This window comes from Ranitomeya variabilis, chromosome 1 (assembly GCF_051348905.1).
Source record: "Ranitomeya variabilis isolate aRanVar5 chromosome 1, aRanVar5.hap1, whole genome shotgun sequence".
Lineage (NCBI taxonomy): Eukaryota > Metazoa > Chordata > Amphibia > Anura > Dendrobatidae > Ranitomeya > Ranitomeya variabilis.
In genome coordinates, this window is record NC_135232.1 from 1,022,626,336 (window position 1) to 1,022,757,036 (window position 130,701).

At 46.3% G+C, this 130,701-nt stretch overlaps 1 protein-coding gene and 1 long non-coding RNA gene across 2 annotated transcripts; one reads left to right on the plus strand and one right to left on the minus strand.

Moving 5' to 3' along the window:
- Positions 1-2,555: 2,555 nt before the first annotated feature.
- Positions 2,556-107,494, minus strand: LOC143793010 (cytochrome P450 3A29-like). The gene is made up of 13 exons (XM_077279563.1): positions 107,308-107,494; positions 102,638-102,731; positions 100,454-100,506; positions 84,535-84,634; positions 84,338-84,451; positions 81,578-81,666; positions 51,631-51,776; positions 50,849-50,976; positions 50,463-50,544; positions 49,850-50,010; positions 9,684-9,910; positions 8,305-8,467; positions 2,556-3,688 (listed from the first exon to the last, which is right to left on the minus strand). Exons 1-13 carry the CDS (start codon positions 107,376-107,378, stop codon positions 3,593-3,595), a joined length of 1,524 nt encoding a protein of 507 aa, XP_077135678.1. The 5' UTR covers positions 107,379-107,494; the 3' UTR covers positions 2,556-3,592.
- On the plus strand, positions 21,749-25,170 carry LOC143793011 (uncharacterized). Its single transcript, XR_013220028.1, has 2 exons — positions 21,749-21,821; positions 25,092-25,170. It is a non-coding gene; the product is annotated as an uncharacterized LOC143793011 (long non-coding RNA).
- Positions 107,495-130,701: the final 23,207 nt, after the last annotated feature.

Genomic DNA, 130,701 nt, shown 5'->3' on the forward strand with positions numbered 1-130,701 from the left:
TGCAATTCCCTTGTCACTAGGTGAACAAGTGCTAAAGTGTAAAAGGAGAATGCACAAAATCGATGACCAGTGAGAAGCAGAACCATATACCATCTTACCATCAAACTTTTACAATGCTAAAGTGTGTCTTATAAGCAAAGATGGAGGAGAAACTTTGACTGCGGCATTAAGGGATCATCTTAAAGTATGCCCTGATAAACTGAGAGACAAGGAAAAAGACCCAGGTACTTCTCAACCTACAGAAGAAGAAGAAGAAAAGAAAATCCATACTGTTCTTGGAGATTTTCCCCAGTCTTGGACTCAAGTATGTCAAGCCATAGTGGTGCCTGTTTTGACTTTTCCCCAGTTGGAAATACCAATACAAAATGAGACTCTAGACCAGCAGGCTCAAGCAACAGGTGTCACACCAGCAGTGGAACCAGAGAATCCACCCTCTGCTATCGGTGAATCTGTCAGACCCATAGTAAATCTAAGAAGTCGCAGACGCTTGCCCAATTTGCCAATACAACGTAGGCCTACAAGTAACACAGACACTAGTGGGTACACAACAGCAACAGCAGACATGTTAGACAAGGGACTGCGTAGCTCTACTCGTAGCACCATAGGTCAAAACCCAGCCCGTTATAGGGACTAGTAAAAATGTCAATAATTGCTGTTACCTGTGTAAAAATGTTTGACTATGTTTATTGCAGGTTTAAAAATGGACAATAGGTTAATGGACAGTGAATTGCCCAAAAACTGTCATTGTACATATAGAACAAACCAAAATGGAGTACATGTCCATAAATAAATACTTTAATATTTTATTAAATCACAAAATAACAACAATTGGTATATGCAGATTAATTCATAAAAAGTACAAACAGTTTCAGACAAAGATAGGTAGCACAGACCAGAAGACGGCGCGGATCACAACTAATGCCATATACAAAAAATCAAATGCATAGTGCAGTGGGTAATACAGGCATTGAACCGGGGATCAAATGGGACCGTATAGGAAAATGCATTAGCCCTGTACACAGGCTCATAAGCTCACTAATCAAACAATCAATCCCATCCCTAGATTCTTACCCATATGTTGGCATCATGAAGGAACCACACCGTTGCCCCAACGCGTGTTTCGCGTCGGCTTCGTCCAACTGACGAAGCCGACGCGAAACGCGCGTTGGGGCAACGGTGTGGGAACAACTCAAGCTGCCTGCCGCGCAGGTACTGTCCCAGGACAGGAGAAAGAAAGGGGTACCTTGCCAGCGAACTACAGGTAGCAAGGGACCAGAAAACCAGCGCATAGAGGAAGGCTCCCAACCTGACCTGCCAAGGGAGATTACTACTTGTTTTCAGGCTGCCTAGGCTCTTCTGCACCTGTTGCCGGTACCCTGGACTGAGGTCTGTTACCATCAGTGTTGTGAACTGTGTTTCTGGGCTCCCTCTGGTGGTCACTAACGGTATTGTGTTAGGTATGTCTTGTTGCAGGCCTGAGCTCCAGCTGTGTCATTAAGCAGCGGGTGTTTCCTATTTGAGTCTCCTCTGGACTCAGTCTCTTGCCTGGCATCATTGTATCCAGACCTATTTGGTCTCCTCCGGATTCCTTTCAGTCTGCCTCATGCAAGAAAAGCTAAGTCTGCTTTGTACAATTTGGATCGTTTGCATTATTCAGTGTTTTTGTCCAGCTTACTTTAAATTTGATTTTTGACTCGCTGGAAGCTCTAGGGGGCTGATATTCTCCCTCCACACCGTCAGTCGGTGTGGGGGTTCTTGAATGTTCAGCGTGGATGTTTTGTAGGGTTTTCTGCTAACCGCATAGTCCACTATCTATTTTCTGCTATCTAGACTATTGGGCCTCACTTTGCTGAATCTAGTTCATCTCTACGTTTGTGTTTTCCTCATTTGTTGGGGGCTTTCTATATCTTTGGGGTTCAATTTCTCTGGAGGCAAGCGAGGTCTTATTTTTTCCCTTTAGGGGTGGTCCGTTCTCCGGCTGGCTCGAGACGTCTAGAACCAACGTAGGCACGTTCACCGGCTACTTTTAGTTGTTTGTGTCAGGATCAGGTATGCGGTTAGCCCAGTTTTCCACCTCCCTAGAGCAGTATTTATATGTTTTCTATCTTGCCGGAATATCAGAGATCCTCTGCCATTGGGATCATAACACATCAGTAAACCAGGTAAGGACTGCAACTCTGTGTCATCCATTATTTATTGGCAACCCACCATCCTTGCCATACATCCTGGGAGCCCTGGGGACCCCACTTCACCTGTGGGAAACATCACCATCTTGCTGCAACAGCATCACCCCAGAGGACCCCTTTAGTGTTGGTCCCTCTGACCGAGAGCCACAGGTGGTGTCACAAATAGACTTTATTACCAACTTCCCTTTTAAAGACCTTTCCCCCTTTTATGTGAGGGCCCAGGGCCACGGACCGGGTCGCAGCCACTGTGACATGCCCCTTTAAGTGCGACCGGACCCGGTACCGACTATCCCCATTGCCCTGGCGGGCAACTCAGAAGCATTTTATTATTAGCAGAAGGAGAGACATGGAGAGGGGACTTCAGTGTCTACTTCCAGTTCTCATCTTTAATGGAAGGAATCAGAATTTAACATCAGTCCCTTACCGCTAAAGGATTAGATTCAATACTTGTTGAAAGCATATATAAGGTGGAAATGAACCCTTGTGGTTTAAGGATTCCTACCCAAAGGAATGCCGACATTGATATTTCTGTCCCGTTGTTTAATGGGACCACTTTAGCATTTAAGAAGGAGTTATCCAGTAGTGTTCAACCCCTTAACATCTCCATTTAGTCATGTAAGCGCAATCCATCACTTTCAGCCATGTGTCAAAAAGAAGCAAATGTTTGACACATACCCTAAATTATTTTGGCTTTATTAGTCTTTATATTGCATTACATGGCAGAAGAGAATGTGTTTTCTGTCCCTGCGACTTACATGAAGTATATTGAACGTATACAGCACAGATTCGCATTCTCAAAATGTTGGTAAAATTGAATGTACAGTACATGACGTTTGCATCAGTTATTATTTTACATTGCCCTACATTATGTTCTAGTTTCTCTTGATGTGGGAGCATTGCTGTCGGGCATTTTTTTTCTCCTATAACAATATTACCTTTCATAAGATATGACTGTATTTAAATAATTTTACAAAAGATCAATAATATTTATTTTCCTTATAGTAATCAGTGCGGTTAGTGATGTGTAGCTGGTAATAACAACCCATCCTACAATTTCATATAGACCAATAAGTGGCTGTAAGAAGCTTTATACATGAAAACATTATCTGCTGGACAGTGGTAATGAAACACATTCTCTTCAGTGCCATACATACAGAGTCACGGGACGGCCCAGACGCTGAAGACTGGGTTTGATATCTGTCCGCAAAAAAGACAAGGATGTACAAGAAAGATTTGATACTGAACGTTACATGCATCTATTCATCATTTTTCTTAGGTATTTGCAAGATTTACATGCACGCTCCTCGCCTTTCTGCACATTCTCTGATTATAGAGTATTCCAGACAACTCATTTGTACTCTGTTTAGTACCGATATCGGTGCCCCACACATAGCGGTCTTTGGCATCTAACTTTCAGTCTTCGGGGCTTCTCTGGACACGAGGTTGAGTATAATAGGTTTTGTTGTCTTTAGGAATCCTCGGGTGTCAATTTCCAGAGGGATCTGTAAAATTAGATTTATCAGGTTAAGGGTACATTCACATGAGAGTAGAAAAGATTATTTATATTTTCATCCACAAAGATGTGAACGAGTCCTAAGACTTGTATTACCATTATATAGAAGCTAGTTTTACATGTTAATGATGTTTTAAAGGGAATCTGTCAGTAAAATTTGCCCAGAGGTACTGCAGGATAGGGATGTGTTAAAGCTTTCCAGGGATACCTTTTTGCCTATATCAAATGCTGCCTTGCTGTGAAATTCATATGCAAATTAACTTTGCAAGTGCACTGGTGGGCATATAAGTGCTGTCGCAGTCTTCACTTCACCCTCCGGCACTGACCCCCAGGCATATATGCATCCTACAGTACCTATGCTTGCCTAGGTCAAATCCTACTGACATATTCCCATTATTTTCAAACTGTTTCTCACGAGGGCACTGCTCCCTTGCCTCCTGCTTGCCATGGGGAGGTGTGCTTCTGAAGATTAAAAGGAATCTGTCAGCAAGTTTTTGCCTCCTCATCTGGGAGAAGCCTTATGTAAGCAAAAAGATGCTGAATCCAACAATGTATCACTTCGTTTTCTGACTGCAGCCATTCTGGCAAAGAGTTTTTAGATTTAGCAATACAGCAGAGCTGGGGAAGCTGCTCCCGCCCACCCCAGGCTCTGTGTGTACAATGTCCATAGTCAGTGAAGTGCCAATCACAGCAGGGGTTTTTGCCAGACCAGGAGGCATGCCCTGCTGTGTCCCAGCAGTGATAAGCTCCTGGTACTAAAACAATAATTGCGAGCAAACAAAAATATGGAGCTTGATAAGAGAAGCATCGCTGAAATCTGTGTTTTTAGATTACATAGCAAAATCCCGATGACAGATTCCCTTTAACCGTACAGGCTGGCAGCATGAATGTGCCACTGGCCCAAACTGCACACTCTCATATTTTCCAAACAGAGGCAGATTTACTGGTATACCGTCGGGGTAAGGCAGGGACACCAGATCCAGCGGTCCGACTAGCTTTATAGCAGTGCTTGCAAGCTTAAAAAACAGGTGCAGATGGACGTAGATTATCTCATCTGAGAGAATGGGGTTGATTGATCAAAGTTTGATCATAGTGTCATTTGCATAGAGTCTGATCAGAGTGTCAGCATTGTGTAATCCAATTCTTTCAGAACAGAGTATCGGAGCTTACTGTGAGGAGAGGATGAAGATCCAAATTTCTCCATCTTCTTGATTTTGTCAATGTGCGGAAATTGGACTGCACTCAGATGTCAAAACCAGACATGCTGTTATTTTTTTCCGCAGACCGATTCTTTCAAGGAAAAAATCAGACATCTGTACGGCCCCAGAGAATAACATTGATCTGAGTGCAATACAATTGCCGGGCTTACCAAGGAGGGGTGTGGCTAAGCGGCTACCTTGTCTTTGGTGGAGTTAGACTTAAGCTGCAGATAGCCACCTGGTACCACTCCTAGGCAGTCCCCTGTACAGCAGCTGCTGACCCCAGGATCAGGTCTGGGCTTAGAGTAACTGGCAGTACAGGATACAGACGCTGTCCAGACTCCTCGGGCAAAACGGATACAAACATGGAATCACAGACAGGGCTGGATTTGAATACTGGAACAAGTACAGACTCTGAAACACTAAAAAGGACAGACACTGGTACACGTTCAAGTAACACCAGAACGGTTTCAGGTTCAGGTTCAGCCGGTGCGACTTCAGGGTACAGGTACGGCTGGCGTAGGTCCAGGGTTCATGTACTGCTGGTGCATCTTCAGGGTTCATGTACTGCCGGTGCAGCTTCAGGGTTCATGTACTGCCAGTGCGGCTTCAGTATTCAGGTACTGCCAGAGTGGTGTCAAGGTTGACATACTGCAGATGCAACTTCAGGCACAGGAACCTCCGGGAGCGGTGTCAGGCTACAGGGACCACCAGTTGCAGTTTTGGGCTCAGGGACTGCCAAGTGCAGTTTCAAGTTCAGGCCCTAGCTGCACAAGGACCAGGGGCTTAGGTTCAGGCCCTGACCACACAAGGACCAGGGGTTCAGCTTTATGTACCAACTAAACAGGACACTAGGACGGGGGACCTAGCAACATACAATTGCACACACAATGTAGTGAACTACAGGGTGTTGCTCAGACACCTCCCTACTGGTGAGGGTGCCATGTTTACAAGATGCCTCCCAGATATTGGCTGGGGGTATTTCCAAAGTACACATTCTGCCCCTTTAGGAACAAGGGAATGCGAGTGCACTAGATGTGCCACAGGGAAGCCTGTGCAGCATGCATAGGAACAGAACAGGAAGTCGGACATGGTGGAGTTCCCCGCTTGGCCGAGGCGTTGAGTATGTCGGTGTCCCTGCATGGAATGGAAAGAGGGATTGTGCAAGGCTGCCGCCATTAGTGCCTCCTCTCTTTCAAGCCCGCGAGGACTCTCTGCAGAAAAAGTAGAGTCAGACCCTTCTTCATGCTCTGCCACGGCTTTTCTACAGAACCATGTTCTCTCCAGTCCACTAGAAGAAAGGTTACAAACTTCATCTTCTTTATGATTAGAATGCCTCTATCCACCAAAACATCCTCAGAGCAGGACAAAGTGGGTGTTGTACCAAGAATCAAGAGTTGCAAAGTCTCTCTCTGACCCGGCGAGACCAGCTACCACCTTGGAAGATTCAAAGACAAATTGGAGTTCTTCCTTCTGGTCGGTGGAAAGTAGAGACTTGGAAGATGCCTCCGCCTTGACGTTCTCTTCATCCGATCACTTGAGAACTAAAGATAACCTCTCTGGGTCCATCTTCAAATTTGTGTACAAGAAGAAACTTCCTCAAGGTGGGGAGGGTCCTGGGAACATGTCATTGGAATAATGGTCTGGACTATGTGGAGATATCATCTCCGTTTGTCTTCTTTCGGAGATGTTAGCACCCAACAAGTCAGCAACTACGAGACCTGGTAAAGAAGATAGTGACACTGGCAGCCAAACTGGACGTACATGAACCAGACGCTTCTCATGGCACGACTGCCCCCAAAAGAAGCTCTTCACCGGATCTCCATTCAAGAATGGGCTCATGATTCTTAGCAATGGAAGACCGAAGAGAGGTGGACAAAATATACCATACAGCGCATAGAAGGAGATCTTCACCATATGCAATGCTCCTATCTGGATCTACTTGCTCAGTAATGATCTCACTGTTTTCGGTTAAGGCTTTTTCTAATAGATGTGCCATTTCTGGGCAGCTGCGGGTTGCTATTTTTAGGTTGGGGGCCAATATCCATGGCCTCTTACCAGCCTGAGAGTACCACCCACCAGCTGTCAGTTTTAGCTTAGCTGGTTGTCAAAAATGGGGGGGACTCCACGCTGTTTGTTTTAATTATTTATTTAAATAATTAAAAGAACAGCGTGGGCACCCATCTATTCTTGATAACAGGCCTTGCTAACACTGACAGCTGAGCATTGCAGCCTGTAGCAGTCAGTTTTGCCTGGCTGGTAATCAAAAATACCGGGGAACCCACATTAATTTTTTTGTATTATTTATTTATAGTGCAATTGATGGGTCAATTGATGCCACTTTTCCTGATGTCTGCCCCTAATTTGAGCTGTTTTGGCAGCTTTTGGGCCACCCTGAATGTGTTGTCTGTACATTTGGTTTTGCCTTCTATTGAATTCAATGGTGTTCGTATATGTTCGGCGAACATCGAGAAGATAGGCAAGCATAACCGAACCTTAAAGGGTTCGCTCGTCTCTAGTACTGTGTTCTTTTCTTTTGTAGGCCTCATTCCATTTTCGGTAAACCGTAGACCGATGTGCTTTGCCATAAAGCTCTACCATGGTTTCATCTGTCCACAAGACGCTTTCACAGAAAGATTTTGGTTACTCACGTACATTTTGGCAAATATAAGTCTAGCTTTTTTATATCTCTGTGTCAGCAGTAGGGTTCTCCTGGTCTCCTGCCGTAGCGTTTCATTTCATTCAAATGTCGATGGATATTTTGCTCTGACATTGATGCACGCTGATCCTGCCTGACACCTTTAATTTCTTTGGAACTTGATAGGGGCTTCTTATAGACCATCTGACTATCCTGCGCTGCAACCTTTCATCAATTTTTCTCTGCTGTCCACATCCAGGTATACTAGCTACTGTGCCATGTGTTGTAAACTTCTAGGTTATGTTGTGCACCGTGAACAAAGGAACATCAAGATCTCTGGAGATGAACTTGTAACCTTAAGATTTCTGATATTTTTCAACAATTTTGGCTCTGAAGTCCTCAGACAGTTCTCTTCTTCTTTTTCTGTTCCCCATACTTAGTGTGGCACACACAGACACACAATGCAAAGATTGAGTCAACTGATCCCCTTTTTTATCTGGTTTCATAAGACACCTGTTGCTGGCCACAGATAAGTTTGAACGAGCATCACATGCTTGAAACAAAGTTGCTTACCCACAATTTTGGAAAGGTGAAAACAATTTTGTCTGGCCCATATTTGGGTTTTTGGTGTTGTTCCAATACATTCAAAGGAAATAAACTTGTGTATAACAAAACATGTGTAATTGCAATAATTTTCTTGGAGAAATACTTAATTTTCTGGAACAATTTCAAGTGTACCAACATTTTTGCCCATGACTGTATACTTACTGGAGTGTCTTTGCAAGTTCTGAAAGAGAAATTCTGCAGTAGCAGGGAGATGACTGATTTCATATTGATCATGGCAAATCTCATCCCTATGCAGTTCCGTGGTCCAGCTCCAAAGGGTAGGAAGATGTAGGGGTCTCGTGTCTCTCTGTTCTCTTTACTAAATCTGTGCATGAAAAAGATATAACACAAAACGTAATAAAATGAATACTGCATGACCAGCTTAACATTTCAACTATAATGTAATAACCTCGAAACATGTTAGAATAAAGCTATCATAACCCATCGATTGCAGTAGAATTGGGAGGCTATTTAATATGATCTTTTCTCTTTATATTCATTGGCCCCAATTCATCAATGCTCTTGTTTTTTGTCTAATTTTGTGTAATTTGCACCTTTTTTTGTTTGCACTCAATTTTTTATTCTATTTCTGCCATTTTTAAAGTATTGTGACAGAGTCACTGGCAGGTTGGTAGAGGGGAGATATGTGTCAGTGCGCTTAACTGAGTCAGTGATATGAATTCAGAGCATTTTTCTCCAGCACACTTAGTGTTGTGAGGGTTAAGTTGCATAAAAGGGCTGGTTTTATGTGGACCTTCATAGAGTGGGTGGGAGAAGGTCCACTTTATCTTCCCTGGCAGACCTGCCAGGACCTGCGTAAGGTCATGAACATGTGATCAATGACATGATGGGAAAATCACAGACTTTTTGGTTTAAATAACCAAGCTCTACAGGCAATCTGGGTTCAGCTACCCTGGAGAGAGGAGTCTCCAGAGGCTTTGTGGCTCATTGACCACAGACTGAACCTGTGCTGCTCCAAAGCGGGGTGCCGCCCACAACATACGGACTGTGTTGCAGAATTTTTGTTTTCCTTTTGTTGTTTTGTTCCTGTTTTAGTAAAAAAGGCTGAGTTTTGTTCCCATGGGTTGGTTTATGCCAACAATAAACCAACAAGGATTTAAAGAGATGGTGTTCTCTGTGCTGCCACATGATGAACTACCGCAGTATATTTTATATGTGCTCGCTTGTTTTTTTTCCCACTTTATGGGCAGAGTTTAGAAGTTCCAGATGCTTTCTTCCGGTTTTTAAAAAGTCACAAAATTTGACACAGCTTCACTTTAGTCCTCCTGGTATATTCTTGTTTACGCCCAAAATTTGGCACAATTTTTCCCCCGAAAGTCACAAAAACAGTTCAGGACAGGAAAAAAAGGCCATTTTCGACAATATGCCAAATTCATGAATTGCTTGCGTCATTTTGATGAATTTGACTCTTTGACTCAAAAGTGGCAACTCATACCACAGGGAAAGGGACTTAAAAAAAACACAAATTATCCATCAGGGCAATTATGTTTTCCCAATAAATGCCCCCACTTATATGATACCTTTCAGGTCGGAATTCCTCTGGATCAGACCAAAGCTCAGGGTCACGGTGCAGCACAAAGACCGGGATAACAGTTACGACATCCTTTGGGATAGTCACTCCATTGATCTCAGTTGTGGTCTTGCAAACACGTTCAATTCTCCCAGCTGCGGGGTACAGTCGTAAGGTTTCAAAAATCACCATATCAAGGTACTCCATCTGATTCAGAGCTTCATATGTCGGAGGAGCCTGAAGACAATGAATACATTGAATAATGTTCTTCTTTATATTTGGTGTACCAGAGATCATCTTCTAATTTAATCAGACGTTCATACATTTCCACCACATTCACCACATGTTATTAGTACTGTATTTTCCAGATAATAAGACACTTTTTTTTTTCAAAAAATTTGGGATGAAAATGGTGGTGTGTATTATAGTCCAAATATAGCTATACCTGGCGGTCTGGAGTGGGGGGTTGAGGGAGTCGGCAGCGGTGGTGCGGGGTCACAGGAGGCAGCAGCAGGGTCGCCGCTGCAAAAGGCCAGTTGGAGGTATGGGACGATGCTGTGGGCCCTGGGATGGGAAGAGGGGTGTCCCATCTGTGCGAAGCAAGGGAGTCTTGAGGGGAGCCCCCGCTGTTCAAATGGAATTCACAGTGGGCTTCAGGAAAATGATGCCAGAGTCAGCAAATTTAGATCTCGGCTTAATGACGAGCCAAGATTTAAATCTGCGCATGCGCTGCCTCCAGCGCCATTTTGCTGAAGACAGCTTGGAGATCAATGTGTACATGCACCGACGCGGCGCCATTTTACTGAAGCCCGCTGCAAAATGAATGTGTGCAAGTGCCGCCTGCCATTAGGACTGTGCCACCGTGAAATTTAAAACAATAACAAGGCACTGACACCAGAGGCAGCTGAGGGGCCAGAGCTGAGCCAAAAACCCTACCCACAGTTCCACCACACAGGCCCAAACAACCAGGCTACGGATTTTTACAGTGATGTTACCTATTAAACCGGTAGAACAAGCGCCTTTATGCCCGTACCTTTAGTTTACAATGCCTGATCTTGAAGACAGGTTCAATGTTTTCCTATTTTCCTCCCCTAAAACCTAGGTGTGTCTTATGGTCCAGGCAGTAGCGTAGCTACTGGGGGGGCAGAGGGGGCCATCGCCCCGGGCCCTGTCACATGAAGGGGCCCCCCGGGAGCCAGGGCCACTTCTGTGAGGAGGCAGAGCACCGCATAGGAGCAGAGCAGTATAATGTCTGCTCCCCTCTGACGGAGACTCTGCACGCTGCTAGCACAGTGGCCGGCTGCAGTCTCCCCCCTGCAGTGAATGGTTTCGCCCGTCTGACCTGATCATGAAGCTTTTCCTGGCTGCAGTTTTCTTCACTCTGTGCACGCTGGGATTGGCTCAGGCAGCTGGGTCCTAGTGCCCACACCCTGCATTTCACTCACACTTCCTGGTCCTGCAGTGCAAACGTTATCAGTAAGTGCTGGGGATGGGACTTATTAGGTTTATTAAATTCAGGTATGTCACTGTGAGACTGTTGGGGTATTGTGGGCGCTGAAAGTGAGTGAGGGGGGACAGGGCACTGGGGGGTGAATGTGAGACCCTGGGGGTGCTGTGAGGGCAGAAGGTGGGTGAAGTGGGACAGGGCACTGAGGGGTGAATGTGAGACCCTGGGGATGCTGTGAGGGCAGAAGGTGGGTGAAGTGGGACAGGGCACTGAGGGGTGAATGTGAGACCCTGGGGATGCTGTGAGGGCAGAAGGTGGGTGAAGTGGGACAGGGCACTGAGGGGTGAATGTGAGACCCTGGGGATGCTGTGAGGGCAGAAGGTGGGTGAAGTGGGACAGGGCACTGAGGGGTGAATGTGAGACCCTGAGGATGCTGTGAGGGCAGAAGGTGGCTGAGGTGGGACAGGGCACTGAGGGGTGGATGTGAGATGATGGGGGTATTAGGGCTGAAGTGGGGGAGGGGGGACAGGGCACTGGGGGCTGAATATTATGATGTTTTGTTCTGATATTATATGTACTCCATCACATGTAATATTTGCTGTCTGGGGAGGCTGGAGATGGGGGGGTCGGGGGCTTTTGATACGTACCACCTGGGCCTTTTATGAGTATTAGTATAAGGAGCCGCATACAGTAACCAAGAGCTGCATCACATTTACAGCACCACTCCAGCATTATTTTTTATTTCACTGCTGGAGCGGTGCTGACAATCCCCGTCCCCTGCCCCCTGTCTGATACTCACCTTCTGGCGCTTTCATCTGTTTTAGTCTCCGCTCGGCTCCGTCTCCTGCAGTTTGTGGCGTGTCCAAGGCTCCAGTGTTTCATGGAGCAGCGCAGAGGTCACTAATCAATGTAAGTCTATGGGAGCCTCGTTCTGGCCTCTCTCTCACTCTCAGGCTATGTGCACACGGTGCGGATTGGCCGCTGCGGATTTGCAGCAGTTTCCCATCTGGTTTACAGTGCCATGTAATCCTATGGAAAACCAAATCCGCAGTGCCCATGGTGCGGAAAATACCGCGCGGAAACACTGCGTTGTATTTTCCGCAGCATGTCAATTCTTTTGCGGATTCCGCAGCATTTTACATCTGCTCCTGTATAGGATTCCGCAGGTGAAATCTGCACCAAAAACACAGGAAATCCGCGGTAAATCCGCACACAAATCCGCAACAAGTGCACATAGCCTCATAGTCTTACATTGAGCGCTTGTGACATAGCTTCTAACTTCTGGCCAGTCAGAAGCTGCGCTCACAAGTTTGAGCAGTGGGACTGCAGCAGTGCCACAAAATAGTGAATACGCCGGAGGATGAGTAAATGACCGGGACATCCAAATCATGACAGGGAGCTGTGAGTCCATCATACTGTGTATAAGGGAGCTGTGAGTCCATCATACTGTGTATAAGGGAGCTGTGGGCCCATCATACTGTGTATAAGGGAGCTGTGAGTCCATCATACTGTGTATAAGGGAGCTGTAGGCCCATCATACTGTGTATAAGGGAGCTGCGGGTCCATCATACTGTGTATACGGGAGCTGCGGGTCCATCATACTGTGTATAAGGGAGCTGCGGGCCCATCATACTGTGTATACGGGAGCTGCGGGTCCATCATACTGTGTATAAGGGAGCTGCGGGTCCATCATACTGTGTATATGGGAGCTGCGGGTCCATCATACTGTGTATACGGGAGCTGTGGGCCCATCATACTGTGTATAAGGGAGCTGCGGGTCCATCATACTGTGTATATGGGAGCTGCGGGTCCATCATACTGTGTATAAGGGAGCTGTGGGCCCATCATACTGTGTATACGGGAGCTGAGGGTCCATCATACTGTGTATAAGGGAGCTGTGAGTCCATCATACTGTGTATAAGGGAGCTGTGGGCCCATCATACTGTGTATAAGGGAGCTGCGGGTCCATCATACTGTGTATACGGGAGCTGAGGGTCCATCATACTGTGTATAAGGGAGCTGTGAGTCCATCATACTGTGTATAAGGGAGCTGTGGGCCCATCATACTGTGTATAAGGGAGCTGCGGGTCCATCATACTGTGTATACGGGAGCTGCGGGTCCATCATACTGTGTATAAGGGAGCTGCGGGCCCATCATACTGTGTATACGGGAGCTGCGGGCTCATCATACTGTGTATAAGGGAGCTGCGGGCCAATCATACTGTGTATAAGGGAGCTGCGGGACCATCATACTGTGTATAAGGAAGCTGCGGGCCCATCATACTGTGTATAAGGGAGCTGTGGGCCCATCATACTGTTTGACGGGAGCTGCGGGCCCATCATACTGTGTATAGGGAACTGTGAAGGCATATTGTGCATATGGGAGCTGTTGGCCCATTACACTGTATATAGGGGAGCTCTGGAGGGCATTATACTTTCTATAGTGGAGTTCTGTCAGCATTATACTGTGTATAGGGGAGCATTGGGCTCATACTATCTATAGGGGAGCAGTGGGATCATACTGTGTAGAGGGGAGCAGTGGGAACATCATACGGTGTACAGGGGAGCAGTGGGAACATCATACAGTGTATCGGGGAGTTATAGAACCATCATACTGTGTATAGGGGAGCTGTGGGGGCCTTAGACTGTGTATAGGGAAGCTTTAAGTTCACGATACTGTGTATAATGGAGCAGTACATGGGGGAACTTAGGGGACATTATTATTGTGCATATGGTCCAATATGGCGGTAAAGTCAATGTTCGTTTTTGTATATAGATTTATTTTCAATAACAGTAGGGTCATATTCTGAGGTTCCCCTATATTCACAATAAGTGCGCAATGGTAGCTGTAATCAGGGTTAGCTGGTTAGGGGCCCACTCAGATGTTTCGCCCCCCCTAAGCTGAAACCCTAGCTACGCCTCTGGGTCCAGGGCATCTTATAGTCTGAAAAACACGATAATTCATTTTCCGTGAAAGGAATGCTTTTTTTTTTTTTTTGGCTATGTCTAGTTTGGCGTTAATGTGGAAGTTTACTTAGAATCTTGGAAAACCTGCTTACTAATGGTTTGTGTATACATTCAGCATTTGCAGCAGATTTTTTTTTTGTGAGTGGACAAAGCATTTCGGTGCTAAATGAGCATCAGGTGTGGTGGGTCCCCGGCTTTTGGTTTCGAGGTAACTATACCTTTGTCTGCCTTTGACTTGTACTCTAGGCTTTTAACTGTGCCACATCTCCCAGCACCCCCTTATATACAGTATACACTACATCTTATTATTGCAACTATGCTGTTAGTTAGAATGTGCTTTGGGGGTGGTTCCTTTCATTTGCCTATGGTTTTCAGACATATCGAGGATTTCCTCTCCTCTTTTAGAGATGGTTATTAGACGAGATGTGAATCATGTAATATATGCATATTAGACAAAGGCTGTACAAACTTAATGTATGCAAACCTTGGCTGTTTATGGTGATTAAGTATACATGATGGTAGACTATACCTACTTTAAAGGGAATCTGTCACCTCATTTTGCCGCTATAAACTGCGGCCACCGCCATTAGGGGCTTATCTATAGCATTCTGTAATGCTAAAGGGTAGTCACAATACCAAGTGGTGTATTTGACTCACGTGTCTGTCTCTGAATGCTGTAGATAAGCTCCTAATGGCGGTGACTACAGTTTATAGTGGCAAAATGAGGTGACAGATTCCCTTTAAAGTAGGTATAGTCTACCATCATGTATACTTACCCTTACCCTTTAGGCTATGTGCACACGTCAGGATTTTCTGCAGAAGTTTCCTGAACAAAACCGGACTTTTTCTGCAGGAAATCCGCATGCGTTTTTTTCACGTTTTTTTGTGCGTTTTTTGTGCGTTTTTTTCCGGAGCTTCCCAATGCATTAAATAGCGGCAAAATGCAAAAAATCTGCAAAATTAATGAACATGCTGCGTTTTTACCGCGATGCGGAAAAAAAAGGCATTATGTGCACAAAACATACAGAATGCAGTAAAAATGATGGGATGCTTATGTATGCGTTTTTTAAGCGTTTTTTCTGCGTAAAACAGCCGAAAAAATGCAAAAAAATCCTGAACGTGTGTGCACATAGCTTACAAGTGTTTAACTTATCCAGGGTGTACCCACCTATTTTTCCTGTACCTGTGGTATATTATATCTACTGTTACCATGTTTTTAGATCATGTTGTTAATAAAAGTGTTTACATTTTAACTGAATTTTCTGACCATATGTATGTAAAGCGTATTTTTTTGAGTCTTATTTCAGTTGTGCTTTATGGCCGTATATACAAAGAGCAGTGGCGTAACTAGAAAGTTATGGGCCCTGATGAGAACTTTCAAATGCCCCCCCCCCCCCCCAACCATGCAAAAATATTTTCCACCCAAATTCAGATTTTCCCTATTAATTTCGCACACTAAAGCTTTATTGCAAAGTTGTATAGTGTGACCTCAGTGGCGTAACTATCCGGTGCCCCATCCTGGTACATATCTGTCCCCCATACTGCCATTGTTATGTAATTTATAAAATAAAATAAACCATTATACTCAACAGGGGCTTACATAGAAGTCATGGGGATCCATATAAGAAGTATAATGCACCCCCATAGTACTCCTTATAATATAATGCACCCCCATAGTCCTTTATGTAATATACTGCACAGTTCATAGTCATCCATATAGTATAATACACTCTCCATAGTCCTCCATAAAGTACAATAGTATAATACACTCCTCATAGTCCTCCATATAGTATAATACACTCCTCATAGTCCTCCATATATTAAAATACACTCCTCATAGTGCTCCATATAGTGTAATACACTGCTGAGTCCTCCATATAGTATAATACACTCCTAAGTCCTCCATATAGTATAATACACTGCTCATAGTGCTCCATATAGTATAATGCACCCCTCATAGTCCTCCATATAGTATAATACACTCCTCGGTCCTCCATATAGTACTATACACTCCTCATAGGCCTCCATATATTAAAATACACTGCTCAGTCCTCTATATAGTATAATACACTCGTCATAGTGCTCCATATAGTATAATGCACCGCCATCGTCATCCATGTCGTACAATTCACTTCTCATAGTATAATGCACCCCATAGTTCTTCATATAGTATAATGTATTCCCCATAGTCCTCGATACAGTATAATGCAGCCCACATATAGAACAATGCAGCCCCCCACAGAGTATAATGCAGCCACCCCACAAAAGTATAATGCAGCTCCACCATACAATATAATGTAACCCCCATAGAATATTACGCAGCCCCACTCATAGTGTAATGCAGCCCCTCCATACAGGAGCAATGAGAAAGACACGGGCAAATGGTGACTATGGGGCAGGGGAGAAGGACACAAGGGGGCTAGGGGAGACAGGCACAATGGTGACACAGGGGGGCTAGGAGGCAGGGGAGAAAGGCACAAGGGGACTAGTGGGCAAGGGAGACTGACACAAGGGGACAAGGGAGACTGACAGAAGAGGACACAGGGGGACCAGTGGGCCAGGGAGACTGACAAGGGAACACACGGGGACTAGTGGGCAAGGGAGATTGACACAAGGGGACACAAGGGGACTAGTGGGCAAGGGAGACTGACACAAGGGGACAAGGGAGACTGTTGTGAACTATACTTCTTGGCTCCCTCTTGTGGTCACTAGTGGTTTGGCACTTGGATTGTCTTTTCCCAGGTTGGGTCTCACCTGGTTCGTTAGGCCTGGGGTGTTGCTATTTAAACTTCCTGGATTCTCAGTCCAGTGCCTGGCATCGTTGTAATCAGTTCATTTCTGTTTGCTCCTGTCTTCAGGTCCTGGTTCTTTGCAAGATAAGCTAAGTCCTGCTTTCTTATTTTTGTTTATTTGCATTGTTCATATTTTTGTCCAGCTTGTACAAAATGTGATTCCTGATATCGCTGGAAGCTCTAGGGGCTGATATTCTCCCCCCTCACCGTTAGTCGGTTCGGGGGTTCTTGGATATTCAGCGTGGATATTTTGCAGGGTTTTTTGCTGACCATATAAGTCATCTTACTATCTTCTGCTATTAGTCAGTGGGCCTCTCTTTGCTAAAATCTAGTTCATTCTTACGTTTGTCTTTTCTTCTTACCTCACCGTTATTATTTGTTGGGGGCTTGTATTATAACTTTGGGGTCTTTTCTCTGGAGGCAAGAGAGGTCTTATTTTCCCTGATAGGGTTAGTTAGTTCTCCGGCTGGCGCGAGACGTCTAGAATCAACGTAGGCACGTTCCCCGGCTACTGTTAGTTGTTTGTGCTAGGATCAGGTATATGGTCAGCCTAGTTACCACTTCCCTATGAGCTGGTATTTATGTTTGCAGACTTTGCTGTAATCTCTGAGATCCTCTGCCATTGGGATCATAACAGTATGCCAGGCCAAGTGAATAGTTAATGCATTGCAGAAGCGGGATTAAAAGAAAAGAAGTTCTGAGTTTTTTTTTGTTTTGTTTTTTCTTCTCTTTCTTCCTTCCCCTTTTTCTCTGAGTGGCATGATCAGCTTGCTGCACGAGTGCAGGGCATTCAGGATTTTGTTGTTAGGGTCCTATGTCAGAGCCTAAGATACCTATTCCTGAGCTGTTCTCTGGAGATCGATTTAAATTTAGGAATTTTAGGAATAATTGTAAATTGTTTCTATCTTTGAAACCTTGTTCGTCTGGAGATTCAGCTCAGCAAGTTAAAATTGTTATCTCCTTCTTGCGTGGCGACCCTCAGGATTGGGCTTTCTCGTTGGCGCCAGGAGATCCGGCATTGGCGGATGTTGATGCGTTTTTTCTGGCGCTCGGATTGCTTTATGAGGAGCCTAATCTTGAAATTCAGGCAGAAAAAGCCCTACTGGCTATCTCTCAGGGCCAGGATGAAGCTGAAGTGTATTGCCAAAAATTTTGGAAATGGTCCGTGCTTACTCAATGGAATGAATGTGCTCTGGCCGCAAATTTCAGAAATGGCCTTTCTGAAGCCATTAAAAATGTGATGGTGGGTTTCACAATTCTTACAAGTCTGAATGATTCTATGGCGCTGGCTATTCAGATTGATCGGCGGTTGCGGGAGCGCAAATCCGCTAATCCTCTGGCGGTGTTGTCTGAACGGACACCTGTCTCAATGCAATGTGATAGAATCCTGACTAGAACCGAACGACAAAATCATAGACATCAGAATGGGCTGTGTTTTTACTGTGGTGATTCTACACATGTTATATCAGCATGCTCTAAACGCCTAACCAAGGTTGTCAGTCCTGTCACCATTGGTAATTTGCAGCCTAAATTTATTTTGTCTGTGACTTTAATTTGCTCATTGTCTTCCTACCCTGTTATGGCGTTTGTGGATTCAGGTGCTGCCCTGAGTCTTATGGACTTGTCATTTGCCAAGCGCTGTGGTTTTGTCCTGGAGCCTTTAAAAGTTCCTATTCCTCTCAGAGGAATTGATGCTACGCCACTGGCGGAAAATAAACCGCAGTATTGGACACAAGTGACCATGTGCATGACTCCTGAGCATCGGGAGGTGATTCGTTTTCTTGTTCTGCATAAAATGAATGATTTGGTCGTTTTGGGTCTGCCATGGTTACAGACCCATAATCCAGTTTTGGATTGGAAGGCTATGTCTGTGTCGAGTTGGGGTTGTCAGGGAATTCATTGCGATTCTCCGCCGGTGTCTATTGCTTCTTCTACTCCTTCAGAAGTTCCTGAGTATTTGTGTGACTATCAGGATGTATTCAGTGAGTCCAGGTCCAGTGCTCTTCCTCCTCATAGGGACTGTGACTGCGCTATAGATTTGATTCCTGGCAGTAAATTTCCTAAGGGACGATTATTTAATTTGTCTGTACCCGAGCATGCCGCGATGCGTTCTTATGTCAAGGAGTCTTTGGAGAAGGGGCATATTCGTCCATCCTTTTCCCCTCTTGGTGCGGGATTCTTTTTTGTGGCCAAGAAAGACGGGTCTTTGAGACCTTGTATAGACTATCGGCTTCTGAACAAAATCACGGTTAAGTTTCAGTATCCTTTGCCACTATTGTCAGACTTGTTTGCTCGGATTAAGGGTGCCAAGTGGTTCACCAAGATAGATCTTCGTGGTGCGTACAACCTTGTGCGCATTAGGCAGGGAGATGAATGGAAAACTGCATTTAATACGCCCGAAGGTCATTTTGAGTACTTGGTGATGCCCTTTGGGCTCTCTAATGCTCCTTCAGTGTTTCAGTCCTTTATGCATGATATCTTCCGGAAGTATCTAGATAAATTTATGATTGTTTATCTGGATGATATTCTGTTTTTTTCTGATGATTGGGATTCTCATGTAAAGCAGGTCAGGAGGGTGTTTCAGGTTTTGCGTGATAATGCTTTGTTTGTGAAGGGCTCAAAGTGTCTCTTTGGAGTGCAGAAGGTTTCCTTTTTGGGTTTTATTTTCTCCCCTTCTGCTGTGGAGATGGACCCAGTCAAGGTCCGAGCTATTCATGATTGGACTCAACCTACGTCTGTTAAGAGTCTTCAGAAGTTCTTGGGGTTTGCTAATTTCTACCGTCGTTTTATCGCTAACTTTTCTAGCGTTGTTAAACCTTTGACGGATATGACCAAGAAAGGTTCTGATGTGGCTAATTGGGCTCCTGCAGCCATGGAGGCCTTCCAGGAGCTGAAGCGCCGGTTTACTTCGGCGCCTGTTTTGTGCCAGCCTGATGTCGCACTTCCCTTTCAGGTTGAAGTGGATGCTTCTGAGATCGGTGCTGGGTAGTGTTGAGCGATACCGTCCGATACTTGAAAGTATCGGTATCGGAAAGTATCGGCCGATACCGGCAAAGTATTGGATCTAATCCGATACCGATACCCGATACCAATACAAGTCAATGGGACTCAAGTATCGGACGGTATCCCTGATGGTTCCCAGGGTCTGAAGGAGAGGAAACTCTCCTTCAGGCCCTGGGAACCATATTAATGTGTAAAATAAAGAATTAAAATAGAAAATATTGCTATACTCACCTCTCCGACGCAGCCTGGACCTCACCGAGGGAACCGGCAGCGTTCTTTGCTTAAAATGCGCGCTTTTCCTTCCTTCCGTGATGTCACGGCTTCTGATTGGTCGCGTGCCGCACATGTGGCCGCGACGCGACCAATCACAGCAAGCCGTGACGTAATTTTCAGGTCCTTCTAGGCATTCAGTATTTTAAAATTACGTTCCGGCTTTGTGATTGGTCGCGTCGCGGTCACATGGGCGACGCGACCAATCACAAGCCGTGATGTCACGGGAGGCAGGAAACGCGCGCATTTTTAAAATTACGTCACGGCTTGTGATTGGTTGCGTGCCGCCCATGTGACCGCGACGCGACCAATCACAGCAAGCCGTGACGTAATTTCAGGTCCTGAATGCCTATTTCTGCATTCAGGACCTGAAATTACGTCACGGCTTGCTGTGATTGGTCGCGTCGCGGTCACATGGGCGGCACGCAACCAATCACAAGCCGTGACGTAATTTTAAAAATGCGCGCGTTTCCTGCCTCCCGTGACGTCACGGCTTGTGATTGGTCGCGTCGCCCATGTGACCGCGACGCGACCAATCACAAAGCCGGAACGTAATTTTAAAATACTGAATGCCTAGAAGGACCTGAAAATTACGTCACGGCTTGCTGTGATTGGTCGCGTCGCGGCCACATGGGCGGCACGCAACCAATCAGAAGCCGTGACATCACGGAAGGAAGGAAAAGCGCGCATTTTAAGCAAAGAACGCTGCCGGTTCCCTCGGTGAGGTCCAGGCTGCGTCGGAGAGGTGAGTATAGCAATATTTTTTATTTTAATTCTTTATTTTACACATTAATGTTGTTTCGATACCGATACCCGATACCACAAAAGTATCGGATCTCGGTATCGGAATTCCGATACCCGCAAGTATCGGCCGATACCCGATACTTGCGGTATCGAAATGCTCAACACTAGTGCTGGGGCTGTTTTGTCGCAGAGAGGCTCTGGTTGCTCTGTGATGAGACCATGTGCCTTTTTCTCTAGGAAGTTTTCGCCTGCTGAGCGGAACTATGATGTTGGTAATCGGGAGTTGTTGGCCATGAAGTGGGCATTTGAGGAGTGGCGTCATTGGCTCGAGGGTGCTAAGCATCGTGTGGTGGTCTTGACTGATCACAAAAATCTGATGTATCTCGAGTCTGCTAAGCGCCTGAATCCTAGACAGGCTCGTTGGTCATTGTTTTTCTCTCGTTTTGACTTTGTGGTCTCGTACCTGCCTGGTTCGAAGAATGTTAAGGCTGATGCTCTTTCTAGGAGCTTTGTGCCTGACTCTCCTGGAGTCTCGGAGCCAGCTGGCAGGGCCGCCATCAGGGCATGACAGCCATGACTGGCGTATGGGGCCCGGTGAGCAGAGGGGGCCCGCATCGGGCCCCGTCTAATCTGCTCACCGGGCCCCCCCCTGCCGGCGCTGCGGGCCCCCCACCTGCCGGCGCTGCGGGCCCCCCCCTGCCGGCGCTGCGGGACACTATTGACGTGCGGGCCCGTGCCCGCACGTCAATAGTTAACAGCCGCCGGCCGCCGCCAGCCAGTCGGAGGCTGGCAGCTGACTTCAGCGGCCGCAGTGCGCAGTCGCACTTCGCCGGCGTCTGACGTCATTGTCAGCCGCCGGCGAGTGCGTCCTTCACCTGCGGCTGCGTGGAGGAAGTGAGGTTCCCCGCCGCAGGAGCATGGCAAGGTAAGAACTCGGCTTTTTTTTTTTTCAGAGCGGCGATCCCAGGGGGGTGGGGCCCGGGGCAGAACGCTGGACATGCTGGGGCAGAAAGCTGGACACGGGCAGTATGCTGGACACAGGGGCAGAGATGCTGGACACAGGGGGCAGAGATGCTGGACACAGGGGCAGAGATGCTGGACACAGGGGGCAGAGATGCTGGACACAGGGGGCAGAGATGCTGGACACAGGGGGCAGAGATGCTGGACACAGTGGCAGAGATGCTGGACACAGGGGGCAGAGATGCTGGACACAGGGGGCAGAGATGCTGGACACAGGGGGCAGAGATGCTGGACACGGGGCAGAGATGCTGGACACAGTGGCAGAGATGCTGGACACGGGGCAGAGATGCTGGACACAGGGGGCAGAGATGCTGGACACAGGGGGCAGAGATGCTGGACACAGGGGGCAGAATGCTGGACAAAGGGGCAGTATGCTGGACAAAGGGGCAGAGATGCTGGACACGGGGCAGAATGCTGGACACGGGCAGTATGCTGGACGAAGGGGCAGAGATGCTGGACACGGGGCAGAATGCTGGACAAAGGGGCAGAATGCTGGACAAAGGGGCAGAGATGCTGGACACGGGGCAGAGATGCTGGACAAAGGGGCAGTATGCTGGACAAAGGGGCAGAGATGCTGGACACGGGGCAGTATGCTGGACAAAGGGGCAGTATGCTGGACAAAGGGGCAGAGATGCTGGACAAAGGGGCAGAGATGCTGGACACAGGGGGCAGTATGCTGGACACGGGGCAGAATGCTGGACACAGGGGGCAGAATGCTGGACACAGGGGGCAGAGATGCTGGACACAGGGGCAGAATGCTGGACACAGGGGGCAGAGATGCTGGACACAGGGGCAGAATGCTGGACACGGGGCAGAGATGCTGGACACAGGGGCAGAGATGCTGGACAAAGGGGTAGAATGCTGGACAAAGGGGCAGTATGCTGGACAAAGGGGGAAGAGATGCTGTACACGGGGCAGAGATGCTGGACACAGGGGCAGAGATGCTGGACACAGGGGCAGAGATGCTGGACACAGGCAGTATGCTGGATAAAGGGGCAGTATGCTGGACACAGGGGCAGAGATGCTGGAAACAGGGGCAGTATGCTGGACAAAGGGGCAGAGATGCTGGACACGGGGCAGAATGCTGGACAAAGGGGCAGAGATGCTGGAAACAGGGGCAGTATGCTGGACACAGGGGGCAGAGATGCTGGACACAGGGGCAGTATGCTGGACACGGGCAGTATGCTGGACACAGGGGCAGAGATGCTGGACAAAGGGGCAGAGATGCTGGACACAGGGGTAGTATGCTGGACACAGGGGCAGAGATGCTGGACACGGGCAGTATGCTGGACACGGGGGCAGAGATGCTGGACACGGGCAGTATGCTGGACAAAGGGGCAGTATGCTGGACAAAGGGGCAGTATGCTGGACAAAGGGGCAGTATGCTGGACAAAGGGGCAGTATTCTGGACAAAGGGGCAGAGATGCTGGACACGGGGCAGAGATGCTGGACAAAGGGGCAGTATGCTGGACAAAGGGGCAGAGATGCTGGACACGGGGCAGTATGCTGGACAAAGGGGCAGTATGCTGGACAAAGGGGCAGAGATGCTGGACAAAGGGGCAGAGATGCTGGACACAGGGGGCAGTATGCTGGACACGGGGCAGAATGCTGGACACAGGGGGCAGAATGCTGGACACAGGGGGCAGAGATGCTGGACACAGGGGCAGAATGCTGGACACAGGGGGCAGAGATGCTGGACACAGGGGCAGAATGCTGGACACGGGGCAGAGATGCTGGACACAGGGGCAGAGATGCTGGACAAAGGGGCAGAATGCTGGACAAAGGGGCAGTATGCTGGACAAAGGGGGAAGAGATGCTGTACACGGGGCAGAGATGCTGGACACAGGGGCAGAGATGCTGGACACAGGGGCAGAGATGCTGGACACGGGCAGTATGCTGGATAAAGGGGCAGTATGCTGGACACAGGGGCAGAGATGCTGGAAACAGGGGCAGTATGCTGGACAAAGGGACAGAGATGCTGGACACGGGGCAGAATGCTGGACAAAGGGGCAGAGATGCTGGAAACAGGGGCAGTATGCTGGACACAGGGGGCAGAGATGCTGGACACAGGGGCAGTATGCTGGACACGGGCAGTATGCTGGACACAGGGGCAGAGATGCTGGACAAAGGGGCAGAGATGCTGGACACAGGGGTAGTATGCTGGACACAGGGGCAGAGATGCTGGACACGGGCAGTATGCTGGACACGGGGGCAGAGATGCTGGACACGGGCAGTATGCTGGACAAAGGGGCAGTATGCTGGACAAAGGGGCAGTATGCTGGACAAAGGGGCAGTATTCTGGACAAAGGGGCAGAGATGCTGGACATGGGGCAGAATGCTGGACACAGGGGCATTATGCTGGACACAGGGGGCATTATGCTGGACACAGGGGCAGAGATGCTGGACACAGGGGCAGAGATGCTGGACACAGGGGGCAGAGATGCTGGACACAGGGGGCAGAGATGCTGGACACAGGGGGCAGAGATGCTGGACACAGGGGGCAGAGATGCTGGACACAGGGGCAGAGATGCTGGACACAGGGGGCAGAGATCCTGGACACAGGGGGCAGTATGCTGGACACAGGGGGCAGAGATGCTGGACACAGGGGCAGTATGCTGGACACAGGGGCTGAGATGCTGGACACAGGGGCTGAGATGCTGGACACAGGGGCTGAGATGCTGGACACAGGGGCTATGATGCTGGACACAGGGGCTATGATGCTGGACACAGGGGCAGAATGGAGATATGGGGTATGATGAAAGACATGGGGGCATGACTGGAGACACTGGGGGCAGAATTGGAGACAGGTTGTGCAGGATCATGGGGCAGGATGGATACGATGGAGACAGATGGGGCAGGATGGGGAGATCATATGGTGCAGAAAGGATACTCATTAGGGCAGGATGGGAGACCATATGGCTGACGCCAGGAATGAGACACACGGGGGCCAGGATGGGGAATATTATTACCATAGGGACTAATTAAGGGATATTATTACTGCAGTGATGTATTTATTTTTTGAGGACAGTGTTTTAAATGAGGGGGCGGTCCTGTTACTGTGTAGAGTGACACTATGTCGCCTCTTTTTCTTTATGCGGTGTAATGTAGAAGTTGGGAAAAATTAAGTAATGTGTTCTACAAGCGGAGCTCGAGATAACTGTGTTATTTCCTGCAGAAACGAGTCCTGGCTGGAAGACATGATGGCGGTCTGTGCTGGATGAAAGATGAAGGACTTCACATAGAGACGTCACTGGTGAGTCAGTGTTACCTATACACTGACACTATACACTGTATACTATATACAGAGCTCCTGTGTATAATTTCACTAGTGATCACTGTATTATCTGTACACAGACACTGCATACTAAGTAGAGATCTCCTGTGTATAATGGCACTTATGGTGATAGTGTGGTGCTTTTTTTTTATTACTGATCAGAATTGTAGTATTCAGTCACTATGTGGTGGTAATATGTGGTCTGGACATGGTGTTGCGGTATTTGTCCCTTGTATGTGATATTATTCGATCACTGTGGTGGTAATATGCGGTCTGGTCATGGTGTAGCGGTATTTGTTCTATGTATGTGATATTATTCGATCACTGTGGTGGTAATATGTCATCTGGTCATGGTGTAGCGGTATTTGTTCTTTGTATGTGATATTATTCGATCACTGTGGTGGTAATATGTCATCTTGTCATGGTGTAGCGGTATTTGTTCTTTTTATGTGATATTATTGGTCATTTTAAAAATTGAAAAATAAATAAAAATATACCTAAATTGTTTTGCATATTTTAACAAATATTTAATAGGTTACAGCAGAGTAGTGCCCGGCCAAAAGAGTCTACCGTGTTATGGTGGCGGCTTACAAAAGCTGCCGGCTATATGTGTGATCTGGTGATGGGAACTGTTAGGGTATGTGTCCACGTTAAGTAAACGCTGCGTGTTTGACGCTGCGTGGGTGGGGCCACAGCGTCAAACACGCAGCGTCCAGATGTTCCAGCATAGTGAAGGGGATTTTAGGAAATCTCGTCTCCACTATGCGTGGTAACACGCACCCGTCGGCCCTGCGACTCCGGACATGCGGTGCTTCTTTTAAGATCGCAGCATGTCCGTGTTCCTTGCGGCAGCTGCGACGCCGCAAGCTATAACACAGGGCCCTATGTGTGGGGTGCGATGATCCCGGATGTGTGCAATGAACACATCCGGCATCATCGCGTCACAGTAGGGGGCGGGGCTTAGCGCCGAGCGGGTTTGCCGCTCTGACGAAACCGCTGGCCATCCTGAAGGTGGACACGTACCCTCAATGTGTGATTGGTGAGAAGTGGAGTTTTTCCAAGAGAGAGCGGTGGGACCGTGGACAGTTCGAGGGGTGGAGCATGGAGGCGGGGCTGGGGTGGAGCCTGGGCGGAGTCTCAAGGGGGCCCCGAAAATTTTGCCAGTATGGGGCCCCAAAATTTCTAGTGGCAGCCCTGCCAGCTGGTATTCTTAAAGAGGGAGTAATCGTGTCGGCCATATCTCCTGATTTGCGACGTGTGTTGCAGAGATTTCAGGCTGGTATACCTGACTCTTGTCCACCCGACAGACTGTTTGTTCCTGATAAGTGGACCAGCAGAGTTATTTCCGAGGTTCATTCCTCGGTGTTGGCAGGGCATCCGGGAATTTTTGGTACCCGAGATTTGGTGGCTAGGTCCTTTTGGTGGCCTTCCTTGTCACGGGATGTGCGGTCATTTGTGCAGTCCTGTGGGACTTGTGCTCGGGCTAAGCCTTGTTGTTCTCGTGCTAGCGGGTTGCTTTTGCCCTTGCCCGTCCCGAAGAGGCCTTGGACACACATTTCCATGGATTTCATTTCTGATCTTCCGGTGTCTCAAGGAATGTCTGTCATCTGGGTGGTGTGTGATCGTTTTTCCAAGATGGTCCATTTGGTGCCCTTGCCTAAGTTGCCTTCCTCTTCCGATCTGGTTCCTTTGTTTTTTCAGAATGTGGTTCGTTTACACGGCATTCCTGAGAATATCGTGTCCGACAGAGGATCCCAGTTTGTGTCCAGATTCTGGCGATATTTTTGTGCTAAAATGGGCATTGATTTGTCGTTTTCATCTGCCTTTCATCCTCAGACTAATGGCCAAACGGAGTGAACTAATCAGACACTGGAGGCTTATTTGAGATGTTTTGTTTCTGCGGACCAGGATGATTGGGTGACCTTCTTGCCATTGGCTGAGTTTGCCCTTAATAATCGGGCTAGTTCCGCTACTTTGGTTTCGCCATTCTTCTGCAACTCTGGTTTTCATCCTCGTTTCTCCTCGGGTCATGTTGAGTCTTCTGACTGTCCTGGGGTGGATTCCGTGGTGGATAGGTTGCAGCGGATTTGGAATCATGTGGTGGACAACTTGAAGTTGTCACAGGAGAAGGCTCAGCGCTTTGCCAACCGCCGCCGCGGTGTGGGTCCCCGAATTCGTGTTGGGGAATTGGTTTGGTTGTCTTCTCGGTATGTCCCTCTGAAGGTTTCCTCTCCTAAGTTTAAGCCTCGCTTTATTGGTCCTTATAAAATTTTGGAAGTTCTTAACCCGGTTTCTTTTCGTTTGGATCTTCCGGTGTCGTTTGCCATTCACAACGTGTTCCATAGGTCTTTGTTGCGGCGGTACGTTGTGCCTGTGGTTCCTGCTGTTGAGCCTCCTGCTCCGGTGTTGGTTGAGGGCGAGTTGGAGTACGTGGTGGAGAAGATCTTGGATTCTCGTCTCTCTAGACGGAGGCTTCAGTATTTGGTCAAATGGAAGGGCTATGGTCAGGAGGATAATTCCTGGGTGGTCGCCTCTGATGTTCATGCGGCCGATTTGGTTCGTGCCTTCCACGCTGCTCATCCTGATCGACCTGGTGGTCTTGGTGAGGGTTCGGTGACCCCTCCTTAAAGGGGGGGTACTGTTGTGAACTATACTTCTTGGCTCCCTCTTGTGGTCACTAGTGGTTTGGCACTTGGATTGTCTTTTCCCAGGTTGGGTCTCACCTGGTTCGTTAGGCCTGGGGTGTTGCTATTTAAACTTCCTGGATTCTCAGTCCAGTGCCTGGCATCGTTGTAATCAGTTCATTTCTGTTTGCTCCTGTCTTCAGGTCCTGGTTCTTTGCAAGATAAGCTAAGTCCTGCTTTCTTATTTTTGTTTATTTGCATTGTTCATATTTTTGTCCAGCTTGTACAAAATGTGATTCCTGATATCGCTGGAAGCTCTAGGGGCTGATATTCTCCCCCCTCACCGTTAGTCGGTTCGGGGGTTCTTGGATATTCAGCGTGGATATTTTGCAGGGTTTTTTGCTGACCATATAAGTCATCTTACTATCTTCTGCTATTAGTCAGTGGGCCTCTCTTTGCTAAAATCTAGTTCATTCTTACGTTTGTCTTTTCTTCTTACCTCACCGTTATTATTTGTTGGGGGCTTGTATTATAACTTTGGGGTCTTTTCTCTGGAGGCAAGAGAGGTCTTATTTTCCCTGATAGGGTTAGTTAGTTCTCCGGCTGGCGCGAGACGTCTAGAATCAACGTAGGCACGTTCCCCGGCTACTGTTAGTTGTTTGTGCTAGGATCAGGTATATGGTCAGCCTAGTTACCACTTCCCTATGAGCTGGTATTTATGTTTGCAGACTTTGCTGTAATCTCTGAGATCCTCTGCCATTGGGATCATAACAGAGACTGACACAAGGGAACACACAGGGACTAGTGGGCAAAGGAGACTGACACAAGGGGACTAGTGTGCAAGGGAGACTGACACAAGGGGACTAGTGGGCAAGGGAGACTGACACAAAGGAACACACAGGGACTAGTGGGCAAGGGAGACTGACACAAGGTGACTAGTGTGCAAGGGAGACTGACACAAGGGGACTAGTGGGCAAGGGAGACTGACACGAGGGAACACACAGGGACTAGTGGGCAAGGGAGACTGACACAAGGGAACACACAGAGACTAGTGGGCAAGGGAGACTGACACAAGGGGACACATGGGGACAAGGGACGCAAGCACAAGGGGACAAGGGAGACTGACACAACGGGACACACAGGGACAAGGGACACAAGCACAAGGGCGACAGGCACAAGGGGACACATGGGGACTAGGAGGAAGGGGAGAAGGGCACAAGGGGGCAAGGGAGACAGGCACAAGAGGAAATAAGGGGACTCCTAGGGCAGAGTAGATAGGGACACATGGGGAGACGGAGCTGCAAGGGGATGGGAAAAGGGGGAGACTTGGGAGCAAGGAAGAAGGGGGCACATGGATTATGAGGACAGGGTAGATAGGGAACACACGGTGAGAAAGGGGACAGGGGAGACTTGAGAACAGGGCAGACAGGTCACACGAGCATATACTTAAAGAGAGCACCTCATATACTAATTCAAAAAAGAGACAAAAACCACGAGGGGGATAATTCCTTCACATATGCATATGTGCCAATAGAGAGACAACAGAAGGAGCAATTCCCAGTATAGCAAATTTTATTAAATCTAGAATAGCAATCACATAAAGTACATATAATGTAAAAATAGTCACAAGGAGTACAATTTAGATGGTGCAACCATCTGTGAACCAGTTTCGGCAGAAAGAGAAAATAAACGGGACCAGAACACCTCGGCCATGTCATCAAGTCAGGAATTGCACAGGATGCTATACCGAAAAATGGGCCTATTTAAACATGCCATACACAGTACTTCACAGGCAGTGTAGAAAAGTGAACAAATGTGCAGTATGTAAGTCTTAACTGAGTCACCAGAAAAGATTGCTTACTATATTATTGCACTACACCCTATTATTGCACATGACCCAATAGCCTGAAATAGCATAAGTAGCCCATGATAAAGTCCGGCTAGAACGGTAAACGCATAGTAACTGCGGTCATGGTGGCCTTAGTGTGATCCCGTAATGCTGAACACCTCGACGCGCGTTTCACAACAACAGTGGCTTCGTCAGGAGGTGAGTAGGCATCCCAAGATATCCCTTTAAGTACTAAAAGGTAATGATGTAATTACCTGCAGCCGTGTGCGGCGCGCCAAAGCCATGTTGCGACACGCCGAGGAGAGCGGCGCTCAAGGTGCTCGTCACCGTGTCACATGATCCGGTCAGATGACCAGACCCGTGACCATGGTAACGCGTCACCATGATAGAGCGCCACCCACCACCGCGCGAGGCAGCGCATGCGCGGCGCGCTGTTATGATCCGGTGACTTATGAGCCGCATGGGACTTTCTCAGGGGTAGGTGGAACCTGTACTGACCGCAATCCCTAAACTGACACCGCAACTAGAAGTAGCCGTGGGGTGTACCTAACAATCCTAGACACCTCGACACAGCCAGAGGACTAAATACCCCTATAGATGGAAATGGGAATCCTATCTTGCCTCAGAGCAGACCCCCAAAGGATAGGCAGCCCCCCACAAATATTGACTGTGAGTATTAGAGGAAAAACATACGCAGGTAGAAAACAGGATTTAGCAAAAGAGGCCACTCTAGCTAAATAGGAAAGGATAGGACAGAATACTAAGCGGTCAGTAAAAAACCCTAAAAATATCCACAGCAGAGTAATACAAAAATTCCACCATCTAACTAAAGACATGGAGCGTATATCTGCATCTCCTGAGAATCTAACTTGACTGTAAAAATCCTGACACAGTCCAAGCTGAACAAGAAAAGACAAATGAATAGCACAAAATAGTAAACACACCACATGTGTGCTGTAGAAACAAAAACCAGACACTTATCTTTGTAGATTTAGCAGCAGGGCAGGAAGACCAGAAAGAGATCCAAAACCTCCAAGAACAAAGGACAACTGGCACTGACTAATGAATCCTGCAGCCCTAAATACCCCAGTCAGGCCTGCAATCAGCAGGGACACCTGACCAGGATTGCAAGCCAGGGACAACTGCAATACCACCAACAACCACCGGAGGGAACCCAAGAGCAGAATTCACAACAGCGCGCGCTCCGGCCAGGAACATGATGAGAAAAGGTAGGCTTATACATACTGCAAAGAGGAAATCAATAGAATAAATGGTGCAGAAAAAGGAAGATATCTATTATGGACCCTTCACACTTGCTCATAGGACCCACTCAGATCTATATAATAGTAATGTGTAACCTACCGTATGGCATACAACAAATAATTCACCATACGAACAATGACCAATACATAGAGGGTAGAGCTATACCAATAGAGATTCCCTGGCTCCTACACCAGATCCCCAAACAATAATAATTACAGACAGGTTAGTTGCATCAATAATATCAGTACAATATTGGATATATCACATAAAATGGTCTGTCTTTGTAATAAGCTGAAGTGTTCATAATATAATTGGTCCAAAATATCTTCTTGCATGAGATTCCAAGTCAATTCAGTGGTCCCAGACAATAGCCTCCTTTACTCCATGTATGCCGCCACAAGGTCCAGAGCATATGTGAACCACAGTGCACAACCGTACAATATGACTGAAAAATAAAAAGTAGTTAAAATCAAAACCCACAAACAAAAAACATACAAACTAAAATTCGCGCCTACTCCTTAAATAAAGGACTTGAAGCTTAATGCCTCATTCAGGCCTTTAGGGGCCACTGTGTCGAGGCAGACCATCCATTTGGTTTCCCTTTTCAGGAGTTCCTTTTTGTAGTTCCCCCCTCGAATACCAAGTTGCACCCTATCTATGCCCTTCACCTTAAACGCTTTAGGATTGCTGTTGTGGTGGATACGGAAATGTTTTGGTATGGTTTTTAAAATTGACAGGTCATGGGCCATTGCTGCATTCCTTATGTCCCTAACATGTTCCAGGGTCCTGACCCTCAATTGTCGGGTAATCATCCCAACATATATTAATCTACACGGACAATAGGCATAATACACCACCATATCCGTAGTACAGGATATATGGTGTGTAATCCTATAGGTCCTGGTAGCATCACTGTTGTCAAATGTGAAAGACCTTTCAATGTACTGACATGCAGAGCAGTCACCACACCGAAAGGACCCCCAAACTGGGCCTGCACGTGTAGAGAAGTGGGACTTCTGTACTGCCACATAGTGGCTACGTGTCAATAGGTTCCTCAAGTTTTTTGACCGTCTCCACGTCACAGAGGGGTATTCGGGCAGGAACCTACTAAGATCTTCATCTGCTCGCAATATGGACCAATGTTTACGCAAGATGTCCATAACATTGGTCCATCTTGAATTAAATGTAGTGATCAATCTAATTGGTTCATCTTGTTGTTTTAACACCCTCCTTTTAACTAACAATTCACCCCTCTGTGTACCAACGGCTCTCCTATATCCCTTCCGTATATATTTATGATTGTATCCACGTTGTTGTAGGTGCCTAGTAAGGATCCCTGCCTGATTTTGGAACTTACTATCATCAGAGCAAATGCGCCTCATACGGAGGAATTGCCCCACCGGTATCGCCCTAGTCGTCTGGGGATGATGCGCTGAGGAGGCATGAAGGAGGGCATTTACCGCCGTGTTTTTACGGTAGACATCAGTGGTCAAATATCCATTCTCATCTGTCTGTATCAAGACATCAAGAAATTCCACTTCCTTTTTGCTGTATTTATAGGTAAGTTTAATGTTGTACGGGTTGTCATTCAAATTTGTCATAAATGAAATCAATGATGTCTCGGAACCCTGCCATATAAACAATATATCATCGATATATCTGGACCATGAGACCACGGCAGAGAAGTCCCCCATTTCATAGACCAATTCTTTCTCCCACAGCCCCAGGAACAAATTAGCATATGAGGGCGCACAAGTCGCCCCCATCGCTGTTCCCTGGAGCTGTAGGAAAAATCTGTCCTTAAATGTAAAGAAATTATGAGTCAAAATAAATCTCAAAAGGTCCAAAATAAAAATAACCAAATGATCATCCAAATTTGTCATCTCCAGGAAGGACCTCGATGCCGTGATCCCATGGTCGTGAAGTATCGATGTATATAGAGACTCAACGTCACAAACCACTAGGAGCATATCCCGTTCCAATTGTATGTTGTTAAGACGTGTCAAAATATCTGTGGTGTCTTTGATAAATGAAGGCAGGGTTTCTACACAGCGCTGAAGATAGAAATCAACAAAGCGGCAAATGGCCTCATTGATGCCCCCAATCCCCGAGACGATAGGGCGACCCGGTGGGTTATCCTTATCCTTATGAATTTTGGGTAATAGGTAGAATGTTGGAACCGTTGGCATGTCGGTAACCAACCCTTCCAACATTCTACCCGTAATCGTGCCTTCTTGGCAAGCTTGCTGTAACATGTCATCAAGCTCCATCTTAAACGGAGCCAGTGGATTACTATCAAGTCTCCTATAACACTGCTTGTTGTGAAGCTGTCGAAAGGCCTCACGCTCATACATAGTGCAAGGCCAGATCACAACATTTCCCCCTTATCTGCAGGCTTGATAACCACCTGTTTAAGATTAAGTAATTCCCCAATGGCTCTATTCTCCAAAGAGGTCAGATTATAAGAAAGTCTGTCCTCTGGAATTCGCTCCATATCCCTCTTAACCAATTTCAAGAAGATATCCACATTAGAGCAAGTACCTGGAGGGGGGAAATGTTGCGATCGGGGATGCAGATACGTAGGAAAACATGGGTCATCTGATATAGCCTGTTCAGCAAGCAGTGCCTCCAAGTCCGCCAAGGCTTGTTGTTCTGTGTCAATGGGAGAAATATTTTTAGATTGATTAATAAAAAATTTCTTGAAAGATAATTTTCTGGCAAATAGCTCAAGATCCTTCACCATGGTGAAATAATTGAATCTAGCTGATGGTGCAAAGGACAAACCTTTTTCCAACACCCGAGTTGTGCGGGAGATAGTGATATATCAGATAGGTTAATTACCTATATTTACCGCCCTCTCCTGTTCTGCCTTTTGTGGTAGGTGCGTGTACGCATTGGAGGGAGTGGGGTTACGGGTATATGGGAGGTAGTTTCTACCCTGTTTCCCTCTCCAACCCCACTCCTTCTTCCTAAAAAATGTTCTCCACATTGTTCCTCTGATAAAGCATGTTCCAGGGTCCTGATCCTTCAAGCTTCAAGTCCTTTATTTAAGGAGTAGGCGCGAATTTTAGTTTGTATGTTTTTTGTTTGTGGGTTTTGATTTTAACTATTTTTTATTCTGTTTTCAGTCATATTGTACGGTTGTGCACTGTGGTTCACATATGCTCTGGACCTTCTGGTGGCATACATGGAGTAAAGGAGGCTATTGTCTGGGACCACTGTATTGACTTGGAATCCCATGCAAGAAGATATTTTGGACCAATTATATTATGAACACTTCAGCTTATTAAAAGACAGACCGTTTTGTGTGATATATCCAATATTGTACTGATATTATTGATGCAACTAACCTGTCTGTAATTATTATTGTTTGGGGATCTGGTGTAGGAGCCAGGGAATCTCTATTGGTATAGCTCTACCCTCTGTGTATTGGTCATTGTTCGTATGATGAATGATTTGTTGTATGCCATAAGGTAGGTTACACATTACTATTATATAGATCTGAGTGGGTCCTATGAGCAAGTGTGAAGGGTCCATAATAGATATCTTCCTTTTTCTGCACCATTTATTCTATTGATTTCCTCTTTGCAGTATGTATAAGCCTACCTTTTCTCATCATGTTCCTGACCGGAGCGCGCGCCGCGCATACGCTGCCTCGCGCAGTGGTGGATGGCGCTCTATCATGGTGACGCGTTACCATGGTCACGGGTCTGGTCATCTGACCGGATCATGTGACACGGTGAAGCGCACCTTGAGCGCTGCTCTCCTCGGCGTGTCGCAACATGGCGGTGGCGCGCCGCACACGGCTGCAGGTAATTACATCATTACCTTTTAGTACTTAAAGGGATATCTTGGGATGCCTACTCTTCTCCTGACGAAGCCACTGTTGTGGTGAAACGCGCGTCGAGGTGTTCAGCATTACGGGATCACTCTAAGGCCACCATGACCGCAGGTACTATGCGTTTACCGTTCTAGCCGGACTTTATCATGGGCTACTTATGCTATTTCAGGCTATTGGGTCATGTGCAATAATAGGGTGTAGTGCAATAATATAGTAAGCAATCTTTTCTGGTGACTCAGTTAAGACTTACATACTGCACATTTGTTCACTTTTGTACACTGCCTGTGAAGTACTGTGTATGGCATGTTTAAATAGGCCCATTTTTCGGTAAAGCATCCTGTGCAATTCCTGACTTGATGACATGGCCGAGGTGTTCTGGTCCCGTTTATTTTCTCTTTCTGCCGAAACTGGTTCACAGATGGTTGCACCATCTAAATTGTACTCCTTGTGACTATTTTTACATTATATGTACTTTATGTGATTGCTATTCTAGATTTAATAAAATTTGCTATACTGGGAATTGCTCCTTCTGTTGTCTCTCTGTTGGCAAATATGCATATGTGAAGGAATTATCCCCCTCGTGGTTTTTCTCTCTTTTTTGAATTAGTATATGAGGTGCTCTCTTTAAGTATATGCTTATATTTTGTCTGTGTTTCAGATGCCTCTAATACAGAGTACATGGATTTTAGGAAGCGTGACAAAAATTGGATCCCACATTTAGGATCCCTATTTGGTAACAAGGTGGATGCAGAAACTGAAAATTGTGATATTAAGGACTTGAAGCTTAAAATTAAGGATTTGCTTAAAAAGCGTACTAAGTTGTGGTGGAACAAGGTGGCCTTGGAAAACTATCTCCAAAAGGACATTGTCCCGAGGGGATTGAGGATCCAAATCTATCCAACATTGGATGTCAGCGATCCCACTTTCTCTAGTAAATGGGAGGAAACTCTAACCAAGTGCTCACTCACTTTGTTGGAACTACTGATCGGCTTTGACCATAAGACTTTAGAAAGTGTGGAAAGTGAGATAGACATTTTGAAGAATACAATTCAATCTACAATAACAGCTGAGGATTGTGCTAAATTTGATAAAGACTTGGAGGGTGATCTTATTAAATGGGAAAAAGAGATACAAGCTACTAAGGTCTGGAAATGTCAACGGGACCTACAGGATTACTCGTCCAACAGGGTCTATAGGTGGCAATATAAAAAGGTACACTCTAGACCTGCATCACGCTCCTCTTCAATTACATCATCTTTATCAGAGGAACAATGTGAAGAACATTTTTTAGGAAGAAGGAGTGGAGTTGGAGAGGGAAACAGGGTAGAAACTACCTCCCACATACCCGTAACCCCACTACCTCCAATGTGTACACGCACCTACCACAAAAGGCAGAACAGGAGAGGGCGGTAAATATGCAGGTAATTAACCTATCTGATATATCACTATCTCCCGCACAAACTCGGGTGTTGGAAAAAGGTTTGTCCTTTGCACCATCAGCTAGATTCAATTATTTCACCATGGTGAAGGATCTTGAGCTATTTGCCAGAAAATTATCTTTCAAGAAATTTTTTATTAATCAATCTAAAAATATTTCTCCCATTGACACAGAACAACAAGCCTTGGCGGACTTGGAGGTATTGCTTGCTGAACAGGCTATATCAGATGACCCACATTTTCCTACGTATCTGCATCCCCGATCGCAACATTTCCCCCCTCCAGGTACTTGCTCTAATGTGGATATCTTCTTGAAATTGGTTAAGAGGGATATGGAGCGAATTCCAGAGGACAGACTTTCTTATAATCTGACCTCTTTGGAGAATAGAGCCATTGGGGAATTACTTAATCTTAAACAGGTGGTTATCAAGCCTGCAGATAAGGGGGGAAATGTTGTGATCTGGCCTTGCACTATGTATGAGCGTGAGGCCTTTCGACAGCTTCACAACAGGCAGTGTTATAGGAGACTTGATAGTAATCCACTGGCTCCGTTTAAGATGGAGCTTGATGACATGTTACAGCAAGCTTGCCAAGAAGGCACGATTACGGGTAGAATGTTGGAAGGGTGGATTACCGACATGCCAACGGTTCCAACATTCTACCTATTACCCAAAATTCATAAGGATAAGGATAACCCACCGGGTCGCCCTATCGTCTCGGGGATTGGGGGCATCAATGAGGCCATTTGCCGCTTTGTTGATTTCTATCTTCAGTGCTGTGTAGAAACCCTGCCTTCATTTATCAAAGACACCACAGATATTTTGACACGTCTTAACAACATACAATTGGAACGGGATATGCTCCTAGTGGTTTGTGACGTTGAGTCTCTATATACATCGATACTTCACGACCATGGGATCACGGCATCGAGGTCCTTCCTGGAGATGACAAATTTGGATGATCATTTGGTTATTTTTATTTTGGACCTTTTGAGATTTATTTTGGCTCAAAATTTCTTTACATTTAAGGACAGATTTTTCCTACAGCTCCAGGGATCAGCGATGGGGGCGACTTGTGCGCCCTCATACGCTAATTTGTTCCTGGGGCTATGGGAGAAAGAGGTGGTCTATGAAATGGGGGACTTCTCTGCCGTGGTCTCATGGTCCAGATATATCGATGATATATTGTTTATATTGCAGGGTTCCGAGACATCATTGATTTCATTTATGACAAATTTGAATCACAACCCGCACAACATTAAACTTACCTATAAATACAGCAAAAAAGAAGTGGAATTTCTTGATGTCTTGATACAGACAGATGAGAATGGATATTTTACCACTGATGTCTACCGTAAAACACGGCAGTAAATGCCCTCCTTCATGCCTCCTCAGCGCATCATCCCCAGAGGACTAGGGCGATACCGGTGGGGCAATTCCTCCGTATGAGGCGCATTTGCTCTGATGATAGTAAGTTCCAAAATCAGGCAGGGATCCTTACTAGGCACCTACAACAACGTGGATACAATCATAAATATATACGGAAGGGATATAGGAGAGCCGTTGGTACACAGAGGGGTGAATTGTTAGTTAAAAGGAGGGTGTTACAACAACAAGAAGAACCAATTAGATTGATCACTACATTTAATTCAAGATGGACCAATGTTATGGACATCTTGCGTAAACATTGGTCCATATTGCGAGCAGATGAAGATCTTAGTAGGTTCCTGCCCGAAAACCCCTCTGTGACGTGGAGACGGTCAAAAAACTTGAGAGACCTATTGACACGTAGCCACTATGTGGCAGTACAGAAGTCCCACTTCTCTACACGTGCAGGCCCAGTTTGGGGGTCTTTCGGTGTGGTGACCGCTCTGCATGTCAGTACATTGAAAGGTCTTTCACATTTGACAACAGTGATGCTACCAGGACCTATAGGATTACACACCATATATCCTGTACTACGAATATGGTGGTGTATTATGCCTATTGTCCGCGTAGATTAATATATGTCGGGATGACTACCCGACAATTGAGGGTCAGGACTCTGGAACATGCTAGGGACATAAGGAATGCAGCAATGGCCCATGACCTGTCAATTTTAAAAACCATACCAAAACATTTCCGTATCCACCACAACAGCAATCCTAAAGCGTTTAAGGTGAAGGGCATAGATAGGGTGCAACTGGGTATTCGAGGGGGGAACTACAAAAAGGAACTCCTGAAAAGGGAAACCAAATGGATGGTCTGCCTCGACACAGTGGCCCCTAAAGGCCTGAATGAGGCATTAAGCTTCAAGTCCTTTATTTAAGGAGTAGGCGCGAATTTTAGTTTGTATGTTTTTTGTTTGTGGGTTTTGATTTTAACTATTTTTATTCTGTTTTCAGTCATATTGTATGGTTGTGCACTGTGGTTCACATATGCTCTGGACCTTCTGGTGGCATACATGGAGTAAAGGAGGCTATTGTCTGGACCACTGTTTTGACTTGGAATCCTGTTGTGAATTCTGTTCTTGGGTTCCCTCCGGTGGTTGTTGGTGGTAATGCAGTTGTCCCTGGGTTGCAATCCTGGGCAGGTGTCCCTGCTGATTGCAGTGCTGACTGGGGGATTTAAGGTTGCAGGATTCATTACTCCTTGCCAGTTGTCCATTGTTCTTGGAAGCTTTGGATCTCAGTCTGGTTCCTCCTGCCCCGCTGCCAATTCAGCAAAGATAAGTGTCTGGTTTTTGTTTCTGCAGCACACACGCTGTGTGCTTTACAGATCAGTGCTATTCATTGTTTTTTCTTGTCCAGCTTAGACTGTGCCAGGATTTTTCCAGTCAAGTTGGATTCTCAGGAGATGCAGATATACGTTCCATGTCTTTAGTTAGATGTGGAATTTTTGTATTATCTGCTGTGGATATTTTCAGGGTTTTATTACTGACCGCTTAGCATTCTGTCCTATCCTTTCCTATTTAGCTAGAGTGGCCTCTTTTGCTAAACCCTGTTTTCTGCCTGCGTGTGTCTTTCCTCTAATACTCACAGTCAATATTTGTGGGGGGCTGTCTATCCTTTGGGGTTCTGCTCTGAGGCAAGATAGGATTCCCATTTTCCATCTATAGGGGTATTTAGTCCTCCGGCTGTGTCTAGGATTGTTAGGTACATCCCACGGCTACTTCTAGTTGCGGTGTCAGTGTAGGGATTGCGGTCAGTATAGGTTCAACTTACTCCTGAGAAAGTCTCATGCGGCTCCACGGTCACCGGATCATAACAGAATCCCATGCAAGAAGATATTTTGGACCAATTATATTATGAACACATCAGCTTATTACAAAGACAGACCGTTTTATGTGATATATCCAATATTGTACTGATTTTATTGATGCAACTAACCTGTCTGTAATTATTATTGTTTGGGGATCTGGTGTAGGAGCCAGGGAATCTCTATTGGTATAGCTCTACCCTCTGTGTATTGGTCATTGTTCGTATGGTGAATGATTTGTTGTATGCCATAAAGTCTCATGCGGCTCCACGGTCACCGGATCATAACAGCACAACTGGCCAACAATGAGTTAAATGCATCTCAGAAGAAGGGAAGAAAGGTGTTGAGCCATTTTGCTTTGTATTTTCTTCCCTCTTTTTCTCTGGGTGGCTGAGGAGTCTGGTGCTAGCATGGATATTCAGGGATTAGCTTCTCGTGTAGACCAGCTTGCTGCTAGGGTACAGGGTATTTCTGATTATATTGTTCAGACTCTGGTTTTAGAACCTAAGATTCCTATTCCTGATTTGTTTTTTGGTGACAGGTCCAAATTTCTGAGTTTTAAAAATAATTGTAAACTGTTTTTTGCTCTGAGACCTCGATCCTCTGGTGATTCCATTCAGCAGGTTAAAATTGTCATCTCCCTGCTGCGTTGCAATCCTCAGGATTGGGCATTTTCCCTGGAATCTGGGAATCCGGCCTTGCTTAATGTAGACGCCTTCTTTCAGGCTTTAGGATTATTATATGATGAACCAAACTCTGTGGATCAAGCAGAGAAGACCTTGTTGGCCCTGTCTCAGGGTCAAGAAGCGGCAGAATTGTATTGTCAGAAATTTAGAAAATGGTCTGTGTTGATAAAAGAGAATGATGATGCTTTGGCGGCAATTTTCAGAAAGGGTCTTTCTGAATCCGTTAAAGATGTTATGGTGGGGTTTCCCACGCCTTCCGGTCTGAGTGATTCTATGTCTCTGGCCATTCAGATTGATCGGCGTTTGCGAGAGCGCAGAACTGTGCGCGCTGTGGCGTTGTCCTCAGAGCAGATGCCTGAGCCAAGGCAATGTGATAGGATTATGTCTAGAACGGAACAACAAGGATTCAGACGTCAGAATAGGTTGTGTTTTTATTGTGGCGATGCTTCTCATGTCATTTCAGTCTGCCCTAAGCGTACAAAGAGGATCGCTAGTTCATTTACTATCAGTACTGTACAACCTAAATTTCTGTTATCTGTGTCCTTGATCTGCTCATTGTCTTCATTTTCTGTCATGGCGTTTGTGGATTCAGGCGCCGCCTTGAACTTAATGGACCTTGAGTTTGCCAGGCGTTGTGGTTTTCCCTTGCAGCCTTTGCAGAATCCTATTCCTTTAAGGGGGATTGATGCTACACCTTTGGCTAAAAATAAGCCTCAGTTTTGGACACAGGTGACCATGCACATGGCGCCAGCCCATCAGGAAGATTGTCGATTTCTGGTGTTGCATAATTTGCATGATGTTATCGTGCTGGGTTTTCCGTGGTTGCAGGTACATAATCCTGTGCTGGATTGGAAGTCTATGTCTGTGACTAGTTGGGGTTGTCAGGGGGTTCACAATGACGTTCCTTTGATGTCAATCTCCTCTTCTTCCTCTTCTAAAATTCCAGAGTTTTTGTCTGATTTTCAGGATGTATTCGATGAGCCCAAGTCCAGTTCCCTTCCACCGCATAGGGACTGTGATTGTGCTATTGACTTGATTCCAGGCTGTAAGTTTCCTAAGGGCCGACTTTTCAACCTGTCTGAGCCTGAACATACCGCTATGCGGAATTATGCTAAGGAGTCTTTGGAGAAAGGGCATATTCGGCCATCTTCTTCACCGTTGGGAGCGGGATTTTTTTTTGTTGCTAAGAAGGATGGCTCCTTGAGACCCTGTATTGATTATCGCCTCTTGAATAAGATCATGGTCAAGTTTCAATACCCCTTACCTCTGCTTTCCGATTTGTTTGCTAGGATTAAGGGGGCTAGTTGGTTTCCTAAAATTGACCTTCGGAGGGCATATAATCTTGTTCGTATTAAGCAGGGTGATGAATGGAAAACTGCGTTTAATACGCCCGAAGGCCATTTTGAATACCTTGTGATGCCATTCGGGCTCTCTAATGCTCCATCTGTTTTTCAGTCCTTCATGCATGATATCTTCCGGGCTTATCTTGATAAATTCTTGATTATATATTTGGATGACATTTTGATCTTTTCTGATGATTGGGAGTCTCATGTGAAGCAGGTCAGGATGGTATTTCAGATCCTTCGTGATAATGCTTTGTTTGTGAAGGGGTCTAAGTGTCTCTTTGGAGTGCAGAAGGTTTCTTTTTTGGGCTTCATTTTTTCTCCCTCATGTATCGAGATGGATCCGGTTAAGGTTCAGGCCATTCATGATTGGATTCAACCCACATCCGTGAAGAGCCTTCAGAAATTTTTGGGCTTTGCTAATTTTTATCGCCGTTTCATTGCTAACTTCTCCAGCGTAGTTAAACCCTTGACCGATTTGACGAAGAAAGGCGCTGATGTGGCGAATTCGTCCTCTGCAGCTGTCTCTGCCTTTCAGGAGCTTAAACGCCGATTTACTTCTGCCCCGGTGTTGCGTCAACCGGATGTTTCTCTTCCGTTTCAGGTTGAGGTTGACGCTTCTGAGATTGGCGCAGGGGCCGTTTTGTCCCAGAGGGATCCTGTTGGTTCCTTGATGAAACCATGTGCCTTCTTTTCCCGTAAGTTTTCGCCTGCCGAACGCAATTATGATGTCGGCAACTGGGAATTGTTGGCTATGAAGTGGGCATTTGAGGAGTGGCGACATTGGCTTGAGGGAGCTAAGCACCGTATTGTGGTCTTGACCGATCATAAGAATCTGATTTACCTCGAGTCTGCCAGACGGCTGAATCCTAGACAGGCTCGATGGTCCTTGTTTTTTTCCCGTTTTGATTTCTTGGTCTCGTATCTTCCGGGTTCTAAGAATATTAAGGCTGATGCCCTCTGCCGGAGTTTTTTGCCTGATTCTCCTGAGGTCCTTGAACCGGTCGGCATTCTGAAAGAAGGGGTGGTCCTCTCTGCCATTTCCCCTGATTTACGACGGGTTCTTCAGGAATTTCAGGCTGACAAACCTGACCGCTGTCCGGTGGGGAAACTGTTTGTTCCTGACAGATGGACTAGTAGAGTGATTTCTGAGGTTCATTGTTCTGTGTTGGCTGGCCATCCTGGTATTTTTGGTACCAGAGATTTGGTTGGTAGGTCATTTTGGTGGCCTTCTTTGTCAAGTGATGTGCGTTCTTTTGTGCAGTCCTGTGGGACGTGTGCGCAGGCCAAGCCTTGTTGTTCCCGTGCTAGTGGGTTGCTTTTGCCATTGCCGGTCCCTGAGAGGCCCTGGACGCATATTTCTATGGATTTTATTTCTGATCTTCCGGTTTCCCAGAGGATGTCGGTTATCTGGGTGGTTTGTGACCGGTTCTCTAAGATGGTTCATTTGGTGCCTTTGCCTAAATTGCCTTCCTCTTCAGATTTGGTGCTGTTGTTTTTTCAGCATGTAGTTCGTTTGCATGGTATTCCAGAGAATATTGTGTCCGACAGAGGTTCCCAGTTTGTTTCTAGGTTTTGGCGGGCCTTTTGTGCTAGGCTGGGCATTGATTTGTCTTTTTCTTCAGCATTTCATCCTCAGACAAGTGGCCAAACCGAGCGAACTAATCAGACCCTGGAGACTTATTTAAGATGCTTTGTGTCTGCTGATCAGGATGTTTGGGTGGCTTTCTTTCCATTGGCCGAGTTTGCCCTTAATAATCAGGCTAGTTCGGCTACTTTGGTTTCGCCCTTCTTTTGTAATTTTGGTTTTCATCCTCGTTTTTCTTCAGGGCAGGTTGAGCCTTCTGACTGTCCCGGTGTGGATTCTGTGGTTGACAGGTTGCAGCAGATTTGGGCTCATGTGGTGGACAATTTGGTGTTGTCTCAGGAGGAGGCTCAACGTTTTGCTAACCGTCGTCGGTGTGTTGGTTTCCGGCTTTGGGTTGGGGATCTGGTTTGGTTGTCTTCCCGTCATGTTCCTATGAAGGTTTCTTCCCCTAAGTTTAAGCCTCGGTTTATTGGTCCTTATAGGATTTCTGAGATTATTAATCCGGTGTCTTTTCGATTGGCGCTTCCGGCCTCTTTTGCTATCCATAATGTCTTCCATAGATCTTTATTGCGGAAATATGTGGTGCCCGTTGATCCTCCGGCCCCGGAGTTGGTTGATGGGGAGTTGGAGTATGTGGTTGAGAAGATTTTGGATTCTCGCTTTTCGAGGCAGAGGCTTCAGTACCTTGTCAAATGGCAGGGTTATGGCCAGGAGGATAATTCTTGGATTTTTGCCTCTGATGTCCATGCTGCTGATTTGGTTCGTGCCTTTCATCTGGCTCGTCCTGATCGGCCTGGGGGCTCTGGTGAGGGTTCGGTGACCCCTCCTCAAGGGGGGGTACTGTTGTGAATTCTGCTCTTGGGTTCCCTCCGGTGGTTGTTGGTGGTAATGCAGTTGTCCCTGGGTTGCAATCCTGGGCAGGTGTCCCTGCTGATTGCAGTGCTGACTGGGGGATTTAAGGTTGCAGGATTCATTACTCCTTGACAGTTTTCCATTGTTTTTGGAAGGTTTGGATCTCAGTCTGGTTCCTCCTGCCCCGCTGCCAATTCAGCAAAGATAAGTGTCTGGTTTTTGTTTCTGCAGCACACACGCTGTGTGCTTTACAGATCAGTGCTATTCATTGTTTTTTCTTGTCCAGCTTAGACTGTGCCAGGATTTTTCCAGTCAAGTTGGATTCTCAGGAGATGCAGATATACGTTCCATGTCTATAGTTAGATGTGGAATTTTTGTATTATCTGCTGTGGATATTTTCAGGGTTTTATTACTGACCGCTTAGCATTCTGTCCTATCCTTTCCTATTTAGCTAGAGTGGCCTCTTTTGCTAAACCCTGTTTTCTGCCTGCGTGTGTCTTTCCTCTAATACTCACAGTCAATATTTGTGGGGGGCTGTCTATCCTTTGGGGTTCTGCTCTGAGGCAAGATAGGATTCCCATTTCCATCTATAGGGGTATTTAGTCCTCCGGCTGTGTCGAGGTGTCTAGGATTGTTAGGTACATCCCACGGCTACTACTAGTTGCGGTGTCAGTTTAGGGATTGCGGTCAGTATAGGTTCAACTTACTCCTGAGAAAGTCTCATGCGGCTCCACGGTCACCGGATCATAACAGAATCCCATGCAAGAAGATATTTTGGACCAATTATATTATGAACACATCAGCTTATTACAAAGACAGACCGTTTTATGTGATATATCCAATATTGTACTGATTTTATTGATGCAACTAACCTGTCTGTAATTATTATTGTTTGGGGATCTGGTGTAGGAGCCAGGGAATCTCTATTGGTATAGCTCTACCCTCTGTGTATTGGTCATTGTTCGTATGGTGAATGATTTGTTGTATGCCATAAGGTAGGTTACACATTACTATTATATAGATCTGAGTGGGTCCTATGAGCAAGTGTGAAGGGTCCATAATAGATATCTTCCTTTTTCTGCACCATTTATTCTATTGATTTCCTCTTTGCAGTATGTATAAGCCTACCTTTTCTCATCATGTTCCTGGCCGGAGCGCGCGCCGCGCATGCGCAGCTTCGCGCGGGGGGTGGGTGGCGCTCTATCATGGTGACGCGTTACCATGGTCACGGGTCTGGTCATCTGACCGGATCATGTGACGCGGTGACGCGCACCTTGAGCGCCGCTCTCCTCGGCGTGTCGCAACATGGCGGTGGCGCGCCGCACACGGCTGCAGGTAATTACATCATTACCTTTTAGTACTTAAAGGGATATCTTGGGATGCCTACTCACCTCCTGACGAAGCCACTGTTGTGGTGAAACGCGCGTCGAGATGTTCAGCATTACGGGATCACACTAAGGCCACCATGACCGCAGGTACTATGCGTTTACCGTTCTAGCCGGACTTTATCATGGGCTACTTATGCTATTTCAGGCTATTGGGTCATGTGCAATAATAGGGTGTAGTGCAATAATATAGTAAGCAATCTTTTCTGGTGACTCAGTTAAGACTTACATACTGCATATTTGTTCACTTTTCTACACTGCCTGTGAAGTACTGTGTATGGCATGTTTAAATAGGCACATTTTTCGGTATAGCATCCTGTGCAATTCCTGACTTGATGACATGGCCGAGGTTTTCTGGTCCCGTTTATTTTCTCTTTCTGACGAAACTGGTTCACAGATGGTTGCACCATCTAAATTGTACTCCTTGTGACTATTTTTACATTATATGTACTTTATGTGATTGCTATTCTAGATTTAATAAAATTTGCTATACTGGGAATTGCTCCTTCTGTTGTCTCTCTATTGGCACACAGGTCACACGAGCGGCTGCTAATGACAGGAGGAAAATGCAGATCTGAGGCTTAATTGACCCTTCGGCAGCAGGAGGAGGAGGACGCAGGAACAGATTGTAGCCTTTTAGGTTTAGGCACTCAGCCACTCACTCAAGCAGCACCAGCAAAGTTTGTTCAGTCTTTCCCTTTGGTGTGGCTGAAGGACCTGTGGACACGCCTCTCTCCAGTCACAAGGTTGGATCACGTGACCGCATTAAATCCATCTTCCCCCATGTAACTGGAGGACCTGCGGTGACGCCTCCCTGCTGTGGGTCACAATGGTTCGGTCCTTCTCCTTCACTATTGCTTGCTGGACGGACGGGCCCCTAACAGTCCGGGCCCCGTCGCAGCTGCGACCGCTGCGACCACTATAGTTACGCCCCTGACAAAGAGGATAATTTTGGTGTATTTTTTGTGAGTGGAGGAAAAAGCTCTACATAAACGCTGAAAAAATTGATGTGCTGCATACTTTAAAATGCTTCAAATCTGCAAGGAAAAAATAAGGCATGAAATTCCAGGAATCTCATTCACTTTGCTGGGACTTTAGGGCTCGTGCAGACGTCTGTAGATCTCAATTTGATTACGGACCACAATGCACTGACTCACCACTAACCTCATCTCCAGACCCAAACATGACATTATAGAAATATATAAAGTGGTCAAAGTATTTGAGAAATGCTTGTTGTGTGTATGGTGGGTGAGCTCCTTACCATTTTTCTGCTACCATTGTACCTTTTAAACCCTCTTTTCAGGAAATTATTCTTTAGGCACTCCAATTTAAATTAGTCTATATTTTATACTCTTTTGAGCATTTTATACACAGTCTTATTATTGTGACTGGTGCCATGTTACTAATGGTGTTTTCCTGTATGTTCACCTATCAATATGTCTTTGTGCCTGTTGTGTTGGGTATATTTATAGTACTTATTTTCCTGGGTAAATATTTTTGGCACGGTTTGTATCTACGATTTTTGGTTCTGTACATGTACTCCCAATTTATTTATTTATAGTGACGAGCAAAAGGGTAACAAATGTTGTGAGCATTTGACTTCCAATGCAGTGACATGAGAAAAGTCAAATTTATGTATGAGATAGCCAAGATGATTGCCTATAAAATGATGGTAGTTTCATGTTTGAAGCGGTAATGGATGGTTAGATATGGAGCCTGAAAGTCAAAAGTTCAAAACATTGTTACCCTTTTGCTCGTTACTGTGGCTTGTCTATCTCAAACTTTCGGGACCACAGATACCCAAAACATTGTACTGAATATGAGGCACCATATTGATACTGTAAGATGGGTTGGGCTCAAAAATATCTCAACCAGGCGAGAGACCGCAGGCATGCCCCATAACAGTGAACGGGACACAAATGACTGGTCTGTTGGACTCGGGGAGTTTGGTAACCCTAGTGAGAGCCACAATTCCCCATTTGTTGATTCCTGAAAAGAGGATCGGAGTCCGCTGTATCCTCGGCGATGCCAAGAACTACCCTGTAGCCCAAGTGGTCATAAACACAAACTGTGGCACCGAGTCCCATGAGGTGGGGGTTGTCAAGGACCTATTGCACCCTATTATAATAGGGCGGGACTTCGCATTACTTTTGGATTTGGCTGGTAAAGGGAGGACGTCTGGTTGTCCGGACAACAACCAGGTTTCTCTTAAAGAAACCTTGTTGCAGGCCACAACTGACAAATTTCCTTTTTGTGTGCTTGACGCACAAGAGGTGCAGTTGAGGGTGTACAATAGGTCGGCGAGGGTGAGACACTTCGACCCTGGGGATCGAGTTCTGGTGCTCATACTGATGGTGGAGAGCAAATTCCTGGCCAAATGGCAGGGCCCCTACGAAAATGTTGAAAAGGTTGGGGATGATAACAATAAAGTCCACCAACCAGAGAGAAGGTAGCCCTGCCAAGTATACCACGTCAACCTGACTAAGCCATGGTGAGATAGGGAGCCCGTGGAAGCTCCGTGTTTGGTGGTCAAACTGGAAGCTGACATGGAAGAAGTTAAGGTGGCAGAGATGCTGTCACTTGCCTAAAAGCAACATTGCCGAGAGTTGCTACAGCGGAACAGAGACCTGTCTTGGACCTGTCAGGTTGTGCAAAGGTCATAGAGAATGAGGTTCTGATGGAGCCTCATGTCCGGGTCAAGTCATATTGCATTCCTGAAGCCCGTAAAGAGGTGAAGAGAGGTAAAGCGGATGATGAGCCTGGGAGTCATAGAAGAGTCCAAGAGTGGCTCGTCCAGTCCAAGAGTCTTAGTACTGAACCAGATGGAGAATGGCATTTTGTAATGACTATAGGAAACTTAATGAGGTCTCTAAGTTCGATGCATACCAAATGCCCCATGTCGATGAATTAATTGAGAGGCTAAGGCCAGCTTGGTACATTACTACCCTTGACCTCACAATAGGATATTGGCAAATTCCCATGTCCCAAGACACCAAGGAGAAGACTGCCTTTTCAACGCCGGATGGATGCTTCAAGTACACTAGAATGCCGTTTGGGTTAAAAAGCCACTCCAGTCACATTCCAGAGAGCCATGGACCGAATCCTAACTCCCCACAAGAGGTAGGCAGTGGCCTACCTGGATGACATCGTGATCTTCAGCCAAGATTGGGGAAGCCATTTGAGCAAAGTCCAGGCGATACTTGATGCTCGACGCAAGGGAGGGTTTTCCATAAGCTCGAAGAAATGTGCCTTGGGAATGGAGGAAGCAAAATACTTGGGCTATGTTGTAGGCAGGGGTGAAATAAAGCCCCAGATAAATAAAGTTGAGGCGATTCAGGGTTGGCCACAACCTTTCGCAAAGAAGCAGGTCAGAGCGTTCCTAGGCATTGTGGGATATTACCGTCGGTTTATCCCAAACTTCGCTGTGGTAGCTGCCTCTCTGATGGACCTCGTTCAAGGTACAAAGTCGTCAATGGCTAAGTGGTCTCCAGGAGCTGAAATGGCTTTCCAGGAACTGAAGCTAGCCCTGTGTAAACAGATGGTGCTGGTGGCACTTGATTTCTCCAAGGAGTTTGTGGTCCAAATGGACTCTTCAGATATCGGGCTGGGCGCTATCTTATCACAAGAGGTGAACGGGGAAGAGCACCCCATAATGCATTTGAGTTGGAACTTGTCATCCTGCGAGAAGAATTACTCCATAGTGGAGAAGGTATGTTTGGTCATCAAGTGGGGTTGGACACTCTAAGGTAGTACCTCTTAGGCAGGAAATTCAGACTAGTCTCAGACCATGCCCCACTGAAGTGAATGAGAGAGAAGAAGGGGAACAATGCCCGAGTGACCAGGTGGTTCCTAGCACTTCAGGATTTTAACTCCCATGTGGAGCATAGGCCACGGAATCTGCATGGCAATTCTGACACTCTGTTGAGAGTCCGAGAGTCCACTGTTTGATGGCAGAAGGTGCCAAGCCCCCAGCTTTGGTCAGAGGATGGGGGTATTTAAAATGACTGCAGGACGGGTCCTTGAGGGGAGATATGTGTCATCGTGGTTATTAGCTGTGGTGATGTGAGCTCGGAAGCATGCTCCAGCACATATAGTGCTGAGAGAGTTATTAGGTCATTACAGGGCCAGGTTTTACTAGCAGTCATGACGAGGGATGTGTGGGAATGACTGCTGACATATCCCCACCCCAGGGGTGTGGTTTGGCAGATAAAATGGAGACTCATTCAGTGTCTGGAGCTGGAGATGTGTGGATCTCCTGTGTGGCGGTCTGTGCTAAGGCCTATACAACCGGACACTATCCTGAGCAGGCGGACACGCTATATGTTGTATGGACTTTTTACTTTTTGTTTTCACTTTATGCCAGAAAAGGCTGTACTTTTGTTTTGCTCTCCTGAGCAGTTTATGCAGTTTAAATAATCTTGCCTGCCTGGACATTTCAGCCGTACCGCTTCCTGTGCTTACTTCAACCGCAGCTGAGTGAGTACAAACCTCTACAATACATATGGCATATAATTACTGAGCACCATTTAATGCCATTATTCCATATTGGTGTTACCTTATTTGGGAGAAAGGTATCAATTTCCTCCTGAAGTTTGGTTTGGACATCTGGATGAGTTGCCAAATGGTAAGCCACAAACATGAGTGTAGCGCTGGTGGTCTCATAACCGGCCATAATAAAGGTAAGACCCTGAGCCATAATTTCCGTGTCTGTCAATTCTGTAAAGTACACACAACAGAGTTGGTTATCTCACATGGGCGGAAAGCTTTCGGCATGAAAAACCTGAAAATGATATCGGCTAACTTGTGCATTAAATTACAAATATGTCAATAGAGCCCAAAGCAAAAGAGAGAAGGCTATATTCACACTAGTCAATAAAAAGACAAAAACATATGTTTGTTGTTTAAGGGGGCTTATATTATTTTAAAATGCTGGGCTTCTTCTGATCCCACCCCCCATCAGTATGCTTCGACTGTAATGAATCTTAGTGTCAAGTAAATTTTCTTCTACTAATATTTTACTTTCAGTTATGTAATAATACTGTACATTGTATCAATTCACAAGGTTATTGTATGGGTTCTAGCAAAATTCTAATCTGTAAAAGCTCAACAGCATCTGAAGGCCACATGGAACACCATTTAAGAAAGATGTGGAAAGTCAGCCTTCATACCTTTATAGCCATGATCTGAATCTTCTGTAGTGTTGCCTTTAGATTGAGCATCTACCATGAGTTGTAAGAAGTCTACTCGATCCTGAAAGACATAAGAAAAGATCACAACAAGCAAAGATCCAGTATTTCTAATCATTTGCATTCTACTTTTGTACTATGTCTCAGATAATTTAGTGACTACCTTTACTATTTTTTACATTGTGGCAACATATATTATTCCAAGCCTTTTTATTAATGGGGTTCTACAATATTTAAAAATCAGTTTAGGCTCAGAATTACACAACATCAATATTTTGTCTCTTGCATAACATCAAGATGGGTGGCAGAGGACGAAAAGAGAATCCCACCACTACATATTTCCCAGTTGGAGTTACACATTCACTTACTGTATGAATTCCTTTCTGTCTGTTTTTCATAATGCTTTTTATAGCATTTTGAAAAAAGTTGAGGACACTCATTGGAAGGAAGCAGACATTCAGTTTTTCCAAAAGAGGAGTGAGGAACGGAAACATAACTGTAAGAAAAATTATACAACAACAGATGACTTCATGAACATTGTGATTATTATTTTTTAGAAACTAGAGGCCTTTCATGACTTCTGCAGAACCAGAAGTGATGGCTATACGTGGTGTGAAGTCTAAATCATGGTGGTTAAGAAATAGCTGCTCAGACAGTAGAGCATATCAGATGACAAATGTAACTAAATCTGATTTCAAAGTATGACATTGAGATATCAACATAAATTGTTTGCACAATATATTACCAAATCATACATAAGATCTTATAAAGGACCTGTCACTTGCTGTACATATGTGATTTTTTTGTGTAAATTCTGTTTTGATGAATCTGGTGTTAATTTTCTTTTGTTCTTCTGCCCCTGTATTCCTGGGTTCTGGCGTTCTCTTCCCTGTATATTAATCTAGTCATTTTAGTAAAGTGAGCATGGTTCACAACTATGCTCTATGGGAGTCTTTTTAGCCAACCAGCTGTGGTCCTCGAGGCGAGCAATATGTACAGGGATGAGGAGGCCACATCTCAGGGACAGCTAGGCGTGGAAACAAATAATGATCCACTCTGGATTATTGTAGAACGGCAATATTTACACCAGGTAAAAAGTTGTTTATCTATCTTTATTAGATATATACATATAAATAGTGTATGAACTTACATGTTAAGAACAGAGGGTTAAAAAAAGAGAAGTTGAAAAGTTTTCTTCCATTGGTCACAAATGGATCATTGGGATTGTTCAATGAATCCACATTCACACTGAAGAATGTGCTCAGGACTATGTCCATGCTGTAGCTTCCAAATATGCTGAAATGACAAAATGGTGAAATAACAATCTGAGCTTAATAAACCCAAGACCCCAGGGCCGGCTCCAGGTTTTCTTGGACCCCAGACGAAAGAGTGTCACGGGCCCCTTTAACATACACCACAATTCATGATGCACAGATACAGCAGAGAAATATAGGTGTAGTACAATACCAAAGATTTCACTTACTTCTTACATTACATGAGTGATATCTATTGTACATTCCACAATAGTTCAGAAACTGGACAGTATAGTCCTCCATACAGTATTATAGCACCACATAGTGCTCCATACTGAATAATGAACCCCATATATTGCTCTATACAGTATTATGGGCACCACATAGTGCTCCATACAGTATAATGAACCACATATAATGCTCCATACAGAAAAATGGGCTCCATACAGAATAATGAGGTCCATATATTGCTCCATACAGTATATAATAAGCCCCATATATTGTTCCATACAGTATAATGAGCCCCATATATTGCTCCATACTGTATAATGGGCCACATATATTGCTCCATAAAGAATAATGAACCCCATATATTGCTCCATACAGTATAGGATGGACCCCATAGAGTATAATGAGCCCCATATAATGCTCCATGCAGTATAATGCATCCCATATAATGTTCCATACAGTATATGATGGGTCCCATATATTGGTTCATACATAATGAGCCCCATATGATGCTCCATATATAATGGGCCCCTTATATGATGCTTCAGTGTATGAGGGGCCCATATATGATGCTCAAGTGTATAATGGGCCCCATATATGATGCTCCAGTGTATAGTGGGCTCCATATATAATGCTCCATATATGATGGGCCCCATATATGATGCTCCAGTGTATGATGGTCCCCATATATAATGCACCAAACATTAAAAAAAAAAATACTCACCTCTCCTCGCTGGCCGCTGCTCTGCTCCGAAATCCTTAGTGTCATCGTCTTCTGGCTCTCTGCACTGTGACTGTTCAGGCATATGGTGCACAATACTGACGCCATTGCTCCCTTTGACCTGAGCGTCACAGTTGGAAGATGCCGCAGTGGTGACGAGGGGAGAGGTAAGTATCGCCGGTGTACCAGACGGTGAGTGGGCCCCTCCTGCTCAGGACCTTGGCACTTGCCCCTATGCGCCGGGTGCTGACGCCGGCCCTGCAAGACCCTCATGTATCTCCTTCATGCTCTTTATCCACTGTAGTTGCAAACTCTAGAGAATGATCCCAAGGTTTACACTGCAGTCACTTCCTACGTGGTAGATAATTCTTGTCCTGTGCATGCATAATAAATAGATTTCTGCTCTGGACAATTCTTCTGTAGTATCACAAGTTGTACAGAAGTGTGGTCAGCAGTGTAAGAGGGTGGTGCTGTTATGGACAGTAACACGCTGCCACTTTAAGAGACAGCACCCCCTTGTCTGGTGTGATGGAATGTTCTGCTTCCCCCTGCTATAGACTGTGAAGATGAGCTGCTCTAGAATTAGGGGAGGAGTTGAGCCTGAACTGTGTGTGTGAGCTGAAGCTGCTACTGAGAGAACTTTGTGCTGTTTGCTACAAGAAAGGTCCCACAGCCTGGGACGGAGTGTACTTGTGAAATTTGCAAGACTTTTCCGGGTACGGCAAAGGTGGCTGTTTTGTGCTAGTTTGTGAAGCCACGAAGATACTGAGAAAGGGACTTACAGTTTCCAGGAGCATCCCTAGGATCCAGAAGCAAGGAGAAGACCACGCTTCACAGAGCTGACAGAAAGCCGTGCGCACCACCATATTAGACTGCTGGGGCCCCGCTGAGACTGGACCTGAGTCCCCAACATCACCGTGAGTCTGTTCCTGTTTGGTGCACCTGTTAGGGCCTAGTGTAGGCTTCAGTAGTCAGTACACGGGAGCCGTGTGGCCTGCTTAGTAAAGGCCAGGGAGGTTATATGTAGAGTAGCATCGTTATTTGTTTATTGTTTAAATTTGCTTGTGAGACATATTTTGAGTCTGTAATAGTTGGAGCACTGTGCTATTTTACGGACAAGATAAAGTTTATAACTCTTGTAAAGTGTCTCTTGCCATTGCATACCCCTGTTTGCATCTTCCTCACCCACTTCATTCCTTGCCTCCCAATAAATCTACCCTTTGTTGTTTGCACCTCATCTTGTGTACAGTAGTCTTCCTGCACCGTGGTGGTCCCGGCCATCGCTTCAGCAGCATGATACAAAGTACTGCACTTTAATAATGCATTGTGTAACCTGTAAGACACTGCAATTTCTCTATTTTCAGCAGACATTTAATGACCATTACTCATCTGGGTTTATCTGAAGGAGGCAGAATAAAGAGTACCACTATGACAATGAATATAGGTGAATTGTCATGATCTCAATGGCAAGAGAACATAGCATAAGCATATATAGGAACTAGCTCTTGGAAGATGGGAACTGAGCTGACCATGAACTAAACCTAACGCACAACTAGCAGTGGCCGGGTAGCATGCCTACGTTGATTCTAGATGCCCAGCACCAGCCGGAGGACTAAATAAAGCTAGCAGAGGAAAATATTAGTCCTAGCTCACCTCTAGAGAAATACCCCGAAAGGAGACAGAGGCCCCCCACATGTATTGGCGGTGAGTTGAGATGAAATAACAAACGTAGTATGAAAATAGGTTTAGCAAATTTGAGGTCCACTTACTACATAGCAGAAGACAGAAAGGACACTTTCATGGTCAGCTGAAAACCCTATCAAAAACACCATCCAGAAATTACTTTAAAACTCTGGCATTAACTCATAACACCAGAGTGGCAATTCCTGTTCACAAGAGCTTTCCAGACACAGTAACGAAACTACAGATGTGAACTGGAACAAAAATGCAAAAACAAACATGGACAAGAGTCCAACTTATCTAGTAGTTGTCTAGGAGCAGGAACAAGCACAGAGAGGCTTCTGATAACATTGTTGACCGGCAAGCAACTAACAGAGCAGCAAGGTTATATAGCGACTCCCACATCTTGATGGGAACAGGTGAACAGAGAAGATGAAGACACCAGTTCAATTCCACCAGTAGCCACCGGGGGAGCCCAGAATCCAAATTCACAACAGTACCCCCCCCTCAAGGAGGGGGCACCGAACCCTCACCAGAACCACCAGGGCGATCAGGATGGGCCCTATGAAAGGCACGAACCAGATCGGAGGCATGAACATCAGATGCATTCACCCAAGAATTATCCTCCTGGCCGTATCCCTTCCACTTGACCAGATACTGGAGTCTCCGTCTGGAAACACGAGAGTCTAAGATTTTCTCCACAACGTACTCCAACTCACCCTCAACCAACACCGGAGCAGGAGGCTCAACGGAAGGCACAACCGGTACCTCATACCTGCGCAATAATGACCGATGAAAAACGTTATGAATAGAAAAGGATGCAGGGAGGTCCAAACGGAAGGAAACAGGGTTAAGAATCTCCAATATCTTATACGGGCCGATAAACCGAGGCTTAAACTTAGGAGAAGAGACCCTCATAGGGACAAAACGAGAAGACAACCACACCAAATCCCCAACAGAAAGCCGAGGACCAACACGACGGTGGCGGTTGGCAAAAAGCTGAGTCTTCTCCTGGGACAACCTCAAATTGTCCACCACCTGCCCCCAGATCTGATGCAATCTCTCCACCACAGCATCCACTCCAGGACAATCCGAAGATTCCACCTGACCAGAGGAAAATTGAGGATGAAACCCCGAATTACAGAAAAACGGGGACACCAAAGTGGCAGAGCTGGCCCGATTATTGAGAGCGAACTCCGCCAATGGCAAAAAAGCAACCCAATCATCCTGGTCAGCAGACACAAAACACCTCAGATATGTCTCCAGGGTCTGATTAATCCGCTCGGTCTGGCCATTCGTCTGAGGATGGAAAGCGGACGAAAAAGATAAATCTATGCCCATCCTAGCACAGAATGCCCGCCAAAATCTAGACACGAATTGGGTCCCTCTGTCAGAAACGATATTCTCAGGAATACCATGCAAACGAACAACATTTTGAAAAAACAGAGGAACCAACTCGGAAGAAGAAGGTAACTTGGGCAGAGGAACCAAATGGACCATCTTAGAAAAACGGTCACACACCACCCAAATGACAGACATCTTCTGAGAAACAGGCAGATCTGAAATAAAATCCATCGAGATGTGCGTCCAAGGCCTCTTAGGAATAGGCAAGGGCAACAATAATCCACTAGCCCGAGAACAACAAGGCTTGGCCCGAGCACAAACGTCACAAGACTGCACAAAGCCTCGCACATCTCGTGACAGGGAAGGCCACCAGAAGGACCTTGCCACCAAATCCCTGGTACCAAAAATGCCAGGATGACCTGCCAACGCAGAAGAATGAACCTCAGAGATGACTCTACTGGTCCAATCATCAGGAACAAACAGTTTATCAGGTGGGCAACGATCAGGTCTATCCGCCTGAAACTCCTGCAAGGCCCGCCGCAGGTCTGGAGAAACGGCTGACAATACCACTCCATCCTTAAGGATACCTGTGGGCTCAGAGTTACCAGGCGAGTCAGGCTCAAAACTCCTAGAAAGGGCATCCGCCTTAACATTCTTAGAACCCGGTAGGTATGACACCACAAAATTAAACCGAGAGAAAAATAATGACCAGCGCGCCTGTCTAGGATTCAGGCGCCTGGCGGTCTCAAGATAAATCAAATTTTTGTGGTCAGTCAATACCACCACCTGATGTCTGGCCCCCTCAAGCCAATGGCGCCACTCCTCAAAAGCCCACTTCATGGCCAAAAGCTCCCGATTCCCAACATCATAATTCCGCTCAGCGGGCGAAAATTTACGGGAAAAGAAGGCACAAGGCCTCATCACGGAGCAGTCAGAACTTTTCTGCGACAACACTGCCCCAGCTCCGATCTCAGAAGCGTCGACCTCAACCTGAAAAGGTAGAGCAACATCAGGCTGACGCAACACAGGGGCAGAGGAAAAACGGCGCTTAAGCTCCCGAAAGGCCTCCACAGCATCAGGGGACCAATCAGCAACATCAGCACCCTTCTTAGTCAAATCGGTCAATGGCTTAGCAATATCCGAAAAACCAGCAATAAATCGACGATAAAAGTTAGCAAAGCCCAAAAATTTCTGAAGACTCTTAAGAGAAGAGGGCTGCGTCCAATCACAAATAGCTTGAACCTTGACAGGATCCATTTCAATGGAAGAGGGGGAAAAAATATATCCCAAAAAGGAAATCCTCTGTACCCCAAAAACACACTTAGAACCCTTCACACACAAAGAATTAGACTGCAAAACCTGAAAAACCCTCCTGACTTGCTGGACATGAGAGTCCCAGTCATCCGAAAAAATCAGAATATCATCCAGATACACAATCATAAATTTATCCAAATAATCGCGAAAAATATCATGCATAAAGGACTGGAAAACTGACGGAGCATTAGAAAGACCAAAAGGCATCACTAAATACTCAAAGTGGCCCTCGGGCGTATTAAATGCGGTTTTCCACTCATCCCCCTGCCTGATTCGCACCAAATTATACGCCCCACGAAGGTCAATCTTAGAGAACCACTTGGCCCCCTTTATGCGAGCAAACAAATCAGTCAGCAACGGCAATGGGTATTGATATTTAACAGTGATTTTATTCAAAAGCCGATAATCAATACATGGTCTCAAAGAGCCGTCTTTTTTTGACACAAAGAAAAAACCGGCTCCTAAGGGAGATGACGATGGACGAATATGTCCCTTTTCCAAGGACTCCTTTATATATTCTCGCATAGCAGCATGTTCAGGCACAGACAGATTAAATAAACGACCCTTTGGGTATTTACTACCCGGGATTAAATCTATGGCAGTAAATTTCCGCTTCATCTTGCCCCTGAGATAGGGACATCAAAGTTTTTTCTGCCTGAAGCTCCAAATGAGGTTCGTCATAAAGCAACCCCAAGGCCAGAAAAAACGCATCCACATTGAGCAACGCAGGATCCCCTGGTGTCAATGAAAAAGCCCAGTCTTGAGGGTCGCCCCGGAGCAAGGAAATCACAATCCTGACCTGCTGTGCAGGGTCTCCGGCAGAGCGAGATTTCAGGGACAAAAATAATTTGCAATTATTTCGAAAATTCTGAAACCCGGATCTATTCCCCGAGAAAAATTCCGGCAAAGGAATTCTCGGCTCAGATACAGGTGCATGACAAACAAAATCTTGCAAATTTTGTACCTTCGTGGCGAGATTATTCAAACCTGCAGTTACACTCTGAAGATCCATTACAAACAGGTGGACACAGAGCCATTCAAGGGTTAAGAGGAGGTAAGAAGCAGCTAGACAGCAATTAAGGGCTAGGCAGCAAAACTCTGAGGGGAAAAAAAAAAAAATTTCCCTTCAACACTTCTTTTTCTCCTGCTTCAGCCCAAACAATTAACACTTTGAGGGCCGGTCAAACTGTCATGATCTCAATGGCAAGAGAACATAGCATAAGCATATATAGGAACTAGCTCTTGGAAGATGGGAACTGAGCTGACCATGAACTAAACCTAACGCACAACTAGCAGTGGCCGGGTAGCATGCCTACGTTGATTCTAGATGCCCAGCACCAGCCGGAGGACTAAATAAAGCTAGCAGAGGAAAATATTAGTCCTAGCTCACCTCTAGAGAAATACCCCGAAAGGAGACAGAGGCCCCCCACATGTATTGGCGGTGAGTTGAGATGAAATAACAAACGTAGTATGAAAATAGGTTTAGCAAATTTGAGGTCCACTTACTACATAGCAGAAGACAGAAAGGACACTTTCATGGTCAGCTGAAAACCCTATCAAAAACACCATCCAGAAATTACTTTAAAACTCTGGCATTAACTCATAACACCAGAGTGGCAATTCCTGTTCACAAGAGCTTTCCAGACACAGTAACGAAACTACAGATGTGAACTGGAACAAAAATGCAAAAACAAACATGGACAAGAGTCCAACTTATCTAGTAGTTGTCTAGGAGCAGGAACAAGCACAGAGAGGCTTCTGATAACATTGTTGACCGGCAAGCAACTAACAGAGCAGCAAGGTTATATAGCGACTCCCACATCTTGATGGGAACAGGTGAACAGAGAAGATGAAGACACCAGTTCAATTCCACCAGTAGCCACCGGGGGAGCCCAGAATCCAAATTCACAACAGTGAATACAACCACTGGGTAACCGCACTCCAACGAAAAACAAATACTGGTGGTGCAAGATATAGAGATACATAATATTTCTTACATTGTCAGTTGCATCGGTGTATTTTTGAATGAATATATGTGGCAGGTCCCTCTAGTCAGTCAGTGTCCGGCTAGTCTGCCCTTACGTGCAGTAATCTGGTAACAACTGTGCGGTAGATGTTATGACCCCAATGGCAGAGGGTCTCAAAAGTACAAACCAAGTCTGCAAACATAAAAAACCAGCTCATAGGGCAGTGGTAACTGGGCTAACCGTATATCTAATCCTAGCACCACAAATAGCAGCAGCCGGGGAACGTGCCTACGTTGGTTCTAGACGTCTCGCGCCAGCCGGAGAACTAACTAACCCTAGAAGGGAAAAGATAGACCTTTCTTGCCTCCAGAGAAAAGACCCCAAAAGTTGGATACAAGCCCCCCACAAATAATACGGTGAGGTAAGGAGAAAAGACAAACGTAAGAATGAACTAGATATTTAGCAAAGAGAGGCCCACTGACTAATAGCAGAATATAGTAAGATGACTTATACGGTCAGCAAAAACCCTATCAAAATTTTCACGCTGGATATTCAAGAACCCCCGAACCGTCTAACGGCCCGGGGGGAGAATACCAGCCCCCTAGAGCTTCCAGCAAAATCAGGAATCATATTTAGTACAAGCTGGACAGAAAATAAGAGCAAAGCAAATAACCAAAAAACAAGGAAGCAGGACTTAGCTTAATTTTGCAAGATCCAAGACCAGCAGACAGGAGCAAACAGAAAGGAACTGATTACAACGATGCCAGGCACTGGACTGAGGATCCAGGGAGTTTATATAGCAACACCCCTGGACTAACGACCCAGGTGGGTGCCAAACTGAGGAAAGACAATCCCAGAGTCATATCACTAGTGACCACAAGAGGGAGCCAAAAAAGTCTAATTCACAACAGTACCCCCCCTTTAAGGAGGGGTCACCGAACCCTCACCAGGGCGATCAGGATGAGCAGCGTGAAAGGCACAAACTAAATCGGCCGCATGCACATCAGAGGCAACCACCCAGGAATTATCCTCCTGGCCATAGCCCTTCCACTTGACCAGATACTGAAGCCTCCGTCTGGAGAGACGAGAATCCAAGATCTTCTCCACCACGTACTCCAACTCGCCCTCAACCAACACCGGAGCAGAAGGCTCAACAGAAGGAACCACAGGCACAACGTACCGCCGCAACAAAGACCTATGGAACACGTTGTGAATGGCAAATGACACCGGAAGATCCAAGCGAAAGGACACAGGATTAAGGATTTCCAATATCTTGTAAGGACCGATGAAGCGAGGCTTAAATTTAGGAGAGGAGACCTTCATAGGAACAAATCGAGAAGACAGCCATACCAAATCCCCAACACGAAGTCGGGGACCCACACCGCGGCGGCGGTTGGCAAAACGCTGAGCCTTCTCCTGTGACAACTTTAAGTTGTCCACCACATGATTCCAGATCTGCTTCAACCTATCCACCACGGAATCTACCCCAGGACAGTCAGAAGGCTCCACATGTCCCGAGGAAAAACGAGGATGGAAACCAGAGTTGCAGAAAAAAGGCGAAACCAAAGTAGCAGAACTAGCTTGATTATTAAGGGCAAACTCAGCCAACGGCAAGAAGGTCACCCAATCATCCTGATCTGCAGAAACAAAACACCTCAAATAAGCCTCCAGAGTCTGATTAGTTCGCTCCGTTTGTCCATTAGTCTGAGGATGAAAGGCAGACGAAAACGACAAATCAATGCCCATCTTAGCACAAAAGGATCGCCAGAACCTGGAAACAAACTGGGATCCTCTGTCAGACACAATATTCTCAGGAGTGCCGTGTAAACGAACCACATTCTGAAAGAACAAAGGAACCAGATCGGAAGAGGAAGGCAGCTTAGGCAAAGATACCAAATGGACCATCTTGGAAAAGCGATCACATACCACCCAGATGACAGACATGCCCTGAGACACCGGAAGATCTGAAATGAAATCCATGGAAATGTGTGTCCAAGGCCTCTTCGGGACAGGCAAGGGCAAGAGCAACCCGCTGGCACGAGAACAGCAAGGCTTAGCTCGAGCACAAGTCCCACAGGACTGCACAAATGACCGCACATCCCGTGACAAGGAAGGCCACCAAAAGGACCTAGCCACCAGATCTCTGGTGCCAAAAATTCCCGGATGCCCTGCCAACACCGAGGAATGAACCTCGGAAATGACTCTGCTGGTCCACTTATCAGGAACAAACAGTCTGTCAGGTGGACAAGAGTCAGGTCTACCAGCCTGAAATCTCTGCAACACACGTCGCAAATCCGGAGAAATGGCTGACAAGATAACTCCCTCTTTAAGAATACCAACTGGTTCTACGACTCCAGGAGAGTCAGGCACAAAGCTCCTTGAAAGAGCATCAGCCTTCACAGTCTTTGAACCTGGTAAATACGAGACCACAAAGTCAAAACGGGAGAAAAACAATGACCAGCGGGCCTGTCTAGGATTCAGGCGTTTAGCAGACTCGAGATACATCAGATTTTTGTGATCAGTCAAGACCACCACACGATACTTAGCACCCTCGAGCCAATGACGCCACTCCTCAAATGCCCACTTCATGGCCAACAACTCCCGATTGCCAACATCATAATTCCGCTCAGCAGGCGAAAACTTCCTAGAGAAAAAGGCACATGGTCTCATTACAGAGCAACCAAGGCCTCTCTGCGACAAAACGGCCCCTGCCCCAATCTCAGAAGCATCCACTTCAACCTGAAAGGGCATTGAGTAGTGTTGAGCGATACCTTCCGATATCGGAAAGTATCGGTATCGGAAAGTATCAGCCGATACCGTCAAAATATCGGATCTAATCCGATACCGATACCCGATCCCAATGCAAGTCAATGGGACGAAAATATCGGAATTAAAATAAACCCTTTATAAACTTGTAGGTTCATTCTACATGAAGGAAAACAACTAAGAATAATGTAGGATGTATTGGGGGACGTGGCGGAGACATTAAAGGCACAGAGGTTTAGCCCAATCTAATAGAATAGCAGGATTTTTTTTTTTTTTATGACGTTCGGCGTTAGAAAGATTTTGACTATGTTAATTTTTTTTTTATTTTGTCAGATATTGATGTTTCACTACTTCCACACCCTTCACCTTCTTTTTTACTTCTCCCACACTTTCTTCTTCATTATCCTCATCATCAGCTTCTTTGACATCAACTTCTTCACCTTATTCATCTTCTTCTTCATCTTCTACCTATTATTTTTTTTGTTACATTGTTCATATTCTTTTTATTTTACAATTATCTTCTTCATATTCAACTTCTTCATCATATTCTTATTTGTGACAGGCATTCCCGTAGTTGTTATCTATAAAAGTTTGAAGATTACACCTTCCGTTCTGCCTGTCACAAAACAGTTACATTTGTCCGCGTTCAGTTTGGCCTGCAGCATCAGGCTTTATCCAGGGGCACCACGAGGAGGAACGGACTCACCCCCATACACTGCTCAGTCTTCTTCTGCTTATAATTTAGATAATATCTTTTGCTCTGATATTTAGTCTTATGCTTAATGTTCTTCTGCTCTTTGTTCTGCAGCCTCTTGTTCTTCTGCTTCTCGGTCTTCCAGGTCGTCGTCGTCTCCAGGGTCGTCGTCTCCGGGGTCGTCGTCATCGGGGTGGTCTTCAGGGTCATCGTCTCCAGGGTCGTCGTCATCTCAGTGGTTGTCGTCTCTGGTGTCGTCGTCATCTTAGGGGTGGTCTTCCGGGTTGTCGTCTTTAGGGTCTTGAACTTGGAAATGTAGCAGAAGGTACAAGAAGGCTGAGAAAATGCAGAGAAACAGCTGATGGAACTGAAACTCGGATGGCTACCCGAAGGTCCAAGAGCCAATGGAACTACCAAGGACCAGCTGACGTTACTGGAACCCGGTTACTAAGCAGGAGGTACCCGTGCCTGAAAGCACTACCAAGGACCACCTGACGTTGGTGGAACTCGGATACCCAGAGGGAGGCACCTAAGTCAAAGGCTCTGCCCGGAACCAGCTGACGGTACTGGAACCAGGATGGGGAGCAGAAGGTACAAGAGCAAAAGACACTGCCGAGAACCAGCTGACGGTGCTGGAACCCGGATGGGTAGCCGAAGGTCCAAGAGCCAATGGAACTACCGAGGACCAGCTGACGTTACTGGAACCCGGTTACTAAGCAGGAGGTACCCGTGCCTGAAAGCACTACCAAGGACCACCTGACGTTGGTGGAACTCGGATACCCAGAGGGAGGCACCTAAGCCAAAGGCTCTGCCCGGAACCAGCTGACGGTACTGGAACCAGGATGGGGAGCAGAAGGTACAAGAGCAAGTGTCTGCGTGGCTTTTGCAGGACACGATGCCGGCTGCACAGCAGGGGAACAGCTGGCGGTGCTGAACCCCACTGACACATTGGCTGGTGTTTTTCTCTGTGCAGCTAGCAGTACCGGGCCCCAACTGGTGGTGTTAGAGCCCGGGGTCAGCAGGAGGAGGAGATGGAGCAGAGTGTAGGCCGAAGCCTGCACTGGCGGCAGCTTTGGGTCTGTTGTGCCTGCGTGGCAGTTGCAGGACACGTTGCCGGCTGCACAGCAGGGGAACAGCTGGCGGTGCTGAACCCCACTGACACATTGGCTGGTGTTTGGCTCTGTGCAGCTAGCAGTACCGGGCCCCAACTGGCGGTGTTGGAGCCCGGGCTCTGCAGGGGTAGCAGAGTGTAGGCCGAAGCCTAATTGAACCAATTTCAAAGGTAACCTTTAACCCCCCCTCAGGGGTTACAAAGTAGAAGAGCCACAGCTTATGCAGCAGTAGTGCTGCACAAGTCAAAGGTTGCTCTTTTAATTTTGCTCCTTGCACACGCTGAAAGGAACACGTATAACATTTAGGCCCTTACACAGTCAAACTGTGTTGGAGGCGCGAGTTCCCTTTGTAATGAGACGCAGCACAGATGTCAAGAATCCCACCTTGGTGCTGGGTGCAGCCTCCTGAGCATTGTTATTTGCTGTACAGGAGTCTGCGCTGTCGTGTTATCCCCTGGCCTAGCGCTGTTAGCGCTGCCCATCTTCTGACATCATTTAATGTCGGCCGGTGCGGTTCGCGATGACCATGAATCCCAGCCCCGCAGTGTCTTAACATTGTTAAAACACTGCGGGGCTGGGATTCATGGCCTGGCGCAGCACATATGTTCGCCTCTCGCTTGGGTTCTTACACCTGCTTCAGACTATGTGGCGTCAGCTGATCCCTTATCGCATGCCACGGCCATGAAGCCGCACAGTCCGAAGAAGGCGGAAGGAGATGAGGGACAGGCGAAGAAATGCACCGTTCATGCCCGTCAATCACACCCTCGCAGTCAAAATAAATAAGACACCGAGGGGCGTTGTGTGGGGCAAGGCGGCCGCAGAGGCGCACCCAGCCAAACAATGATGCCAGAAGACGGGCAGCGTTACCAAGGAGCTTGTTGCGTGTCAATACAAAGGAAAATCACACCTGAGGGACGTTTTAATGGTCACAGAGGACACATTTTAGACGTGTTCAGTTCCACGAGTGCAAGGAGAATACGTTTCTGAGCCACCTTGCACACATGCAGCATTACTGCTGTACAAGGTGGCTGTAAAACATAGAAACACCTGGGGGAGGGGGGACAGGTTCCCTTCAATTTCAGTTCTTGTGTCTGCGTGGCGGTCGCAGGACACGTTGCCGGCTACACAGCAGGGGAACAGCTGGCGGTGCTGAACCCCACTGACACATTGGCTGGTGTTTTTCTCTGTGCAGCTAGCACATCTGGGCCAAAACTGGCGGTGTTAGAGCCCAGGGTCAGCAGGAGGAGCAGGGGGAGCGGAGTGTAGGCCGAAGCCTGCACTGGAGCAAGTTGAAAGGAAACCTTTAACCCCCCCCCCCCCAGGCGTTTGTAGCTGAAAGAGCCAATGTGTACAGCACTAATGCTGGAAAAGGTAAACTTAGCTCTTTTAATTATGGTCCTTGCACATGCTGAACCTAACACTTATGAAATGTGTCCCCTCACAGCGTTAAACCGTCCGGTAGGTGGAACTTTCCTTTGTCGTGTGACGCAGCACAGCCATCATTTTTACCCCCTTGGCGCCGTGCGCCGCCTCCTCAGCGTTGTTTGAATCTGTCCCGGAGCCTGCGCTGTTAGGTTAGCCCTTGGCCATGCACACATTTTGCGCTGCCCGTCTTCTGACATCATTTGGTGTCAGGCTGGCTGCACCTGTGCGGGTGCGCTGGCCGAGATCCCGCCTCGCAGTGTCGTCTAATGTAATCCCACCGCGGGCCTGGGATCCGTGGCCATGCGCAGTGCATATCCTCGCCTCTCACTCCCCTCCCTACGGCTTCTTAAGACTGTGCGGTGTCACGGCCGTGGCATGCTATTAGGGATCAGCTGACACCGCACAGTCTGAAGAAGCCGTAGGGAGGGGAGTGAGAGGCGAGGATATGCACTGCGCATGGCCACGGATCCCAGGCCCGCGGTGGGATTACATTAGACGACACTGCGAGGTGGGATCTCGGCCAGCGCACCCGCACAGGCGCAGCCAGCCTGACACCAAATGATGTCAGAAGACGGGCAGCGCAAAATGTGTGCATGGCCAAGGGCTAACCTAACAGCGCAGGCTCCGGGACAGATTCAAACAACGCTGAGGAGGCGGCGCACGGCGCCAAGGGGGTAAAAATGATGGCTGTGCTGCGTCACACGACAAAGGAAAGTTCCACCTACCGGACGGTTTAACGCTGTGAGGGGACACATTTCATAAGTGTTAGGTTCAGCATGTGCAAGGAGCACCACGAAAAGAGGCACTTTTTCCCTTTGCATCATTACTGCTGCACAAGGTGGCTCCTTCAGTAACAAACGCCTGGGGGGGGGGGGGACAGGTTCCCTTACATTTAACTTGTTGTGCCTGCGTGGCGGTCGCAGTACACGTTGCCGTATACACAGCAGGGGAACAGCTGGCGGTGCTGAACCCCACTAACACATTGGCGAGGTGTTTGGCTCTGTGCGTACAGCACTTCTGGACGGCAACTAGCGGTGTTGTAGCCCAGGGACAGGAGGGGGAGGTGGTGGAGGAGGTAGGAGGGATTGCCACACACACAGCAGGGGAACAGCTGACGTTACTGAACCCCAATAACAGAGGAGGGACTGTTGGGACTGTGCGGACAGCACTTCTGGACGGCAACTGGCGGTGTTGGAGCCCAGGGACAGGTGGAGGAGGAGGAGGTAGGAGGGATTGCCACACACACAGCAGGGGAACAGCTGACGTTACTGAACCCCAATAACAGAGGAGGGACTGTTGGGACTGTGCGGACAGCACTTCTGGACGGCAACTGGCGGTGTTGGAGCCCAGGGACAGGTGGAGGAGGAGGAGGTAGGAGGGATTGCCACACACACAGCAGGGGAACAGCTGACGTTACTGAACCCCAATAACAGAGGAGGGACTGTTGACTGTGCGTACAGCACTACTGGACGGCAACTAGCGGTGTTGGAGCCCAGGGACAGGAGGAGGAGGAGGTGGAGGAGGAGGTAGGAGGGATTGCCACACACACAGCAGGGGAACAGCTGACGTTACTGAACCCCAATAACAGAGGAGGGACTGTTGACTGTGCGTACAGCACTACTGGACGGCAACTAGCGGTGTTGGAGCCCAGGGACAGGAGGAGGAGGAGGTGGAGGAGGAGGTAGGAGGGATTGCCACACACACAGCAGGGGAACAGCTGACGTTACTGAACCCCAAAAACAGAGGAGGGACTGTTGACTGTGCGTACAGCACTACTGGACGGCAACTAGCGGTGTTGGAGCCCAGGGACAGGAGGAGGAGGAGGTGGAGGAGGAGGTAGGAGGGATTGCCACACACACAGCAGGGGAACAGCTGACGTTACTGAACCCCAATAACAGAGGAGGGACTGTTGACTGTGCGTACAGCACTACTAGACGGCAACTAGCGGTGTTGGAGCCCAGGGACAGGAGGAGGAGGAGGTGGAGGAGGAGGTAGGAGGGATTGCCACACACACAGCAGGGGAACAGCTGACGTTACTGAACCCCAATAACAGAGGAGGGACTGTTGGGACTGTGCGGACAGCACTTCTGGACGGCAACTGGCGGTGTTGGAGCCCAGGGACAGGTGGAGGAGGAGGAGGTAGGAGGAGGTAGGAGGGATTGCCACACACACAGTAGGGGAACAGCTGACGTTACTGAACCCCAATAACAGAGGAGCGACTGTTGACTGTGCGTACAGCACTACTGGACGGCAACTAGCGGTGTTGGAGCCCAGGGACAGGAGGAGGAGGAGGTGGAGGAGGAGGTAGGAGGGATTGCCACACACACAGCAGGGGAACAGCTGACGTTACTGAACCCCAATAACAGAGGAGGGACTGTTGACTGTGCGTACAGCACTACTGGACGGCAACTAGCGGTGTTGGAGCCCAGGGACAGGAGGAGGAGGAGGTGGAGGAGGAGGTAGGAGGGATTGCCACACACACAGCAGGGGAACAGCTGACGTTACTGAACCCCAATAACAGAGGAGGGACTGTTGACTGTGCGTACAGCACTACTGGACGGCAACTAGCGGTGTTGGAGCCCAGGGACAGGAGGAGGAGGAGGTGGAGGAGGAGGTAGGAGGGATTGCCACACACACAGCAGGGGAACAGCTGACGTTACTGAACCCCAATAACAGAGGAGCGACTGTTGACTGTGCGTACAGCACTACTGGACGGCAACTAGCGGTGTTGGAGCCCAGGGACAGGAGGAGGAGGAGGTGGAGGAGGAGGTAGGAGGGATTGCCACACACACAGCAGGGGAACAGCTGACGTTACTGAACCCCAATAACAGAGGAGCGACTGTTGACTGTGCGTACAGCACTACTGGACGGCAACTAGCGGTGTTGGAGCCCAGGGACAGGAGGAGGTGGAGGAGGAGGTAGGAGGGATTGCCACACACACAGCAGGGGAACAGCTGACGTTACTGAACCCCAATAACAGAGGAGGGACTGTTGACTGTGCGTACAGCACTACTGGACTGCAACTAGCGGTGTTGGAGCCCAGGGACAGGAGGAGGAGGAGGTAGGAGGGATTGCCACACACAAAGCAGGGGAACAGCTGACGTTACTGAACCCCAATAACAGAGGAGGGACTGTTGACTGTGCGTACAGCACTACTGGACGGCAACTAGCGGTGTTGGAGCCCAGGGACAGGAGGAGGAGGAGGTGGAGGAGGAGGTAGGAGGGATTGCCACACACACAGCAGGGGAACAGCTGACGTTACTGAACCCAAATAACAGAGGAGCGACTGTTGGGACTGTGCGGACAGCACTTCTGGACGGCAACTGGCGGTGTTGGAGCCCAGGGACAGGTGGAGGAGGAGGAGGTAGGAGGAGGTAGGAGGGATTGCCACACACACAGCAGGGGAACAGCTGACGTTACTGAACCCCAATAACAGAGGAGGGACTGTTGGGACTGTGCGGACAGCACTTCTGGACGGCAACTAGCGGTGTTGGAGCCCAGGGACAGGTGGAAAAGCAGAGGAACACAATGTAGGCCGAAGCCTGAGAAAGTCGAAAGGGAACCTTTAACCCCCCCCCCCCCAAGGCGTTTGTAGCTGAAAGAGCCAGCTTGTGCAGCACAAAAGATGCAAAAGGAAAAGGTGGCTCTTTTCATCATGCTCCTTGCAAACACAGAACTAAACACTTATAAAATGTGTCCCCTGAAACCGTGAAACCGTCCCGGAGGTGGGACTTTCCTTCGTAATATGACGCAGCACAGCCGTCATTCCTACCCCCCCGGCGCCGTGCCCCGGCTCCTCAGCGTTGTTTGATTCCGTCCCGGAGCCTGCGCTGTTATGTTATCCCGTGGCCAGGCACACTTAGCACTGCCCATCTTCTGACATCATTTGGTGTCAGGCTGGCTGCGCCTGTGCGGCCGCGCTGGCCGAGAGCCCGCCTCGCAGTGTCTTCTGATTTAATCCCACTGGGGGCCTGGGATCCATGGCCATGCGCAGTGCATATCCTCGCCTCTCACTCCCCTCCCTACGGCTTCTTAATACTGTGCGGTGTCACGGCCGTGGCATGCTATTAGGGACCAGCTGACACCGAACAGTCTGAAGAAGCCATAGGGAGATGAGTGAGAGGTGGAGGTTCAGATATGCACTGCGCATGTCCATGGATCCCAGGCCCCCAGTGGGATTAAATCAGAAGACACTGCGAGGCGGGCTCTCGGCCAGCGCGGCCGCACAGGCGCAGCCATCCTGACACCAAATGATGCCAGAAGACGGGCAGCGCTAAGTGTGCCTGGCCACGGGATAACATAACAGCGCAGGCTCCCGGACGGAATCAAACAACGCTGAGGAGCCGGGGCACGGCGCCAAGGGGGTAGGAATGACGGCTGTGCTGCGTCATATTACGAAGGAAAGTACCACCTCCGGGACGGTTTTACGGTATCAGTGGACACATTTTGTAAGTGTTAATTTCTGCGTGTGCAAGGAGCTAAACAAAAATAGCTACCTTTTCCTTGTGCAGCATTACTGCTGCACAAGGTGGCTCTTTCAGTAACAAACGCCTTGGGGGGGGGGGACAGATTCCCTTACATTTCAGTTGTTGTGTCAGCGTGGCGGTCGCAGGACACATTGCCGGCTACACAGCAGGGGAACAGCTGGCGGTGCTGAACCCCACTAACACATTGGCGAGGTGTTTGGCTCTGTGCGTACAGCACTTCTGGACGGCAACTAGTGGTGTTGTAGCCCAGGGACAGGAGGGGGAGGTGGTGGAGGAGGTAGGAGGGATTGCCACACACACAGCAGGGGAACAGCTGACGTTACTGAACCCCAATAACAGAGGAGGGACTGTTGGGACTGTGCGGACAGCACTTCTGGACGGCAACTGGCGGTGTTGGAGCCCAGGGACAGGTGGAGGAGGAGGAGGTAGGAGGAGGTAGGAGGGATTGCCACACACACAGCAGGGGAACAGCTGACGTTACTGAACCCCAATAACAGAGGAGGGACTGTTGGGACTGTGCGGACAGCACTTCTGGATGGCAACTGGCGGTGTTGGAGCCCAGGGACAGGTGGAGGAGGAGGAGGTAGGAGGAGGTAGGAGGGATTGCCACACACACAGCAGGGGAACAGCTGACGTTACTGAACCCCAATAACAGAGGAGGGACTGTTGACTGTGCGTACAGCACTACTGGACGGCAACTAGCGGTGTTGGAGCCCAGGGACAGGAGGAGGAGGAGGTGGAGGAGGAGGTAGGAGGGATTGCCACACACACAGCAGGGGAACAGCTGACGTTACTGAACCCCAATAACAGAGGAGGGACTGTTGACTGTGCGTACAGCACTACTGGACGGCAACTAGCGGTGTTGGAGCCCAGGGACAGGAGGAGGAGGAGGTGGAGGAGGAGGTAGGAGGGATTGCCACACACACAGCAGGGGAACAGCTGACGTTACTGAACCCCAATAACAGAGGAGGGACTGTTGACTGTGCGTTCAGCACTACTGGACGGCAACTAGCGGTGTTGGAGCCCAGGGACAGGAGGAGGAGGAGGTGGAGGAGGAGGTAGGAGGGATTGCCACACACACAGCAGGGGAACAGCTGACGTTACTGAACCCCAATAACAGAGGAGGGACTGTTGACTGTGCGTACAGCACTACTGGACGGCAACTAGCGGTGTTGGAGCCCAGGGACAGGAGGAGGAGGAGGTGGAGGAGGAGGTAGGAGGGATTGCCACACACACAGCAGGGGAACAGCTGACGTTACTGAACCCCAATAACAGAGGAGGGACTGTTGGGACTGTGCGGACAGCACTTCTGGACGGCAACTGGCGGTATTGGAGCCCAGGGACAGGTAGAGGAGGAGGAGGTAGGAGGAGGTAGGAGGGATTGACACACACACAGCAGGGGAACAGCTGACGTTACTGAACCCCAATAACAGAGGAGCGACTGTTGACTGTGCGTACAGCACTACTGGACGGCAACTAGCGGTGATGGAGCCCAGGGACAGGAGGAGGAGGAGGTGGAGGAGGAGGTAGGAGGGATTGAAACACACACAGCAGGGGAACAGCTGACGTTACTGAACCCCAATAACAGAGGAGGGACTGTTGACTGTGCGTACAGCACTACTGGACGGCAACTAGCGGTGTTGGAGCCCAGGGACAGGAGGAGGAGGAGGTGGAGGAGGAGGTAGGAGGGATTGCCACACACACAGCAGGGGAACAGCTGACGTTACTGAACCCCAATAACAGAGGAGGGACTGTTGACTGTGCGTACAGCACTACTGGACGGCAACTAGCGGTGTTGGATCCCAGGAACAGGAGGAGGAGGAGGTGGAGGAGGAGGTAGGAGAGATTGCCACACACACAGCAGGGGAACAGCTGACGTTACTGAACCCCAATAACAGAGGAGCGACTGTTGACTGTGCGTACAGCACTACTGGACGGCAACTAGCGGTGTTGGAGCCCAGGGACAGGAGGAGGAGGAGGTGGAGGAGGAGGTAGGAGCGATTGCCACACACACAGCAGGGGAACAGCTGACGTTACTGAACCCCAATAACAGAGGAGGGACTGTTGACTGTGCGTACAGCACTACTGGACGGCAACTAGCGGTGTTGGAGCCCAGGGACAGGAGGAGGAGGAGGTGGAGGAGGAGGTAGGAGGGATTGCCACACACACAGCAGGGGAACAGCTGACGTTACTGAACCCCAATAACAGAGGAGGGACTGTTGACTGTGCGTACAGCACTACTGGACGGCAACTAGCGGTGTTGGAGCCCAGGGACAGGAGGAGGAGGAGGTGGAGGAGGAGGTAGGAGGGATTGCCACACACACAGCAGGGGAACAGCTGACGTTACTGAACCCCAATAACAGAGGAGCGACTGTTGGGACTGTGCGGACAGCACTTCTGGACGGCAACTGGCGGTGTTGGAGCCCAGGGACAGGTGGAGGAGGAGGAGGTAGGAGGAGGTAGGAGGGATTGCCACACACACAGCAGGGGAACAGCTGACGTTACTGAACCCCAATAACAGAGGAGGGACTGTTGGGACTGTGCGGACAGCACTTCTGGACGGCAACTAGCGGTGTTGGAGCCCAGGGACATGTGGAAAAGCAGAGGAACACAATGTAGGCCGAAGCCTGAGAAAGTCGAAAGGGAACCTTTAACCCCCCCCCCAAGGCGTTTGTAGCTGAAAGAGCCAGCTTGTGCAGCACAAAAGATGCAAAAGGAAAAGGTGGCTCTTTTCATCATGCTCTTTGCAAAGACAGAACTAAACACTTATAAAATGTGTCCCCTGAAACCGTGAAACCGTCCCGGAGGTGGGACTTTCCTTCGTAATATGACGCAGCACAGCCGTCATTCCTACCCCCCCGGCGCCGTGCCCCGGCTCCTCAGCGTTGTTTGATTCCGTCCCGGAGCCTGCGCTGTTATGTTATCCCGTGGCCAGGCACACTTAGCGCTGCCCATCTTCTGACATCATTTGGTGTCAGGCTGGCTGCGCCTGTGCGGCCGCGCTGGCCGAGAGCCCGCCTCGCAGTGTCTTCTGATTTAATCCCACTGGGGGCCTGGGATCCATGGCCATGCGCAGTGCATATCCTCGCCTCTCACTCCCCTCCCTACGGCTTCTTAATACTCTGCGGTGTCACGGCCGTGGCATGCTATTAGGGACCAGCTGACACCGAACAGTCTGAAGAAGCCATAGGGAGATGAGTGAGAGGTGGAGGTTCAGATATGCACTGCGCATGTCCATGGATTCCAGGCCCCCAGTGGGATTAAATCAGAAGACACTGCGAGGCGGGCTCTCGGCCAGCGCGGCCGCACAGGTGCAGCCATCCTGACACCAAATGATGTCAGAAGACGGGCAGCGCTAAGTGTGCCTGGCCACGGGATAACATAACAGCGCAGGCTCCGGGACGGAATCAAACAACACTGAGGAGCCGGGGCACGGCGCCAAGGGGGTAGGAATGACGGCTGTGCTGCGTCATATTACGAAGGAAAGTACCACCTCCGGGACGGTTTTACGGTATCAGTGGACACATTTTATAAGTGTTAAGTTCTGCGTGTGCAAGGAGCTAAACAAAAATAGCTACCTTTTCCTTGTGCAGCATTACTGCTGCACAAGGTGGCTCTTTCAGTAACAAACGCCTTGGGGGGGGGGGACAGATTCCCTTACATTTCAGTTGTTGTGTCAGCGTGGCGGTCGCAGGACACATTGCCGGCTACACAGCTGGGGATCAGCTGACGTTACTGAAACCCAATAACACTGGGTTGTATGTTTTGACTGTGCAGACGACACTTCTGAGCCTCAACTGGCGGTGTTGGAGCCCAGGAATTTAAGTTCAGGTGGTAGAAAGATGAACACAACAGGAGACCTGGATACTCTAGACAGTCACCTAAATATTTAATCAGGAAGAGGAGTGGCAAATTCCTGCGAGATCCAGGCCTTGTTCATTTTCAGGAAAGTAAGCCGGTCAACGTTATCGGAGGATAGTCGCATGCGACGGTCAGTTAGTACACCACCTGCAGCACTAAAGACACGTTCCGATAATACACTGGCCGCAGGGCAAGACAGCACCTCCAATGCATACTGGCTTAGCTCTGGCCATGTATCCAGCTTTGAGACCCAAAACTTGAAAGGGGAAGAGCCGTCTGGGAGTACAGCAAGAGGGCAAGACATGTAGTCTGTCACCATCTGACGGAACCGTTGCCTCCTGCTGACTGGAGCCGTCTGTGATGGTGTAGACTTTTGTGGCGGGCACAGAAAACTGTGCCACAGTTGGGCCATACTGGTCTTGCCTTGGGCAGAGGCACTGCTTCTGCTCCCTCTTTGTGCAGAGCCTCCACCACTGCCTGGACGCACTGAGCTGCTTTGGAATGCACTAGCAGCACTTCTCTCAGTTGGAATGGAGAAGATGATGGAATTGACCAGTGTGTCTTGGTACTCCCGCATTTTTTGCTCCCGGTTCAACGGTGTGATGAGGCTTTCTACGTTGTCCCGGTAGCGAGGATCGAGGAGGGTGAACACCCAATAATCAGACATGTTGAGAATGTGGGCGATGCGGCGGTCGTTTCTCAGGCACTGCAGCATGTAATCCACCATGTGCTGCAGACTGCCAACTGCCCAAGAAACGCTGTCCCCTGCTGGAGGCGTGATCTCTGCCCGCTCGTCATCACCCCACCCTCGCTTTACACACTGAGTACTGGACAATTGTGTAACTCCCTCCTCTGGACGGATGTCTTCCTCCTCCATTGACTCCTCCTCATCCTCCTCACAAACTGTCCCCTGCCTACGCGTTTGTGAGGAACCACGTGGCGCTGACTGTCCAGAAGATGATGGAAATGGTGAATCCTCATCCTCCACCTCTTCCACAACATCATCCCTTAGCGCTTGCAGTGATTTTTCAAGCAGGCAGATAAGGGGGACAGTCATGCTGACTAGTGCATCATCTGCACTCGCCATCCGCGTGGAATAATCAAAGGGACGCAAAACCTGGCAGACGTCATTCATAGTGGCCCACTCTGTGGTTGTGAAGTCTGTACGGCGCTGACTGCGACTTCTTTGCGCCTGAAGCAGCTGGTACTCCATTACAGCTTGCTGCTGCTCACACAACCGCTCCAACATATGTAACGTGGAATTCCACCTGGTAGGTAGGTCACATATGATGCGATGTTCCGGCAGGTGGTGTCGGCGCTGCAGAGCCGCAATGCGCGCTTTTGCCGTGCTGGAACGCCGCAAGTGAGCACACTCTAGGCGGACCTTGTGCAGCAGTGCATCAAGATCCGGATAGTCCCTCAAAAAGCTCTGCACGACCAAATTGAGCACATGTGCCAGACATGGGATGTGAGTGAGGTTGCCAAGGCCCAGAGCTGCCACCAGATTTCGGCTATTATCACACACTACCATGCCTGGCTGGAGATTCGCTGGCACAAACCACACATCGCTCTCCTGCTTGATGGCATTCCAGAGCTCCTGCGCTGTGTGGCTACGATTCCCCAAAAAAATTAATTTCAAGACGGCCTGTTGACGTTTGGCCACGGCTGTGCTCATGTCGGTCGTAACAGGTACACGTTCATCACGGGTCCATGTGGAGGTGGACTGTGACGGCTCCTGCAGCGATGATTCTGAGGAACTGGTGTAAGAGGAGGAGTCAATGCGTACAGAATGGATTCCTGCAATCCTTGGAGTGGGCAGGACACGTCCTGCGCCACTCGCACGGTCTGTACCCGGCTCAACGACATTAACCCAATGGGCAGTGAGGGAAAGGTATCGCCCCTGTCCATGTTGACTGGTCCACGCATCGGTGGTGAGGTGGACCTTGCTACTGACGGCGTTCAGTAGCGCGTGTTTTATGTGTCCCTCCACATGCTTGTGCAGGGCAGGGATGGCTTGCCTGCTGAAGTAAAAGCGGCTGGGCACATTGTACTGTGGGACTGCCAATGACATCAAGTCATCACAGTGACAGCATTTCCAGTGACAGAAGTTTGGCAATGCCTGCAGTCAGAGCCTGTGCTCGTGGGTGGTTTGACGAGAAAGGCCGCCTTTTCTCCCATGCCTGTACTACCGATGGCTGTAGACTGGGCTGGGAGTGTGTGGATGACTGGGAAAGTGGTGCTGCGGGTGGAATTACAGCGGGTCTCTGGACAACAGGGCCAGAGGTTCTTCCACGGCGATCCTGGGAGGAAGCCGAACCAGCTGCGTGTGAGCTGGAGGAAGAGGCAACACGAGCTGAAGAGGTGGTAGCTGCCGCTGTTGGTTGGCCTAGCTCTTCAGTGTGTTTTTCTAACTCCGCTGGGTGCCTGGTGCGCACATGTTTCCACATGTTGGAGGTATTGAGGTTGCTGACATTTTTCCCTCTTTTGACTTTTTGATGACACACCTTGCATCTGACATAGCAAATGTCATCTGCAACTGTGTCAAAAAAGGACCAGGCACTGCAAGTCTTGGGAGCGCCCTTTTTGGCTTTTGGAAGAGACATGCTCCTAACGGGTGCCAAAGCGGAGGCTGCAGGATCCGCAGTCTTCCCCCTCCCTCTCCCTCTTTGGGCCGTACGGGGAATCTCTTCCTCAGAGCTGCTCCAACCACCTTCCTGTCCCTCACGCCAAAATGGGTCAAGGACCTCATCATCTACACTACCCTCTGCCCCCAACTGCTCCTCCTGGGTAGTCTCAGCAGCAGAGCACGCACCAGTAAGTGGCACCTGAGTGTCATCATCAGCTGATGCGGCCTGCGATGTGGTGACCGGAGCCACTGGCCCACCCGCCTCTTCAGAGGAAGAGAGAAAAAGCTGTTGGGCATCACTGCACCCTGCCTCTTCTTCCATTTCTCCAATGCTGCTTGGCTGGCCCCCTGTTTCCAAGCCAAGAGATTCAGAGAACAGAAGTAGAGACGGCTCCTGCCCTGGGCTCTCTGTCTGCCTGGGCAATTTGGCAGGTGGTGAAGAGACAGATGGCTGCTCTCCAGTGCTCTGTGTCTGAGAGGATGTGGCACTAATTGAAGTTGATGCATTAGCTGCCATCCATCCGACAACGGCTTCAATTTGTTCTTCACGCAGCAGCGGTGTACGGCGCTCTGACACAAAGCTGCGCATGAATGACTGTTGCCTGGTGAAAGTGGGTGCTGATGAGTCACCGGTGCCCGCAGCAGGCACAGAATCCCCACGTCCCCTCCCTGCTCCGCGCCCACGCCCACGTGCCTTACTCACTGCCTTCTTCATCTTGGTTGACTGATAAAGATAAGCAGAAAAGTACTAACGGCTTTGTGTGCTTATTCCTGAACAACTCCTCCTAACAGGTATAAGAAACACTAATTTTCTAAAGTGTGGACTAGACTTTAATATGAGCTAATGTGGCCTACACAAATGTAAAGTGGTGTAACTGGTGTGTTTGGTGAACTTTATTATTTATTTATTTTTTGGGGGCTGAACTGACAACGGATAGAGCTGCAGTCACACGGAGACCGTGCAGACAGCCGTAAACGGCGCTGCAAGGCCCCAAAACCCTCCTCTACGTTATCCTATGTAGTGTTTTTCCACAAGTTAGCTGGAGACGGGTGGAAAGACACTAATAGGAATTTTTTGAAAAAATGTGCAGCAGCCTGCACTACTTAAAACAAAATGAAAATTGATTTGGCGGTATGACGCAGTGAACAACCCTGAGCTGGAGACAACCAGGCTATGGCTGCTCACAGACTACAGGGCGAGCTGCAGTCACACGGAGACCGTGCAGACAGCCGTAAACGGCGCTGCAAGGCCCAAAAACCCTCCTCTACGTTATCCTATGTAGTGTTTTTCCACAAATTAGCTGGAGACGGGTGGAAAGACACTAATAGGAATTTTTTGAAAAAATGTGCAGCAGCCTGCACTACTTAAAACAAAATGAAAATTGATTTGGCGGTATGACGCAGTGAACAACCCTGAGCTGGAGACAACCAGGCTATGGCTGCTCACAGACTACAGGGCGAGCTGCAGTCACACGGAGACCGTGCAGACAGCCGTAAACGGCGCTGCAAGGCCCAAAAACCCTCCTCTACGTTATCCTATGTAGTGTTTTTCCACAAATTAGCTGGAGACGGGTGGAAAGACACTAATAGGAATTTTTTGAAAAAATGTGCAGCAGCCTGCACTACTTAAAACAAAATGAAAATTGATTTGGCGGTATGACGCAGTGAACAACCCTGAGCTGGAGACAACCAGGCTATGGCTGCTCACAGACTACAGGGCGAGCTGCAGTCACACGGAGACCGTGCAGACAGCCGTAAACGGCGCTGCAAGGCCCAAAAACCCTCCTCTATGTTATCCTATGTAGTGTTTTTCCACAAATTAGCTGTAGACGGGTGGAAAGACACTAATAGGATTTTTTGGAATAAATTAGCAGCAGACTACACTACTTGGAAAAAAAAAAAAAAAAAGAACAGTATGAGGCAATGAACCACCCTCCCTGAACTGAATACAACCAGCTATGGATGGCCTATGTGGCTGCACTCAGACTAGAGAGTGGGCTGCACTCACACACACACACACACAGACCTTGCAGATCGCTGTGAAAACAGCGCTACAAGGCAAAAGCAAGGTGAATAGTAGGTGAACACAGCGGTTGCTAAATTAGCCTTTGGAAAGCACAAAGAAGCAAATCGCTATCTCTAAACTGGTCCTCAGTCAGCAAACAGCGTCCTGTCACTAACTGAATTCACAGCAGAGTGATCGCAAAATGGTGCCAGCGACTTTTAAACTGCATCATGACATCATTTCAGCAGCCAATCACAGCCATGCCAGTAGTTTCATGCCCTCCATGCTGAACAGGATGTGCCCACACTTGAAATCATTCTCATTGGCTGAATTTGTGCATTTTGAATCTGGGAACTTCCGATTCCGGTATCCGATACGCGGCAAGTATCGGAATCCCGGTATCGGAATTCCGATACCCCAAGTATCGGCCGATACCCGATACTTGCGGTATCGGAATGCTCAACACTAGCAGTGAGACATCAGGCTGGCACAAAACAGGCGCCGAAGTAAACCGGCGCTTCAACTCTTGGAAAGCTTCCACGGCTGCAGGAGCCCAGTTAGCAACATCAGAACCTTTCTTGGTCATATCCGTCAAAGGTTTAACAACGCTAGAAAAATTAGCGATAAAACGACGGTAGAAGTTAGCAAAACCCAAGAACTTCTGAAGACTTTTAACTGACGTGGGCTGAGTCCAATCATGAATAGCTCGGACCTTGACTGGGTCCATCTCCACCGCAGAAGGGGAAAAAATAAAACCCAAAAAGGGAACCTTCTGTACTCCAAAGAGACACTTTGAGCCCTTAACAAACAAAGCATGCTCACGCAAAACCTGAAACACCATCCTGACCTGCTCTACATGCGAGTCCCAATCATCAGAAAAAAACAGAATATCATCCAGATAAACAATCATAAATTTATCCAGATACTTCCGGAAAATATCATGCATAAAGGACTGAAACACTGAAGGAGCATTAGAGAGCCTAAAAGGCATCACCAAGTACTCAAAATGACCTTCGGGCGTATTAAATGCAGTTTTCCATTCATCTCCTTGCTTAATGCGCACAAGGTTGTACGCACCACGAAGATCTATCTTGGTGAACCACTTGGCACCTTTAATCCGGGCAAACAAGTCCGACAACAGAGGCAAAGGATACTGAAATTTAACAGTGATTTTATTCAGAAGCCGATAGTCAATACAAGGTCTCAAAGATCCGTCCTTCTTGGCCACAAAAAAGAATCCCGCACCAAGAGGGGAAGAGGATGGACGGATATGCCCCTTCTCCAGAGACTCCTTGATATACGAACGCATTGCGTTATGCTCAGGTACAGACAGATTAAATAGTCTTCCCTTAGGAAATTTACTACCTGGAATCAAATCTATGGCGCAATCACAGTCCCTATGAGGAGGCAGAGCACTGGACCTGGACTCGCTGAATACATCCTGATAATCAGACAAATACTCAGGAACTTCCGAAGGAGTAGAGGAAGCAATAGACACCGGCGGGGAATCACCATGAATTCCCTGACAGCCCCAACTTGACACAGACATTGCCTTCCAATCCAAGACTGGATTATGGGTCTGTAACCATGGCAGACCCAAAACGACCAAATCATGCATTTTATGCAGAACAAGAAAACAAATCACCTCCCGATGTTCAGGAGTCATGCACATGGTTACCTGTGTCCAAAACTGCGGTTTATTTTCCGCCAATGGCATAGCATCAATACCTCTAAGAGGGATAGGATTTACCAAAGGCTCAAGAACAAAACCACAGCGCTTGGCAAATGACAGATCCATAAGACTCAGGGCAGCACCTGAATCCACAAACGCCATAACAGGGTAGGAAGACAATGAGCAAATTAAAGTCACAGACAAAATAAATTTAGGTTGCAAATTACCAATGGCGACAGGGCTAACAACCCTTGTTAGGCGTTTAGAGCATGCTGATATAACATGTGTAGAATCACCACAGTAAAAACACAACCCATTCTGACGTCTATGATTTTTCCGTTCATTTCTAGTCTGAATTCTATCACATTGCATTAAATCAGGTGTTTGTTCAGACAACACCACCAGAGGATTAGCAGTTTTGCGCTCCCGCAAACGCCGGTCAATTTGAATAGCCAGCGCCATGGAATCATTCAGACTTGTAGGAATGGAGAAACCCACCATCACATTCTTAATGGCTTCAGAAAGGCCATTTCTGAAATTTGCGGCCAGAGCACACTCATTCCACTGAGTAAGCACGGACCATTTCCAAAATTTTTGGCAATACACTTCAGCTTCATCCTGGCCCTGAGAAATAGCCAGCAAGGCTTTTTCTGCCTGAATTTCAAGATTGGGTTCCTCATAAAGCAATCCGAGCGCCAGAAAAAACGCATCAATATTTGCCAATGCCGGATCTCCTGGCGCTAGCGAGAAGGCCCAATCCTGAGGGTCGCCCCGTAAGAAAGAGATAACAATTTTAACTTGCTGAGCTGAGTCTCCAGATGAACGGGGTCTCAGAGATAGAAACAATTTACAATTATTCCTGAAATTCCTAAACTTGAATCGGTCTCCAGAGAACAGTTCAGGAATAGGTATTTTAGGTTCAGACATTGGACTACTGGTAACAAAATCTTGTATGCCCTGCACACGAGCAGCAAGCCGATCCACACTTGTAATCAAGGTCTGGACATTCATGTCTGCAGCAAGCACAAGCCACTCAGAGGTAAAGGGGAGGAACAAAGAGAGGGAAAAAAAAAACCTCAGAATTTCCTTTCTTATTATCCCACTTCTGCAATGCATTAAACATTCAACTTTGGCCTGGCATACTGTTATGACCCCAATGGCAGAGGGTCTCAAAAGTACATACCAAGTCTGCAAACATAAAAAACCAGCTCATAGGGCAGTGGTAACTGGGCTAACCGTATATCTAATCCTAGCACCACAAATAGCAGCAGCCGGGGAACGTGCCTACGTTGGTTCTAGACGTCTCGCGCCAGCCGGAGAACTAACTAACCCTAGAAGGGAAAAGATAGACCTTTCTTGCCTCCAGAGAAAAGACCCCAAAAGTTGGATACAAGCCCCCCACAAATAATACGGTGAGGTAAGGAGAAAGGACAAACGTAAGAATGAACTAGATATTTAGCAAAGAGAGGCCCACTGACTAATAGCAGAATATAGTAAGATGACTTATACGGTCAGCAAAAACCCTATCAAAATTTCCACGCTGGATATTCAAGAACCCCCGAACCGTCTAACGGCCCGGGGGGAGAATACCAGCCCCCTAGAGCTTCCAGCAAAATCAGGAATCACATTTAGTACAAGCTGGACAGAAAATAAGAGCAAAGCAAATAACCAAAAAACAAGGAAGCAGGACTTAGCTTAATTTTGCAAGATCCAAGACCAGCAGACAGGAGCAAACAGAAAGGAACTGATTACAATGATGCCAGGCACTGGACTGAGGATCCAGGGAGTTTATATAGCAACACCCCTGGACTAACGACCCAGGTGGGTGCCAAACTGAGGATAGACAATCCCAGAGTCATATCACTAGTGACCACAAGAGGGAGCCAAAAAAGTCTAATTCACAACAGGTAGAGTATGGAAACTAATAAATCTGTGTACTTACTCCTTCATGTCTATACATTCTTTGTGATCAGCTTTCTTCTGAATATTCTTAACTAAAAGGTCTCCATACTGTTTTATTATCGGGAACATCTGTCAGGATGACAACAAAGAGTTTGTTTCATGGTGTATATTTTACCAAAAATCTTTCCAGTAATCTGCAACAGAGACGTCTAATAAAGTCTTCAACACAGATGCGATAATAAAGTGACTTTTTTTTTACACAAAATTTGTCACATGCAGCATGCAATAATTCACGCTCTTATTGGATATATAATAAATACATGTAGAATTTGCATAAATCTACAACACATGAATTTGTTGGAAAGTAAATAGCACAGTTTTATCCTGTCAGACATGGATACAACAACGGATACTGGAAGCCTGTGCTAGCATTTCTTCTGCGGTGTTGCTATCAGTGTGTCAGAAGTGGGAGAAGAGGGTTGCATTGACAATCCAACACAATGAGCAGCACTTTGAACACATTTTATAAGTGGTCATAAACTTGTAAATAACTCATGAAAGAATAAAGTTATGTTAAAACTAAGCACACCATTATTTTTCTTGTGAAATTCTCAATAAGTTTGATGTGTCACATGACCCTCTTCCCTTTGGAAAAAATAAAGTTGGATCCAAAATGGCTGAGTTAAAAATGGCCGCCATGGTCACCACCCATCTTGAACAGTTTTCCCCTCCCATATACTAATGTGCCACAAACAGGAAGTTGATATCACCAACCATTCCCATTTTATTTAGGTGTATCCATATAAATAGCCCACCCTGTATAAAGGTAACATTATCGACGATGTAAGAGACCTGGGATCCACCATCTTCGTTTATCTGCATCTGTAGTCCCCATTCTTTCTGATCTATTGTGATCGTTCTTATATTTATTTTTTAATGTTGTATAATAAAGATGTGTTTATCTCTTTACAAAGAAGCCTCATATCTTGGCTTTTTTCAGCTTTTTTTCTGCAGCAAAACTTGATCTCTTGGCAGAAAAGAAGCTGCAGCTGGTTTTTCTTGGCTTTATTGCGTTTTTTGTGGCATTTTTGCTGAGTTTTTTTGTGTGTTTTTGTCTCTTGTGCATGCTGATAAAGTTTAGTGTTGTATAAAAAGTCCTATTCCATAGAATCAGGATTTTGCTCAATAAAGCTGCGTTTTTGGTGCATTTTTTCAGTGTTTTTTCACTACCCATTCAAGTTAATGGGTGAAAAACGCTTAAAAAACACTGAAAGAGGTGACATGCTCTATGTGGAAAAAACATGTAAAGCACAAAATACTGATGACAAAAAAACAATGTGTGTGCATGAGATTTCTGAAATCGCATAGTCTTTGCAGGTACTGTAAAACACAGCTGAAAATTGGCATAAAAAAGCAGCAAAAAGTCCAGTGTGAACTTAGCTTAGGGGTTTTTAAACACCATTTAAATTATATTCAGCAGTCTAATTGGAAGTGTGTCTGCAGGGAGAAACTTAAATTAAAGGGGTTGTCTTAGTAGTAGACAACCCCTTTAATTTGTTTTCTTGAGCTAAATGTTTTAAAATAATAAAGCATATATTCCCCTCCTGTGCCAGTGCCATTCCTGCGGTGTTGGCGCTCGCTCTCCCCGGGGCTGTGATACGGTGTTGTGACACATGACGCCGGAGCCCAATCAGCTGCAGCTGATCCCGGACTTCCTCTTCAGTTTGTCTGAAGGCGGTGACTCCAGCGCTGATTGGATGCTGGGAGTCGCATGTCATTCTGCTGCATCACAGTGTGGCCATCAGAAGCAATAGTTGCATAGGCAGCATGAATAGTAAAAAGTTGGTCACACAGGGTTAATAGCAGCGGTAACGGAGTGCATTACACCGCGGCATAACGCGGTCCATTACCGCTGCCATTAACCCTGTGTAAGGGCAGACTGGAGGGGAGTACGGAGCGGGCACTGACTGTGGGGAGGAAGGAGCGGCCATTTTTCCGCCGGACTGTGCCCGTCGCTGATTGGTCGTGGCTGTTTTGCCACGACCAATCAGCGACTTGGGTTCCATGACAGACAGAGGCCACGACCAATGAATATCCGTGACAGAAAGAAAGACAGAAGGACAGACAGAAAGACGGAAGTGACCGTTAGACAATTATATAGTAGATTAAGAGTCCTCAGTGGTTGATACCTTTTAATGGCTGACTGAAAAGATCATCTTTTCAGTTAGCCATTAAAATGTATCAACCACTGAGGACTCTCAATTCCAAATATTTTTCTATCTACTGGCTAACACGGTACCAAGATATACTGTATATCCTTCCATTGTTCACCTTAATAATTGTGCTGCAGTTTCACTCCTTACCACTGGAGGCTGCTGTTGTGTTCTGCAATTGCCCTTTACTAAAATGGAAGATTGTGAACTGGGGAATCCATCTTGTTTCCTGTTTGGGCCTACGTAAAGCCACATGGATTTCTCACTCATTCCTTGAGTATTGTGGCTAGTTCCAGTCTTCAGCTCCTGAACTTTCTTATTCAGACTGATCTTATTTATCTCTGAATTGTTTTCTTACAATCCTTTGCTATTCCAAGAACATCTATTACCGCTTGCTGTTCCTGCTCATGCTCCTTCGGCCACTGGATTCCAGCAGTGCTACGCCAGCATCGTAACACACAATCATAAATGAATGGCAGATCATAGTTTCATGCCAAAAGTTATAGTGCCGAGAGAAATCTTTAAATCACCACAGGCAGATCATTTTCTAGCTTATTACTTATTTATATTCTGTCTACATATCTTACCTGCTTAAGTTTACCGATGGTGAAGGTTGGTGACAAAACTGTCCGTATCCTTCTCCATTGATCATCAGCGGCAATTGCCACTCCAGATTCTAGAGGGCCATTAAGGCCAAAGTTCTAAAAAGAAGCAATTTTTTAAATGAATATTGGTAACAAGAATTACTATAAATATACAATATCATACCAGGATTTAAACTCACCCTTCTGTTGGTAAATATAGTATAGCAATCCTTAACTAGGATGGACTTAATGATTGCGGGGTCCATTACTGCCAGCACCGGCTGTCTCCCATCAAAGAACCTGGACCAGAAAACAGATGTGTTCAGATATATTATTATATCTAGCTGCTTTCACACATCAGTTGTTTGCTGTCAGGCACAATCCGGCGAATTTTGAAAAAAACTGATGCGACGGATCCGTTTTTTTAACCCGGGGATAGAGTTTGGATTTCTTGTTCGAGAGATAGAGAGAGACAGAGATGGAAAATGCATGATTTATGTAAAAAAAACGGATTCGGTCGCCGGATTCCATCATTTTACCTCACGTTTCATACCTTTTTCGCCGGATCCATCGCTGGGCCTTTTTTCGCCAGACAAAAAAAAAGTTCCTCTGTAGGTTTTCTCCGGCCACCGGAAAAAGAATTTTCGACGGATACGTCAAAAAACGGATGAAGCGTGAGGCCATCCGGTGCTAATACAAGTCTATGAGAAAAAAACGGATCCGGCGGCAACTTTTGCCCAATCCATTATTTCAAAATTCGCCGAATTGTGCCTGGTGGCAAAAAACTGATGTGTGAAAGTAGCCTAAACCAGCATTATAGGCACAAGATGACTACTTACATTTAACAAGTAAAGGTTCTCAGCCGTGTACATGTTATGAACTGGTGGCCTAGGAGCAGCATGGACGAGCTCTGGAGTAGGTGGCCTCTATACTGACCGCAGACCCTGAACTTAACACATCAACTAGAAGTAGCCGTGGGATGTTCCTGTCACTCCCTAGACACCTCGTCACGGCCGGAGGACTAATTACCCCTAAAGAAAGAAACAGGAATACTATCTTGCCTCAGAGAAAATTCCCAAAGGAAAGGCAGCCCCCAACAAATAATGACTGTGAGAGGAGAGGGAAATTACAAACGCAGACTGAAAACAGAATTTAGCAAAGGAGGCCACGCTACCTAGAAAGGAAAGACAGGACAGAGTACTGTGCGGTCAGTATAAAAAATACTACAAAATCCACCACAGAGAATACAAAAATCTCCACACCTAACTAAAGGCATGGAGGGTAACTCTGTGACTCCAGAGCTTCCAACTTGGCTGAATAAATCTTTACACAGACAAAGCTGGACAAGAAAAAACATAGCAATTCACAGAGCTATTAAGTCCACCGAATGTGGACTGCAAAAACTGAGCCAGGACTTATCCAACCAGAGATGTGGATCCCTAGAAAACAGTGGACAACTGGCACTCACTAAAGGAAGGAGCCAGACTAAATAGCCCCGTCCAAAGTGGAAGCAGCTGATGACTGTTGTGAAGGACAAACAGCAGCACTACCACTTATAACCACCAGAGGGAGCCCAAGAGCAGAACCCACAACAGAATTCACAACAGTACCCCCCCCTTGAGGAGGGGTCACCGAACCCTCACCAGAGCCCCCACGCCGATCCGGACGAGCCAAATGGAAGGCACGAACCAAATCGTCAGCATGAACATCGGAGGCAACAACCCAAGAATTATCCTCCTGGCCATAACCCTTCCACTTGACAAGATACTGAAGCCTCCGTCTAGAAAAACGAGAATCCAAGATCTTCTCCACAACATACTCCAACTCCCCATCAATCAACACCGGGGCAGGAGGATCAACAGAGGGAACCACGGGCACCACATATTTCCGCAACAAAGATCTATGAAAAACATTATGGATGGAAAAAGAGGCTGGAAGGGCCAAACGAAAAGACACTGGATTGATAATCTCAGAAATCCTATAAGGACCAATGAACCGAGGCTTGAACTTCGGGGAAGAAACCTTCATAGGAACATGACAAGAAGACAACCAGACCAAATCCCCAACCAGAAGCCGGGAACCCACACCCCGACGACGGTTGGCAAAACGCTGAGCCTCCTCCTGAGACAACACCAAATTGTCCACAACATGAGCCCAAATCTGCTGCAACCTGTCAACCACAGAGTCCACCCCAGGACAATCAGAAGACTCAACCTGCCCTGAAGAAAAACGAGGATGAAACCCAGAATTACAAAAGAATGGTGACACCAAGGTAGCAGAACTAGCCCAATTATTAAGGGCAAGAAAGCCACCCAATCTGTTGTGATTTTGCTTTTTGCTCCCTCTAGTGGTCATTAGTGATTTGACTCTGGAGCGTCTGTCTTTTCCTATATCCTCACCTGGGCCGTTAGTTCAGGGGCGTTGCTATATAAGCTCCCTGGACCTTCAGTTCAATGCCTGGCATCGTTGAAATCAGAGCTAATCTGCTGTGCTCTTGTCCTCTGATCCTGGTTCCTGTTTTTCAAGCTAAGTCTGCTTCTTTGCTTTTTGCTTTTGTTTTGTTTGGTATTTTTGTCCAGCTTGTTCCTATCTGTATCCTGACCTTTGCTGGAAGCTCTAGGGGGCTGGTGTTCTCCCCCCGGACCGTTAGACGGTTCGGGGGTTCTTGAATCTCCAGCGTGGATTTTTATAGGGTTTTTGTTGACCAGATAAGTTATCTTGCTATATTCTGCTATTAGTAAGCTGGCCTCTCTTTGCTGAACCTGGTTCTTTTCTGTGTTTGTCATTTCCTCTTACCTCACCGTTATTATTTGTGGGGGGCTTGTATCTTGCTTTGGGGTCCCTTTCTCTGGAGGCAAGAGAGGTCTTTGTTTTCTTCTCCTAGGGGTAGTTAGATTCTCCGGCTGGCGCGAGTCATCTAGCGATCACCGTAGGCATGATCCCCGGCTACTTCTAGTGTTGGCGTTAGGAGTAGCTATTTGGTCAACCCAGTTACCACAGCCCTATGAGCTGGATTTTTGTATCTTGCAGACTTACACGTTCCTCTGAGACCCTGTCCACTGGGGTCATAACAGTATGCCAGGCCAGTATTAAATGTTTAATGCATTGCAGAAGTGGGATTATAAGAAAGAAAATTTTGAGGTTTTTTTTTTCCCTCTCTCATTTTTTTTTTTTTTTCTTTTCCCCTTTACCTCAGAGTGGCTTAAGCTTGCTGCAGACATGAATGTCCAGACCTTGATTACAAGTGTGGACCAGCTTGCCGCTCGTGTGCAGGGTATACAAGATTATGTTACCAGAAATCCTATGTCTGAACCCAAGATTCCGATTCCTGAACTGTTTTCAGGAGACCGATTTAAGTTTAGGAATTTCAGGAATAATTGTAAATTATTTTTGTCCCTGAAACCTTGTTCGTCTGGAGACTCTGCTCAACAGGTAAAAATTGTTATTTCACTCTTACGGGGTGACCCTCAGGATTGGGCTTTTTCGTTGGCGCCAGGAGATCCGGCATTGGCTGATATTGATGCGTTTTTTCTGGCGCTCGGTTTACTTTATGAGGAACCCAATCTTGAGATTCAGGCAGAGAAAGCCTTGCTGGCTATGTCTCAGGGCCAGGACGAGGCTGAGGTGTATTGCCAAAAATTTCGGAAATGGTCCGTGCTGACACATTGGAACGAGTGTGCACTGGCCGCTAATTTTAGAAATGGCCTTTCTGAGGCCATTAAGAATGTTATGGTGGGTTTTCCCATTCCCACAGGTCTGAATGATACCATGTCCCTGGCTATTCAAATTGACCGGCGGTTGCGGGAGCGCAAAACCGCAAATTCCCTCATGTTGTTGTCTGAACAGACACCTGATGTGATGCAATGTGATAGAAAAACCGCAAATTCCCTCATGGTGTTGTCTGAACGGACACCTGATTTGATGCAATGTGATAGAATCCTGACTAGAAATGAGAGGAAAATTCATAGACGCCGGAATGGCTTGTGCTACTACTGTGGTGATTCTACACATGTTATCTCAGCATGCTCTAAACGTATATCTAAGGTTGTTAGTCCTGTCACCGTTGGTAATTTGCATCCTAAGTTTATTCTGTCTGTAACTTTGATTTGCTCACTGTCATCTTATCCTGTCATGGCGTTTGTAGATTCAGGTGCTGCCCTGAGTCTTATGGATCTCTCATTTGCTAAGCGCTGTGGTTTTATTCTTGAACCATTAGAAAATCCTATCCCTCTTAGGGGTATTGATGCTACGCCATTGGCAGAAAATAAGCCGCAGTATTGGACACAGGTTACCATGTGCATGACTCCTGAACACCGCGAGGTGATACGTTTTCTCGTTCTACATAAAATGCATGATTTGGTTGTTTTGGGGCTGCCATGGTTGCAGACCCATAATCCAGTCCTTGACTGGAAGGCTATGTCAGTGTCTAGTTGGGGCTGTCGTGGTATTCATGAGGATTCCCTGCCTGTGTCTATTGCTTCTTCTATGCCTTCGGAAGTTCCGGAGTACTTGTCTGATTATCCGTATGTCTTTAGCGAGTCCAGGTCCAGTGCATTGCCTCCTCATAGGGAATGTGACTGTGCAATAGATTTGATTCCAGGCAGTAAATTTCCTAAGGGAAGACTGTTTAATCTGTCGATACCTGAACATACCGCTATGCGTTCATATATCAAGGAGTCTCTGGAGAAAGGACACATCCGTCCGTCTTCTTCCCCTCTTGGTGCGGGATTCTTTTTTGTGGCTAAAAAGGACGGATCTTTGAGGCCTTGTATTGACTATCGGCTTTTAAATAAGATCACTGTCAAATTTCAGTATCCTTTGCCGCTGTTGTCTGACTTGTTTGCCCGGATTAAAGGTGCCAAGTGGTTTACCAAGATAGACCTTCGTGGTGCGTACAACCTTGTGCGCATTAAGCAAGGGGATGAATGGAAAACCGCATTCAATACGCCCGAAGGTCATTTTGAGTACTTGGTGATGCCTTTTGGGCTCTCTAATGCCCCTTCAGTTTTTCAGTCCTTTATGCATGACATTTTCCGGAACTATCTGGATAAATTTCTGATCGTTTATCTGGATGATATTCTGGTTTTTTCTGATAATTGGGACTCGCATGTGGAGCAGGTCAGGATGGTCTTTAAAATATTGCGTGAAAATTCTTTGTTTGTCAAGGGCTCAAAGTGTCTTTTTGGTGTACAGAAGGTTCCCTTTTTGGGGTTCATTTTTTCCCCTTCTGCTGTGGAGATGGACCCAGTCAAGGTCCGAGCTATTCTTGATTGGACTCAGCCCTCGTCAGTTAAGAGTCTTCAGAAGTTCTTGGGTTTCGCTAACTTCTACCGTCGTTTTATCGCTAACTTTTCTAGCATTGTGAAACCTTTGACGGATATGACCAAGAAGGGCTCCGATGTGGTTAATTGGGCTCCTGCTGCCGTGGAGGCTTTCCAGGAGTTGAAACGTCGGTTTACTTCGGCGCCTGTTTTGTGCCAGCCTGATGTATCGCTTCCCTTTCAAGTTGAGGTGGATGCTTCAGAGATTGGAGCAGGGGCCGTTTTGTCGCAGAGAGGCCCTGGTTGCTCTGTTATGAGACCTTGCGCCTTTTTCTCTAGGAAGTTTTCGCCTGCGGAGCGAAATTATGATGTGGGCAATCGGGAGTTGTTGGCCATGAAATGGGCATTTGAGGAGTGGCGTCATTGGCTCGAGGGTGCTAAGCATCGTGTGGTGGTCTTGACTGATCACAAAAATCTGATGTATCTCGAGTCTGCTAAACGCCTGAATCCTAGACAGGCCCGCTGGTCATTGTTTTTCTCCCGTTTTGACTTTGTTGTCTCGTATTTACCAGGTTCAAAGAATGTGAAGGCCGATGCTCTTTCCAGGAGCTTTGTGCCTGATGCTCCTGGAGTCGCTGAACCTGTTGGTATTCTTAAGGATGGTATTATCTTGTCAGCTATTTCTCCTGATCTGCGACGTGTGTTGCAGAGATTTCAGGCTGATAGGCCTGATTCTTGTCCACCTGACAGACTGTTTGTGCCTGATAAGTGGACCAGCAGAGTCATTTCCGAGGTTCATTCCTCGGTGTTGGCAGGTCACCCAGGAATTTTTGGCACCAGAGATCTGGTGGCCAGATCCTTTTGGTGGCCTTCCTTGTCTAGGGATGTGCGGTCATTTGTACAGTCCTGTGGGACTTGTGCTCGAGCTAAGCCTTGCTGTTCTCGTGCCAGCGGGTTGCTCTTGCCCTTGCCTGTCCCTAAGAGACCTTGGACACATATCTCCATGGATTTCATTTCTGATCTTCCGGTGTCTCAGGGCATGTCTGTTATCTGGGTGATATGTGATCGCTTCTCCAAGATGGTCCATTTGGTTCCTTTGCCTAAACTGCCTTCCTCTTCCGATCTGGTTCCTGTGTTTTTCCAGAACGTGGTTCGTTTGCACGGCATCCCTGAGAATATTGTGTCAGACAGAGGATCCCAGTTCGTTTCCAGATTCTGGCGATCCTTTTGTAGTAGGATGGGCATTGACTTGTCGTTTTCGTCTGCTTTCCATCCTCAGACTAATGGACAGACGGAGCGAACTAATCAGACTTTGGAGGCTTATTTGAGGTGTTTTGTCTCTGCTGATCAGGACGATTGGGTGACCTTCTTGCCGTTAGCTGAGTTTGCCCTTAATAATCGGGCTAGTTCCGCCACCTTGGTTTCGCCGTTTTTCTGCAACTCTGGTTTCCACCCTCGTTTTTCTTCGGGTCATGTGGAACCTTCTGACTGCCCTGGGGTGGATTCTGTGGTGGATAGGTTGCAGCGGATCTGGAATCTTGTGGTGGACAACTTGAAGTTGTCACAGGAGAGGGCTCAGCGCTTTGCCAACCGCCGCCGCGGTGTGGGTCCCCGACTACGTGTTGGGGATTTGGTGTGGCTTTCTTCCCGCTTTGTTCCTATGAAGGTTTCCTCTCCCAAATTTAAACCTCGTTTTATTGGTCCTTACAAGATATTGGAAATTCTTAATCCTGTATCCTTTCGCCTGGATCTACCTGTGTCGTTTGCTATCCACAACGTGTTTCATAGGTCCTTGTTGCGGCGGTACGTTGTGCCTGTGGTTCCTTCTGCTGAGCCTCCTGCTCCGGTGTTGGTTGAGGGCGAGTTGGAGTACGTGGTGGAGAAGATCTTGGATTCTCGTCTCTCCAGGCGGAGGCTTCAGTACCTGGTCAAGTGGAAGGGCTATGGTCAGGAAGATAATTCCTGGGTGGTCGCCTCTGATGTTCATGCGGCCGATTTAGTTTGTGCCTTTCATGCCGCTCATCCTGATCGCCCTGGTGGTCGTGGTGAGGGTTCGGTGACCCCTCACTAAGGGGGGGTACTGTTGTGATTTTGCTTTTTGCTCCCTCTAGTGGTCATTAGTGATTTGACTCTGGAGCGTCTGTCTTTTCCTATATCCTCACCTGGGCCGTTAGTTCAGGGGCGTTGCTATATAAGCTCCCTGGACCTTCAGTTCAATGCCTGGCATCGTTGAAATCAGAGCTAATCTGCTGTGCTCTTGTCCTCTGATCCTGGTTCCTGTTTTTCAAGCTAAGTCTGCTTCTTTGCTTTTTGCTTTTGTTTTGTTTGGTATTTTTGTCCAGCTTGTTCCTATCTGTATCCTGACCTTTGCTGGAAGCTCTAGGGGGCTGGTGTTCTCCCCCCGGACCGTTAGACGGTTCGGGGGTTCTTGAATCTCCAGCGTGGATTTTTATAGGGTTTTTGTTGACCAGATAAGTTATCTTGCTATATTCTGCTATTAGTAAGCTGGCCTCTCTTTGCTGAACCTGGTTCATTTCTGTGTTTGTCATTTCCTCTTACCTCACCGTTATTATTTGTGGGGGGCTTGTATCTTGCTTTGGGGTCCCTTTCTCTGGAGGCAAGAGAGGTCTTTGTTTTCTTCTCCTAGGGGTAGTTAGATTCTCCGGCTGGCGCGAGTCATCTAGCGATCACCGTAGGCATGATCCCCGGCTACTTCTAGTGTTGGCGTTAGGAGTAGCTATTTGGTCAACCCAGTTACCACAGCCCTATGAGCTGGATTTTTGTATCTTGCAGACTTACACGTTCCTCTGAGACCCTGTCCACTGGGGTCATAACACCAATCATCCTGATTGGCAGACACAAAGCATCTCAAATAAGTTTCCAAAGTCTGATTAGTTCGCTCGGTTTGGCCATTTGTCTGAGGATGAAACGCGGAAGAAAAGGACAAATCAATGCCCAGCTTAGCACAAAAGGACCGCCAAAACCTAGAAACAAACTGGGAACCTCTATCGGACACAATATTCTCCGGAATGCCATGCAAACGAACCACATGCTGAAAAAACAACGGAACCAACTCAGTAGAGGAAGGCAACTTAGGGAAAGGTACCAAATGAACCATCTTAGAAAACCGGTCACAGACCACCCAGATAACAGACATCCTCTGGGAAACAGGAAGGTCCGAAATAAAATCCATAGAAATATGCGTCCAAAGCCTCTCAGGGACCGGCAAAGGCAAAAGCAACCCACTGGCGCGGGAGCAGCAAGGTTTGGCCCGCGCACAAGTCCCACAGGACTGCACAAAAGAACGAACATCCCATGACAAAGAAGGCCACCAAAAGGACCTACTAACCAAATCTCTGGTACCAAAAATCCCAGGATGGCCAGCCAGCACCGAACAGTGAACCTCAGAAATCACTTTACTAGTCCATCTGTCAGGAACAAACAGTTTCCCCGCTGGACAGCGATCAGGTTTATCAGCCTGAAACTCCTGAAGAGCCCGTCGCAAATCAGGGGAGATGGCAGAAAGAATCACCCCCTCCTTAAGAATACCAACCGGCTCAAGAATCGCAGGGGAATCAGGCAAGAAACTCCTAGAGAGGGCATCAGCCTTAACATTCTTAGAACCTGGAAGATACGAGACAACAAAATCAAAACGGGAGAAAAACAGGGACCATCGGGCCTGTCTAGGATTCAGCCGTTTGGCAGATTCTTATGATCGGTCAAGACCACAATACGGTGCTTGGCCCCCTCAAGCTAATGTCGCCACTCCTCAAATGCCCACTTCATAGCCAACAACTCACGATTGCCGACATCATAATTGCGTTCCGCAGGCGAAAACTTTCGAGAAAAGAAGGCACACGGTTTCATCAAGGAACCATCAGAATTCCTCTGAGACAAAAACGGCCCCTGCCCCAATCTCAGCAGCGTCAACCTCAACCTGAAAAGGAAGAGAAACATCCGGCTGACACAACACAGGGGCAGAAGTAAATCGGCGCTTAAGCTCCTGAAAGGCAGAAACAGCCTCAGAGGACCAATTAGCTACATCAGCGCCCTTCCTCGTCAAATCGGTCAGGGGTTTGACCACACTGGAGAAGTTGGCAATGAAACGGCGATAAAAATTAGCAAAGCCCAAAAATTTCTGAAGGCTCTTCACGGATGTGGGCTGGATCCAATCATGAATGGCCTGAACCTTAGCCGGATCCATTTCTATAGATGATGGAGAAAAAATGAAGCCCAAAAAAGAAACCTTCTGTACTCCAAAGAGGCACTTAGACCCCTTCACAAACAAGGCATTGTCACGAAGGACCTGAAATACCATCCTAACTTGTTTCACATGAGACTCCCAATCATCTGAAAAAATCAAAATATCATCCAAATATACAATCAAGAATTTATCAATATAAGTCCGGAAGATATCATGCATGAAGGATTGAAAAACAGATGGGGCATTAGAGAGTCCGAATGGCATCACAAGATACTCAAAATGGCCCTCGGGCGTATTAAACGCAGTTTTCCATTCGTCACCCTGCTTAATACGAACCAGATTATATGCCCCTCGAAGGTCAATCTTAGTAAACCAACTAGCCCCCTTAATTCTGGCAAACAAATCAGAAAGCAAAGGCAAAGGGTATTGGAATTTGACCGTGATCTTATTCAAGAGGCGATAATCAATACAGGGTCTCAAGGAGCCATCCTTCTTGGCAACAAAAAAGAAACCTGCTCCTAATGGAGAAGAAGATGGCCGAATATGCCCCTTCTCCAAAGACTCCTTTACATAGCTCCACATGGTGGCATGTTCAGGCACAGACAGATTGAAAAGTCGACCCTTAGGAAACTTACAGCCTGGAATCAAATCAATAGCACAATCACAGTCCCTATGCGGTGGAAGGGAACTGGACTTGGGCTCATCGAAAACATCCTGGAAATCTGACAGAAACTCAGGAATTTCAGAAGAGGGGGAGGAGGAAATTGACATCAGAGGAACGTCATCATGAACCCCCTGACAACCCCAACTAGTCACAGACATAGATTTCCAATCCAACACCGGATTATGTACCTGTAACCATGGAAACCCCAGCACAACAACATCATGCAAATTATGTAACACCAGGAAGCGACACTCTTCCTGATGGGCTGGCGCCATGCACATAGTTAACTGTGTCCAAAACTGAGGTTTATTTTTAGCCAATGGTGTAGCATCAATCCCCCTCAAAGGGATAGGACTCCGCAAAGGCTGTAAGGAAAAACCACAACGTCTGGCAAATTCTAAGTCCATTAAATTTAAAGCGGCGCCTGAATCCACAAATGCCATGACAGAGAATGACAATAATGAGCAGATCAGGGTCACAGATAACAGAAATTTAGGTTGTACAGTACTGATAGTAACGGAATTAGCGATTCTCTTGGCACGCTTAGGGCAATCAGAAATAACATGAGCAGAATCGCTGCAGTAAAAGCACAACCCATTCTGACGTCTGAATCCTTGGCGTTCCGCTCTAGACACAATCCTATCACACTGCATAGGCTCAGGACTCTGCTCGGAAGACAACGCCATAGTGTGCACAACTCTGCGCTCACGCAAGCGCCGATCAATTTGAATGGCCAGAGACATAGAATCACTCAGACCTGCAGGCGTGGGGAACCCCACCATAACATCTTTGACAGATTCAGAAACACCCTTTCTGAAAATTGCCGCCAAAGCATCCTCATTCCACTTAGTAAGCACAGACCATTTTCTGAATTTCTGGCAATATGACTCTGCCGCTTCTTGACCCTGACACAAGGCCAAAAGTGTTTTCTCAGCATGCTCTACAGAGTTAGGTTCATCATACAATAACCCAAGCGCCTGAAAGAAGGTGTCTACATTAAGCAAGGCCGGATTCCCAGATTCCAGGGAAAATGCCCAATCCTGCGGGTCACCACGCAACAGAGAAATAACAATCTTTACCTGCTGGATGGGATTACCAGAGGAACGGGGCTTCAGAGCAAAAAACAGTTTACAGTTATTTTTAAAGCTCAAAAATTTGGACCTGTCCCCGAAGAACAGATCGGGGGTAGGAATTCTAGGCTCTAAAACAGGAGTCTGCACGATATAATCAGAAATACCCTGTACTCTAGCAGCAAGTTGATCCACCCGAGAAGCAAGTCCCTGAACATCCATGTCCATGCCTAACTCCTGAGCCACCCAGAAGTGAAGAGGGAAAAAAAACACAACAGAGTACAGAAAAAAAAATGGCTCAGCACTTTCTTTCCCTTCTTTTGAGATGCGGTTAACTCATTGTTGGTCCAGTTGTACTGTTATGAACTGGTGGCCTAGGAGCAGCATGGACGAGCTCTGGAGTAGGTGGCCTCTATACTGACCGCAGACCCTGAACTTAACACATCAACTAGAAGTAGCCGTGGGATGTTCCTGTCACTCCCTAGACACCTCGTCACGGCCGGAGGACTAATTACCCCTAAAGAAAGAAACAGGAATACTATCTTGCCTCAGAGAAAATTCCCAAAGGAAAGGCAGCCCCCAACAAATAATGACTGTGAGAGGAGAGGGAAATTACAAACGCAGACTGAAAACAGAATTTAGCAAAGGAGGCCACGCTACCTAGAAAGGAAAGACAGGACAGAGTACTGTGCGGTCAGTATAAAAAATACTACAAAATCCACCACAGAGAATACAAAAATCTCCACACCTAACTAAAGGCATGGAGGGTAACTCTGTGACTCCAGAGCTTCCAACTTGGCTGAATAAATCTTTACACAGACAAAGCTGGACAAGAAAAAACATAGCAATTCACAGAACTATTAAGTCCACCGCATGTGGACTGCAAAAACTGAGCCAGGACTTATCTTTGATGATTTGGACAATCCAGAGGGAGAAACCAAGCAGAGATGTGGATCCCTAGAAAACAATGGACAACTGGCACTCACTAAAGGAAGGAGCCAGACTAAATAGCCCCGTCCAAAGTGGACGCAGCTGATGACTGTTGTGAAGGACAAACAGCAGCACTACCACTTATAACCACCGGAGGGAGCCCAAGAGCAGAACCCACAACAGAATTCACAACATGTACATACGTGATGATGAGATTACAGTAAATGATCCTTTGTAAAGTCTAATACACACAAACATACCTAACCATTATTTCTGTAGACAAAGGGATTTTACCAGGGTTGAAAGTTAGTGAGTGATAGTTCCGCTGCTCTATAAAATGCAGGGGCGTGCAGAGCTGTCAGTGTTGTGAATGACAGACCAGCCGCCTAATCAGTGATAGGGGCGTGCTGGGCTCTCAGTATTATGAATGACAGCCGATTTAGCTCTGGCCTGCTGGGTTTATTCTAGGTGTCTCCTGTTCTGAATGATTGTCAGCTAAATAAATAGCCAGGCAATGATTAGAACATTGCCAATCATAGCGTTGGCTCGGGGGGGGTTGTGTGACTTGTTCTCTAGTGCTCTGTTATTCTTATCTTTTGCTGCCTGAACTTGGACCTTGCCTTTGAGCATCAATTTACCTAGCCCCTCTGTCTTGATCGGCTACTTTCCAGAAATTCTGACCTCAGACTGTGACCTGTTTATTCCTTTGTGTTGCTGCTCTGTTTAAGACAAATTCCCTTAGTATTCGACTTCAGACCTTTTTGACTCTCCTGCCTCACGACTTGTCTGTGAGAAGTGACATTTACAAGAGTCACATGACGACTGTCTGTATACCTTTTTTTTTCACTAGTATGGATTCCATTCATACACTTTGTGATCAGGTGGTGAATTTGACTGATGTAATTAAAGATCTGGTCAAGCAGCACCAGAACGTAGAATTGATGCAGTTACAGCTGCAGTGTCAGTTGTCTAGCGTGATGAATGCTTCCCATAGCTCTCCATTGCAGGCACTGTCTGTGATGCCTGCAACTTCTGATAAACAGTTGGCCTCTCCTGAACCTGTAGTAACCCTCCCTGATACATTTTCAAGGTAGAAAAATCAGTTTAGGCAGTTTAGGGTGTTCAGGGACAGTTGCAGGCTATTTTTTTACTCTGTGGGGATGAATTCCAGTGGGTGTTGATAATTCATTCCCTACTTCCAAGGGGCCCTCTGACCTGGGCATTTTCTTTGTCTCCACAAGTCCCAGAAGAGTCTTCTGTTGATGCCTCTTTTTACATCTTACGTTTGACGTATGACAAACCCACCAGGATCCAGGTCCCAAAGATCATGAACTTGATACAGGGGGTCCATAACCACCGAGGACTATTGTACTAAGTTCCGGCAATGGTCCACTGAAGTTCTGTGGAATGATGCAGCTCTCAGGTGCAAAGGTGTTTCTGAAAAACTTAATGGAAACCTGTCAGCAGGATTGTGCACAGTAACCTACACAGTGTCAGGTTGGCACAGTAGTAGCTATCGGTGTATAAAGAGGTGAACCGATAGCCGCTGCGCAGGTGCCGGCGGTGCCATCTTGGAGGAGGAATTTTTTTTTTCTAATCTAGCAAGATGCACTGCCGGCGCATGTGCCGTAGCAGGTATCGGATCACCTCTAAATACACTGATAGATGTTACTGCGCAGGCACGGCGGTCGCCATTTTCAAATGGATTTTTTTTTAAACATGAGGATAACCCCAACCATAACAATTATATGCACATTACACATGCAATTATGCTGCAGCGCAGGTGCCACGGCTCGCGCCTACCTGCAGAAGGTTTTTTTTCTAGCATGTATATATAATATTCATTATGTTAGCTAGGGAGCAAATCACTGAGGGATCACTGACCTGTCAGCAGTCTGCATTATGAGTACCTAATTAGAGCACCACATGAAGACCCCCCCCCACAGGCCGCCCCGGAGCATGAACATATCATTAACTGAAAACTGAAAATAAAGATAAAACAGCAACCACAAGAAGGATTTCATCAACCCAGGTATCATTTTAATCAGTATAACGGCACTGACCTGACAGTGTCTGTAGGTTACTGCACAAGATCCTGCTGACAGGTTCCCTTTAATGACGCTCTGGCTTTTCATACTCCACCTTATTCTCTGGGGTAGACCATGAACAAGGCCATACAAATGAATCACAGAATTTGGGAAAGGCGTGGTGTTTGGCATGCTTTGGTCATTCCCCCTGAGCCTGTCCATGTTCCTGAGGTGGACTTTGGAGTTGCCAACTCTCGTGTCATTGAGAGGAAACGTCGGTGCAATCTCAGACCTCTACTGTGTATTATCTTGATCTGTCTTCAAGCAAGCAAGTCGTCAGGAAACGCCTAAGTCAAGGTGACTGTCAAGGAGGTCACCAAGACATCCAAGTAACCTTTTACTCCTCAAAGTTCTGCTTAATGTGGAACTAATTTTTCAAGAACCAGCTGTTATCAGCGTTACATTTCATTGACTGCGCATCTGCAGCCAACTTTATTAATTCGTGACTGGTTCTGAAATTAGGATTAGGAACAGTTAGTTTGGAAAGACCAAATTTGAGAAATTCAGCACATCCAAACGGAAGTAGAAAAAAGTAAAAGGTCTTTATTGAAAATCCATAAAACCATGAACAAATACAGGTAATACATTAAAATCTTCTGACGCGTTTCTGGCAACCTCCCTTAGGTCATAGAATACAGCACAATGAACATGTGATCGTATTTATACATTAATGGACCAATTACTGCAAGTATTGGAAACAACCTACTGTATAACCGAGCCTCCATATAAACACCTAAATGATCTGTACAGCGCTGGTGAGCACCTGCACAGTGCACATATATAGGGTCTGCAGAGCACTGGTGAGAACCCGCACAGTGCACACATATAGGGTCTGCAGAACACTGGTGAGAGCCTGCACAATGCACACATATAGGGTCTGCAGAGCACTGGTGACACACATATAGGGTCTGCAAAACACTGGTGAGAACCTGCCCTGTACACACATATAGGGTCTGCAGAGCACTGGTGAGAACCTGCCCTGTACACACATATAGGGTCTGCAGAGCACTGGTGAGAACCTGCCCTGTACACACATATAAGGTCTGCAGAGCACTGGTGAGAACCTACACAGGATGTGTTGAAATTATGGATACAGCTTTATATGTCAAACAGGTATCTTCCATTCCCAATAATGATATCACATGCAAATATTTAACCAACAACCTCACTTTGATTTTCAAAGAAAATTATTGAGATGTTTGGATGTGGGAATTGCTGTAGGTGTTATTAAAAGCAGGGAGAAAAAATAATATTTTACCTGATCATCGAATTTTTTCCGATTTGCTAAAAACCCATAAAAATGTTTTCCCTCCACCACTCTGTTCTAAGATTTCTACGATAGGATTCCTCAATGAAAACCTTAGTGACTGGGTTGATGAACACCTCCAACCCTTGGTTAGCCGCATGCTATCTCAAAGACAGCTCTACGTTTCTACAAATATTTGATGATTTCCACTGGCAGTCCAATTATTTTTTTTTCTACCTGTGATGTTATTAATCTATATTCAGTGATCCCACATCATATGGCCACTCAGGCAATTCAATTTCATGTCAAACAATATACTGTAGTTCATATACTGTAGGATTGAAACATTTATTTTAATAGCTATACAACATCTGCTAACCCATAATTATTTTTCATTTGATTCAAAATTTTTCTTCCAAATAGAAAGTGCCCTAATGGGATCAAAATTTTTACCTTCGCTTGCTATCCAGTATATGGCGTGGTGGAAGGAGAAATGTATCTTTAATTCTGTTGTTTTATCAGTATAGTTTGGAAAGACACATTCAAATTTTTGCCATTGACAGAACACCATTACTTCAGCTTAATTGTCATAAGAGATGTATAATCTCTGTACAAATTTGCATGAAGTGACACATTCACAGTTATAGTTTTACTTACCCCCATATTTTTCCATATTTTTTGAAACATTCCATGTCAAATTCAAATAGTCCCTAAAAACAAAAAAAATGTATTTGCTTTGTAAGAAGCCCTCACAGAACATAAAATTATTCACTATTTCTGTCTCTGGTGGGTGATGACATTTCTGAATCTGTTATACAATCAACTTCTCTAACATTCAAAATTGCTGCTACTACCTACTCCATTTTACATTCCCTGCTCCGAGCTCTAGACCAGGGGTGCACAACCTTTTATGGACGACATCCACATTGTTATACTGAGCCAATCCAGGGGCTGCACTAAAAATGAAAGTGGTATTGCCTTCTGTGACATTTGTGGCATTTCGAAAGTATATAACATAAATGTCTGATATGGTAAACAATGGGAGATGGGACAGGGAGAGCCAGCCCACCACCTGTTGCAGCAAAGTCCGGCTGTACATGAATGGAAGAGCCCGGAATCCGTCTGGAGGAATGTACAAGACGAAGAAATCCAGAGTGTTTACGGATAAGTAATAAAAGTCCAGTATTTATTGAAAAATCAGTTCTTGAAAAACATGTTGACATGCGGCTTTGGTCATGGTGTGAACAACCGATGCGTTTCAGCTCAACGGAGCCTTAATCAGTTGTTGACCCTAAGGCCTCATTTAAACCTCCGTTTTTACGTACGTGTTCTGTTTATTATGGATAAAACACATACCTATTATATTCTATGGGGCTGTTCACATGTCTATGGGTTTTTTTTGTTGATCGTGTGTCCTAGAGATGTCTCTTTTTGACAAGGATCATAATTACCTATAAAAGTCTTCGGGTTTGTGAGAAAGCATTGACAACGCACAATGCTATTAGCAATGCAATATATAGGAGAAGGTTTGTAATTTATTTATTTTTTGTTACAAGAAAATAATTGATGAAACACTGATGGGAAAAAACGACCAAACACTGATGAAACTTGGATCCAAAGCACAAATGGAACTTGGTCCATATTTTTCATATGTGAAAAATCACTGACATCCGAATGAGGCTTAGCCTACCTGACTACTCTCTTTGTCTAACATTATTGCCTTTTGAAGTTCAATCTGGTTACTTTTCTATACTTTTGGCTCCCATTTGTTCTTTCTACATGTATATACATTACTGATCCAGCATGTTATATGTTTTCCCCTTAACTTGCTCTACCAGCCAGAAGCTACTGCCCAGAGGTCCATCCAGGGAAGGTGAAAGCCTTAATTTGTGGTGAAAGGGTAAATACCATGGTAGTCCCGGAGCTTGCTAAGTGGAGGGGCTAGTGCAAAGTCTGTCAATGGACGAATATTAAAATGTATTGAAGGTGTGTGGATATTTTCTGCATTGCCACAACAATATAATTTAAGACCTGATGAGGTAGTAATGGTGGTTTATTCTCAATGACCCCTTCTTCAGGAAATGCCATACAAGAACTCTTGTGTGGCATTTCCTGAAGAAGGGGTCATTGAGACCCTGAAACGCGTTGAATAAACCACCATTACTACCTCATCAAGTCTTGAAATCATATTGTTGCGGCAGCGCAGAAAATATCCACACACCTCCAATACATTTTAATATATGGCCGGTTACCATCCCATGGATCTGCAGCAGCTGACAATTTGAGCGTGTGTTTCTCATCTACAAGGTGAGCAGTTTTATTGAAATATACTATCCTTAGTCTGTGGGATAAGTCCCTATTGCACTTTTTTCTCCTTCTTGAAACACTAATGGACGAATATTTTGAGTTTAAAAATTTGCTGACTGGTGCAATGTGCTGTCTTAATTCAGGTTAATCTTTTATAACTATCTTACAATCTTTCATATTCGGGATGTTCTGCCTTCACTGATTAATGTGAAAAAATAGCCGGGGTAAAGGTCCCATCATGATTATTTTTATTATGTTGAATCACATACTGTGCCCAGATGGAAAGGTACATTTGAGGGCCACTCTGGCTTCACCACCGAGCTATCACATTTGTGCAGCTCAGTATTTAATAATATATAATGGGACTGTAACAGTAAGAATGGTTTCCCAAAGATTTGCTGCTCACTGAAATAAATTCTAACCGCAAAACTAATGAGAGAATATTTTATTTTATTCGGTTTATTTACTAGATACATTTATATTAGAATACTTTAATATAATGGATGGAATCAGATTATATGTCTTTTAACTCACATCTTTGTTTTGAAGAAAAAGTCCAATAAATGGTAGGGGTCTAGGACCGGGGATTCCATATTTTTTGAATATTCTGTATGGCCAGATCCCATAACTGGAAAGGAAAGGAGATAGGAAATTAAAAAAAATAGTTTTATTTATTTCATATTAAATCCAATGATTGAAAAATACTTATCAACATTTCTAATATTAGAACTTGTTTATATGTGATTATATTTAAAGAGAACCTGACACCTGATATTGTACATACTGCTCTATTTGTGGGCAATGGTGATCACATTATATAAATGCTCTTGTCAGAGACTGTACAAAAATAAAACCTTGCTTATGACCTTAGGAGGCAAAAACTGTATCACTAAAGATGACAATTCCCCCACTAAAACCTATAATTTTGAGCATCCCAGCATGCACGAAGCGTCATCAAAGTGAAAGAAGTTAAAATAAATAAATTAAACAGATATAAAGGGAATGATAGGGACTTTTTAACTAAAGTACAAAAAAAAAGACATAACATTATTACTTTAAATAGACAGACATTTAGGATTAAAATAAATGTTAGTTTCAGACAAACCCTTTAATTTACTGCGAATGGAAGGAACAGGCAATTAAAACCCAACTGCCTAATCCTTATCACCCTTGACGTGACTGACGTCTATTATTGGGAAAGCGCCGGGAAGCCTTCATACACAATATACAGCTCTGGCAAAAATTAAGAAACCCCTCTGCAAAATGTTCAGTTTGTCTGATTTTTCTCTTTATAGGTATACTTTTGAGTAAAATGTAAATTGTTCTTTTATTCTATAAACTTATGACAACATGTCTCCGAATTTCCAAGCAATAAATTTTGTATTTTTTTTCTGACAAAGAAAAATGGGCTAAATAAAAAACCCCCAGTGCTTTCAGACATCAAATAATGCAAATAAAACAAGTTTATAATCATTTAGAAACAACAATACTAATGTTTTAACTCAGGAAGAGTTCAGAAATCAATATTTTGTGGAGTAACCATGATTTTTAATCACAGCTTTCATGCGTCTTGGCATGCTTTCCACCAGTCTTTCACACTGCTTCTGGTGCAAAAATGTAAGCAGTTCTTCTTTGTTTGATGGCTTGTGACTATCCATCATCCTCTTGATTATATTCCAGAGGTTTTCAATGGGGTTCAGGTCTGGAGATTTGGCTGCCCATGACAGGGTATGGATGTGGTGGTCTCTTAATTTTTGCCAGAGCTGTATATTGGCAATAGTGACCAATACTCATCTAACGTGAATGGCCAGCTGTAGAGAGAAACAAGTATTTTAGGAAAAGAAAGTGGTATTCACACAAATAATTAGTAATGTTGATATCAAATATTTGGACTAAGGTCTCATTCAGATGTCTGTGCAAATCAGTCCGAGATCGAACAGCAATGCATAATTTGATCGTGGGTCTCCCTATCAGACCGGGACAGCTTCACAGAAAAATATAACGCTTTCACAGCTGATCCACGGCCAGTACGTGCATTAGCGGTCCAAGCTTAGACGTCTTCATAAGCCCTAACACCGTTTTAAGGACATTTATTCACTGAATTTTATATACGGTATTTATTTATTTATTATATTAATGCTTCAGATGACAAAGTAACAATGAGCTTTTTCCTTCTAAAGGTACCTTCACACGAAACGACTTTGTAACGATATCGCTAGCGATCCGTGACGTTGCAGCGTCCTGGCTAGCGATATCGTTTAGTTTGACACGCAGCAGCGATCAGGATCCTGCTGTGATGTCGCTGGTCGCTGAATAAAGTTCAGAACTTTATTTGGTCGTCCGATCGCCGTGTATCGTTGTGTTTGACAGCAAAAGCAACGATACCAGCGATATTTTACACTGGTAACCAGGGTAAACATCAGATTACTAAGCGCAGGGCCGCGCTTAGTAACCCGATGTTTACCCTGGTTACCAGCGTAAAATGTAAAAAAACCAAACAGTACATACTTACATGCGTCCCCCGCCGTCTGCTTCCCACACTGACTGAGCGCCGCAAAGTGAAAGTGAAAGCACAGCACAGTGGTGACGTCACCGCTGTGCCCTGCTACTGCCGGCGCTCACACAGTGCAGGAAGCGGACGCCGGGGGACGCATGTAAGTATGTACTGTTTTTTTTACATTTTACGCTGGTAACCAGGGTAAACATCGGGTTACTAAGCGCGGCCCTGCGCTTAGCAACCCGATGTTTACCCTGGTTACCCGGGGACCTCGGCATCGTTGGTCGCTGGAGAGCGGTCTGTGTGACAGCTCTCCAGCGATCAAACAGCGACGCTGCAGCGATCAGCATCGTTGTCGCTATCGCTGCAGCGTCGCTTCGTGTGAAGGTACCTTAACACTAAAAATAAAGTTGTGAATTATTGTGCTTTTGCTGTTATATAAAGCAGTTGTATACTGTAACAACTGATCATAAAAAATCTTGCACATGAAAGAGTTAATTAGTTGTATATAAAGGTACCTTCACACGAAGCGACGCTGCAGCGATAGCGACAACGATGCTGATCGCTGCAGCGTCGCTGTTTGATCGCTGGAGAGCTGTCACACAGACCGCTCTCCAGCGACCAACGATGCCGAGGTCCCCGGGTAACCAGGGTAAACATCGGGTTGCTAAGCGCAGGGCCGCGCTTAGTAACCCGATGTTTACCCTGGTTACCAGCGTAAAATGTAAAAAAACCAAACAGTACATACTTACATGCGTCCCCCGGCGTCCGCTTCCTGCACTGTGTGAGCGCCGGCAGTAGCAGGGCACAGCGGTGACGTCACCGCTGTGCTGTGCTTTCACTTTCACTTTGCGGCGCTCAGTCAGTGTGGGAAGCAGACGGCGGGGGACGCATGTAAGTATGTACTGTTTGTTTTTTTTACATTTTACGCTGGTAACCAGGGTAAACATCGGGTTACTAAGCGCGGCCCTGCGCTTAGTAACCCGATGTTTACCCTGGTTACCAGTGTAAAATATCGCTGGTATCGTTGCTTTTGCTGTCAAACACAACGATACACGGCGATCGGACGACCAAATAAAGTTCTGAACTTTATTCAGCGACCAGCGACATCACAGCAGGATCCTGATCGCTGCTGTGTGTCAAACTAAACGATATCGCTAGCCAGGACGCTGCAACGTCACGGATCGCTAGCGATATCGTTACAAAGTCGTTTCGTGTGAAGGTACCTCAAGAGAAGGTTTATAACAGTAATCCTATAAGGAAGCTAGCACAGAAGCTGAAAGAGTTTGATAACAAGATAGTAGATACTGGAGTGCTGCACCTCAGCTGCACAAAGTGTCAATTTCTACTATTCACAAAGAGGAACTGAGGTTAACCATTCCTGGGGGTGGAGGGGAACAGCTCACTCCTTCAGCCGTATTGCTGAAAATTTCACGGTCTGCCGCAATAACGGACTGCAAAAATGTTGCGGATGCCATTTTTCATGTTCCCAATACTATAGTAAAAGTATTGGGAAAAAAACGGCGGTCCCCAAAACTGGAAGTCACGGTGCACCACAAAAACAACCTTTGTTTTTGTGGCCACATTGACTTACAATGGTGGCCGTGACCGTAAGCCGTGAAAAAGATCGAGCAGGCTCAATCTTTTTCACAGCCGTAAATATGGCCCTCACAGCAATACCAGTACTGGCGAGGCCGGAAATCACATTCAGGTGCCTTTTGCCTGCTGTCGCTCCTCTGCTCTGTTCTACCCTTCTATTTTGAAGTTTGATGTGCAGAGGGGCAGGAGACTTAACAAGGCTTAATCCAGGAGGCTTACAGATATGACTAAATTCACCTGTATACAACCTGTATGCCCATATTCATAACTTGACAACTCAAAAAGCTCAAAAGGGTGACAGATTCCCTTAAATTTCATGGCTAATACGCTGTGCTGGTGATAAAACTATGGTCCCGACTCCCGATTCATCATTTGTGATTGATTGATTGAAGTAACTATTTTGTTTTGTATTTGCAGAAGGTTTTTGAACCAAATTTTTAAAAGTGGCGCACAAGGTTTATGAATTAGGTGCAAAATCTTTTTTTTTCTTAAACCAGTTTTTACAATATTCTAGCATCTAAAGTTGCAAATCTATTCTAAAAAAAAAATGAAAAAATGCATTCAATTTAAATCTCCTTCAGAAACTTTGCTCCTAGAGGAAAAAAAAATATAACAAGTCACACATTTCATGAATCTATCTAAAACCGCTAAATAAGCAAAGTTCTTGAAGAAGAATTAATAAAATACTTTAAAAAAGAAAAACAACAAAAAATTGGAGCAAAATATGGAGAATAAAACACAAACACTAAACTCACTGAAAAGGAGCAAATTACTGCAGAATCGTGGTGCAACAAAATAATGAAGCGGGTCTATACATCCCCCCTCTTACCTTCTACTGTATACTTTATTGAAGGGTGAAGATAAAAGTGTTCATTTACAGAACATGATGTGCAGTAACGTGGTAACATATTAGGCTCAGCACCTACTGCTGATCTCAGGAATAGGAGGCGGCAGGAACATTTATAGTAAATATGTCCCATCCATTAATGAGGAACACATACATTCAGGATCATTGATATAAAGTCACCCTCACCATCCTTCTCCTGTTATATCATAACAACACACAAAGCATTTCATAAAAAGAGAGAGTGAAGGATAGGAAACTTACTAAGTGAGAAGTGCCAGCAGTGAGATGAGCAGGATCCAGGTTTCTTTGGAGAAATCTGGGATGAGGTACATGCTTAATCTTTCTTCGATGTTACGCGCTCTGCTATATCCCAGGGCTTCCCCTTCTTGTTGGTGGTCTTCCTGCTCTTCTGGCTATCTTACTTCGGCAGCTTTCAATATCCTGCTCCCTCCCCTGTGATGCTTCAATGGAGGAGGGTTCACATACATGAGAACACTGTTGGCCACAGACCAGGGACTTGTGTGCACAGAGATAACATAATTCTACTCCATAGACTTCTATAATTTTTCTAGCATGTACCAGAATTTTTTGTTATGCTGGGTTTACACGTTTTAGTGACATGCAAGATATTTGGCCGACGACAGCTAATACGATTGTTCTTCACATAGGATATCATTGTTCTCAGCAGCTCATGTCCCTTTTACACAAGACGATGGGCAGCCAAGAACAATCATTTGTAAACAGGCTAAAACATAACACCTGACAAACAAGTGTTTTGCCGGCCTGTTTAGATGGCTTGACAGCTGCAAACCCAATCATTTACCCATCTAAAAGCAGCAGAGGCGTAGCTAGGGTTTTGGTCCAGGGGGGGCGAAGCTTCTGAGTGGGCCCCTAACCAGGTAACCTTCATTACAATTCAGTGATGCGCCCTAATAGTGGAGGAGAACCTCAGCAGATGACCGCGCTGTTACTGAAGATAATCTCTATATAAAGACCAACACTGATATTACCGCCATATGGTCAGTGGTAGATACCAGTCCTACAGAACATATAACAGATCACTGCACAGTTACAGATAATGAATTACCGCTGACGTTCTTTCTGATGGAATCGTTCATTTTTCCCGTCTTTTCCATCTGGCCCAGACCGACATGACAACTTCTTCCAGCTACAACTCATCTGCAGAGAATACAACAAAGACACGTTTCACTTCTCACATTCCAGTCCCATCACCATCTATTCCCAACCTGCACAACCTCCTCATCCTGCTGATACCCCAATACTGAGCCGCTGCTGCCATATGTGTCCCTATTACTGCCCCTGATACCCCAATACTGAGCCGCTGCTGCCGTATGTGTCCCTATTACTTGCACCTGATACCCTAATACTGAGCCACTGCTGCCGTATGTGTCCCTACTACTGCACCTGATACCCCAATACTGAGCCACTGCTGCCATATGTGTCCCTATTACTGCCCCTGATACCCCAATACTGAGCCGCTGCTGCCGTATGTGACCCTATTACTGCACCTGATACCCCAATACTGAGCCGCTCCTGCCGTATGTGTCCCTATTACTGCACCTGATACCCGAATACTGAGCCACTGCTGCCGTACGTGTCCCTATTACTGCACCTGATACCCCAATACTGAGCCTCTGCCGTATGTGTCCCTATTACTGCACCTGATACCCGAATACTGAGCCACTGCTGCCGTACGTGTCCCTATTACTGACCCTGATACCCCAATACTGAGCCGCTGCTGCCGTATGTGTCCCTATTACTGCACCTGCTGTGTGGTTCTCTGTGCCCTCTAAATTCTAAAGCACCCCTCTATAATATAGTAATGCCAGGTGCAAGTGCCCTAGAAAACAGTGCCCACATTTTGTCCCCTAGAAAGTAATAATACCCTCTGTGTGTGACCCTTTGATAGTCACAGTAACCTGAGTTCCCCTGTAAGAATAAGTGCCCACTTTACATTTAATAAAGTCCCGAGTCTCCCCCACTGTACAGTTCCCCTATACACAGTATGATGCCCCCTCACTGCATATACTGACCTGTTAATATCCCCCAAACTGGCTCCCACACTGTATGATGGCCCCGTCGCTGTAATCTCCACACTGAATGATGGCCCTCTAGATAGCCTCCATATAGCATAATACACCAGATAGTCCTCAATATGGTATAATACATTCCCCATAGGCCTCCATATAGTATCATGCACTCCCCATAGGCAGACCCTATAGTGTAATGCCCTTCACATAGGAAGACTATATAGTATAATGCAGCTCCCATAGGCAGCCTCTATAAGGAAGGCTGTAAATGTGTCCCCAATCCCCTCCGCGAGGCATAAAAATGATCTCTCATTATACTCACCAATGGCTCTCACCAAGGCATAGCTGGTCTTGACTTAAGATCGCCATCCTCCATTACTGCTTCATCTGGATGACACATCCTACGTCATCCACACAGTGTCACCCATCGCGCTCCTGTGCAGGCGCACTTCTCTCTGAGCTGCTGAAAGCAGAGCCAAGTACTGTAGTGCATGTGCGCTGGGAAAGGCCAAAGGGCGCTGATTACCTGGAAATAAAGCTGGCGCATGCGCACTACAATACTGTGCTCTGACTTCAGCAGGGCAAAGAGAAGTGCACCTGCACAGGAGTGCGATAGAGGACACTGAATGCATGATGTAGGACGCATCTTCCACACGAAGAGGGACAGCGATCACAGGAAGAGGGTCGGCGCCGGATCAAGACTGTGACGCCCGGACCACGCCATCCGTGATTATAATAAAAGCTCTTTTTTGTGCCTTGCATAGAGGATTGGGGACATAGAGAGCATTCTAGAACACTATGTGAGGGCGTACAGATGCTGGCCGGACCTTATATGATGACAGGCTCCCACATGTAAAAGTCGTCCTGCAAGATTCCAGCCACTCGCAAACTTAAGAAAATAATCATTCTCCTTCTCATAAGCTAATCAGCAGTAAATAAATTATGTGCAAGACACTTATCGATCACATGTCAGTGTTCAGTGTCTGTCCAGATTGCAGGATAAACAAGACATACAAGTTTAAAGGGAACCTGTCACCCCGTTTTTTAAAGATGAGATAAAAATAGCGTTAAATAGGGGCAGAGCTGGGCTTTACATTAGTGTCTTATTTGTGCCTTTATTCCCCAGCTATGCTGCCGAAATACCTTTGTAAAGTCGCCATTTTGGGCTGTCACTCACGCTGGTCTGGTCAAATGGGCGTGGTGACATCGCTGTTTCTTCCCCCAGATCTTGCTTATCTGTCCGTTGGTGGCGTAGTGGTGTGCGCATGTCCAGCTGTCGCATCCACTGCGCAGGTGAAGGAAAAGAGCGCGATCTGCGCTATTCCCCTGGTGATCGGTGGGGGCGGCCATCTTCCTCTGGCCGCACATGCGCAGATGGAGTGCTCGGCTTCCCGGGGCTTCAGGAAAATGGCCGCCGCGATCTCCATCTGCGCACGCGCGGCATCCCGCGGCCATTTTCCTGAAGCCCCGTGCAGCAGAGCGCTCCATCTGCGCACGTGCAGCCTCAGGAAGATGGCCGCCCCCACCGGTCACCAGGGGAATAGCGCAGATCGCGCTCTTTTCCTTCACCTTCGCAGTGGATGCGGCAGCTGGACATGCGCACACCACTACGCCACCAACGGACAGATAAGCAAGATCTGGGGGAAGAAACAGCGATGTCACCACACCCATATGACCAGACCAGCGTGAGTGACAGCCCAAAACGGCGACTTTACAAAGGTATTTCAGCAGCATAAGTGGGTAATAAAGGCACAAAAAAGACACTAATGTAAAGCCCAGCTCTGCCGCTATTTAACGCTATTTTTATCTCATCTTTAAAAAACGGGGTGACAGGTTCCCTTTAAGAACCTTCATTGCTTTATATACTGTGCCTGTATGTATGTATTCAAGGCAACAGATCAGACATATCAAATAGCAAATGACATGTGCCAAGATACTCATCATGCTGTGTGGAGAGTGTCCTCTGGTCCTGGGGGCTGCTCCTCAGGCTCCTCCAAGTCAGATGCTGCAGACATCATGTGTAGGCAGTGAGCTCAGCTCACAGTCACAGGCAGAGACCCCCTGCGGCCCCGGCTGCTGCTGCTGCTCGAGCTGATCACTTCTCTGCAGCACAGGAGCTTTCAAGCAGAGCGCGCTCAGCCGGGATTGGGTGAGTGACCTCCCTTCCCCCTCTCCTCCACAGACTGCAGAAGAGCGATCACATGACTCACTCCCTGCACTCTGATTGGAGGCCTTCTCTTCTCTCTGCTGACTCCCTGTGAGTGTTTGTACCGTGCATGTTACTTTAGCTACATACACAGTACAAACGCAGGGGAAATGAAAGATAAACATTGCCCGGAGGCAGGGGCCCCTAACGCCGGCCCTGACAGTAGCGTAGCTCTGGGTGGGCCCCCTCAGAGCACAGGGCCCGGGGCGACCGCCCCCTCTGCCCCCCTGGTAGCTACGCTACTGAAAAGCAGCATTAGGCCTTGTTCACTCCATGTTAGTGAGCTACATGTAGGGTGTATGTCAGAAAAGACTCACAGTATATACACTAAAGACTAAAGACTCAGTTTATCAAGGTGTTTACGCATAAAACTGGCATAAAACAGCTTCAAAAGTCACACTTTTTTTTGCCCATTTCAAAGTAGGTATTTTTTACGCCTGTCCTGGCCAGCTCTGCCAAAATGGGCAGGGGATGGGATGTGGCTAAGCCCACCCTTCTAATTCCCCAAAATTTACATGGCATTAATTTCGCCAGAAATATACTCAATTCCCTGACAGGAGTAACATTCCTGCTGGAAGCACTTGGCAGTTGTAAAATGTGCCTAATTCAATAAGTAGCATGTGCATCTTACTCCAGTGGTTCTGTTAATTAAGACTGGAGTGCAAAATGACAGACTTAATTAATCGGGCCCACTGTGTTTCTGTATGGTTCCATTTCGCTGACAGAAGCCCAATAAATGTCCTTTTGGCATTCATCAAATTAATATGCACAGGAAGAGAAAAAAAATATGGTGTATAAAAATATAATTAGGCAGTGTGTTACTCACTTGTCTTGGCGTCCACTCCACACCTCGGTTCCTCATCTTACAGTGCCATATTGTTACACTTCACAACTGTCATGGATCTAGATTTTGGAAGCTGTCCCATTGGCCTGGGAGGTCGGGTTGTCACAATTTTTCCTATATCTGTATTTTCTTACCACAGAAACAGTTGAAAACAGTTGTGAAGTAGGGTACTTTATGGGTCATTATATTGTGTGGGAGCCACTGTGAGAGGCATCCTAATGATTACGTTTGGTACACTATGAGGGCATCATACTGTGCGTGCGAAATACACTGTGGCAACACGAACACTATACCGTGTGTCAGGGAATACACTGTGGGGGCATCATACATTGTGGAATGAATGTTCTGTGGGGGCACCATACTATGTGTGTGGGTGAGGAAATGCACTGAAGGTGGAAGCACCGTAGAGGTATTATACAGTGTGAAAGATGATAGACTGGGGGCACCTTATTATGCATGTGGGGGTATCATATTGTGTAGAAGGAATGCTTTATGGCGCATAAAGCTTTATGGAGGGTAATACACTGTGGGGGGATAACAAGTGTGTTTTTATGTGTGCACCGTTGGGGCAAATTGGGTCTGCAAATCTTAATGTGTGGAGTGACATCTTAGGAGGCATCATATTGCAGATCATGGGAAGTCATCATACTGTCTGGAGGGGCATAAAAAAGGATTGTAGTGGTTGGGAACACTAAGGGGGTTCACTAGAGGCACTATTTGTGTAGGATCTAAATTAATTTGTGTAGGAGTTAAGGGTGTGGCTTGTGGAGCGCCCACTAGGACCCTGGGGTACTCAGAACCGGGCTGGTTCTTAAAGGGATGTGTCACGGTGGCAGTGACCCGGTCCGTGGCCCTAGGCATACAATAAAAGGGGTCAAGTAAATGGGAAATAAAGTTTAAAGTTTGTTCGTGACGCCACCTGTGGTATTCGGTCAGGGATGACCGACGCTGCTTAAAGGGGTCCATTTGGGTGATGTTATGGCAGCAGGGATGTTATGGCTTCCCACAGGTGAAGCTGGGTCCCCAGGGCTTCCGGTGAGGTAGATAAAGATGGTGTAGTGCCAGAAAGAACTAGAGGACACAAGATTGCAGTCTCTTTACCTTTTTACTGTTGTAAGGCAGCCACAGTTCACTTTCTCTCTGTCCCCCTTGTTAGTAGAGCACTACCCACATGGCAGGCAGCGTGAGCATTTTTGCAGGGGTCTCTCAGGATGACTCCGGGCTCTATGTGCGGCTGTGCCTTTGGGTGTTAATGATGGGCAGGTGACCTGCAATCTTCTGTCCGCCGTTTCTGCCTTGGGGCATAGAGTTACCCCCACAACCTCGGTCTTCCAGGTACTGGAATTCTGCGCTTCAGCATGGAGGAAGCTCAGTCACAGCTTCCCTCCAGCTCCTTACTTCTCCTGTGCTTCTCTTCCCTTTTCAGTCTCCTACAGACTGCTCTGTTTCTCTCTCCTTCCAGGAGCTGCAGATCCATGGGTCTGCACGGCCCCAGCTTTCCTCTCTCAGACTCTCTCTCAATCTTCTCTCACAGACTCCTCTCTGACAGACTCCTCTCACAGACTAACTAACTCCTCCTCCAGCCAGAATATATTTGGAAGTTCCCCTGAATCTGCGTCTCAAGCTCCTCTTTCTGGCCTGGAGTCAGAACAGTGTTGCATTTACTTGTTACCTGTTAAAGGGATCCTTCCTCGCTTCCAAGCATGGCATCACTCTCCCTGAGAGGAAGGCAATACCACTGTAACAACCAGTTACCTGGGGTGTTACATTTGCAATAAAGAAATTTGTATGTCACAATTCATTTTACTCTTTCTTGTATTTAAAAGTTGAGAGGTATGGTCTTCTCATCACTGACTGGTTGATGGACAACAAGCAACCCTCTCCCTTGCTCTCTATTATAGACTCCAGTCCAGGTCTTCCAGGTTGCAGCAATGATCTACCAGCACCTGCTGATGAGACAATAGAGAACCTGGACTGAGGCTGAAGAAAATACCAGAATACTGGTATTGTTGACTTGCTTGCATAGTGCTGCTATTGCTAACTCTAATTTATTGATGTTACTGATCTTGTGATTTGGACTGTATATCGATTTAACTTCCACTTGTCTCGTGGCTTGGTGTACTATGGATCTGATATTGCCTTTTTTTAAATTCTGATATCTTTTGTGGATTTCATACTTCTGCTTAGGTCACATTGTTGACCGTTGCTTGTCATAATATGCTATCTTCAACACTAGCAATTTTCATTGCCTATCTATACTACTCTGGGTACTACAAACCTGGGTATTCTGTGTTCAAAGGGTGTTCAAAGGTGGAGCCAACATAATCCCTTGGACCCTGCACTTGGTTTAGCCTGCATAAATTGGATTGTCCACACACAGGATTTCCTGCTTTTGTTTCTTTAGGGAGAAGAAGGAGCTTATTAACCCCTTCACCCCCAAGGGTGGTTTGCATGTTAATGACTGGGCCAATTTTTACAATTCTGACCACTGTCCCTTTATGAGGTTATAACTCTGGAACGCTTCAATGGATCCCAGTGATTCTGACACTGTTTTCTCGTGACATATTGTACTTCATGATAGTGGTAAAATTTCTTTGATATCACCTGCGTTTATTTGTGAAAAAAATAGAAATTTGGTGAAAATTTTGAAAATTTTGCAATTTTCCAAATTTGTATTTTTATGCAATTAAATCACAGAGATATGTCACACAAAATACTTAATAAGTAACATTTCCCACATGTCTACTTTACATCAGCACAATTGTGGAACCAAATTTTTTTTTTGTTAGGGAGTTATAAGGGTTAAAAGTTGACCAGCAATTTCTCATTTTTACAACACCATTTTTTTTTAGGGACCACATCTCATTTGAAGTCATTTTGAGGGGTCTATATGATAGAAAATACCCAAGTGTGAGACCATTCTAAAAACTTCACCCCTCAAGGTGCTCAAAACCACATTCAAGAAGTTTATTAACCCTTCAGGTGTTTCACAGGAATTTTTGGAATGTTTAAATAAAAATTAACATTTAACTTTTTTTCACAAACAATTTACTTCAGCTCCAATTTGTTTTATTTTACCAAGGGTATCAGGAGAAAATGGACCCCAAAAGTTGTTGTACAATTTGTCCTGAGTACGCCGATACCCCATATGTGGGGGTAAACCACTGTTTGGGCGCATGACAGAGCTCGGAAGCGAAGGAGCGCCATTTGACTTTTCAATGCAAAATTGACTGGAATTCAGATGGGACGCCATGTTGCGTTTGGAGAGCCACTGATGTGCCTAAACATTGAAACCCCCCACAAGTGACACCATTTTGGAAAGTAGACCCCCTAAGGAACTTATCTAGAGGTGTGGTGAGCACTTTGACCCACCAAGTGCTTCACAGAAGTTTATAATGCAGAACCGTAAAAATAAAAAATCATATTTTTTCACAAAAATTATCTTTTCGCCCCAATTTTTTATTTTACCAAGGGTAAGAGAAGAAATTGGACCCCAAAAGTTGTTGTACAATTTGCCCTGAGTACGCTGATACCCCATATGTGGGGGTAAACCACTGTTTGGGCGCATGGGAGAGCTTGGAAGGGAAGGAGCGCCGTTTGACTTTTCAATGCAAAATTTACAGGAATTGAGATGGGACGCCATGTTGTGTTTGGAGAGCCACTGATGTGCCTAAACATTGAAAACCCCCACAAGTGAGACCATTTTGGAAAGTAAACCCCCTAAGGAACTTATCTAGAGGTGTGGTGGGCACTTTGACCCACCAAGGGCTTCACAAAAGTTTATAATGCAGAGCCGTAAAAATAAAACAAAATTTTTTCCCACAAAAATTATTTTTTAGCCCCCAGTTTTGTATTTTTCCGAGGGTAACAGGAGAAATTGGACCCCAAAAGTTGTTGTCCAATTTGTCCTGAGTACTTTGATACCCCATATGTGGGGGGGAACCACCGTTTGGGCGCATGGGAGGGCTCGGAAGGGAAGGAGCGCCATTTGGAATGCAGACTTAGATGGAATGGTCTGCAGGAGTCACATTGCGTTTGCAGAGCCCCTAATGTACATAAACAGTAGAAACCCCCCACAAGTGACACCATTTTGGAAAGTAGACCCCCTAAGGAACTTATCTAGATGTGTGGTGAGCACTTTGACCCACCAAGTGCTTCACAGAAGTTTATAATGCAGAGCCGTAAAAATAAAACAAAAATTTTTTCCCACAAAAATTATTTTTTAGCCCCCAGTTTTGTATTTTCCCGAGGGTAACTGGAGAAATTGGACCCCAAAAGTTGTTGTCCTATTTGTCCTGAGTACGCTGATACCCTATATGTGGGGGGGAACCATCGTTTGGGCGCATGGGAGGGCTCAGAAGGGAAGGAGCGATATTTGGAATGCAGACTTAGATGGATTGGTCTGCAGGCGTCACATTGCGTTTGCAGAGCCCCTAATGTACCTAAACAGTAGAAACCCCCTACAAATGACCCCAAATTTTAAACTAGACCCCCCAAGGAACTTATCTAGATGTGTTGTGAGAACTTTGAACCCCCAAGTGTTTCACTACAGTTTATAACGCAGAGCCGTGAAAATAAAAAATCCTTTTTTTCCCACAAAAATTATTTTTTAGCCCCCAGTTTTGTATTTTCCCATGGGTAACAGGAGAAATTGGACTCCAAAAGTTGTTGTCCAATTTGTCCTGAGTACGCTGATACCCCATATGTTGGGGAAAACCCCTGTTTGGGCACACGAGAGAGCTCGGAAAGGAGGGAGCACTGTTTTACTTTTTCAACGCAGAATTGGCTGGAATTGAGATCGGACGCCATGTCGCGTTTGGAGAGCCCCTGATGTGCCTAAACAGTGGAAACCCCCCAATTATTACTGAATCCCTAATCCAAACACATTCCTAACCCTAATCCCAATGGTAACCCTAACCACACCTCTATCCCAGACACACCCTTAACCCTAATCCCAACCCTATTCCCAACCGTAAATGTAATCCAAACCCTAACCCTAACTTTAGCCCCAACCCTAACCCTAACTTTAGCCCCAACCCTAACCCTAACTTTAGCCCCAACCCTAACCCTAACTTTAGCCCCAACCCTAACTGTAGCCTTAACCCTAGCCCCAACCCTAACCCTAACCCTAGCCCTAACCCTAACCCTAACCCTAACCCTAGCCCTAACCCTAACCCTAACCTTAACCCTAGCCCTGACCCTAACCCTAGCCCTAACCCTAACGCTAACCCTAGCCCTAACCCTAACCCTAATGGGAAAATGGAAATAAATAAAAAAAAAAATATTTTTTAATTTTTCCCTAACTAAGGGGGTGATGAAGGGGGGTTTGATTTACTTTTATAGCGGGTTTTTTTTAGCGGATTTTTATGATTGGCATCCGTCACACACTGAAAGACGCTTTTTATTGCAAAAAATATTTTTAGCGTTACCACATTTTGAGAGCAATAATTTTTCCATATTTGAGTCCACAGAGTCATGTGAGGTCTTGTTTTTTGCGGGACGAGTTGACGTTTTTATTGGTAACATTTTCGGGCACGTGACATTTTTTGTTCGCTTTTTATTCCGATTTTTGTGAGGCAGAATGACCAAAAACCAGCTATTCATGAATTTCTTTTGGGGGAGGCATTTATACCGTTCCGCGTTTGGTAAAATTGATAAAGCAGTTTTATTCTTTGGGTCAGTACGATTACAGCGATACCTCATTTGTATCATTTTTTTATGTTTTGGCGCTTTTATATGATAAAAACTATTTTATAGAAAAAATAATTATTTTTGAATCGCTTTATTCTGAGGACTATTACTTTTTTATTTTTTTGCTGATGATAGGCAGCTGACACCCGGCCGCGATCGGCCGCGCTCCCCCCGTGAGCGCCGCCGATCGCTCTGGACGTACTATCCCGTCGGTGGTCATACGGGCCCACCCCACCTCGACGGGATAGTATGTCCAATGTCAGAAAGGGGTTAATAATATACTGTATCTTATTGTATGTCTGTACAGAAAGAAAGAAGTACAAACATATTTTTCAGCATGCCGAAATATACACTGCTCAAAAAAATAAAGGGAAGACTAAAATTCCACATCCTGGATATCACTGAATGAAATATTCCGGTTGCAAATCTTTATTCATTACATAGTGGAATGCGTTGAGAACAATAAAAACTAAAAATGATGAATGTAAATCACAACTAATATCCCATGGAGCTCTGGAGTTGGAATGATGCTAAAAATCAAAGTGGAAAATCAAATTGCAGGCTGACGCGACTTCAGTGGAAATGCCCCAAGAGAAGGAAATGATGCTCAGTAGTGTGTGTGGCTTTCACGTGCCTGTATGCCTCCCAACAATGCCTGGGCATTGTCCTGATGAGGCGGTGGATGTTGTCCTGAGGGATCTCCTCCCAAATATTGAGCGTTGCTCTTCTTTCTCGAACTCTGATGGCACTAAGAGCTTTGTTATTAAGAAACGTATATCATGTATTTCCAGATATGTGATTTATTATGCCACTTGTCCTTGTGGTTTAATATATGTTGGCCTAACCACAGGGCAACTCAAAGTTCGAGTTAGAGAGCACGTTCTTGGTATACAGGTGGCAGCTGAATGTAACGATGCCACAATGCTCAAAACGATACCTAGACACTTTAGGGATTTCCATTCCTGTGATTCTACGCTGCTGAGGGTGTGGGGTATTGATCTCCTCAATATTAATATCAGGGGAGGTGGTCTATCCAAACGCCTTGCACAATTGGAGACAAGGTGGATATGGACTTTGCGCACCATTCACCCTGATGGGTTGAATGAGAATATCTCCTTTGCCCCATTCCTGTGATCCGCATTCTTGCTGCACATCATTTAGGATGCTAGTACTTTTGGTCTGGCATTTATATATTTTAATACATTCTTATTTTATTTTTTGAATTAATACGTCTCTGGTGTGGTTTTTCTTATTGTTTGTTTGTTTGTTCTATAGTACTATTTTTGGCGAATATTGAAGCCTCAATGGAATTCTGCAGATCGTCTACAAGGAATAAATGCTGCAACGTGTCAAGACAAATAGCCCGCTATTATTATAATTGATAGGTTATACTTCTTTTTCTATTGGTATAGTTCTATTTATTGTTCTTAATTTACAACTGTGATGGCATTTGCGGGTAGATGTGAGGACTATGCTTGTATTTATCATTGACTTGAGTTATTGCATATGGGGTATAATATGTGCTATATATAGCTGGTTACTATGTGATGTTGATCATATGAAGTGTTTGTATTTGCCATTTGTGTCTTCTATATATTGAATGCATATATTGCATAATAACTGTCTGTGCCGTGTATATATTGTGGTGTCAATATTGCAATTATTAGATAAGTGGTATCTCCCCTGTTATATAGCATGGCACTTTTCTTCGCCCTATGTGATTGTTCCATTGTAGGTGTTAATCGTTTGTATTACCCTGTTATGCACTTTTTCCCTTTTTAAATATGGCCGAGATGTGCTCCCGATCTTGTGCGCATGCGCTGGGGTGCTGTGCGCCGTGCGGTCTCCTTTTCCGTCTGGCATGTGATCACGTGGGGCCCCACGTGTTTCCGGTGTCGGCGGCCATCTTGGATGCCGCGCGTGCTGCTCAGCGTCCTGCCGCGGTGCGCAGGATGGGTGCACACTTCCGATTACGGTAGAGTATATATTTATACACCATCGCTGCCACACTTACCCCCTGATGAAGGAGCTGCCCGCTCCGAAACGCGCGTCGGGGTCGGGTCCAGCCGCCGATCCATCCTGCTCCTATATACACACTGGGTATGTACGCATGTATTTAACGCCCCATGCTATGGCATTGTTTCATTATACTGTTTATTAGCAATGGGCATTTACTTTTATATGGCCCAGTGGTGTAGTTAGGCGGGTTGGATGCTGGTGTCTCGGGCCCGTTTTTTCCATGGCCATTTGTATCGTGCATCTATTTCCCTGTTCTGAACTGAAATACCTTGTCTGTTGGTTTTTAATGTTGTTTATATAAATATTTACATTTTATGGGACTCCATGGCTGTTTAGCCTTTCTTTTCTGATTCATGTTTGGCAGCTAGCCCCTTCCTTATATGTCCTTTATGCATATTCGTCATTTGTAAGTTTATTCTGGATATATTTAACACTCTATTTGTAATATGCTTGCTTCAATAATATTTCTAAAGGGGAATTCAGCAAGAAGTAAAAATGAGTAGCAGTCCTCCTGCTGAGACCGCAACTAAGCATTGTAAAATTTGTTCCAATAATTGGTTTCTCCATTCTGTATGACAATTGGTTTCAGGGTGGTAAGCAGATGAATATGACAAATCAATCCTCAATTTCTTACTAAAGCTCTCTAGAATTTGGACACAAAATGCAACCCCCTGTCACATAAAATGTTCAGAGGGATTCCATGCAATCTCACCACATGATTAATATATATATCCTTGGAAAGCGTTTCTGCATTTGCTGACCCTGATAACGAAACAAAATGAGCCCGTTTATTGAATCAGTCAACCACCACACAAAGAACAGTTTTCCCTTCACACAAAGGCAAATCCGTGATGATATCCACGGACAAATGAATCCATGGTTTTTCTGTAATTGGCAATGGAGCCAATTCCCTGGCCGACCAGTTTTGACAGATTTTGATGCGTGTGCAAACTGAATATTAAATCTTTAATATCATTAATCATAGATGGCCTCCAAAAGCAATAGCTTTCTGTGTAGCTTTGACCTCAGTATGGCCACTCAAGACAGAATCATGAAACTCCTCCAACTGATGTAATCTTAGGTACACAGGCACAAATAATTTGGACCCTGGAGTAATGGAAGGAGCCAACAACTGGACTCTACAGATCTTCCCTTCCAACTCAGAAGATACCATAGAAACACAATACCGTGAGGAAGAATGGAGGATGCGGGTTCTGGAGGAATACTGAATCAAGACTGGGTCATAAGGCATTAACCTTCACATTCTTGGAACCTGGCCTGAAAGTGACAGAAAATTTAACTAAAAAATAAAATAAGTACTATTTGACCTGTCTAGGAGTTAGCTATGTAGTTGATTCAATATCAGCTACATTTTTATGATCTGTCACCAGAATGACTTGATGAATTGCTCCATTCTTCAAAAGCTAATTTGACAGCAAGCAGCTTGCGATTTCCAACATCATAATTAGGGATAAAATTAATAACACAGTCATAAGGACGATGGGAGAGGTAGTATCTCTGCCTCTTTTTCAGAGAACACATATCTGAAGTTATTCAGGCACCCTGCTAGACCCTCCAGACTTGCTGAGCTAATTTGTACAGAAGTAAGACATTTCTTATGACAGCTGGGATTCCGCTTAACAATATCCTTCTGACATCAGTCAATAACAGAATTGTGAATACACAGCCATGGAAACTCCAATACCAACCCAGCAACCAAATTATCTAAAACATAACAGGAGATGAACTCAGAGTGAAGTGTTCCCACTTGAAGTGTGAATTCCACCGTTATCAGCTGGACAAAGTTCTGGAGTAAAGGTGAATGACAACAATTTGAATGGTCTTTCCAACCTAACTGTCCCTAATCCTAATCTCAGTACCAGTCCTGAATCGATGAAGTTGGCAGCAGACCCACAATCAATGAAAGCTTCCGCTGATAATGACTGGATATGTAAAAGTAGTTCCATATCCGCATTCAGCACTTAGGAGATGAGTAAAAAGGTACCTAGAAGTCTGGGTGACCTCCTAGACAATCACCCAAATGTAGGCGTTATCCCTGCAACCTGATTGCTTGAGAGCATATCGGGCAGTCCTTGAGAAGATGCCCAGCATGACCACAGTAGAAGCAAAGTCCAAGGTCATGCCGAGGTCTCCTCTCAACAGTCCGAAAGCTGGCAGCTCCAACTTCCGTCAGTTCCGCCTCTGAATATCACTAGAGGACAACTGACTTGTGTCTCCTGGTCCAACTACACTCCCAGCACTGATTAGCTGCTTTCTGCCACCATACAATGTACACAGAAAGCTGGTAATCAGTGGTGTAGATGGGGTTACACAGGGCACAACATCTCAGCTCTGCTACATATGTTGCAGAGAAACCTGTGATTCTATCATAACTGCTGCACCCAGTAAACTACTGTAAGTGATATATCGCTGGTATCAGTATCTCTGTCCCTATCTCATGCTGCTGTCAGATTACATGGAACAAACCTGCTGATACATTCCCTTTAATTGTTCGGATTTAATTTTAAGGGTATGTGCACACTGAAAGTCTTTTTGCTACATTTTTGGAGCAGACACTCCAAATTTTGGGTAGGATATGGTGAATTTCAGCTCAGTTTCTGCTCCAAAAAAAGTCTTCAAAAACTCAGCATGAACATACCCCTTATGACTCTCTCAAACGAGCAAATAAATCGGACAAGTGCAATCTGAAACAAAATCGGATTGCACTCAGCCCAGTGATATTCTATGGGGCAGTGCACATATGCGATTATTAGCTCATGCCGATTCGGCATGCGAAAACAGTCTCAGCATGCTGCGAATGGCTGTGAAAATTGGATCTATGTTACCATGCATCTATGTAAGTGCAGAGTGATTCCCGTGGACTCTGGCAATGGAGGAGATGGAGAAATTACTTTCTCCGTCTCCTATGCACCTGTGCTCTGATTCTCTTTTGCGAGAGGTTCAGAGCAGCAGAGCAGGAGCCGATGGTCATTATCATAACGCATCAGATATGATACTCTAGTGTGTCTCCAGCCTTAGCTAGACTTCTATTCTCTATTGATGCAAAGTAATAGCCCTACGTTTATAGCATAAACACTTTTATTGAGCTCTATCATATGTAAAATAAAAAATGGAGCAACTTTTTAAAGTCTGGTTCTCCATCATTAAGGCTATGTGCACACGTAGTGGTTTTTACCGCGGAAACGCAGCGTTTCTGCAGCTGCGGGTCCACAGCAGTTTCCATTGCGTTTACAGTTACATGTAAACCTATGGAAACCGCAATCTGCTGTGCACATGCTGCGGGAAAAACCGTGCAGAAATGCAGCGGTTTACATTCCGCAGCATGTCACTTCTTTAGTGCAGAATCGCTGCGATTCTGCACACAGAGGAAAGCATTGATCCGCTTACTTCCCGCATGGGGCTGTGCCCACGATGCGGGAAGTAAGCGGCTCATGTGTGGATGGTACCCGGGGTGGAGGAGAGGAGACTCTCCTCCAGGCCCTGGGAACCATATTTGTGTAAAAAAAAAAATTAAAATAAAAAATAATGATATACTCACCTCTCAGAGCTGCACGCGGCCGTCCGGTATCAGGGTTGGTGTGCGAGCAGGACCTGCGGTGACGTCGCGGTCACATGACCGTGATGTCACGAAGGTCCTTCTCGCACAGCATCTTTGGAACCGGACCGCCGCGTGCAGTGCCAAGGAGATCGGGATGTCAGAGGGTGAGTATAACCATTTTTAATTATTTTTAACATTACTATTGATGCTGCATATTGCTGCATATGCAGCATCAATAGTATAGGAGTAAACCCGCAGCGGAAACCGCGGAACAAACCGCGATAAATCTGCAGGGATAACCGCAGCGGTTTTGCCCTGCAGATTTATCAAATCCGCTGCGGGAGAACCCGCAGAGGACCCTCCCTACGTGTGCACATAGCCTTAAGGGCCTCAGTCAGCACAGGATGATTTTTCAAACCAAGTCCAGTAGCTCTGTGCATCGCGGGGAGGCCATTCCTTTATATACACCTTCCCACCAGCTTGGTCTCCATCTATCACCTGTCTTCTCTGGCTCTATGAAGCCAGAGCTGTCAACCAAATATGGGGGATGGGTGAAGATAGAGGGACAAAAACCAGGTGGGAAGTATATAAATGATTGGCTCCTCTGTGAAGCACCGAGCGCTTTTACTTGGTTTGAACAGTCATCCTGGGCTGACAGAGTCCCTTCAATAACCACAAACAAACCCTGTGTATTCTGATCTGACAGTCACTTGCTTTCATATGACTGCATCCTTTTGTAAGAGTGTGGACAGTAACTATCGTATTCCTGCCACTGAAGACAACAATTGCGTAAAGTGAATAGTATCATGCATTTTCATACATCTATTGTGTTATGTGGAGGGTGAACTTTGTCCTATGGTTTTTCCGTGTACTTAAACTGTGTAGTATGTGATATTATCTGAAATGCCATGTATTGTGTTATGGTAATGTACAGTGTTTAAGTAATATACAATATGAGTAGTGTAAAGTGCAGAATGTGCATAGGGGTAAGCACGGGATAAAAGATAGTTAAGTGCTTAGGATATAGATAGATATTATTGGTCGTGTACAGCATAGGAGTGCATACGGTAAGATATAGATTAAGATTTAGGGCATAAGATACAGTGTGATATTGTAAGTGTAATATGCTTAGTGCATATTGTTGTAAGATGCATAGTGTTTGTAAGTGAGATCTTCTATCAACAGGCTGCAGGGACAGATAGGCTATGTGCACACGTTGTGGATTTTGCTGCGGATCTGCAGCAGTTTTTCATGTAAACGTATGGAAAACAAAATCCGCCATGCACATGCAGAAGTGCTGCGTTGTATTTTCTGCAGCATGTCAATTCTTTGTGCGGATTCCGCAGAGGTTTACACCTGCTCCATAATAGGAATCCGCAGGTGTAAAACCGCTGTTGAAAACCGCACAAAAAATGCGGTAATTCCGCGATAAATCTGTGTGCGGAAAAATCGCAGTCGAAATCCACACAAACACTGCACAAAAATCCACAGAAAATCTGCAGGGAATTCGCAAGTAAAATGCAGGGCGTTTTACCTGTGGATTCTGCAGAATCCGTGTGGAAAAATCCGCAATGGAATTCGCAACTTGTGCACATGTACTGTTTGAGGCCGGTTTCACACGTCAGTGATTCCGGTACGTGAGGTGACAGTTTCCTCACGTACCGGAGACACTGACACACGTAGACCCATAAAAATCAATGCATCTGTGCAGATGTCATTGATTTTTTGCGGACCGTGTCTCCGTGTGCCAAACACGGAGACATGTCAGTGTTCGTGGGAGCGCACGTTTTACACGGACCCAATAGAGTCAATGGGTCCGCGTAAAACACGGACCTCACACGGACATTCTCCGTCTGGGGTCCGTGTGCGTGCAGGAGACAGCGCTACAGTAAGCGCTGTCCCCCCCACATGGTGCTGAAGCCGGTATTCATATCTTCCCTGTAGCAGCGTTTGCTATAGAGAAAATATGAAGAATAGTGTTAAAAATAAAGATCCATGTGTCCGCCGCCCCCCCACCCCCTGTGCGCCCCCCCGCTGGTCAGAAAATACTTACCCGCTCCCTCGCTCCTTCCTGGTCTGGCCGCGCCTCCTACTGTATGCGGTCACGTGGGGCCGATCATTTACAATCATGAATAGTCGGCTCCGCCCCTATGGGAGGTGGAGCCACATATTCATGACTGTAAATGATCGGCCCCACGTGACCGCATGCAGGAGAAGCCGCGGCAAGACCAGGAAGCAGCGAGGGAGCGGGTAAGTATTTTCTGACCAGCGGGGGGCGCACAGGGGGTGGGGGGGCGGCGGACACATGGATCTTTATTTTAAACACTATTCTTCATATTTTCTCTACAGCAAACGTTGCTGCAGGGAAGATATGAATCGCAGCTTCAGCACCATGCAGAGTGGGTACCACACGCTCCGTGTGGTACCCACTCGCCATACGGGCGGCACACGTGTGCCGCACGTATGGCCTCCGTGAGTTCCCAGGCACACGGACACGGATAACTCCGGTACCGATTTATTCCGGTACCGGAATTATCTGGACGTGTGGGACAGCCCTAACTGAAACAAGATACAGAGGGTGCAGTGCCCAATACTGCGTGATACAATCTGATGTACTTGATCTGTCCAGTAAACTTTTATGTGTTGAAACGAACCTGGTGTCCCCGAGTTGTGTGCGGCTGTTTCTGAATATGGGGAATTACAGACAGTGGAGGCATGTGAGTGTAATGCAACCTACATGAGACCGCACACTGGGACTGGGACAAGATTTCCTATAAAGTGCCAAGACATTTTGGAGCAGCAGCTCGACCACATCTTCCGCCCTCTAGCACCTTACACTTTTACAACCATGCAGCTTGCAGGTAACCAAAAACATATAGATATTAGGAGTACAACTGTAGGATAGAACTACACATGGGTATTGATGGGATCCAACCAACAACTCCATAGAAAATCTTTAGGCTGTGTGCACACGTTGCGGATTTTGATGCGTTTCCGCAGCGTTTTTGGACACGCGGAACTGCATCAAATCCGCAGTGTAGTGCAGTAATAATGATAGTCCATAGGAATTTGAGAATTGCTGTGCACATGCTGCGGAAAAATCCGTGCGGATTCACTGCTTTTTTCTCTGCAGCACGTCAATTATTTGTGTGGAAACACAGCGTTTCTGCACCCATTGAGTATACATTGAGTAAGGCAAATCCGCACATCAATAAAACGCATGACAATCTGCAACAAATCCACAAGTAATATGCAAGAAATCCGCATCAATTCCGCATTAAATCCACAAGCATTTTGGCCTGCATTATCTGCCAAGAGATGCAGATTCTGTGCAGAAAATTCCGCAGGCCAATCCGCAACATGTGCACATACCCTTAGTGAGATTTGAAGAATGAAGTTGCAACAAAAAAAAAAGATATATATATACAGTATATATAAATATACAGTATATGTATAAAATATATATGTGAACTGGAGACCATTGCCCATGATGAATGGTTTAAGATCACTCAGGCACGCTGTCAGAAGCTAGTGTCTGGCTATGCATCTTGCCTGTAGCAGGTCATAAGAGTTAGAGGGCTCTAAGTACAAAAGATTGGCCGTTGATGTAGAAAAGCTGATTGTCATGAAGGGTTTGAATACTTCTGAGACTGCATTAGCCAATTAAAGTGTCATTTTATGTGGAATTTGGAGAATCCACATTTTTTAGTACTTGTGCTGAGCTATTCAATTCTCTTTTTTTTTATTGCCGTATTGCAAACAGCAGATAACGTGTAAAGTTTGCTAAAAAATCTGATTAGCAATGGGGATTGACAGAGGAATAGTTTGGGGTTCAGCTCAAGGAGGAGACATCTGAGTGGACACATAACCAGTTATGTAGATCGCCCCCCAAGGGCCGTGGGATACTCGGTACCGGGTCCTTAGATTCACAGGGGTCTGTCACGGTGGCTGACCCGGTCCGTGGCCCTGAGACGTCCGTGCAAAAGGTGAACGGTCTTTAAGGGGAATGTTCGTGACGCCACCTGTGGTATTCGGTCAGGGCAACCGACGCTGCTTTAAGGGGTCCGCTGGGGTGATGTTCTGGCAGCTAGATGGTATACCTTCCCGCAGGTGAAGTATGTCCCCAGGGTTTCCCAGTGTGTAGATGGTGGATGGTGAGAGGCGCAGTGAAGAACGAGGACACAAGGTTGCAGTCTCTTTACCTTTACTGAAGACTTCAACATCCACAGTCCAGGGCACCAGATCACAGGTTAGGGCTCATTTCCACATGCGAGGCACACGTCCGTATCTCGCATGTGGAAACCAAGCTGTGGAGCCGGCACTCCAGAGCGGAGCGTGCGGCCACATAGGAACACATGGAGCTGCACAGCTCCGCTCCAAAGTGCCGGCGCCAGAGCTTGGTTTCCACATGCGAGATACGGACGTGTGCCTCGCATGTGGAAATGAGCCCTTAGGCAGAGTCCGGCCGGTTTGGAGGCAAGTCCTGAGTCCCCTTGTCCAGGTGGAAATCAGTAGCCTTCCCTTGCGCTGCGGTGGTGCGGTGGTGGTGGTGGCCTAAGGCTTCACATAAGGGTCTCACAGATGTGGTGTTTCATTCTCTCTGTCCCCCATATAGGATAGGACAAAACCCGTATGACTGGTGACTTGAGCCTGTTTATAGGGTCTCTTAGATAACCCGGCTCTGTAGGTGTCACCATGCCTCCTGGGTGTAGGTGCAGACAAGGGGCAGCACGGTGGCGCAGTGGTTAGCACTGCAGCCTTGCAGCGCTGGGGTCCTGGGTTCAAATCCCACCAAGGACACTATCTGCAAAGAGTTTGTATGTTCTCTCTGTGTTTGCGTAGGTTTTCTCCGGGTTCTCTGGTTTCCTCCCACATTCCAAAGACATACTGATAGGGAATTTAGATTGTGAGCCCCAATGGGGACAGCGATGATAATATGTGCAACCTGTAAAGCGCTGCGGAATATGTTAGCGCTATATAAAGATTATTATTATAGGTAACCTGCAATTAGCTGTCCTGTCGGTCTCTGAAATAAGGCGTAGAGCAGAGGTGTCAAACTGCATTCCTCGAGGGCCGCCAACAGGTCATGTTTTCAGGATTTCCTTAGCATTCCACAAGGTGCTGGAATCATTCTGTGCAGGTGATTAAATTATCACCTGTGCAATACAAGGAAATCCTGGGACGTGGGACAGAACGACGGAAGGTATGGAATATTATTGTTTGGTTTTTTTTAACTTTGTTTCAGATGACAAGGGTCTTCAGGTGGATTAAGAGTCTAATAAAATATTACAACAACATGTGTCTTTAATTCATTAAAATACTTTGTAATAATGTGTGTGTGCTTTATTAACCATTTCATACTATTGGATAAATAATGGATAGGTGTCATAATTGACGCCTCTCCATTATTAATCTGGCTTAATGTCACCTTACAATAGCAAGGTGACATTAACCCTTCATTACCCCATATCCCACCGCTACACGGGAGTGGGAAGAGAGTGGCCAAGTGCCAGAATAGGCTCATCTTCCAGATGTGCCTTTTGTGGGGTGGCTGGGGGCAGATGTTTTTAGCCGGGGGGGGGGGGAGCAATAACCATGGACCCTCTCTAGGCTATTAATATCTGCCCTCAATCACTGGCTTTACCGCTCTGGCGGAGAACATTGCGCGGGAGCCCACGCCAATTTTTTCCGCCATTTAACCCTTTATTTTACCAGCTACAGCGCCCAAATTTTGCACGTACACACTACTAACATTAGTAGTGTGGAATATGCAAAAAAAAGGGATATGAGATGGTTTACTGTATGTAAACCATGTCTCATATCCTGTCGGGTTTGTGAAGGAGAAATGAAAAGCCGGCAATTGAATTACCGGCTTTTCTGCTATATCGCGCTGAATTAAATATAAATATATATATATATGTGTCTCAATGACATAGATATATATATATATATATATATAGACTGTATATATGTTTTACCGAACATTTGAGCACATAAATCCATTAGATGTCGGTTTTGCAATCCTGCGAGAAAATATTGCAGTACGGATGCCATACGGATTACATACGGAGGATGACATGCGCAAAATACGCTGCCACACCCTGCCTACGGATGACATACGGATCACTATTTTTGGAACATTTCTGGGTATTAAGGCCATGAAAAAACGGACCGTATTTTCATACGCTGAGTGTGACGCCGGCCTTACTGAACCTGCTGTGTGGTACAATAATGGCTCTTCTTACTGCCCCACATAATAATTCCACCACTGTGCCCATTACATAGTAATAATGCCTCCTTTCTACCCTCTAGACGGTAAAATTGCCCCCTAAAAAATATTGATGCCCTGTGCAAGTGCCCTAGAAAACAGTGTCCACATTTTGCCCTTAGAAAGTAATAAAGCCCCCTGTGCATATTTGACAGTCACAGTATTCTGAGTGCCCCTGCAACAATAATGCTTTTTAAGTGTCCACTTAACATCTTATAATATCCCCTGAGTCCCTAATATACAGCTCCTCTATATATTTTGTGATGGGCCACAGCTCCCTTATACACAGTATAATGGTCCCTGAATAAGTCCCCAAGCTATATAATGACCCCTGCATTAGTCCACAAGCTGTATAATAGCCCCTCCCTGCATTAGTCCACAAGTTGTATAATGACCCATGCGTAAGTTCCTAAATTGCATGAGGGCCTCTCTACACTGTTTCAGAGCCCCACACACTGTGTATAAGGGTCCCCATTGTTTATGATACCCCCACATCACACTACAAGTTTTAATTAAAAAAATTATATACTCACCTAATCCTGGATCCCAATGTGTCCATCAGCAGGGGAACGCACTGTGATTGCGCCGATGAACACACAGAATATCAGAGTCCCATTGTGGCGTGATGATGTGCACTTATACCCCTGATGAAGCCACACATTTAGTGGGGATACATATGGGGTCTGTACCCCTATCTGCCTCTTTTATTTCCACATCTTTATCTTTTGATCCAACTACTAATTGTGCTGGTAGTATGCTACAGTTATTTATTTTTTCTAATTTTTGCTTATATTCTTTTCTTATTTGTGCAAGTGCAACAGTATTTGTATTTGTTGTAGTATTTTATTATTGTTAATCGTCAAGTTTATTGTGTCTGCTCAATTTAGGTTAGTGTTTTCTTGCTCTGTATATTTTTTCACTCACAAGCACTGCATTACATTCAGTCAGACACGTTTATTGGCATGCTTTCTGTTAAATCTGATATTAACAGGCTGGGAAGGTCCATGGTTATTGGGT

Coding starts and splice junctions, on each gene's coding strand:
- LOC143793010 (XM_077279563.1), bottom strand. CDS start 107,378: ATGTACCTCATCCCAGATTTCTCCAAAGAAACCTGGATCCTGCTCATC. Junction 81,667..84,337: donor CCATCGGTAAACTTAAGCAG/GTAAGATATGTA, acceptor TCATCCTGACAG/ATGTTCCCGATAATAAAACA. Junction 9,911..49,849: donor ATACCTTTCTCCCAAATAAG/GTAACACCAATA, acceptor CATTGTCTTCAG/GCTCCTCCGACATATGAAGC.